The 144179-nt window shown below is 41.6% G+C and overlaps 2 protein-coding genes across 16 annotated transcripts; both read left to right on the forward strand.

Moving 5' to 3' along the window:
- Positions 1-17880: 17880 nt before the first annotated feature.
- ABCC9 (ATP binding cassette subfamily C member 9) lies at positions 17881-86966 on the forward strand. 13 transcript variants are annotated; one of them, XM_083860186.1, is made up of 43 exons: positions 17881-18014; positions 19365-19408; positions 24585-24652; positions 26188-26353; positions 28134-28275; positions 28632-28753; positions 29637-29803; positions 30468-30710; positions 34829-35023; positions 37554-37718; positions 39230-39385; positions 41214-41348; positions 42634-42796; positions 43422-43462; positions 44524-44666; positions 48084-48192; positions 49324-49434; positions 49974-50046; positions 51943-52048; positions 53612-53650; positions 57160-57198; positions 59044-59145; positions 60525-60609; positions 61094-61174; positions 62155-62292; positions 62778-62903; positions 63476-63572; positions 64496-64743; positions 65673-65821; positions 66590-66659; positions 67461-67618; positions 69477-69569; positions 72176-72278; positions 74368-74469; positions 77292-77412; positions 78367-78497; positions 79071-79149; positions 81516-81624; positions 81843-81946; positions 82683-82816; positions 83059-83121; positions 84258-84437; positions 85065-85178. In XM_083860186.1, the coding sequence occupies exons 4-42, from the start codon at positions 26209-26211 to the stop codon at positions 84393-84395; spliced, it is 4725 nt and encodes a 1574-aa protein (XP_083716312.1). In that variant the 5' UTR covers positions 17881-18014; positions 19365-19408; positions 24585-24652; positions 26188-26208; the 3' UTR covers positions 84396-84437; positions 85065-85178. The 13 variants fall into 13 exon arrangements, with proteins under 13 accessions (XP_083716312.1, XP_083716305.1, XP_083716300.1 ...); XM_083860179.1 differs by lacking the exon at positions 84258-84437 and having other exon boundaries at positions 24549-24652; positions 85065-86966; XM_083860174.1 differs by lacking the exon at positions 84258-84437 and having other exon boundaries at positions 85065-86966.
- Positions 86967-94711: 7745 nt separating this feature from the next.
- Positions 94712-102195, forward strand: KCNJ8 (potassium inwardly rectifying channel subfamily J member 8). 3 transcript variants are annotated; one of them, XM_083859697.1, is made up of 3 exons: positions 94712-94726; positions 95461-95907; positions 99412-102195. In XM_083859697.1, exons 2-3 carry the CDS (start codon positions 95543-95545, stop codon positions 100310-100312), a joined length of 1266 nt encoding a protein of 421 aa, XP_083715823.1. In that variant the 5' UTR covers positions 94712-94726; positions 95461-95542; the 3' UTR covers positions 100313-102195. The 3 variants fall into 3 exon arrangements, with proteins under 3 accessions (XP_083715823.1, XP_083715822.1, XP_083715824.1); XM_083859696.1 differs by lacking the exon at positions 94712-94726 and adding an exon at positions 94810-95225; XM_083859698.1 differs by lacking the exon at positions 94712-94726 and adding an exon at positions 94810-95213.
- The last annotated feature ends 41984 nt before the right edge of the window (positions 102196-144179 follow it).

A 144179-nucleotide genomic window follows, 5' to 3' on the forward strand; every position in this document is an offset into this window, starting at 1 on the left:
CGGACCTCTGCAGTGTGTAAGGGAATCTCATTAATGCATGTAAATATCTCAAAGGGTGCCAAGAGGATGGTGCCAGACCCTTTCCAGTGACAGGACGAGGAGCACTGGCCATAAACTAAACACAAGAAGCTCGGCATGAGGAAGAACTTATGTACACTGAGAGTGGCAGAGCCCTCCAGCTGCCCAGGGAGGGCCCAAAGCTCTCCCCTCCGTGGACATTCCAAGCCCACCTGGACACGCTCCTGTGCCACCTGCTCCAGGTGACCCTGGCCGGGGATGGTGTTGGACAGGGTGATCTCCAGAGGTCCCCGTGACAGTTCTGTGGCCCTTAGCGGGATGTGCCTGCCATCCCGTGGGCACACAGGACATGGCTCTGAGGGAGCTGGGCTCATCCGCGGAGCCCCGGCCGCCCCAGCCCGGGCTCTCCGCCAAACAGCTCCGGGTTTTCTTCCCTCCCCGAGTTCCAAGGGTTTCTCCAGCGTCATTCCCTTCCCTCTCGAGCAGCCCCGGCAGAGGGCAGGGCAGCCACACGGAGCCTCGGGTGGGAAGGGGAGCTGGAGCGCGCTTCTTGCTTCTCCTTAACACTTCCTAAACATGTATTAGAGCATAAAAACGCACAGAGTTGCTATTCCAGCTGTCTTATAGAAACCGAATGGGCAAAATAAAGTAATCCACTGCTGACATAAGGCTGCACGGGAATTTGGGGTTTAATATCGTTTAGAAAGTGGAAAGTAGAGACTGTTGAAGAAGTCACAAAGTCACTCTGGAGACTCAGGATCTCAGTCCTGTGTCAGTCCATAGTGCAAACATACCACATGTGGACCCCTGATGTCCTCTGGTTAGTCTGAGGAATGTGATTCCTGCAGCCTGCAGATCACTTTCCATGTACTTATTTTTAATTTTTTTTTTTTTTAACTGTAGTATTTTAAGCCTTTGCCACATCCAAAGTCCCACACATTTAGCCCTGTGCTTCTGCCAGAGTTTGCTGTGCCCACAACAGACCAAGTTGGGAAAAACCTCCAAGATTATTGAGTCCAAACTTTGACTGAACACCACCACATCAATGGGACCATGGCACTAAGTACCGTGTACCAAGGCATGTAAGTACCATGGCACCAAGTATCATATCCAGTGGTTTCTTAACCCCACCACCTGCCTGGACAGCCCATTCTTGACCACAGTGAGGAAATTAAAACCACCTGTAATTTGGTGCACCACATTGTGAAAATTCTATGATTTATCACCAATAATACTTAAGCTACATAGTACAGTTCAGTTCTCACAGTCTAGCAATATCCCAAGCAGGGAGCTGAGTCTGGGTTCAGCTTTCGTTAACAGAGAAACGACATTAGGACATCTGGCACACACCATAGTTGCCATACTAGATGGGGTTCAGCTAGTAAGAATATTTTTAGAGGTCTGTGAATAATTAAAAGTGATTTAATTTTTTTCCCTCTTCATATCTAAAACAAATCTTTCACTTACAGGGCTGAAACAGGCCTCAAACAAGCATCTTAAATACTTCTGTCCTTTTTCATAGACATGTACGTAACCCAGTCCTAGAGACTATCAGTGATGTTAACTGGATAACCTGTCCAGGCGATATAGAGATTTGTATGATAGTGAAGATTTTCCTAATCTTTAGTAAATCTTCTTTTCTGTAATATGAGTCCATTCATTCCTGTCTTATCCAAAACACATCTGGAGATTAGATTTGGCTGGCATGTGCCTGTTTGGAAACAAGCCCCATCTCAGCTCAGACTTTTCCTTTTCAGGATCAGACCCGTGAGTTCAGACTTTTGGTTCAGATCTTCCAGACTTCCCATCATCACTGTTATTCTCCTCTGGGCTGCCTATAATGTAGTGCTCAGAATTAAACAGGGAGTGAAGCAGAAGGATTACTGCTTCACATACCTTATTTATACACCTCTATAATTTACCTTTTCTTGTGCAACATTGACATAATTCAGCCAGTGGCTTTCTTTGACCAAAGGTTTTTCTAAGAGATGGGGCAGAGCCAGATACTTCCAACTCTCTGCCTTTGCCTCTGGTGGTTGTGTGTGCCCCAAGAAAGTGTCCTGCAGTCATTCCTACAGCAACCAGCCCCATCCCCACATTTAAATCATTCCATGAAAACCACATTCCTGTAGTATATGTGAAAGCTGTTGAGAGTTTCACTGAGCTTACGATATAGAGCATCTACTCCATCTCCTCCTAGCCACAGGTCTGGGTTTGTAGGTTGAAATTATACTGGTTTGACTCATTCTCTGTAAATTTTTATTGGCTGTTAAACACTTTATTTTATGTGCTCACCAAAACCTTTTGATTATTCATTTCAGCTTTTATTTCAGCTTTTTTCTTTTCCTCCCCAGGATCAAGTGTTCCAGCTAATGGTTCAAATGCATCTATGTCGATATTTTAGTTCAGATCAAGAGTGCTCAGTGAACTGAGCCTCCAGCTACCTAAACTGTTGCTGTGTGACACTGCTTGCCAGAGCAGACAGAGGGGATAGTCCCCAGGCCCTTCCTTTCTCCCTGTTTTTAACCCAGGGAGCATTTTATGCTTTCTGGTCTCAGTAACTCTGCCTGGTTCATAGGTTTCATCAGCTGCCTGCTCCAGTATCCAAGGATGAAGCTCAGCTCTGAGAACATTACCCACCTAAATACATCCTAACTCCTTTTTCTGTGCTTGTACTGACATCTTGCTCCTGGATGGACTGTGTGGGTCACAGCAGTCAGGGAGATAAGAACATTTGCTACTCCAGTAATAGAGAAGTGGAGAACAGAACAAGGAATATAATGCTTTCCTCATTTTTGGAACATGTACCCTGGTTTAGGGCATCATGGAAGTGGCCTGCAGGCACAGGTTTCCCAGTGTGGAGGACGGGTTTTCCGCTCCTCCGTCACCACCAGCTAGTGCAGCACTCATTCCCACATTCCATGGTGTGGACAAGATCTTGGATCTGCACAAGTTCCCTTCCCCTCACTAATATCTTCATCCTGTCATTCCCGACTGTCCCTGAACAAGAAGAGCCAAACTGGATCATTTCAAGGAAATGCTGGTATAGAAGTAAAATTAGCGGGAATAAATCTATTTAAAAAATATGTTCCATGCCACATGACTCCATTGGGAATAGTAAAATCTGTAAATAATAGTAAAAAAATTTCCTTTCTGGCCAACACTCAGTGCTGTAAACTATCAGATTATTGTTTTTCTGAAGAAAGAAGTCCATTAATTCGTGTCCATGTGTAAGAGCAGTTGGACAAACCCAGAGGTGTTCAGTAGGTGTGTGCTGAGCTGTTAATGCTCAGAGGTTGTAACCTAACTACCAGGGAGCACATAATTGAACTTAACTGATTAATTAGGGAAATTTTCTGCAGTGTGGAGCTGCTATTAACATGTGTCCGACAGGGCTGGATAGGAAACCTCTCAGTTATCATGGCTGGGGTCTGCTTTCACACCAACACCCTATGAACTGCCTGGCATGGGATTAGCCTGTCCCTCCAAACTGCCAGTCTCGAGATCTGCTCTGTCCTTTCTGACATCCACACTTTGTACTGTGAAAGGACAGGAAAAGCATGTCACAGCAGTTCACCGAAGCTCACACTAAAGCCTTGTGGAGTGTGGGTCAAAGCCAAATGCATTAAAAATGCAATGGTCAAACTGCTGTTGGCCCAGCTGGGTCTGGGATTTAATTTTGTGCATGTGGAGTCTAATTCAGGCTCCATAAGTAGCAGTGCACGTAGTCCCAGCTGCAGAGTTGTGTCTTTTCCCAGGACATACCTAATTTAATGAATGGTATGGAAACAGGTAAGAAAGGCTCTATGGAAGCATGTAGTGGGGAGTTCTGGGATACACTTTCAGGATGACTTGGGGTGTGCTCTTTTTGGCCTCTCTGCAGCAACAGATAGTTCAGAATTGCAAATCTCCTTTCCTGAACCATGGATAGCTCCAGTGAAATCCCTGCAGTTGTGCTGAAGTCAAACCAGTGTAAAGGAACCAGACACATTCCCTGGTAAAGGCTGTCAAATTACCCAATCCTGTTACTGGAAGCTTCATGCAGGTCTTGGGCTGATAAAGCTTGTCCAGACATGAGAGGTAGGTGAATAAATGTTACCATGTTGATAAAAAGGTCAAGGAAGTGTTCAAGGGTCTGAAATTTCTTAAAAGAAGGCAGGAAGGAAGATGATTGCTCAGAGTTTACTCTTGACCTGGTGTATTTCTTGGACTCTCTGCAGAAATGAAATGAGCAAACTACTTTGCTGCAGTGGATTGAAATGCACAGTGTTTAATTCAGTGCCTGCTGGATGGACTGTGTCCCTTTTGGCAATCTCATGGACACAAAAGAAATCAGAACTGAAATGTGAATATTTAAGAGTAATTTTAAACTGCTTTACTATTATTATTATTAATATTAGTATTATTATTACTACCAAGACTATTGTATTATTTGACAAATAGTGTAGACATTACCTGTCTGGATATAAAATAATTATGAATTTTTTCAGTAACAACACTGATTTATTTTTACTATAAAAATATCCAAACACCTTGGTAAATCAAGTCAGTGTTGCAGACATTTACATGTACACCTCATTTTTGATAGCATAACACAGATTCAGTCTGTATAAATCCAGGTGCCCAAATGAGCAATGAGCTGGAAGCCTGGATACCTCAGGTTCTTTATACAGTCAAAGTTTGCAATTCAAATATCCTCCAGAAAGTACCTGAAGAGAGCATGTGAAAGCAACTTAACTTTGGATTGCCCTCAGAGAGGGGGCATCAACAGCTTTTGCCAGCTGAAAAATGAATTTTAACATGCTAGGTGTCCCCAAATACTCAGCTTTTTCAGATGCCAAGTTAGTTTGTCCTAATTACATGGACATGGTTAAGATTTTAGCCAGACCTACAAGCAGAAAAAGTTTTCCACTGAATTCAAACTTACAAATATCTTTGTTACCTTTATTTTTTTTTTTTTTAAATAAAATTCTTTAGCAGTGCAATTTAATCTTGATCCAACCTAAAACCTTCAAAAATTCCATCCTACTTAAGGGTCTTAGTACAGGAATGATGTTTTCCTTCTGTAGTTCATGGCTTTTCACTGTTTTTATTCCAACTTGTACCTATCTTCTTACAGTGTCAGGGAATTTCATGGTTCAGCATTTTATGGGTCTTTTCTCTCTCCTTTTCTTTTCTTTTCTTTTCTTTTCTTTTCTTTTCTTTTCTTTTCTTTTCTTTTTTCTTTCTTTTTTTTTTTTTTTCAGTAAATCTCTATTCCATGCATGAACAAATTAATTTTTTCTATTGCTCTTACATCTCCTCTCTATCAACCAGCCTATGGGATTCTTAATCAACCCAAAAAAAATTCTGGTAAAGAATTTTTTTAACATCCTGTAAAGCAAAAGACCAAAAATCCTGCCTACTTTTCCTTCTTATAATAAAACTGTGAAGAGCTATCGAGGGAAATAGAGCTCTTTAAGTAGAAACTTTTTCTGCAAGAAAAAGATCTTTGTCATGTCAATGGCTTGTTTAGGACAAGTTACAAGCATGAGTTACATCATGGCATGTTCAGGCCAGCTGTTAGAAATGCTAAGGGTGAAGACATCAAGGGACATGGAAATACTAAAAAAAAAAAAAAGAAGATTTCAGTGTAACAAAATCTTAGATCTTAGAGAAAGAGAACTTTTAACCTATTTACAAAATCTCTGTGTAAGTTGATGTAATGCACTAACATTCCCTCAAATATTTCACTCACTCACAGTCTCCTATCACAGCTGCAAGTCCCCATGTGTGTGTCCTCAGCAAGGATCACTTATGTTCAACACAGATAGCAAAGGACATTCTCTGTCATGTGCTCATCATTTCTCTGGTATTAATCTTGACTGACACCAACTGGGTTTTTGATAGATCTTTGATAACCTTTAGGAGTCAGTGTTTGTTATAAGCCAGTCTGTTATTTCAGTTTCCTGCTTACTTCAGCCTTCATAAACCTTTGGAAAAGCTGCTGATTTTGCCCATTTTAACTTGTTTGCTTGAAATTTCTATCTGTTTTTCCAAGAGGCCAATGGGGGAAGAAAAGGCTGCAGCCTTGTTGCCATCCTGTTTGGAGGATGCTGGAGCACCTTCTGCTGTGAAGTCATTCTTGTCCTGTGGGCTTCCGTGCAGGCCTTTTGGGCTTGCCCTAAACATCACATTACTCAATTTTACTGCTGAGAACAATGTTCTGGGAACAGTGTCAAGGGAATTGTGTTTTTCATTACCAGTACAGGCTATTCTTTTCCCTCTTGTTCTGCTTTCTCATCTGCTACTTTCACATACATGTGTTTCCATTCATCCTGTGTTTATGACACCCTTAATATATTTCTTGTTACAAATCTCTGACACTTTAGCAGCCAGCTCACTCATTTTATCTGTGCACTGGGTCATTAAACTGGCTGAGTGCATAAACATCCTCAATCTGCTGCAGCAGTTTGCCCACAATATATGTCAAAACTATTTATGAAATGCATGTTTATTTTACGTATTAACAAATTCTTTCACTTAAAGTGCAGGAATGTGTATATAATGCCTCCTTTTTGCTTGACACTGAACATCCCTGGCTGCTGCTAATGGTTTTGGTCTGCCAAGTGCAAAGTTTTGTATATTGCCTCTCAGTAGAAGAGAGATCCACAACTTGAAATTACGGCCTAATCACAACAGAGCTTTATTTCTGCCTAGCCTAGAGTAATTTATACCTCTGTCTGTCTAAAGCAGTAGGTTTAATTATAGATTCATACAGCTCATAGTCTGCTATGCCTTCTGAAACTGCTGCTGTAGCACAGCCTGGTGTAACCCTGAGCAACTCAGAATTAGCAACCCAAAGGAGTGTTCACATGTCATTTTGGCAGTTGGTGGGACCAGTACCATCTAGTGGCATTATTATAGCAGCATGAACACCATGTGGCACAGCAACAAGTAATAATCAACTGAGAGAATCATCATCAGAAGGTGCAATTAATTACCCATCTTAGTATAACAGTGATGTCAAAATATGTCCAAGGAGAACTCAGCAAAATCACTATTTTTACTGTGTACAGATTTCCAGACAGTTATCTAAGATTGTTGCACAAGGAATAGCTTCTGCTGTTGCCATTACGTAAGTACTGCTTGCAGTTTCTAATTAGTATATTTTTTCTTTCTTTTATGGCTATGTTGAGTTGGAATTCCTATCCTTACAGGTCTAGACCAGCGGTGGTTTCCCTTTAAGTGAGATGAATCCCTTGTGCACTCATGTTACTCCTCTTCCTTTCAAAGTAAACACCCTCCCTGTGTCTAGGCCTCAAGCTGGATGGGAAACAAATGAGTGAGGAGTTATTGTTTGGCCCAGTTCCTGTGTCCAGTCTCGTGGCTGGCTGTGACCCACGGAGCAGCCCGGGACAGAATCATGTGCGCGGGCCAAGCAGAAGTTTGCAGGGTTGGATAAATAATCCTCTTTGTAATTTCTCTACAAGCATGTGAATTGCAGAAGGCTGTACAAAAGATCAAGCAGAGATCAGGGGCTCCCTGATCCCACCTTTGTAATTCAGGCTGTTGGGAAATCCACTTCCCACTCGCCGTGGCTTGTGCAATGGTTGGTAGAGCCAGAGAGTTCCCGGAGCTCTCGTGCCCCCGTGGGCCTGGCTGTCTTCTCAGATATCTTGTGTCACATTTCCTTAGGCTCATTTGCCTCAACACAGCTGCTGAGAGCATTGCAGAGCTCAGGTCTGCACGTACAATCTTCCTGTGTCACTATCATGGAAAGTTTTGGAAGATGGTTTTCTCACAGTCTAACTCAGCAGTAAGCAAACGCTCTTTTTGGACTGCCCAGACACCACATTTCACTTGTAATTGCTGCTGGGAAAGCAAGTAATCAAATATATATTTGTAGAGGCCATGGGACATCTGTGATAAATTCTTATTTTTCATTAAATTAACCCTACCCAAAAATAGTACTGTGCTGATTATGGAGTAAGTAATTGGATTAGCATTTTAATGAAGACACTGAACATTCAAAATATCTGTACTTTAAAATGATTTTATAGTTGGTTTTGGTTTTAAGCAGTTTCAGGCATGCAATTTTGATTGATTTCACTCTGATTTGTGGTGATCAGCTTCAACCATGCAATTTTGATTGGAGTGCCTCATGAAGGGAAACAAGGAGCTGAGGTGACCATTCGGGCCAAGAAAAGACTAAAATGGCATTGAGTAACTCATGTACCCTCGACCTTTTCCTTGCCACGTCTTGCAAAAGAGTGGGATATGGAAAGCTCTACTTTTTAGAGACAGACATTATCTAGTCATTTTATCGTCTCCCATATTATAATGCTCTTATCCTTGCCTTTGCAAGGTTTTTGTCACTTTTTCAAAATGAAACCAGCCCAGGAAATTTTGGTAATGGGGGACTCAAATCTCAATTTGTGCTACTATGTAACCTCACATCATACTCTAAATCACAATCAGACATCACACCTTTGCCTTGTCTCTAAGCAAAAGACTCCTGGAAAACTTTAGTAACTATTGACAGTACAGCACTTGCAAAGACCAGTACTGCAAATGGTGCCAGCTAGATCTCTTATCTGTTTGAAATGCATTACACCTCCTTTAGCCCTCAGCAGCTGTGCAAACTATCTTAAGTATATATCTTTGACATGGAAATGTTACTCTTAGGCTGGCTTAGTTGTACTGAAAGTGCAGGTAGCTTCAAGGGGTGCTGTTCTGGAGCCAGAGCTCCTCGTGGCACTGAACGCAAGCTCACAACAATTCCATCAATTATTTTTGTCTCATGGTTAAATTTCAGGCTCATTTGCCTCCTGTGTGTGTTCACATTATCCCATATCAAGTAATCCAAAAGCTCTAACCAATAACTTTCTGTCTTTATTGATGTGTCTCTTAGAGCTCAGGGGGAATGACACCTGTTGGTTTGAAAACAAGAGTTTTTAGTAGGGAGGAAGATTTTAACTTCCCCCCCGGATCACTCTTCTCACAGCTCCATACCTAGATGGAATATGCCTGGGTACTGGTACACCTTGTTCAGGTGCCAGAGTTGAATGCTTCAAACTGAGAGTGCAAAGGAGATTGTTTCAAAATTGTAGTGGCACTTTTACTGGTGATACCTGATATCAAAACAGAATGGTCTGATAAGACAACTACTCTACCCTTATAAATTTTCTTGGTAAGAGCTGAAATGCATATTTGCTAGAGAGGAAGCTTTCTAAACAAGAATCTTGGGTTTTACTGTTCAAATTGTGTCCATAAACTGTGGTAAATTATCCACTAGAAAATAGCATTTCAGCTTATTTATCAGGATCCCACTTTATTGGGTTCCACAGACATAATAAAATGTTTCATACATTGAATAACTGCATCAATCCATATATTCCCCATCTTCTATTAATATGTCAATTCAATTAATATCTCTCTTTTTAGCTCTGGAGGTTTCCTCAAGGATCTGCATGTCCTCCAAGCTTCAGAAGGAACACTGTTAGCACTGCTTTTTAAGAAGACAAGTTAAAATTTTCAAAATATGGAGCCTTGGATTTTGCATTTTGAAAATGCTGAATAAAATTTCATAGGAAAAAAAAGATAAAATTTTCACACCTAAGAGTTTTTACAATGTTATCATAATTGTCATCTCTACAAATACAAGGTACTGTGGACTCTAAAAACACCAGAAAAATAAGATTTTCCAGTTTCTTCCTCTGTGTTTTGCTTCTAAAAGGAGGGAGGAAATAAAAGAGGGAGGAAAAAAGTAAAAATAAGACAAATACTGTATTTTTGTAAGTAAAGAGTAAATACATGGCAGAAATACTTTGAATTTCTTTTTTTTAATCAGTAAGGCAGAATAGGAAAAGCTGCTCAAAATAAAATTCCAACCAATTCTGTTAGTTGTGGTTTTCCTGTCAACTAGCATTGGACCAGTTTAATGAAACACCAGCTGCCTGGGCTGAGTGGTGATTTAGCCAAATATCCAGTTCAGATGAAGCTACCCACAAAGGTTCTGCTCAATGAAGGTAAGAAGAATGTGCAGCTGTATTTTCCCTGAAAGACACAAATATTCCCTGAGACATCCCCTAAAGTGTCTCTCCTTTCTTTTCCCCTCACTTTTTCTCACTGTTTCTTTCTCAGTTCTATGAAGCAACATGAATCACAAGTAGCATTAGCTACTTTTTTCCTACAACATAGCATTGCCATAGCAACAGATAAAGTGAGTTTGTTGTGATTTTTTAGTCTAAACAGAAGAGTGCACACATACATCAGCTGCTCAGGGCACCCTACAATGTATGAAATGAGTATTGGACATATTAACTTGTATTTCCATCTAGAATTTTCTGAAGAGGGAAATGGGAGTTAGACCTCCTGAAGACATTTAATCATTTCAGGTACAACATGTCATCTGTGTATGATGCTTACCACTAGTGGCTGTTGCCTTATGGTTCAAATTTAAACCCGGTTATGTTCAACTGCTCTCAGACATTTCTCAGCCCCATCTTGCAGTCAGTGGCTGCAAATTGGCTCACAGAATCTGTCTCATTGTAGATAAATCCCTGTAATTTGAAGCAACTGCTGGATGAACAACTGATGATGCCTCTGCATCAGATTTGGGTCTGGATTGTACAGATGGGGTTAATTTTTAATTGCAGCTGGAGTGACAATGCTTAACATGTTACACACAGTGCACACAGACCAGCAGGGTCTTCCTGGGATAAAACTGGGAGGAGGGAAGAATCAGTTCATCAGAATAGCTGAGTGCAGTCCATTTACATACCAATTCACAAATTGAAGGTTTGGCTAGGGTGGTTTTAGTCATATTATTTTGATGGTGTCCAGATTGTTTCAGTGTGCCAGCATTTCATATGCAAAAATGCAAAAGAACCCATTGGGCCACTTGAAATGAGATGGTGCTGCTCTTGACTGCTACAGGGGCAAGATGTAAAACAGAGAGTGAGCAATGATGAAAGTCTGTTTAATTTCCTTTTACATTTCTCAGACCTTTTTCTTTATTACAGCAAATTTGATGTAAATGCCCCTGAAGTCACATTAATAAATCTTACTCTGTCTGCCAAGAGTCTGCCTGGAAGCGTTGTGCACTTCAGGGAGGTGTTTTGCTGCTACTGTTCCACAGGAACTGCTATTTTCACCACAAAGGCTGTTTAATTTTCTATAATTTCTGTACCATATGGTATTGTGGTTGTCTTGGGCCTGGACCAATTGTGATGTGAGAATTTATCCCATTTTTTCTTTACTTATATGAACCCTTTAACCACGCTGTCAGACTGGTGTCACAGGCCTGTGATGAAGTATTACAGAAGAACCTTAGATATACCCTACCCAGGAGCTTCAGAAAGTGTTTTGGGCAAATCTGTGGCTGCAACATTCCTTGTGACATAAAGTTTCTGCAGTGTGCTGATTACTGGATAATTTAGGGTGTTTTTAATCTGTTTTCTAATTTGTTTTCTGCTAAAACACTACCTTCCACTGCTGAGCCATTGACACGTTCTACTGTAAAGGAGTAATTTAACTTAATATTTTGATTAATTTTTGTTCCTGATTTTAATCCATGTAAGGTGAGATTTAATAAAGTTATGTGTGCTATAAATTGGACTTTACATTTACATTACCATTTCGTGATTTCTAGCAAGGGTAGCAGATGACATCAGGTAGAAGAGAACAAGAAAAGTTCTGAGATCCAGGATATCAGCATTTTGTGCTAAATGCAGGAGTAGCAAATAACACAATGGATTGGGCAGAATGTATTAAATCCTCAACTACTGCCCTTAATCTGCAGCAGTTGAATTACCTAGATGACATATCACTAACTGAAATACAACATAAGGTGTGATCACAATGATTTTAAATGTATTTGGGGTTTGTCCTTTTTATGGAAATGAATTTGAGCAGAAGTTCTTTTCTGTTACCAGAAGTCTGAACAGAGATTTGTTAAGAAGTTTCCAGCTTACAGATATGCAGCTTCAGAGACTGGAGGATGAGGATTTAGATAAAAGGCAGATTGAAACCCTTTATGTTGAATGTTTCTCTAAAAGCAAGGCACTGCACTACATATCTTGCCTGCAAAAAAAGATACAAATCTTCTTAAGGATTAAATACATCCTCTTATGGTAGTGGATTTTTAAAGAATGTTTTCTTTATGGAACAAATAACAGAAAAAAAACCAAAACCGTAATTTGTATGCAACAGATGTTGGATTTCAGGGCTAGTATAGGCAAATGAATTTCATTTTTTCCTTTCAAAGAGATTTCTAATAGTTTTGATGAGTTGTTTTTCCTTATGCTATACATTTTTCACGGCATAGAATGTGGCAGGTCTCAAGTAGGAAAACTTGTGGAATTATAATCAGAGATGGAAAGGCAGGTGGGAGACATTCTGTGAGGGTTCTGCTGGTGTAGTAAAAATGGTAGGAATAGCCTCTATAAGACATTTGTCATGGTTATTGCCCTTTTAAAATATACATGCAAGAAACATATCAGGCTGAAAATTTATCTCCTTGCCTCAAAGAAGAAGATACAGGTAAAGTATTCAAAACTTTAACCATATAAACACTGCTATTTTCCTGGGGTGAGATAGTCCTATCCAGAGTGGAATTAGTTCTCACTATCTTCTATATTTGGTTTAGGATGAAAATAATAATCTGAAGATGTATTTTTCTCTCCAAGAGCTATATAGAGAGTCTAGTAGCAGGGAGACACATAGGCAATCAAGCATCTGCCATTTAATCCTGGGGGAGGTGAGTTCTGTGTTTAGTATCTGATGCCCCTTTCAGGCATTCACTCTGAAATTAAACACCTAAAATTTTTATTTCTGATTACTATGTCTCTAAAAGCCAGCATTTATAAATGGGACTGAACAATGTAGGTGCCTTGTTGAGTTAAATGGGAGAAAATGGTGATCCCACATTAGTTCTGTTTTGGTTGCAGAGAATTTAAAATCGGGAGGTGGGTTTGCTGGGTTACAAATAATGAAGGTTTTCTGGGCAATGCAAAAGAATGGTCTGAATTGTCCAGTGTCAGCCTAGAGGACTCAAATCCAATATAGCACAGAGCAGGGAGTCCCATCCCTGGAGGTGTCCAAGGAACTGGATGTGGCTGGCACTCAGAGCTCCAGGCTGGGTGACAAGGTAGGGATTGGTCACAGGTTGGACTTGATAATCCTGGAGGTCTTTTCCAACCTTAATGGTTCTGTGGTTATTTAAAAACAAAAAAATTCCATTTTTCCCAGTTCCTCACACACAGACATACATGTAAAATCCACAATAGCACGGGAATTTATAGTATAAGTGGATCTATGGGTTTGGTAGAATCTAAGTTGTAGTACAAAAGGTTTGCTTTATGATATTTATGATGCAACTCCTCTACACTCAGAGGATGTGGAGATCTTGCATTATCCTTGATAGCCTTAAAAAGCCCTTCAATATGCAAGGAATGACTCTTAGACTTTGTGGAGTTTTCGAAAGAAAAAAAAGTGTAGTGCAAACCACATGTGTTTGGTTGCCCATGGGTTTGTGGTGGAGTTTTTTTGTGGGTTGGTTTTTTTTTAGTAAAACAGCCTTTGTCAAACAGAACCAGTAAACCTGTAGATCTGAAAATTTGTATTGTGTTCAGGATCTAACTTTTGCCAAGATCTAGATCTGCCAAGGCAAATGGTAGCATTGTATTCGATGCCTCTGACTCCACCACGGCACCGTTGTCCCTCAAAGATCAGAGGGTTTGTAAATTGCTGTTCAAGGCCTTTGGCTTTCTACACCTTTTATAGAGATGAACTCTGAGGTCTGGGATTTTCTCATCCTTCTCCATATAGAGTTCTTTGCTACTTAGATTGCTCTGTTGAAATTTTGCTGTATATATTTTCCACAACACTTTTCCCCATAGAAACCAGGCATGCTAACTTTTAAAAAAAGCTGTGGAAAATATTTTAAATAATACTAAGCTTCTACAGCTCCCCCCTTCCAAGCTTAATAACAATAAATATTTTAAACAGACAGAGAATTTATCCAAAGATGAGACTGCATTTTCTATGACATTAAAAAAATTTAAATAAAAAATTAATCTTTGCTACTTCATTACAATTTTCTTGGTAGATCCATTAATTTTTCTTTAGATAAAATGAGCAATGTGTAATTAAAAGAAATATATCAAACTTTTTTTTAAAGTAGGGTTGTAAGTGTAAATAACGTTAATCTTGAAAGCTGTGTCAGTCTGATCTTTTTATATGGCGGCACAAGTTCTGACACAGCACTGTGGGGGATTCTGTCACTGTGACAAATTTAGAAGCAAAATAAAGACTTGATAGTTCATAACTTATGTAACCGACTGAATATTTTTTTGTGTTGCTCTGTTAGCATAAAGCCTTGGTATAAATTATGTAAGTTGGTTTAAAATCAGTCAAGGAATTAATCCAGCTCAGCACAATGAGAGGTTTTCTCCAAAACAGCTGCTTTAATGTCAACATGCACAAGTGGATGAAATGATGGTGATTTCAGCTCTTCACCTAAGAAATGGAAAAGACAAGGAACCTGCAGGCGTCTCCCTGAGTTTGGGTAATAAGTGGAAACTCGTTATGGTCAGTGCTTTGATTATTAACATTGGACTGTCATAGATGCTATAGAGGGACACCCATGGATTGGCCCACAGTATGGGAAATGGCAGAGAGAGCTGCTGGCAGCTGAAACCAGAACAGCTTGTTGTGTGAACAGTGTCCAGAGTGCAGCCACCCTTCCTTTCCTGGTTAGGGAGTTAAATAAACCGAGACAGCTCAGGTGGAGAGCGCTCAGCCAGGACCTGTGGCAAATAAATCCACACTGCAGCACCTGATATTTTCCTCACATTATTGAGTCCTAATTTATGAAAACCTTTTCCCACACATGCTATTCCTCCACCATTTTGGTTCTTTTGGGTTCAGCTGCTCGAGCTGATGGAAGCCCAGCAGGGTGTGGAAATCAGTGCCAGCCGGGCTGTGCATTTCACAGAACGAAGTAGCCAAAACTCAGCGCTTTTGTTAAGATCCGCTTTGAATATTTTGCATTCCGCCTCTCCCTCCCCAAAGCCATCAGGTGAAGCGGCTTCTGCCTCTAAGCTGCACATCCTCCATGGGCAGGCACTGTCCTCTCTCCGGGGCCGCGGGGCCACAAGCCCCGGAGGGACCCCCCGCCGCCGGTGAGTGCCCCGGGGAGCAGCGAGGGGGTGACGGATCCTTCCCCCATTCCTCCCTGCATCCTTCTCCCATTCCTCCCTGCATCCTTCCCCATATTCATCCCTGCATCCTTCCCCACATTCCTCCCCGCATCCTTCCCCATATTCATCCCTGCATCCTTCCCCGCATTCCTCCCTGCATCCTTCCCCACATTCCTCTCTCCATCCTTTCCCTCATTCCTCCCCGCATCCTTCCCCACATTCCTCTCTACATCCTTCCCCCATTCCTCTGAGCATCCTTCCCCACATTCCTCTGAGCATCCTTCCCCGCATTCCTCCCCGCATCCTTCCCCCATTCCTCTCTCCATCCTTCCCCACATTCCTCCCTGCATCCTTCCCCGCATTTCTCCCTGCATCCTTCCCTCATTCCTCCCTGCATCCTTCCCCGCATTTCTCCCTGCATCCTTCCCCCATTCCTCCCTGCATCCTTCCCCCATTCCTCCCTGCATCCTTCCCCGCATTCCTCTGAGCATCCTTCCCCCCATTCCTCCCTGCATCCTTCCCTCATTCCTCCCTGCATCCTTCCCCGCATCCCTCCTACATCCCTCCCCGCATCCTCTGCCAGGGGCAGTCCCGGTGCCGTGCCCGGTTCTGTCCCGCGGTTCCGGTGCCCGGTTGGGTCTCGCACCGCTGGCGCCTTTGCAGCCGAATGCAGCAGAGATGTCAGTACGGGATCTCGCCTTCTGGAGGCTGCCGGGGAAAACGGGTGACGTGCTGGACGTGGGGGTACCTGAGGATCTTCCTGTGGTTGTTTCCATTCATTTAAACGTCCAAACATTCCCGGAAACATTTTGAATTCCCGTAAATTATAATTTTTCCTCCTCTTTCCCCCCTCCCTCTCCTCTCAAATCGAAAAGCCCTGACACAAAATGCCAGATCAGGGCTGGCTGTTCTGACATTTCAGAGCTTTTCATTTTTCTTAATCCTTTTAAAATGCGTTTCAAAACACTTTAGCTTGTCATACAGAGAAATGAAAGTGCCCCATTTAGAAAGAGCAAAATGAAACATGCTGGCTGATTCCATGTTCATTTTGCCTTATTTTTTTCCTTCCTGTTTAAACAATTTTGTAGAAAAGACCGAAGTGAATCACAATGAACTAAATACTCATGTTTTGATGAAGAAAATTGTGACCATAAATGTTACTAACTTCTGTCAGAAATTAATTATATTTTCAAAAACACTACATGACAATTTCAGATGATTGGATGGGTTAAAACTTTTTTATTTCTTTAAAAATCTTCTTTAAAGACATAAATATATAGAAGAACTCAGAGACTTCCTATCCATAATCTTTTTTCTAAAGCATTTCATATATGAAAAGGGAAAAAAAGTAGTAAACACAAGTCAAAGATTTCTCATGCCTTGGAGGACTGTTGGTATTTCAAATCAATAGGTAAAGCTCCGTTGGTATTTCAAATCAATAGGAGCTAACAAAAGGTACTAATTAGCTCTAGCTGTGAGGTTTCTGATTTCTTATCCCTACCACAGTCAGGTTTGAAACATCAGAGAAAAAGGAGCAGTCTGGGTTTGCCAAGGTTTTGATAAATCCTGCAGTGTGTGGCCTCAGCCATCCAAGTCCATTCTCAGCTCAGCATTCCCTGTAACCCCATTCATGGAAACATCTTTGACCTCAATCCCTTGGAAACCATTTGCTCTCTAATGATCTAGATGCAATCCCTGGATTCTGCAAGATCTAAGCAGAATTCTGTCCCAAGGGCCTCCAGCCCTACTACTGAATGACTGAACAGGAATTGGATGATCTTTGTGTGTCCCTTCCAGCTCAGGCCATTCTGTGATTCCAACAGCTGTACCTAAAACCACCCTGCACAGCCACATGTCCTGTGCTGCACCACAAGTCCCAGATCTTTGTAATTTATGGCCTTAAGTTGTAAGGCTCAAGTGAAACTGTCACAATGGAAAAATCCGAATCTTGGGTCATCTTTCTTTGATGGAGCTGCAAGAAAATGAGCAAACAAACCAACCAACCACATGTGGGCTCCCTTGGGACTTCTTTACCTCTAAGTAAATAAATACAATGTATTTTGCAAGTAAAAAATGTTATCCCACATAAATAAGGGCTATTGTATTGAAAAATCTATTCCTGGTATGCACATCAAATTAGTTTGGAATTCTATTTCAAGTATTAAAAAAGCCAGAAGAAGCAGACTTGTGTGATCAAAAAAGTGAGATTTGGTCTGTATTTTAAACAGAAGAGCTGGAGGGATTTAGGTAAGCCAATAAAGTAAAATATCTGAGTAGACTTTACTGCTTAATATGGTGGAAGACATGCAAAATTATGTTGTCAAATTCAAATTATCCAAGATTAATTACAAAGGACTCAAAAGCTGAATCTCTGCAAGTCTGCCAAAAGTTAAACTACCTTGTCTAAATCAATTACTTCAGAATAGCCATCTGCTAATAGTCCATGTGCTGCAATGCAGCTTCTTGGAATCTTACTGCTCCAGAGAGGGAAAAATGAAAATAAAAGCAAGCAGAAGAAATCCCAGGGGACTGTAGCTTCAGGAGGTGAAAAATTGGTGCTTTTTGCTTGCCTGTCTCTTTCCAGTTTCCTGCCCCCTTCAGCGTATGAGAAAGGCAAGAAGAGTTTGTGCACTTTGGAAACTCGATAGGAGGCAGCAGCTGATCTTCCCATCACCAGCCTAAAAATAATCCACTCCAGGGCTTGGAGCGGCTTCACTAAGTGGAGGAAAATCCTGCCATCGGGATGATATTGATCACATAGCACAACCGAGTGACACTTTGGGTTGGTATTTGGGGGTTGTGTTTACCAAGGTAAGCTGCAGAGTTTGATCTAACATTCAGCAACCAAACGGGGCATGCGATGACCCTCCCCCCATTATCTCCCACTAACCACCTCCTCCTCCTCCTTCCCTTTATATCTGTGGGACAGGGCTGCTCCTCGTTCTTTCCTGGGATTACAACTCCAATCTCTTTTTCCTTTTCCATTCGCAGGCGTTCTCAGCCTTTACGGTCCCCTCCTGCTGATGTTTTCTTTGCTGCTGTTCACAGGGTTATGTTTCTTTTTTTAAACTGTCCTGTCTTGGCAATGTGAAGTCGAAGGTTTTACAGCAGGCAGCGTAGCACGCTGGTGTTGGGGATCGCATTGTGCGGAGAAGCTTTCCAAAAAAAGAAAGAAAAAAAAAACAACAACCAAATGATGCGTTTAGATGTATGAGAGACCACTGCAGATGTTTGTGTGAAATGCTTTGCAGTGCCAAAAGCCTGTTTAGCACCACTGCCGTTGTGATTTTCCCTGTGTTTGGAGTCTGATCCAGAAGGCTCCCGAAGTCAATGAGATTCTTTGCATTGACTTCTGCACCGTTTGGATCAGGCTGTGGCACACGGCAGTTCGCGCTGCGAACGCTGACAAGCACCAGAGGTAATTCATCATCCTCAGGCCCAGGGGAGCTGGGGCACTGCTTAGCCAGGAAGAGGGGTCTGTGGAGCATAGGTGGTCATGGCTTAAATAAGGAATAAAAAAAAATAATTGTATTTTGTATCGGGTCTTTTTTGATGGAATAGGTTTTAAAGGGGACGGTGCTTTCTGCCGTTACCTCAGCAGAACTATTTGTGAGCCTATAGATCACATAGGTTGGGTTAAAGTGTTTTCAGGAAAGTAAGAGCAAACTAGAAGGGTTAAATGCAGAAAGGAAAAAGATTCAGAGCACTGACCGAAAACCTCAGAGTTAGGCCTTCCATTCAAAGCTATAAATTAATCATTTGTCCTCAGTTAAAATTTACTATGGGAAATTCCAGAAGAAAAGACAAATTTTACTTTTGTGATTTATTCAGAAGATAAGAACTAAGTACTTTCGTAAAACTCAGAGTGTTTTCTTCACCCTGCACCTATATGCATACACATATGTATCTACATACATGTTTATATGTATATATGGGCATATAATGCACATTATATGTAAGACCAAAATGAAATTTGATCTGAACTGAGACACAAGAATGCTCTGTAAACAGATGTATTTTAATTAGGAAGTGCAACTATCAATTTATATCTTTTTTTTTAAGTATGGACAACAGAATTACTGCAATAAATGTTTTCAAAATATTCTTATTCCCCCAAACAAGCTCCACCTGAGGAGTGTACTTATACTCTTTTTTTTGTAGTCATAAGTACCTTGCAGAGCATGACGATCAGAGTGATAATTCAGGTAAGATGAAACTCTTAAATATGAAGATTTTTAAGTCCACTTTAAAAGACCCTTAAGGTAGTTTAAATGTCTTTAATTAGGATTCTTATAGTTTTGTACTTGATGAGGATATTCTCATAATTTTAATAGAAATTTAGATTATCTACCATTTTTTCATTGTCTTCTTCAGAAATGCTTATGGAAAATATATCTCATGAACTGGCTTAGTGCCCTGAGAATCCCCATTTATGCTTGTTAAAATGAGATTTGTTAGTGTTTAGGTTCAATGTTCTGTCATTTCTATGTTTACGACTTTGACCTATTTTCTTTCTTCCCAAAACTTCTCTCCTCTTCACAGTGAATATTTGTTAATGAATCACTTTTGTGCTGTTTTCTGTTTATTCTCTTATCACTATGTCTGTCCACTTTAGCCTAAAAACCAGGAAGTCTCAACTTGCCAGTAATGGGGATCTTAGCATAAAAATGTAAATGCTTAAAGGACATGGGGGTTTTTAGCTATTTAATTGAAGGGTGAACTGCTGTTCAGATAGTTCACATCCTCATTAAAGCAAACCAACAGGGAATCAGATTCCCAAATGATATAAAGGACAGCTGAAACTTGCCTTCCGCTGGTACCAACATGGGCCCATCCTCCTGATTGTTCTTTCCATTCCCCTGCTCTGTGAAGTTTGGCTGATGGCTTTAGCTCAAACTGACTATTCAGCACAGGCCACTCTCAAAGGGAGAAGGAAAAACTACCTCTGAGAATCTCTGATGAGTTGTAGAATTCATAAAGAGAGAAGTTAAAGTGAGTAATTTGAGAATAACTTAGAAAGACTAAGGCCTTCCAGCCTACAAGTGTTAAAACAAAAAATTACCTGGCACTTGGCACTTCTGCTGGGTTGCTGAATGTAGCTGATATCCTCAGATGGCACATGCTTGTTATCAAATGATCTTTGTCCCATTACTTCATTTCCATGTCTGAAATGATAGATTTAAGCCTAGCATGCTTGGCAACATTATTATAAAGTATAACATTCCTGCTACAATTAGCAGTGAAGCAAATTGTGATGTACCCACGTTGTTGCAATTATCCTAGCATAACTTGTTAGCCTACTGTATTCAACAGCAAATGAAATTTTCTCTGGGAAAGCCATTTTTTGTAATGACTATGAATAAAATTGTCTTTTTAAATGAGTTTATGAGCACCTCAACAGTTATTCTGAATGGCTGCTACCACCTGATGAGAAGTGGTTCATAATGCAGATGACCAACAAATTTCAAAATAACTTGCTACCCCTTCATCTCTTTTCTCCAGAACATTCACTTTTAGGTTACACAGTTTCTTTTTTTTCAATGTGGCAGTTAGACTGCTCCCATTTTGTTCTGACATTGCTGTTTGCCAGTCAAAGCCATCTTCCTGTAGAGAAACTTTCAACTCCAAAGATTCCAGCATGAGCTTAGAGAAAAGGTTAATCCATGTGAGAAGAAGAGGCTTTTGCTTTCCAGTGCCTCTCCCCTCCTTTGGAACCCACAGATAAAGTTTTGCTAAGAGGCTGGTGGACATTTCTCCACTGTTATGTCCTTGGGACAGTCCTGTATGAGCCAGCTTGGGAACTGAAATAGGGCAACTGCAGCAGTTCATCTCTGATGTCGAGCTTGATGTGAGCAGGGCTTCTTACCTTGGGGACAGCACCACAGTGATTAGGACTGTTGATTGTGAGACTGAACTATGTTTGTGTGGCTCTCTGCTGGACTTTGAGCCCACAGCTAGGCAGGCAGGCTGCTGGGGGTGGTAAACCCACCTGGCTTTTGCTGCTTTATTCGCCTGTGTACCCTTCCAGGCAGGGCTGTTCCCAAGGAAGGGCCCTGGCAGGTATAGGAGGGCAATTGCTGCTGTGGAATGCAATAACTTCTCTGAGTTGGAGCACTAAAGGTTTTAATCTCTTCCATACCTGATACAACAGAAATCTCTTCAAAATTCTCCTTCTGTGGCTCTGCAGCCCAGTTTTACCTCTATGACCTCTCCTTGCATACTTACTGCAGTCTAAAAAAGTCTATCTCCTCATCTCTGGGAAGGAGAAAATCACCTTTGGCAACATGGTGGGAAAACTTGAGTCAGCTGTGTATTATGATTTGCTTAGGTTTAATTCAAAGACCTTCAACATTACAGGTTTTGCTGTTCTGTATGATCAGCATTCTCTCATTTTTTTGTGGGAGGAACAGAATAAGTGTTTCTGTGTATTTAGTTATGTACTTGCATAAATCTCAGCATGGAGAGAAACAAACAGCACTTCCACACATGGGCAAGATACCTCTTTTTCCCTTCCTACAGGTGTAGTTCTGACTGAAGTACAGCATCTGCTTACTAGAGAAGTAAAAGCCAAGGGAAGAATAGTTTAATACTTTAATTTTTATTCAGGCAACCAAATTTGATCAGTGGTCAGTTGTAGAAGTGTTCCATCTTCCTTTCCTGCTGCAGTTTTCAATGAGTTACAACAGTAAGCAAAACTGCAATTCTTCAATTCTTCATGTTTTGGCTTTGTTTTGTTTTGAGGTTTTTATAATTCGTTATTCTTAATTTTCACATTTTAATTTCATTTCATGAAATCTTATGGTTGCACAGAAAGAAGGGAATGGCGCCTTTTCACTCTTTCACTCTTAACTGCAATCAAGATCTTCAAATGGTCTTAATTTCCAGGCTCAGTTTTTTGAATGAAAGCTTTCAAAACTAGAACTCATTAAAAATCCCTGTAGCTGAGGCCTTTTAAAACTCTTTAGAATTCCTAGGATTATTAAAGATTTCTTTAACTCTAACTTGCAATACTGAAATGCTGTTTAAATTGCAGCTTTGACTCTTTAATTAGCCTGAAGCTTACACTGTTTGCAGGCCTAAAAATGTGTCCCTCTGTAGCTGCACTGAACTTTCCAAGTATGGGATCTGAGTGTGGGCACAAGAAATTTTGCCATCACATTATCATATTTTTATTTGAAAAAGATTGAAGACTGCACTGTTTTCTTGGATGAGAGATCACATCTGAAAACTTGTCATGGTCCAACTCCTGTTATTTTCAGTGGAGCTGCCAAAGCATTGTTGAAAAATGCCCTGTACTGTCCAGAGAAATCAAGGATTTGTTCTTCTGCCTTAGGGGCTTTTCTTTCTGTCCTTCTTTGGAGAAGAACACAGCTTGTTAAACTTTGAGGCTAATGAAAAGGAGCTTCTGGAGCCATGCCCTGATGCTGCAGCAAGTAATGGCTAATTTCAGCTTCAAACCAAAGGGCAGTGACTGTAAATGCAAAGCATCCTCCCTTTGATATCAGCAAAACTTCATCCAGTATATTTCCCTTATCTGGGAAACTTGTGCCAAGAGGCAGGAGCTACATTACATGCTTTATTCCAGGGGGTGATAGTTCTGTGCATTTCTCCACCTCCAGAGTCTCCTCTGTGTCTAAGTTCTCCAAAAAACAAAGCAAGGTCCAGTGGTTTGAGTCACAAAACTTTTTGGGGGGATGTGGGATCTGCCTTCTGAACCAGAAATGAATGGGAAGGGAAAGGTGGAGTGGTTCATGTCTCCCCACAAGGCAACTGAAGATGACATTATTTTTCAGAATTCTAAGGTAGTGCAGGTTGTTTTTATACACCATTCTTGAAGATCCAGAGAACTGCCTGCAGCAGAAAGTGTTAAGAAATTTGGTATATGCCAACAGATGCAGAATATGTGTCCTCCACTTCCAGCCACAGCTCGTTCCCAGCACAGTGGAGATGGAAAAATGGGTGTAAGAAAGAAGGGAGGAAAGAAGAATCAATGGACTACTAATGTTTCCACAGTTTTTATCTCTTCTATTCCCTATCAGTGCCAAACTGTACTGGGTGTGTGTCCTGAGCTGAGTGCTGCTAAACAGGGAAGTTGTACATTTGATGGTTTGGCATTTTATGAGGCCAAAGCTGCATTGGGGGAGCACAGCATCACAACATTGATCAGAATATTTTGATAGATTTTAAGCCTGTGGGAGTTTAATGAACATGGTCACTGAATAAACTGATTGATGATGAAGTTTTCTGATCAAAAATCTTGGGAATTTATTGTCAGTTACCCTATCTCATTTCATTTGCCATGTAATCTTTTCTTATTTTCTGGCAATTTTTATAAACTGACCACCCTAGGCTTGATTTTATCTCTCTTTTTAAGAGAAGGCAATTAATTTCTACTTCTCTTTCTTTTTGAAATGAACAATACTGTTGTGAATAGGCTGCTCTTACCTTCTCTTGAAAAATATCACCATTGTGATGTGCACTATTTCTAGATATCAGTATTAGTACGACCAGGTTCTTTTCTCACCCCTGGCAATGTGCAAAGGACAATTGGTTTTAAGAGTGTTACTGGACATACTCAATCACAAAACTAGGGACAGCACAGATTCTTGTGAGGATTCAGATGTGATTCTTCAAAGATGCATCTTGCATGAGAGCTTTTAGTAACTATTGTTTGCGATGTGATAGGAAACTTCTGCAAACTGATGGTGGTCTCTAGTTAGGAGAAAACACTCTTCCTGCAGTTAATAGTCCTTCACTTGAACATTTGCTGCCTGCCTCTCTTCTATTTCCCTTCCAGAAAAATGGGAAACAAACAGCAGTTCCCATAGCTTCCCTTGGATGTGGTTTTCATCCTTTCTCCCAGATTGATTTTTGACTAGAAGCCAAAAGCTACACAGGGAGTCAATGATTCAGTGCTCATCTAAACCCAGGATTCTCCTGCCTTTCAGTACCACTCCAACCACTAGACCACAACAGCATCTTATGCTGTCTCGGAAGAGAGTCATCCTTGTGGGAAAGGGAGGAAAATTCCCAGCAGAACTCCCTTGGACTTCTGACCTTCGATAAAAATGAGGAAACAGCACTTCTGATTTTCAAGAGATTACCATTATCATTATGTTTCCCTTAATGTCAAGCTTTCACAAATTAAACCCAAGCAACCTCTGTGTAGTTTTTTTTTTTAAAGTTCCTTATTTGTTTTGCTAATAACTCCTTGATATATTCAGGCAGATCCCGCATTAACAGAATGTTTATTTTTTGTTACGAGCCTTACGCATTTATGAATGTCGTTTGGTATAAAAACAAAATTATAGCATGATAGTGGTCATATCACTCTATTCATTATAGAGAATGGGCCAAAATCTCCATCAAATTGTGTTACAGCACATGGACTGTTAGCAGATGGTGGTTACTGAAGTTTGAGTCAGTTGACCCTCAGCTTTTGCTTCACAGTGAGTACATGAATGCGAGTTATGCTTAACTTCTGGTAAATCTCAGCCACAAACTGCTGATGTATTTGGGAAAGGGAGCGCATTTATCACACTCTTTTCAAAGAAACTCCTCTTCCCTGATGTGATTCGATATGGATTGTGCTTTTCAGATCCAAAAAGAACTTGGTTAAAAGCTAACGGGGGGTTTAGCAGAGGTTCAAAATGTTTCTTTGAATTCTGTATTTTTGTGAAGATCTGCATATTTGTTCTGTCTTTAAGGGACTACTTGTGTAGTTTATGCTTACCTTTTCATGAGTACCTTGTTTAAACATCTTACAGAACTAATCTGAACTATTTGAGGAAAGAAGGAAACCCTTTTCTCCCCATTCCAACTGACTTTTTTTTTTTGTTTTTAAAATGCATTCATACATTTTTTGCATCTCAATCTTGTTCTGATAGTGCAAAGCCTATTAATGCCAATGTTCTTGCAGACAGATGCTTTGCTGAATTAAATATATTCCATTTTAGCTTGTGAAATTTGAGAAAATAAAAAGGTGTGGATAGATGAGTTTCCACAAGTTATTCTACAGCACTGTGTTGCTCTGTGTAAGTCTCAGGCAAAGAAATGAGCAAGGAAAGACTTTGTTTGCAGTTCCTGTTTCATCTTCTTGTAAAGAAGACTGAAGAAATAAATGATGCACAGGTTGATTTAAGCCAGAGCCTGGTCATAACTCTGGGTCACTCTATGGCTCATGCTCTGCAACACGAACACAGGAGCTTATCTTGGTGTACAAAGATAATCATGGAAGTCAGAGACTGCTGGGATGAGTCTAAGCATGTGTTTAAGGGTTTTCAAGATCGAACATAAATGCTGAATTACTGCCTAGGCAGTCTCCAGTACCACCTACTTTGCTTAAGAGTTTGTCATTTATCCATAATATATCCACAGTATATCCATAATATCCATAATGTGTGTGTGGCCATTGTTCTATGTGACAATGAAGAAATACAAAATATCACTGGGTGCAAAGCTTCCAGATCACAAATACCAAAACTTCCAAGCTTGCACTGGGAACGCAATGCAACAAATGTTGGAGATATTGCACAGTGTTGGCTCACCAAAGAAACAAGAAACAGCAACACACAAGTCAATTTATGTCCATTTGGGGTTTGTTATAAGAAATGAAAATACTTATTTTTCATATCTTCTACTTTCTTTCTTTATATTCTCACAGAGCTTTTGCAGCATGGTGTTTGTGCCTATAGTGAACACTAGAAGTTATAGCAAAATGTATTTTAATATAGCACTTAAATAATGAATGCAACTAAATATAAACAATACTATGAAAATATAAATAATACTAATGCCATATAAACACAGCTTTCTAATGTGCTTGTATTTGACATAGCCCAAAATAATTTTCAAAATACAACTGTGCTATTCTCTATGGGTTCTTCAGTGTGCTCCTTCCCCGTCTCTTTATTATATTTATTTTGTCTTTAGTCAGAGGCAGTGCTAGCACTCTTGGTAGTCAACATTTCTCTCATTTCTGCAGTAGCCAAACCCTCCAGAAGAGATGAGACTTGCATTTTGTGGTAATGACAATGCCTCAGCCTACAACATCAGTGCTGGTGTCCTCAGGAATGTCTGCTTTGTGGATGCCCTCAACTTGGTCCCTCATGTCTTCCTGCTGTTTATCACCTTCCCAATTTTATTCATTGGTGAGTTATTCCATGGAGCTCTGCCATCCCACAAACACTCAAGCCTGTGTTTATACTCAGTCATGTTTGCATGGGCTTGGTGAAACCATTCGATGTTTTGTATTTATGAATTCTGAAAAAGAAGAGGCAAAATGGCTTCACTCAGAGGACATGAGGCCAACTCACTGAAATGTGGGAATTTTAGATATAAATCTGAACTAATCAACATAAAGACATGGATGAGAACCAGAGAGATCAGAACCAAATGCTATGAAACTTCTCTCTGCAGAACTTTTCTTCTGATTTGAAACTGGAAACTTGCAACCTTTGTTATTATTAGATATTAGAAGACTTAGGGCAGTGGGCCTGAATTTTCTGGAAGTTACATGAATCACAGAGAATATCCAACATGTTCACCTTGGATCTAAGGCTAGGACAGGTGTAGGAAATATTTACAGTAGAACAGAGTGTTAAAAGCCAGCTGGAGTCCATGGTATAGACTGACTCCAAACCAGAAATTTGGTGATGAGCTGTGTTTGTGCAGATGTGTGGGCAAAGAAAAAATGAAAAGCAGCTCGAGAGAGACAAAGAAGGTGCAAGGCCAAAGAAAACCATATTCTATCAGGAAATTCCTAGAGAACTATAGAAAATGCTTGAAATAGCTATGGAGAAGAGAGAATAATTTGTTCTTGCAGTATTTTGTGTCTTAAACAAGGGTGAGATGGTGAAATGCTGGCAGTTTCCAAGAATGAATAAACTCAGGTTTTGGTTTATGTGTTCCTGAGTCACCTGATGAGCCTCTAAGCACGATGAGATGCTGCATCCTTGTGTAGCAAAAGCACATCCTGGGTTCTAAACTGAGCTAGTTTTGTTTCCTTTTGCTTGGTTTCTTTATTTCCCCAAAACGTGCTGTTGTTGGGATTCTCTATGGGCTTTGGGAAGAGGGATATATACAGCAAGAGGGACTTTTGGGCTTACTGACTGAGAACAGCCCTGTAACTGTGGGAAGAGACAGAGGCCAAGGCTCCCCACCATGAGAATCCAACCTGTGGTCATGCCTCAGCTTCCCCAGCCCTGTCACCTCCCTCAGATCCTTGGTGTCCCCTTTCTTGGTGAGTTACTGGCCTCAGAGAGGATCATGCCTGGAAAGGACAGGTGACATCTGAGGTGATGACATGGAAATAGGCTTCAGGTTTAATTTGTTGGTTAATTTGAGTCTGGGCACTGTGCTGGGAGCTCTGAAGGGCCAGGAAGGCAGAGCCCTGTGAGGCTGGGCTGCGCCTGAAGGAGAGGAGCTGTGAAATCACTTCTCAGCCTCCACTCTGACTGTGCTCCCATCAGGCCTGAAACAGGTAATATATGTTACTTGTTTCAAGTCAAAGCATCTCTTCGAGGCCCCATTTGAGGATGCAACTTTTATATCAGTTGGAAATTTTCCCCACTCTTGTCTGTGGCTGTAAAAGACATGAAGGTTCCAATCACTTCAGATCTGTTCATTGTCTGAGGCTGCCACTTGGGGTGATTTTTTTGTAGTTATTTTCTTATCTTTTTTTTTCGGCCAGGAATAACTTTTCTTTGATTGTAATTTGGAAAAAGTGTTGTCTCATTGTCTTCAGGGTTTGATTTAAATTATGGGGCAACTGAGACACTCCTGGGTCATCTTTTTAGTAATAACAGTCCCCATAGTCTTGGAGGAGGTTTGTATTGATTGCATGTAGGTGTGGCTCAGAACACTGATAACCAGATCAGTCACTGACTGACTGTGAGACAACCTTTTTCTTTCCTTGCTTTAATTTCCCAGGCTGGGGAAGCCAGAGCTCCAAAGTGCAGATTCACCACAATACCTGGCTGCACTTCCCCGGGCACAACCTGCGGTGGATCCTGACGTTCACGCTGCTGTTCGTGCACGTGTGTGAAATAGCAGAGGGGATTGTTTCCGACACGTAAGTGGCACAGTTTGGTGGATAACCACGCTAATTGCATGTGTTAATGAACAGTGTTAATGCCTGATGGGCTGTCTGGTAAGGCATTCCCCCAAAAAGTTCACAGAATCCTTTCATGGACAGTCCAGGTTTTAATGGGATGAAGGTGAAGCCATTGTTGTTGGCATTTTTTCTTCTCTGAAGCTATAATGGCAAGCAAATATTGATCAAAGTTAAGCACTCATTAGGACAAAAATCTTTTTTCCTCTAAGAAATTCATGTTTGTCCTCTTCAATAGATTAGCAGAACACCTAGGGTTTCGCACAATGGTGAAAAAAGGCACCAAATTCACTAATTTGTACTGTATTTATTTTCAGACAAATGAAATCTCGCCACCTGCATCTCTTTCTACCAGCTATAATGGGATTTGTGGCTGCCACTGTATCCATAGTGTATTACCATAATATTGAAACATCCAACTTTCCAAAGTTACTGCTGGGTAAGTCTGATATTTATTAATTCTTACAAATCCCTGTATTTTAGCCAAAATCAGCTTGCATAGGTTGAGGAGAATGGTGGAATGTGTGAGAATGTTAAAACAGAGAGGAATAACTCTCTGCTTTTGCAACTGGTAGTATCACAGGAGTTACTGCACCTTTCATAACGTACTGAAAATTACTTATAAAATTATTACAAAAGAGAAAGCCTTGCACACCTGTTGCATTTCTATCACAAGCTTTTAGGTATTTTTTAGCACTGCTGATAATTTTGAGGAAAAACTTGTCTGCATTCAAAAGGGCTATTTCAAAAGGCCACTTTGAATAGTGATCTGACCACAAACTCTCCTGTGGAGAAAGCTGCTCTTTCTCAACATCTTTTGCAGCTGATTCCAAGATTATCCCATCTGTTCTCTCAGTCAGGAGATGGTCAGACCAGACATTGGTCCGACAGAATAATGTTCCATACATTATATTGTCCAAATTGCCTGTAACTCAACCACCTGAACAAGCCCCTGACAGATACCAGCCAGGATGCAGAATAGCACTAAATTCCATAAACTCTTTTTCAAAATGAGCACATTTCCATATTCTCACTTGGGATGCACCCTGCTTTTTCTAAGAGGCAATACGAATTTTGTTATGTGCCTTTTCATTCACTCTAATAACAAATTTCCCCTTCAGATAAAGTCCCTTTCAGTGGATTTTGTACCTGTGTGAAAATCTGCCATTGTGGATCTGTTTGAAGGGTTGTGGCCCAGGAAAGAAAACAGTAGCTGATGACATAGAGGATCACTGTGCCTGCACTGTATCAAGCCATGGAAGCTAAAATGCTGTAGTTACACTAATTTATTTTTAAATTATGGACATGCACCTGTTTTACAGCCCTGTTCCTTTACTGGATTATGGCCTTTGTCACCAAAACCATCAAGCTTGTCAGATACTGCCAGGACGGGGTGCCTTTTTCTCAGCTGCGTTTCTGCATCACTGGAATCATGGTCATCCTCTATGGGCTGCTGATGGCTGTGGAGATCAATGTCATCCGAGTCAGGGTATGTGGCTTCTTCCTCAGGATCTGGAAAAGTATCAGTACTATCATGGGGATGAAGATGGCTCCTTAGTCCCAGGAACTCTGGCTTGTGTCAAGTTTAGGCTCAAGTCTAGATTAGCCATAAAGCTTTGGTTAATTCTGCCGAAACCAGTGGTGATTTAAATCCTTTAAAATGCATGTCCTTGATGTATCCCCTGGGCTTGGTGTGTGTGTGCCTGTGTACATCTATCAGCACAAAGTGCACGCATATTTATGTAGATAGATACATATTTGTGCCCATGAAGAGGTGGATGCAATCTGTAAAATTAGTACTGTGTTAGTGTTGATGAACTATTTATGTAGTGAATCTGTAAGTTATCATATGTCCTTACCATGATAACTTAAAATAAAATTATTTCCCAAGACTTCATTTTTAGTATTGTTCAGCTTGAGATAGGTGGTACTGGTAGGTTTCAGAACAGTATCCACATCCCATATTGCTGTTTGCCAGTTATCTGTCAAAATGGAAATGCTCCTATTTACATGCAAATTTATATTTAAATTCAACATATAATTATCTTTAAAAGCAAAATTGAGACTGCAGTTATCTTGCATTTTTTTAAACTAAAATATTACTATCAATAAGGTAATTTCTGAGCCCATGTTTGTTGTTTTCTCCTCTGCAGAGGTATGTGTTTTTCATGAACCCTCAGAAAGTAAAGCCTCCAGAGGATCTGCAGGATCTGGGGGTGAGGTTCCTGCAGCCATTTGTCAATTTGCTCTCAAAGGCAACTTATTGGTGGATGAACACTCTCATTATTTCTGCTCACAAGAAACCTGTGGACCTGAAGGCCATTGGGAAGCTCCCAATTGCAATGAGAGCACTGACAAATTATGTCTGTCTCAAAGAAGCCTATGAAGAACAAAAGGTAATAACAGGTGTCCATGTCACTGTTTGGCCTTAGAAAGCCAAAGTGTCACTTTGAATTTCTTCAGCTTTCATGAAATCCTCATTTTAGGAATTTTCAGTTCAGGACTGTTTGTTCTAAGGTGAAACATTGGCGTAGGAAGTTCCAATCCAATAGTTACTGTTTGGTTTTAAGTGAATTTATAGCAGGAGAGAGTTGCCAAACTGAGTGCAACTGGAAACTAAAACCACAACAAGAGTGATCACTTGCTAGATTTTAACAGTGAAAGATTTGTTTAAATCTTAGCTACTTATGAAACTGGAAGGCATTCTGTCCACAGTTTCAGCTGGAAAGACTCATCTTCAACCTTTTTTTTTTTCTCCTGGCAGAGAAATAGCCAAAACCACACATCAAGAATAGCCAAAACACTGGTGTCTTAGCAGAGATGTAGTCACCAATCCCAAACACAGAACCATACAGGCTGCTATGAAGAAAATTAACTCCATCCCAGCCAGACCCAGTACAGAAAGCATGGTTGGGAAAACTCACTGGATAGGGCAGGATTTTTCAGGGAAACTTCTGGATGCATTTAGGCAGCTCTTTGCTCCCAACAGCTAATGGAGCTGCAGGCTGTTTTCTGTTCCTTCTGAGATGAAACAATTATCACTACAATTGTTTGTATTTTAACAGATATAGGTTGCTTCTCTTTCCTTCTGCAGTTGAGGATTACAGAGATGAGAGATCAAGATCTTTCTCATTTAGGCAGAAAGCTGCTGAGTTTTTGGAACTGAACTTTTCACAGCAGCCTGGGAGAGGTACATCCCTTAGACCAGCTCCTTAGGGTGCCTAAACCCTACTTAAAGAGGCCAAAGAGGGATGTGCACCTACGTGGCTTAAGGACCTGAGTCTGTGCCATTCTTGATGACAGGCACAACAGCTGGGTGCCAGCATTTGTCTGTAGCTCGTTCACATCTGCAGGTCTGTGTCTGCACAAAAATGCAGTTCAGATGTCAAAAGGCAAGTTAAATGTGCATTTCTGATGTGCATGAGCACAAACTTTCAGTGTGTAGCTTCCCTCAGGGTGTGCCATGCACATATAAACACTTGCATAAATGTTACATATGCAGTTACACTCACCTACATTTCTGATGCTGCCTTACATCAGATATTTTGTGTTCTGTAGCTGTCTAAAGTCTTGAGATTACCACAGCCTCTAGCACATTTGTGCTGCTACTATTCAAAAACAGGCTGAAACCCTGAAGTAAACTGGTATTTTGTAGATAAAGTTAAAGTAAACCAAATGGCTAAAGGAAATCCAAGGAGCCAGGCAGTGGGACTCACTGTAGTTCATTCCTGTGGAGAAATGTTGGCTTGTGCCTGGTTGGGCCAGAAAACAGCTGCAGAATTAGGAAAATTCTTCAGCCTGGAGAGTAGTCTGCAGTCTGGGGGAGGTGATATGCCACTGTCTCTTCTGCCAAGTGTGTATTTTACACTAATCTCCTGTAACTGGTGAGGGGAGCCTCACAGCCTCCTCTGGATTAAGTGGGGTTACCCCAGCCTGTGCCTGGAGATAGCTGATCTCAGCTGTGCTCCATAGCCCTGCAGAGAAAAACTCCTGCTCCTTCCCAAATCCTTCTTCTCACATCTTGATGAAAGATGCTGAACATGACCCTGAATACTCTGTATTGTGAAATGCCTTTGAGATAGCTCACATGATATTGTCTTTCTATCTCTTCTGAATGCTATGAAAATGGAAATAATTTTATCAATTATCACATAATTCCATTTACTTTCCCAAACTCCCCCACCCCCCCCCCAAAAAAAAAAAAAAAAAAAAAAAAAAAAAAAAAAAAAAAGGTGCTCCCATTTCTGTTCTTGCTTGGCTTTTGCTTCTGCTTCTATTGAAGCTGTCAAGATATTTCACACCACATATCTGTGCATCATATATTACATATCCAAAAATAGATTTAGCATGTTAAAATCCTGTATAATTTGTCCTGATGGTCAATAGAAAGCTTTTCTTCTGGGAACTTAATAGAAAAATCAATTTTTCAAGTCAAGGACCATTAGTTTCCTATGTGTGCTATTCATGTCCCACTATGGGTCTTACCTGTTAGGGCCAAGAAAAGGAGGAATGAAATTGTGTTCACTATCAATGACAGGGACAGTTAGTTGACAGACAGTTCAATAATGTTAACTATCAATCACAGGATAATTGCCCTTCAGCACCAGACTCATACTGCCAGCTCCAGAACTGTGGGAATAGTTTGATTTCCATATTTACTGAGGCAAACCTTATGGGTGAATTGAATTATCAGCAAGCACTGTCTCACTGCTCTTTATTCCAATGTGGAGTGCCCAAGGTAGAGAAAATTATAGGAATTTGAAAGGAAGTTGACAAAGACAAGGAAAATCTAATCAAGTGACACAGCTGAGAACAGTAGCCCAGACTGGTTAATTAACACCACAGCATTCTATGCAAGCCTATAACACTTCAAGACCATTCTGGAAAAGAAATTATGATTAGAAAAAGGTCTTCCTCCTCTCTTCCTGTTACATGCTTCAGCTAATATAAAGTCCTGACAAAAAAAAAATTAAAAACAATGTTTAGCAATAAAGTAGATAATTTAATTAGTATTTTTTTTGGAAAGGAAAAAGATTTCATATAGTGATGACCAATGTGTGAATTGCAGTAACAGTGAAAATGGCTATTAAATTGTTAGAGAAATAAGGTTTTACCATTTCCACTTAACAAATTTACTATTAATTGAATGCCCAGAATAAGATAACTATTTTTTCCCAAAAGATGGCAGCCGTTTACCCAATAACTTAGCTTAGCTCCTCTCAAGCTGCTAAAGTTATTAATAATTTATTTGAGGAACGTGATTAACCCTTTTTGGGCACTCAAGCTCAAAACCCATTAGGCCACACATTCAGAGCCTTTTGTCTGGGCAACTCACATGAGGCCCTCATGCTCTTTCCCTCCTCAGAGGGAACAGTTTAGTTCTCACCCTTTTCTGAAATGGTAGCTCTAATTTGACCCCTTGGTGCTTATTTCTCCTTCCTAAGCTCCTTGGCATTGGCCTGGTCCAGTCTCTGGCAGCCCCCTGATCCACCTGCACATTTTTGGCACAATGCATGTAATCCATCTCACTGTGGAAATGGCATAAAAGGGAAAAACTGAGAAAAGAAGGAAATAAAAGACATGAGGCAGTCAGGCAGGTTACAGGCATGTTTGCTTTTTCTTTGGTGAACTTGCTGGGGCAGGAGGTGGTTGTTGCTTGGCTGTGCTTAAAATGTCTCTGTGAATGCTCAAGAGGGCTTGCAGCTTGCAGCTTGCAGCTTGCAGGCATCTGTGCTACTTGAGAAATGACAGATGCTTGTTTAAAGTGTCAAAAGGTGCTGCCTGAAGTGCAAAGCAGCACTCTGCAGAGCACGGCTCTGGTCAGTAAAACTCTTCCTTTGTTAAACTGAAAGGACTTCAGGAGTATTAGAACTCCTCTGATTACACAAAGCCATGTCTGCTAGTTGGTGTTTTAGCTAAAAGCTCTGATACTCTGTAAATTCACAGATCTGAGGGCTAGAAAGGACCCTTAGTTGATTTAATCTTACCTCCCGTCCTGGTCTGCTGCTTTCATTTTTTGAGCACAGTTATCATTGATTGGTTGAAGTCTGTCATCCTGGAAGGCTTCCAAGAGATGGAAAAAAATCCAGATAAATTAAATTAAACTATATTCCTGTAATTGTGATGTATTTTTCCTGCAATCAGAAGCCTTTACCGCTTGTGAAACCAGGATTACCCACGTGAGCAAAGGGCTGAAATGTCAGACCTTCCTCTGAGCACGCACGTGACAAGGGACACGGCTGCCTGCCAGGATGATAATCTGTGCTTGCATTACTGTGTCCACAGGTTGAGGAAAGTGGTGGGATATAGAGGTGAGAAACCACAGTTACCAAGGGGAGGTAGAACTGGAATTTGCTGTGAAGAATGTCTGAAATCTGTCAATAATTACATGTTTGCTGCCTCAGCTGGTCCAAACCACCTTTCAGGAACATTTGGGCATCCAGACAGGAATGTTGCCATATAAAGCCTGGGGGGGCTTCTCTTAATGCACTGCATACCCTTTTCTGTTTTCCAGAAAAAGGTGGAGGACCATCCCAACCGGAGTCCCTCCATTTGGTTGGCCATGTACAGTGCTTTTGGACGGCCAATCCTGCTCAGCAGCACCTTCCGCTACCTGGCCGACTTGCTGGGCTTTGCTGGGCCACTCTGCATCTCTGGAATTGTCCAGGGCTTCCAGAATACAACCAATAATATAAATACCACAGAAAAGGTAACCTGACAATGTGGATTGAAAGGCTCTGGTAGTAGTTTTAGAGTCATATCAGGTATTTAAGACAAATGGCTGCATGCTTTGATAGGTCTGTGGTCATCACTGTTATTTCACAGTTTCTCTCAAGCAAATTGAGTATTTCTGTTGTGAGAGACAATCAAGTTATAAACCTGAGCAGTGGGAGCCTTGGGTGGGAATGGAACATAGGTCGTGGAGGCTCCTCCCAGCTCCCCAGCCATCTGTTTTGATGGAGTCATCCCAGCAGTTCTGGGAAGAAGGAACGACTTTTTCTGCTCTCTTCAACTGTGCCTGTTTGTCTCAGGCAGAACACACACTGATGGTGCCTCAATGATGCGTCCAGCCTGGGAATTTTGCTTAAATCCTGTCCGTTTGTCAGTTTATACTTCACTGACAATTTTGAGTTCTCCCAAATCTTTTTTTTTTTTTTTTTTTACTGGGAGGCTGAGAGTAGCTAGTCCCTGTTTGTGGCTAATTGTATTGATTGCTGCTGTGATGAACTGTGTTGGCACATATTGAGAAATTGAAAAGTATCCACTTTACTCAATGGTGTTCTTGATACTAGAGATGCACAAGAGATGCCAGGTCAGTGCTCATTTCAAGTTTCACTGAGACTGAATTTTCAGGCATCACCTCTAAATGCTGAGCAAGCCTCTGGTACAGAACATTTTCTGTCATAAGAAAAAGAATTTATGAGTAATTAATGAAAAGATACAGTTAAAATTATTTTACTGACAGCAGAGAAAAAGTGACAAAGACATTTTCCTGCATTTGTCTTCTGATAGAGAAACATCTGCATACAGTTTTTGGAGTGTTTTATCTCTGAATGAGTAGATAGGTATGTAATGGAATAGCATTATCCTCTCCAGATAAAGTATTTGACTGCCATCACTATCCAAATATCTTTTCATTGGCTGCTCACTCCTGACATTTCATTTTCTTGACTGATGGTCCCAATTTGGCTTGAGGCTTTCACTGCACTGAAGGAGAGTTTAATTGTATAGCTTATGAAATAAAGCTTTTTATCATCCCTGAACCTGTGCATGCTGGATTTGAGCCACAAAATTACAAGGCAAATGCATGTTTTGCCTTGAAACATGTTTGGATTTTTTGCATGTAGAACAAACAAATTATTTAAGCTTGAAAATAATTCCTGGATCTCAGATTTAGGAATCTGTACCTTGTTTGCTTCCTTTATATTTTATATTCTTCAGTGTAGTGGCTTCAGTTATGGCTTTTTAAGGTTTTAATGAGCATTGGCTGAAGGGAAGATTGGAATCATTGGAGATCTTGAAAGCACTTGGCTTGGTGACAGTCACTATTTCTCTTGGATACATTTCAGAATGCATTTGCCTTTAATTTATGGATTTTGATAAACTTTCTCTTGGTTGTTCTTGCTATTAAACATTTCTCCTTTAAATTCTCTCTAGTTCCAATTAATGTGAATATTGTTTAATTTTATGCTTATTCTGCCTTAATTCCTGAGAACTCTATCTACATTAAAAAGGTATCTACAAATATTATTTTCTTATTGATGTCCCCACTATGAAAACAAGGGGAAGTTAGATGCAGCATAATATTAAGAGAAAAGTTTTTAAATATATATATCTCATAATTCATGCACTTAAGCAACCCTTTTTTCAAGGAATCTTGGGCAGATGGCTTTCTTTCTTATATTGCCTATTCCTTTCATCTCAGAATCAGGCTGGATATTTCAGTAGAACAGGCTTTTTCCTTCTTTTTTTTTTTTTTTTTTTTTTTTTTTTTTTTTTTTTTTTTTTTTTTTCCCCTGTAAGAATTCCAGTACATCCTGCTTCCAGCTGGGTCGGAAATACCAAAGGAACAGTCTTCCTTGGAGTATTTTGGTACATTTGTTTCCTTTTCTGCCTGAAACAGCAGAACAGTGAACACAAAAACTAGAAAATTAAAGCAAAGGGCTTTAAACAAGATTTTTTTTTCTCTTCCACGTTAAAACATTTAAATCTCATTTTATGCAGAATACTGGCGTGTATAGTCTTATGTTATTCAGAATTTATGGGTATCATAGACTATATTTGTGGAAGGCATTGTTTCCAGAATATGCAAATGCAACATAAATAACATAATCCCATATAATAAAAAATATTTTCTTGCAGCTTCTCCTTGGGGTAGGTGGAATGAGCTTTATTTTCTACTGAGTAACATTTCTATTCTACAAATCACCAGAATTTGATGGGGAAACTAAAGACAAGGCAGACATGGTGATCTTATTGTTCCTTTCCTGCTAAAACAAAATCATTTTAGAACTGCTAAAACATCTCAATCTTCTGTCTTTGGAACAGGAGTGGAGTTTTAAATTTGTATCCAAATTATTTTAACATAGAGGTTAGTGAGAAATCTGATCTCTATAAGTTTCCCATAATACCACAGTATGTTTTATTCTAATGCAATTATTCAATTTGCTTGTTTCCAGCTTTTGGGGAATATACAATCCCTTCTATGGCACTTGCATCATTTTTTCCTTTCTTTTCAGGTGAAGGATCCATCAAACTCCTACCTTTCATCAGAGGAATTCCTCAGGAATGTTTATGTCTTGGCAGTCCTTCTGTTCCTGGCCCTTATTCTGCAGAGAACATTCCTGCAGGCTTCCTACTATGTGACCACAGAGACTGGCATCAACCTGCGGGGTGCCTTGCTGGTGAGCAAAGATCTGCCAGAAGATTCACTAATAACAGCTCCAGCTTTGTGGTTTCATTTGCCTCATTCTTTATCTGAAGACTGACTTGAAATGATGGTTTCAGAGAAGATATGTGCTGTATTTTTATACAGAAAACTGGACAAAGTAGTGCTGGCAAACTGCTGGCAGGAATTCCTTTTGCTAAAAACTAATCCCATCATCCTTATCTGCTGGAAGTTTAACACCCATTAAAAACCCATGCATATAAAAACACAGCTTTACAATGTCAGATAGATGAAGATCAGAAGTGTCATTTTGGCTCTGCACCTGCTTTGTTCATTTGCTTATGAGTTTGCTTTTGCTGACTGTGGACAGAGTCATCTGCAAAGTGTCCTTGTTTTATGGGAACGCTGTGCATGCACTGGGAGTGGTGACTCTGGATCTTTGTGCCCTTTAGCACAGAGCCCTGTGGGATGGGACGGGAGTGATTCATCTGCAGGGCTGTGTCTGTAACCCCAGCATCCCTTAACCCTCTGTGAGAGCCTTGTTATGAACTGGAGCCAGCAGCTCCAGCCCAGCACGTTGTGGGGGGTGTAGCAGGGCTCTGCACAGACAAAACTCCACAGGCAGAAGCTGGAAGTGATGTTTTGCCAGATGTAACTAACCATGGGAATATCATCTCAGCATAGAGGCTCATTTTTTTTGTACTTGCTCTGATTGATGGAGCTGCTTCGAACATTTTCTGCCTTCTCCCAGGATAGATAGTACAGACTTGGGGATGAAAGAGCTCCTGATTATTTCCTTTTAGTGACTCCTTTTTGTGACTCCCACTTACCAAAATTGGGACTCTTTAGGGCTATATGCAGCTGATTTAATTCACCAGGCATTTTTGGTTAATTCTACAGGATACACTTTATTCATGAAGAAAATGGGTCAAAAAGGACACTATTTTTAAAATTTCCTCAGAGCTGCAGCATTTGATGTTTGGTCATAACTGCAAACTGGCCTCACAATATTTGTCTTTAAAATTCAGTAGATGTAAGCCCTGATTAATTATAATCCCTGTTAAACTCCTACAAATTTTATGGAAAGGAATGGCCAGGTAAGGGAGAGAAACCCAAACGAGCACATACCCACTCTGAGCAAACTTCACAGCATGAATTTACCTGTCTTATCAGAAAAAAGGATCGCTTTGACAGACAGTGTCACAGAAAAGCAGGCTCAGCAGATGCTTGTTAAAAAAGCTTCTTTGGCCAATTTCCTAAATTTTGATATTTTGTTGTCATTGTTTGTTCTATTTTAGGTCTGCATTAAGCAACAAACCTTTTAAGAGGAATTGGAGTTTTTTAAAGTCAGTTCTCTCTCTTGTGCTTTCTCTCACTCTGTCTCCATTTCTCTCTGTCTCAGGTGAGAGACTGGGAGAAGGGCTGTCCTAGGTAGAGGCTGATGATGCAGTTTGAAATATCCCACTGATAATGTTCTTTTATAATTACATTGTTTTAATAACTTCATTTTTCCCCCCTTTCTTACAGGCAATGATATATAATAAGATCCTGAGGCTTTCTACATCCAACTTGTCCATGGGAGAGATGACACTGGGACAAATCAATAACTTGGTTGCCATAGAAACCAACCAGTTGATGTGGTTCTTGTTCCTGTGCCCCAATCTGTGGGCAATGCCTGTTCAGGTAGAGCATCCAAGTCAGGGCCTGATTTCAGAGATCCTCCAGCCTGGCTGAGGACACTGTATGTCTGGGACACTGCCACAAAATCCAGAGGGGAACCTGCACTTCTCACTAAGATTAACAAGCAGAAAGGTGGCCCAAGTGCTGGAAAGGTGTCTCTCCAAGGGCCAGTGAAGAGAGAGGGGTTTTTTAGCAGAATTTCCATGTCTATGACTTGAAGAATGAGCACCTGCAATCCTTTTCCTGTTCATATTTCTTCCCCCGTTGACACAAATCCATTGCTTTTTTATTTTGCCACCTGGCATCAGCACTAAGCATTGCTTCTTCAGTGTCCACTTGTTACTGGGTTTTGTGGCAGGACCAACAGCAATTGAATCGTGTTCCATGACTGAAGTGAACACTTGACAATGCTCAGAGGAGATCTCATCTAAGCAAACTTAGTCACTGAACACATCTACTTCTTAACAAACCTGGGAAAGAAATGGAGGCAGATCTGTAGGAAGGAAAGGTTGAGATTATTTAGCTTGAAAGAAATCTCCAACAATGCCCATGATTTAATGACCTGAGACATGCTCCGTGATTTTCCATGAGGCTTGGACTCCTGTAACCTCTTCAGAATTTTATATCAGGGTGTGCTTGGCACTTACCTTTCAGTGATCCCACTGGCATTAAAGAGTATTTTAAAGGGGTAGAACCAACTCTTATAGTAGATCTGTTTTGCTGAATTTCCTGAAACTGTATCAGTAATTTATTTTATTAGTCAGTAATTACTACTACTAATGGGTTGAATAGGGTTTAGAATATCATGAAATAATTTGTGAAAAAAAGGCAAAAAAGGCCACATGGAAACAGAAATTAGAAAAAATATATAGGGTTTCATTTAACTGTTTCACATCCTGGGAAGTGGATGGAAATGTTGCTATCAATACTTTGGAAGTTATTAAATGAACAGGGCATCTGAATGCTGTGGTTAGGTATGGTAATTTGTAGTACAGGAATCTGAAACGCTAAATATTGCTTAAAAATGTTAAACTTCATTGATTCTTACTTTTGATGTTGTATAATAAGAAGGGAGATTTAAAGACAGACTTTTTAAAGAGATAAAACTGTGAGATATGCAACTAATTCTGTATGCCCTCTTATCACTGAGGACATCTCTCTACCATAAAGTGGAGCTTTTAATAGCAATATTTATATAGCAGAGCTTGAATTAACTCAGGAACCAGAATCACAGCAGTCACATCACAGCCATTCCCAGGTAACCTTCTGTGGGAAGTGTTCCCAAACCCTTTGCAGGACTAAGGCAGCATTTTCCTCCAGAGCTGTGTGGTACTGATGCCCAAGCTCAGTTTGTGTCAGTCTCAGCACATCTGCTTCATGCTTCAGTGCCTGTCTGCAATGTCCCTCTGCCTGCAGTTGCACAGGGACACTACAACAGAATGCAACTGTGATCCATGACAGCCCTAAGACCTCTGAATGCTTCCAGAGTGAGGTAAGGAGCTCTACTGTAAACAGGACTTGAGGCCAGGAGCTCTGTAAAATGCTTCAGGGCAAGCACCATCATTTTAGTCCTCCTTTAGTTTTGTGGAAACCCAGTCTGGAATTAGAACCACCAGGCACTAACACAAACTATTTAGTTAATGTCAAAAAGAAAGGCTTCTGGGTTTATTTCCCACACTTTCCAAATGTGACCTCCTGAAGTAGAGGCTCAACTGATTCCTATGAACCATTTAAATGTTTATCAGAAGAACAAACATTTTTCTCTTGGTGTGGCTCTGGCATATTGAAGCCTACTTTTTTTTCTTTCTCTGTGTTGCTTTTCTCTTCACAGATAATAATGGGTGTGATCCTCCTCTATAACCTACTGGGAGTGAGTGCCTTGGTTGGGGCTGCTGTCATTGTGCTCTTAGCTCCCATCCAGTACTTCATAGCCACCAAGCTGGCTGAGGCTCAAAAAAGCACTCTTGTAAGTGGCATTTGTGATCCAGAAATGAGAGCAGGATTTTTGGGTTCTGTTCTTGCAGTTAGTGAAAACCACTGTGTGGTTTGGGCAGGCCATCCCTCAGTTTCACTGTCCCTCCCTGGTTATTTTTTCTGTGGCTTAGAGTCTCTTCCTTCCTCACAATTTGTCAGAAGAGAATCTCAAAGAAGTATGTGGGCCTTGACCTGCCATCTCTGCAAAGAGTATTTTTAATCCAACTAGCACAATTTCATCTGAATTCCATTCCATGAAAGGGTGTTATTCCCACATGCAGATGTTGTATTTCATGGGATGTCAGCAAACAGTGCAAATGACTGATAAATTATAGCAGGAAAGTATTAAAGAATGTGCACAGCCTCCCTCTGTAAAGTCTAGAGACTTTTTACCCTCAGCCCAAGCTTTGTATTCTCTAAAAATCAGTTGTCACTGCTGGATTATTATCTATGCACATCTAAATTCTTCAGTGCTGTAAGTTTATTTTTCTGCCTCATTTTGTTCACCAATTAGAAATGTTTCGTACTCCTTTGTCTAATTTTTAACTTTTTTGCTGTGGCCTTTGAACTTTTTAAATAAACCTTTGATGTTTAAGTTGCCAAATATTTAGACATCCTTTTTATCTTAATATTCAGTAAGCAAATTATTGATGCATGGATCTAATTGCCAGCACACTTCAGTCCTGTTGAGTTGTGTCAGTTTTTATAAGATGTACAAATTGAACAGAGGACTTATCTTTGCATGTTTTCAGAAATGATCTTTCCTGCTGCTCCATTCTGACTTCCTCTGACTCAAAACCTCTTTTGGATTATGATTTTATCAAAATTCATGATTTTACCAAAACTTATGATTATTGTTTTCTGATGAGGGGAAATTAGCTAAATGCAAATAATATCTCATTTATTTTCACAACTGGATCCCAGAATGATTCTTGCATCAGCAAATACACACATTTAAGTTTCTGTCTATTATTATGGACACCACTGACCTACTAACCCAGCTCCCTGAGTTTCACCCTCTTTTTGAAGGGTTGGAAAGTTTTGAGTTATTTTTCTTTGCAGAAAAGAGTCACTTAATTTCCCCTAATGGTTGTAAATATTTTAATACCTCCAAAGAAAATGATTTTTTTTTTCTCAGTATGGCACCCGTACAGAATTACAAATGAACAAAATTATTTTTAAATGAATTTAACAACAGAAGTGAGGTGAAAAGAGGGTTGTAATTAAGACTACAAACAATAATCAATTTTTTCCCCTGATTTTCTCTTGAAATGAAGGACTATTCTACTGAGAGATTAAAGAAAACCAATGAGATACTGAAAGGCATTAAGCTATTAAAGCTCTATGCTTGGGAGCACATCTTTTGTACAAGTGTGGAAGAAACGAGAATGAAAGAGCTCACCAGTCTCAAAACCTTTGCACTTCATACATCTCTTTCCAGTAAGTAACTGTGTTTTTAGTGCTTGGAAAAGTATCCTGTTTTTCATGTCAGCATTCCTCCCAGCTTCAACTAAAGAGTGATAAAGCTGTGCCTGTGACAATTTTATTTGTGTGTAATGTCATTAAAATTAAAAGGCATGATAAACACATAACACAGAAATTCGAAAGGATAAAATACATATTTTTGATTTTTTTTGCAGTAAGTTTTCTGTTACTTTTGTTGTCATATTATAGTTAGGAGATGCTTTATAGTAAGAAGGTTCCAGATAATATTGGCAACTCTGATTGCAGCAAAGATAAATTATGTTTTCTGCATAGAAATTGTGTTTTCTGCAATGTAGAAGGGTTGAGTAATGTTTTAGTTGTGTTTCATATTACTTGTGCACACAATGGTTTTTATCCTAGTTTAGTAGAGTAGACAAATGAGAGAATTCCATGGCTTATTTGTTGGTGTGTTTAAGGTCTCCGACTATCAGGGAAGGAAATTTCTTCCTGCAGACTGATTTTCCTTTGGGAGTTTTAATTACTTGAATTAGAAATAAATGGATTATTTTAGTGTCATATATTTACTGTAAAATTTTTTTATTTCCTGTAATCTAATGCTTATTTTATTTCTCTTTCCCAGTTTTTATGAATGCAGCCATACCAATAGCAGCTGTTCTTGCAGTAAGATATGGTTTTTCTCAGTTTTCCTTATAAAAAAGGGAGAGGAGAATGGGGGGAGGGGTGTAAAAAGAAAGAAAGGGCACCACTGTTACTGTAGGACCTATTCTTCATAAAATCAGCAGATGAATTAAGGTGCCTCTGATAACTGTAGGAGAGCACTACCCTGAAAGTTTTCATTCCCAGAAGATGGATTGATAAAACCAAAGAGAAAAATAATTTTTTACAATAAGAAAGAAAAACCATTACATCTTGAATTTTTTGAAGGAAGGAAGGAAGGAAGGAAGGAAGGAAGGAAGGAAGGAAGGAAGGAAGGAAGGAAGGAAGGAAGGAAGGAAGGAAGGAAGGAAGGAAGGAAGGAAGGAAGGAAGGGAGGGAAGGGAAAGAAAGAGATCATTACAACTTGAAAGAAGATCCATTTTGTTAAGCTAATTTTGAAAGGGTTTTTGAGTGTCTTTTCTTGTCTCTTTAGCAGCAAAACTTATTCCTGTTTCAAAATGCATCATGAGGCTCCATTTGAGCTTTCAAGAAAGGGTACACTGCATTTTAAAGAGGAATAAATTTTGCTTGTCCTCTAGCCCAGTTTAAATCTCAGCTTCATGCACTAGAGGAGCTGTGCCATGCTGGTCAGTAAGGAGCTTTCATAGACCAAATTTTGAGGGCAGGGTATGCTGAGAGTGTGTACAAGAACTGGAACATTATGACCAGAATTCTGCATCTGTGAAAAAAAACCCTAAGATTTGTTTAGATTCTCACAGATTTATTATTTTTTCTGGGTTGTGTGTTTCCTGTAAACCCTAAAGTCAATTACAAAGCTGTAATCAAATGCTGGATTTTACAATGAAAATTTTTTCACTCTTCAATGTGTACACCTCTAGAAATCACTGGCAAGATTTAAAAATCTATTTTGCTGTAGCAGAACACACCTTTCTCTTCAGTTTACTCTGATTCTCAGTGAACTGAGGTAGTTATTAGACTTAGCTGAGCAAAATATTTTGCTTGCTGTCCTCGTTCATCTTGTTCAAGAATCCTTGTCCTGACATGCTGTTTCCCTGATGTGACAGACCTTTGTGACTTATGCATACACCAATGAAAAGCCACTGCAGCCTGCCCAGGCATTTGCATCCTTGTCCCTGTTCCACATCCTGGTCACTCCTCTGTTCCTGCTCTCCACCGTGGTGCGTTTTGCAGTCAAGGCCATTGTGAGGTATGTGGTTCTTCTCCTTCCTCCAACTCCTGAACACTCATGTTCAGTACCAGAAAAGGTTGTTTCTACATGCTCACATGGAAGAGTGTTATGAGGTGGGACTCTGATGCTAAAGATGTGAGAGAAATCACAGGGACCCTTTGTTTTTACTGCATGGCACAGAGACAAAGAAACACAGCACAGAAAGGACAGGGAGCTGCTGGAGCCAGGCCAGAGCAGGGACACCAAGGCAATCACAGGGATGGAGCAGCTCTGCTGGGAGGAAAGGCTGAGGGAATTGGGATTGTTCAGCCTGGAGAGGAGAAGCCTTTGGGATGACCTCATTGTGGCCTTGCAGTGCCTGAAGGGAACCCACAGGAAAGATGGAGAGAGACTCTGGACAAGGGGCTGGAGAGACAGGACCAGGGGGAATGGCTTCACACTGACAAAGAGGAGGTTTAGATTGGATATGAGGAAGAAACTGTTCCCTGTGAGGATGGGGAGGCCCTGGCACAGGTTGTCCAGAGAAGCTGTGGCTGCCCCATCCCTGGCAGTGTGCAAGGCCAGGCTGGATGGGGCTCTGAGCAAACTGGGATAGTGGAAGGTGTCCCTGCCCATGGCAGGGTGTCAGAATGAGGTGCTTAAAGGATTCCTCCCAACCTAGACCACTCTGTGTTTCTATGATTCCTACTGTTCCATTATTTTTACAATTTCATTAACTTTGGCAGTTTGGATTCAGAGCTGCAGTGTCCTTCCTTGGGAGATGCTCCTCCTCTCACACTGTGGTTACCCACCACGGCCCTTCCCTAGCACTCTCTGGGCTCTTGTCAGCTCTGAGGGGGTGAGAGAGCCTGGTGTGAAGCTCTCTAGCAAGACCAGCCCTGCTGAAGCAAGGAAGAGTAACTGTCTTAACCTTACCTCCATATAAACTGCATTGGGCTGAGGGTGAGAATTTAATGATGTCCTGCATCCTGTTCCAGGTATTTATTTCTGTAAAAGAGCCCAACAAAGCAGCTTCCTTCATACTGGGCTATAGATCACTTAATCTTGAAGGAGTAGATTGATCTCAGTCAAATTTCAGGCTTTTGGGTATTGTGTCAGTGGCTTGTATGGACAGAGTCACAGTTAGAGGGGTGGTTGTGCAGACCTACGCACTACCAAGGTGTCCCAAGAGGTGCAAAGTGACATCTGGTTGGCAGTAGAGTGTCAGATGCCAAGCACTAGCAGGATGTGAAGACAGAACTAACCTTCCCACCCAGAAACATCATTCCTTCATGCCAAGGCTGAGTCACATTGGCAAGATAATGCATTGCTGCTGTCACTGCCTCTTTTAGGTGGGTAATGGTAATACCAAACATCAGTCAAGGAGACTTTGGGCTCCACAGCTGTGATTTGCCAGTACCACACTGACTTTAAAAAACAAAAATAATTAAACAGAGTTTATTTTTATCAAAGCAGCAGCAGGAGCAGGGCCACATGAGACGTTTTCCCTAGGTTGAAAATTATTTCTGAGTAGTGGAAAATCTCCAAGCTCCTCTGTAAATCATCCAAGCCTCTGCATCTCTGTACTATGTTTAGCATAGCCCTAATATCAAAATGGTGTGTACATTTTCCTTTACACTGCTGGCCACCCCACAGGACACTATTCAATGACCAGATTTGCCAAAACAAACTGCATCCTTTGTCAAACTCATTTCCTAGCATCTTTCTCCCATGAACATCATGTCCCCCAAGTGAAGGATAAAGAATGTGTATTTGGCCACTCCATGGGTCTGTCCTCAATCAAATACATATATGAGTATGTGCTTATTATTTTCGTGATTCAGAGCTTATACTTTGGTCAGAATCTCAATTTTCTGTTCAAGAGTAGTTCTAGTGCCACTAAAACTTCTGAGGGTACTTCATTCAAGTGCAAAATAAGGGTTGATGTCATTTTAGATTCATGATGAAAGCAAGGTCTTGTATGTTCGACAACAAAATTATTTCTTGCTTAGCCCCTTATGTAAGACTGAAATTCTGATATGGAAACATATCAGAATTTATGAGGCACATAAATTTTCTGTTCAAAAGAGGTGATAGGAATAGGCATCCTGGCAGGAGGAAATAATGACAATGCTTTCTTTCTAACCTGTCTCCCTGTGGCTTGAAGGTTTATTGATAATTTAATAAAAAAAAACACAGACTGGCTTTGAAGTGAACTACTTTCCCACTTGCAGATTAATGCTCAAATCACTAATCTGAGGGCATATGTCCTGATTTCTCAGTCTCTGGCCCAATGCACCTTGATTTTAGTTTTTGCAAGGTAATCGTTTCACCATGACTGGTGTGTGATTTTGTTCATTCTTTCCCTGGAATGATAAAGACCCAGGTGCTTATGGCACTCTGAAAGGAAGGGGGACAGAAAGAGGATCAAATCCTCCTGTGATGAATAATTAATTAAGCCTGTATGCTGTGTTTCCCAGTGGACAATTTTAAGAGCTAGGCAAAGAGTTGCTGTGTCTCTGGGGCTGGCCATGGCTGTGCTGAGGCATGCACTCTCCAGCCTCTGTGTGCATGCAGTGCATAGAACCATGGAATCGCAGAATACGCTGAGTTGGAAGGGACACACCAGGATCATTGAGTCCAGCTCCTGGCCCTGCAGGAAACCCACGCTGTGTCTCACAGCATTGTTCAAATGTTCCTTGTACCCTGTCAGCCTTGTTGTGGCCATGACCATTCCCTGGGGAGCCTGTTCCAGTGCCTGACCACCCTCTGGGTGAAGACCTTTTTCCTGATGTCCAGCCTAAACCTCCCTGACACAGCTTCATGCTGTTTCCTTGAGTCCTGTCACAGGGAGCAGAGATCAGTAGTTGCCCCTTCACTTCCCCTGGTGAGGAGGCTGCAGAACTGCTGTGAGATCTCTCCTCAGTGTCTTCTTCTCCAGCCTGAACAAGCCAGGTGATCTCAACTGTTCCTCATATGCTTTTCCCTCCAGAGCCTCCACCATCCTCATGACCTCTTTTGGACAGTCTCTAATAGCTTTAATGTCTTTTTTTATAAGATGCAAAAGCTGTGTCAGGATGCACCCACTGCCCTGGCATTTCCAGAGGATAGAGGTGGGTGAATGACTTATTTCTGCACCCTGACTGCAGCAGCCTGAGAAAGGCACAGAAGACATAAGCCTGCCAAGAGGGAAACCATTCCCATGGAGCTCCCTTGGCACCCTCATGACTTGCTCTGCTCTTCATTCCCAGCTACCAGTACAATGCTTAATTATTTTCATCTGTCTTTCTTCCACACACATAAATCTTCATTTGCCATCAGGGTGGCAGATGAAAGTATCCCATGAACTTCTTTTGGAACATTTCTGATAAATCCTGCTGGCATGACTGCACAAAAAAGGAAATGTATTCGTGGAAACCTGGGTTTATGTAACTCACTGCCCTGTTTTCTTTCAAGTGTTCAGAAGCTGAATGAGTTTCTCCTGAGTGATGAGATTGGAGATGACAGCTGGAGAGGGGGAGACAGCTCTGTACCTTATGAATCCTGTAAGAAGCACACAGGACTTGTAAGTTCTGCTTTATGACCATGAATTTCAAAGCAGAGAGGCCATATAGCCCCATACAAGACCAGAGGCCAAGCTGACAGAGCCCAAGAACTTTGATTTCTACCCTGGCTCTAATACTGGCCAGTCTTGCCCCTTTTATGTCCTAATCTCTGTGTTTTTATGACATGAAGGGTCCCTAAACTCACTTTAGCATTGCCTGAGTGTCAATAGCAAAAAAAAAAAAAAAAAAAATCCCAACCAAAACCAACCATAATATGCCAACATATTTAAATATGACTAAAATTCAACCTTCTTTGTTTTTATAGAAGGCCCAGGTGGATTTCTTGTGGTTATGGGGTTTGTACTGTATATTGCCTGTACAATCCATCTTATACTGGGCATCCTTCCAGGGATGTTCCAAGAAGGATCAGTTCCTGCTTTGGGAAATTCAGAATTAAAAGTGGAAAAAAACAACACTAAACTTTTTGAAATAGGAATTAATTCCAAAATGCTGTTTCTGGACTACTAAACAGAGTGTGAATTGGAGTAAAATTTGAGGACAAAAACCACAATGAAGATGACTTGGGAAAAGGTGGTTTTTTTCATCTTGACATTTTTCTAAAGCTATATATTTCAACAGTTTCAAACTGACTGTACAATTTGAAATGTGACTGAAACTTGAAGATGGCAACAGAAGGAAAGGAGTATCACAAAATAAATTCTATTTTAGCTTGCCAACCTGAAACAACACCCCTCTTGTTTTTCTGGGCTAACAATGATAACAAAAGAAACAAAAATGAGATTGTTTCAGCTTTTATTTTATTTGTCCTGCCCACCTTTTGCTTAGTCCTACAGAGACTGAAGGTGATGGGGAGAGGGTTTGAGAATGATGGTAGAGATGAAATTTTGGATGGTTATGCATGGGAAGCAAACAATCCCAATATTTTCTGTGCTTCAGTTAAGGGTATTTAAAAAATTTAAAATGTACGGATGACAGTGGTGTATCTGTATTATCACATATTGAAAAGCACTGGCTGCTTCTCCCGAGCTGGAATGGTGGTAGGAAAGGGATCGTTTGCTTTACAGGGCACCAAATGCTGTCTTCTCATGAGGATTCCAACCTTTCTCCTGTTCTCACTTCTCTCTGTGTAGCACACCAAGGCCATCAACAGGAGGCAGCCCCTGAGGTATCAGCTCGAGAGCTACGAGCAGCCAGCAAGGAAGCAGACACGGCCTGTGGAGATTGATGATGTGGCCATTAAGGTGGTTTAGAAAATGTTTTCCTTCATGAAAATAGAGAGCAGGTCCTCCTGGAACAGCACCTGATGGTGCCCAATTGCTGTTCTTATTTCAAATTTTCCATGTTAAGAGCAAGCCCTTAAATAAGTTAGCACTTTAGCCAAATTTACAGTGGGAAGAGTGAGCTTCGGATCAGTTTTTACAATTATTTTCTGTCTTCTCAGGAAACAAAGAGGCTTCATGAGTCTAATGTCCAAGTCTTTAGTCTCATATTTGACAGCATAAAAGAATTTAGTAAATAGAGCTCAGCTAAAGATCATCCCTTTCTTGCCTTACATACATTATGTACATTTGTGTATTTATCTTTTCTTATTTGCGATTTTTTGGGGGTTTGGTAATCTTTACAAACTTAGTTTGCTTTTTTTCTCTGTGTGTACAACCATACCACATCATATCTATTAATCACAGGTTTATTTTGTGAAGGTGTTTTAAATATGAATTAATCATTCTAATTTTTTCCCCTCCAGTGTTTAAATATCTGACTTGTGATAATTGTTTTGTAGGTGACCAATGGATACTTTTCGTGGGGAAGTGGTTTAGCTACACTGTCCAACATAAACATTAGAATCCCAACAGGTAGGATGAAAGCACACCTTAAACATGAAATATATAATGTCAAATTGTTATTAATTCTACTTATTGATGTTTTGAATGGCACAAAGGTACATATTTAGAATTTTATAAGAAAAAATAGAGGTTAAAAGTATACACAAGGTCATGAGATGAGCTGTGTTGTTCATTTAGCAATATCATTAGATAAATTATGTGGCTTTTATTTATCTATATAGTTTATATAGTTCTATAATATCACAAAGTGAAGATTTAGAATAAACATGAAGAAATGGTTGAAAAAACATCATTATTATTTTTAAAAGAGAAACTGAAAAAAAAAAAAAAAGAACTCCAGACTCATTCAAACCAAGGGTTCAGATAACTCAGTATGTTATTTTCAGCAACACTCATGTATTACACTTTTCCTTCATTTATCAACATTACAGTCTTCCAGTTCACAACTATTTTCATTCAGAAGATGGAGTTTTTCTGTCAAGAAATCCTTAATTATTTTGTCTCTCAAGAAGTTCCTCTTTATCAAGCTGAGTTCCTGTAATTTCTTGCATCCTCAATGTCTTTGGCTAGGGATTCCACAGGTTTACAAAATGCTGGTTTGTTCTGGAATACTTGCATAGCAAGTGTGAAAAGTAGCAACTATTATTTCCTATAATTATTAATAATAACAACAACAATAATTTTATTTATTTTTGTTGTTGCTGATAATGCTGCAATATTCATAACACTGTCTGCTGGCATTTCATTAAATAGTCTTAAGGTTTATTTTTATCTCCTATCAAAGGCTTTGTTTTAAAATAGAGTATTACTTTAGGTTGCTGCCACATGGTAATTTAGTAATCTCCAAGCCTGTATGATTTGTTTCCATGTAGCATTAAGTGTCACCAGCAGAATGTCTTTGCTCCAAGGAGTTTACAGTCTGAGGCCATGGGTTCACAGGCTGGGTAAACCAGAGTTTGCCTCCTTTGGAAGGAATAACACCCTTGGCTTACCAGCTGGAGAGAAGGTTAACTGGAAAATTTCCAGTACCTAAAGGGGCCCACAGGAAAGATGGAGAGAGACTGTTGACAAGGGCCTGGAGTGACAGGACAAGGGGCAATGGCTTCACACTGACAGAGAGCAGGTTTAGATTGGATATGAGGAAGAAATTCACCTCACCCCTGTGAGGGTGGTGAGGCCCTGGCACCAGGTTGCCCAGAGAAGCTGTGGCTGCCCCATCCCTGGCAGTGTCCAAGGCCAGGTTGGATGGGGCTCTGAGAAACCTGGGATAGTGGGAGGTGTCCCTGCCCATGGTGGGGGGATGGAATGAGGTGACCTGTAAGGTCCCTTCCAACACAAACATTCTGTGAGTCTGTGAAATGCACTGGTCACCACAATCAGTGAGTTCAGTCAGTTTATGGGAAGATATGAGAAGCACCATTGTCACTGCAGGGTGGGACTGGAGGTAGGAAAGTGTCTGTGTGTGGGGGGGAAGGACAAGTACAGCAAAGCAGAGAAGAGTAATGGGTCTTCTTTCAGTTTGTTAGATTGGCCCAAATTAATTTCAGTTCATTTATTATATTGGTCTAAATATTCATGAACTTCCAGGCTGAATAATCAATCCCCACTATATATCATTTGACCCTAAATAACTTTCGTAGAGTAACACAGTCCCATAAAACACATGTAATGTGGGTAAGAGCAAAAGTCTCATTCCTTTGGAGATTAGTGTGTTACTGCAATCCATTAATGTTTCCATAGATGAATACAAGCAATATCTCCCATTTATGTAATGGATGCTAAAAAATTATTGAATCAGTTCAAGTGCTCTAGAGCTGCATGTAGCTGGGCCTTGTGGAGTATAACTGGGGTTTTGTTTTGTTTTCTTTTTTAAAAGGTGCTTTGTTGTTTTTACTATTATCATAGGTCAGATGACAATGATTGTGGGCCAAGTTGGCTGTGGCAAGTCTTCACTTCTCCTTGCTATATTGGGAGAGATGCAGACCCTGGAGGGAAAAGTTCACTGGAGCAAGTATGTTTATATAGCTATTAATTGCTGTATTCATTTAAGGAGGAGGCTGAGATTTGCTGTGAGAAATGTAAACTTCATGCCTCAGAACTGCATGTTGAGTGATTACCATCACCCAGACCCTCTCTGGAATGCATCACCTGCAAACTCAGGAAGGATTTTTCACTGTTCTGTCATGTTCAGAGCAGGCAGAGCAAGGTGCCCCAAGAAGGGAAAGAGGCTAGTCTGGTGATTAATATCTAATATACTGGCCTAGTAAATGACCTGGATAGAAAGCAGAGGTCATTCCTTTTATCAAATAGGCTTCAGTACTCACTATAATTGAAGTCAGCATTGTCACATTGTTCCTGTACCCACTAAAGTGTGGAGCTCCTCCAGCCCAGTGGATGTGTGGGGTGCCAGCCTCAAGGAAAGGATGTATTTCCACTCAGAACTGCTGCTACTGCTGGCAGAAAAAAAGATGTAATTACATGTGAGCAATGCTTTTCTCCTTCCCTGCTCCTTACCCAAGCCTCACCTATGGAACAGTGTCACTCTTCCCAGGAATACACTCAAAAAGCAGCCTGAGCACACCAAACACTTTAAAAGTAAAGGCTGGGCAAAAGCTGTTTCTGAAAGGAGAACTGCCCATGAGGTCAGGCCTTGGATTCAGAACCAGTGAATGAGAACTTCCCACAGAAACTAAGTGGGGCAGCAAGCACTCTTCAAGCCTAGGCAGGGCAGAGACAGTGGAAGTGATGTGCTGTAACCCCAAGACTTGTTCTTTGGTTTTAAACATCAGTTCTGTTTCTTTAAAACTACCAAGTCAAACCCCTCTCAATTTTCTTTTTGCTGAGAAAAGAAGGAATTTTGTCACAGAGACCAATATTTTGTTGCCCCATCCCTTGACTAGTAAACTCCTTTGTCATGTTTTTCTTACAGCAATGTTGTAAACTGGATGTTTTTTGCTTTTCCTGTGATAGTATTCATGGCATTTTTGCTCTCTAGCTGTACTTCACTTTCTGCTATTCTAAACAGATGATCTCACTGGAGTAGCAGGTACAGTTGAAGCCAAGGCTACACTAAATTTAGTTCAATTATCTATGAATTTAGGCTTTGAAGGAAGAAGAATATGTGACCTACCACAGTTAGTAATTTAAGATATGCAATGAAGGTTTTTATACCACAATCAGGCATTGTTTATCTCAGTCATAAAAAAAAAATAAAATGAGTAAGTAGAATGTACCTCGAAATGATTCTCAAAATTGTTTTGAAAGAAGTATTTGAGAAAGACTCTGATTTTTCTTAGATAAAGATTTGGAACCTTGGAAAAATTTAAAAAATGAGAAATCTTAGAAACATAATAGATGCAGCTTATTAAATGTTTAGTAATTATGAATTGTGAAAAAAAATTAAGTTTAACATTGTTCAAGAGATAGAATCACACTGTCAGTTGATTAGGAGTCTGTACATTGCCACAACACCAAGAAATTCAGGTTTTAGCAAACACCTCAGATTTTTTTCATTGCACACTATGATTGTGATATAGCTGATGCAAACAAGGTTATATTTTGCTGGTAATTTCAGACTGCCTGGCAGACAGATGAATACAGAAGGATACTTCAGGTATTTAACTAAGTGGATCCTGTATATTGCAAAATCATAATAAAGGTCCTATTTACTCTTTTAAGTCCCTTTCCATGTGGTTCTCCATGCATGACTAACGCAGCTACTGATCCAGGGATGAAATGCAGGCTAAGTGAATTTCTTTATAAACACAGTATTTGTAAGCATGTTAAGATTTCCCCAGTTGTATTGGGAAAATCCTGAAAGGCATTCACTAGGATTCAAATACCCTGTTGCTGTGGAGGCTGACTGCAGTGAGAGCTGTGTGTCCTGGTGCCAGGGTTGTCACTGCTTTGGCATCTCAGGGAAATGAAGCATGGCAGTGTAACTTTCTGTAAAACATCTTGGCCAGGACAAATCTGATGGGCTGGGTCTCAGTTTTTCAGTTATATGAGGCATGGCCCAGAAATGTGACATCCTTAGATATGGAGCTGCATTTTTGTTTTCCCAGTGAGCAATCAGCTTGACAGGCTTGTTAGACATTGATGCATGGGGCTGTCTAGGTGTAGTCATTCAGCCAAGCCTGTTTCAGATGAGAGTTATTTATTATTAAGTTATTTCTTAATAATTTGTGGGAGTCATGCAGAGACATGTATTCCTGTCGTGCACATCAAGCCAGACAGTCAGAACCATCTTCTCAGGCTGCCAAGCCAAGAGGGGCTAAATGGAAACCTTTCACTTGCCACGTGGTTTTTTGTACATTGAAATGGTTTCTGTGCAAACAGCTTGTGGTATACTAAGTGAAAAGCTCAGGAAACACAAGAGCTATTAAATGGAACCTCACTCATCATTATATGGAAACATGAAGAGGTTCAGGTGTCTGTGTGACAAATTCATGTCCATCTGTGTTATTACATGTGTTACTGGGGGCACATCTTTGGATTCAAGATTCCTGACATTGGTTTGTCCTCAAGTATCCAGAAGGATGTGACAAATATTAGGAAAACTCAGTGCTCCCCTCAGAAGGATTGCCAAGTGCAATGCTCACCCAATGATTACAACCACAGGAGCTCACAGAAAGCACTGAGGGGCACGAGCACTGGAGGGATCAAAAATCATCCCCATAAATGTCAGTGGCCAAAACCAGCAGAACTGCCAGTTCTGGTTGCAGGGACAGACCTAAATTTCTCTAAACTCCTGTATGGAATTTGTGTAGATGCTTGGTCCTCATCTTGTCTCAATTTCCTGCCTATATTAGCTATATTAGCAGAGGAAATGGTCCATTCTGTGTTAACAGGGCTATTCCAGAGATTTTTGTACACCTTTCTTCTCCTCTCGCACTACCTTATAGGATGGGGGAATCAGGGCCTTGTTAGAGATGCTTTAGTCTATTTTAAAACACTATGAGTTACTATAAAAGTGTCTAAATCTCTCAACAAGGGGTCTTATTAACTTTTCCTTAAAACCTTGATTTCAATTGATTTCTTCTTTTTTGTTTGTTTAATTTTTTTACCTTATATATTCAAAATCCTAAAATGACTGATGAGTTTCGTCCCTTCTACCATTTCAGACTTGGACTCACCACACCCCATTTTGGACAATATGTATATTTTATAGTACAGCTAAAAATCAGTATAAATAGCCACATTTCAATAAATAAATGAACTAGAGGAAACAAATGCTAATCCCCTCAGGCAAATAAAATAGCCTTTTTAGAAATCTCAGGAGCTTCAGCTTCAGCCCACTCCCATGCCCTGCAATCACATCACTCACTCAGATTCAGCAGGGTAATAAAGTATAAAACCAAATACTTAATCCTCTTGTTTGTGAATGCCCCAGCTCACTAAAGGTCTTCTCTGAGTTTATTCATGGGATTATTGGTGAATGTGGGTTCTCACAGAAATCTCATTCATAATTTGTGAGGATCAAAGTTTATTTGTCAAGCTAAGCCAGGAATGAAATTTCTAACCAAGGAAAAAGGGTTTAAGAAACAGAGAGCCTAAAATTAGTCCTTGCCCATTGAGATACTCTGTTTGGTTATAATGGCAAGCACATTAAATCTGGTATGGAATTGCAAGGAGTCTTGCAAGGCTTGTGCCCAGATTTTGTTAACTTGTAGTTCAGAAGGTGCTCCCAAACTTATACCTGAACGCATTTTCTTCTTCTCTACCACTGCAGTGCTCTCCTGACACAAGTTTGGGGTTCTTGAATAGGGCAAATTTAGGATTTCTTCTTCTTGTTTGCCTTCACCTAATTCCCAGCCCCTTTTCAATCTCTCCTTAGACTCCATCTTTTCCTTTCTTGTGACTTTTTTCCATTGTAGAGAAGACTGGAAACTTCTGCTGAATGAAAGACCGAGTTTTAATGAGGGGCTGTCTGCTTTGAGCCTCAATGTGTAGCTATCTGACACTTCTGAGATTTATTCCCCTCTGATGCAGCACCTTGTCTGGCAAGTGGTGTATAAAGAAAACACAAACTGTCCATTTTAGGAGACCTGAATTATCCTCAGAGAGCTGATGTGCAGCACAGAAAACAACATGTCTCAGTGTTGGCATTTTGAGAAGATGCTTAATACATGAGTCTAGCACTACAAGGACTCTGCTTGCTATTAGAATTTTTATGCCCTTTCTAGACTTGGCTATCCTGCTAAAGAGTGCAGCTGCATTTATTGGTATCCCAGCAGGCAAGCAGTCATTTCTGTCTCAGCATTAAAGAGTTTCATCTAAAGTGTTCATAGGCCTGAGAGAAGAGGATTTGTTTGTTTATGACTTTTTTTTAAAATCAGGAAAATAATGTTTTAGCATGAGTTTTCTACCCCCTCCCAGTGCTTGTTTCTATTTACCTGGTATAATGTCTTTTAGGTTTTGCACTTTGCAGTGATGTACCACCATGCCTGGAATGAGCATCATTGCTGGTCCAAAACTGCTTTCCCTGACATTCCAGGCTCTTGGGACTGTTAAAAAGTCAATTAACAAACAGAGGGACCTGCAAAATCATTTATGTCATTGCTGCCATTTGAATGCTCTTCAGAATGTATTTCTTATGGATATGATTCTTAAGAAGTGGAGGATGACAAGAAAAACCTACATGTTGTAGGGCACAGCTTTATGCAGCCTTAGTGCTTCAAAGAGATTCAAAATCTCTTCTGATTCTACAGTGTAGCTGCAAAGCTCATCTTGTCTCCAGGGGAAATTTGACATTAATTGCCAATTTCTGCAGGCCACTGGCAGAACTGTGTGGAGAAGCTAAATTACTGCTTGCCAGGCAATATTAATATTTTAATTTTTAATAGGTTTTATGATACATTTTTAATTTTTAATACATTTTCTAACAACATAATTTGCCTGTTTAGCCACCATGCCTTGTAGATATGAAACTGTCACACTTAGAAAAGTGTTAACGCTTTTGCTTAGACCTTGTTTGTTTTACCTTCAAGAACATAAAGACCCAAACTTATTTTGAGTTCTTAAAATATGTAATTAACTCCAGGTTAACTGTATGTAAAATTAGCACAAAATGTTATTCTTTATATTTCCTGCTTACTAAATGTCATTTACCATAACTTACAGTGTAAATGAAACTGAACCTTCTTTTGAAGCATCCAGAAGGTATTATTTCTTTTCTAGTGTATCATAAAACACTCATTAATTTCTTCAGAATTTCCCCAAATCCTCATCTTTGTGCTCTTAAACCATCTCCGTATTTCCTTACCAAGTTGACAATTGTTTACTGTCGGATTAATTGATAGATTGTGCAAACCCAGTGGATCCCACACTTCTCCAGCCAGTGAATCACTACCTCTGTCTTGTCTGAAAGATGCTCAGCTCCCATCTGACCTCAGTGGGAGTTCAGTGTGCTCCTTGTCATGCAAGACAGGATCTCTACCCATGAGGCATTATTATGTGTCTCCTCTCACATGTTTTTGAGTTTTCTGCCCAGCACTGAGTTCCCTGTGGTGCCTAACCTGGGATGGAGCAGGGCAGAGATGGAGCCAGCTCAGCTCCAGCTAAAGCCAAGCAGGGACTCCACCCCTGGCTCCAGGTTTAAAAGAAGGACAAGCTCCACTAAAAGTATGTGACAAATGACAGAGAGGTAGTGGCACACAGAGCTGTGGTTGGGAGCCACACCATGGTTTGCTGCCCCATAATCTTGAGGACATATTTCATATGAGTGCATATGAACAACTAAAACTCCTGGAAGTTTTGGGATATTGCTGACAGCTTCTAACCAGCTGTTTCTCCTGCCTTAGCACCCCCTCTCTCAGTGGGAAATACTACATGCTTACAAATGAAGCTAAGCAAATGCTTTACTGGAAGCAATACCATCAAAGAGACTGAGAAGGAACCTAATTGTGGCCTTCCAGAACCAGCAGGGAACCTACAGAAAAGATGGAGAGAGACTCTTTACAAGGGCCTTGAGTGACAGGACAAGGAGGAATGGCTTCACACTGACAAAGAGGAGGTTTAGATTGGATATTAGAAAAAAATTCTTTATTGTATGTGTGGTGAGGCTCTGGCACAGGGTGCCCAGAGAAGCTGTGGCTGCCCCATCCCTGGCAGTGTCCAAGGGCAGGCTGGATGGGGCTTGGAGCAACCTGGGCTAGTGGAAGGTGTCCCTGCCCATGCAGGGGTTGGAACAAGACGATTGTTAAGGTTTCTTCCAACCCAAACCATTCCATGATTCTAAGTGTTCAGATCCATGAGCTGGTACCAGTTCACACCTCCTTCTTCACATCACCTTGGGCATCTCAGAAAAATACCTGAAATTACATGACTGTTTTTGCTGCTGTACCTTGTTAAAACAGGCAGAAGTAAAGAACATTCATGCCCCTATTGACAAATGTCATTAGGCATTTAGACACATTTAAAGTATGTCTAATAAATCCTTGGGAGGCTACAGTGATTCCTTCCCAATCTGTATCAAGCTGCCCTCTTTTTCAATATCATTGAGGATATAATAAACAGAAAGGAAAAAAAGTATTCACTGAGAAAAAAGTATTTCATATGTGTGGCCACATAAAATAATCTCACACTTCAGAAAGCATCAAGTCAAGTGTGCCAATGCCATTTGAAAAGTGCTTTTTTATTCTGTGTTTTGATGTTAGAGAAAATAATGCCAAGTAATTATTCCTGTGAGAATTTAATATTTCTTAGTATCAGTAATAGTTTGCCTTTGGATTTGAATTGCAATTACTAGATTGAGGTAGGTACCAGCCATTGACAGTAGAATAGAATACAACCTAGAGTGTAGATTTTGCCATGAGGGGAGAGAGTGGGTGCTGCTCTAACTAAAGCATTGAATTTAAAACTCTTCCCTTCATTTTGTTTTGCTTATGTGTTTCCCTGATTTTTTCTGAATGCAAATTCATGAAATTAACTTTAAAAATCCTGATTATCAGCTATTTCCCAGTGTGAGAGCTTTGTTTCTTACTAAAGCTCTGTGTCTGTCTGCAGTAGGAACAGGTACTCCGTGGCTTACGCAGCTCAGAAGCCGTGGCTGCTCAATGCCACCGTGGAGGAGAACATCATCTTTGGCAGCCCCTTTAACAAGCAGAGGTAAATATCCATCTCTTTGCAAAAACACCTGGTAGCTCCTTTCAAAGAAGGTTTTTTTTGGCATCTTCTGGAGGAAGTTTGTAGATTCTGGAAAATATAAATCAGTGCATGCTAAACCTGGGGTGGGTTTAGCCAACCTGACTTTGTTCACCTCAGAGGAAGGTTTCTGGTTTAAGTTGGGCTGCTCCTCTAACCAGAGCACATGTCTAAGATGTTTGTGAGAAATCCCACAGTGGCAGTGGCTCTCCATGGAATACAGCTGAAGTCATATGTGCCATTTCCAGGGTGAGATGAATCCCATCTTTGGAGACAAATGTATTTTTCTTTTGTTTAATGGAGCCCAAGGTTGCCAGAGGATTCAGGAAACGGGGATTCTAGGCATGTTACCACTGAATTTATGTGCTGATCCTGCTGTGATCAAGTTACTGGAGCAGCCACTTTCTAAAAACAGCATTTATGAAGATGGGGTGCCTCAAGGGAATGGCTTTAATTCTTCCTTTAGAAATACAGAGAAAGGAAGTGTGAAAGCTGAGGTGAACAGCTTCTATTGTGCCTATCCAGCACCTACTTCTTTCATCCTTCTAAAAGGTCAATTAACAAATATGGAAAAAGTGACTGGACTTAAGGAAAACCAATTGCTGATGTTTTCAAAGGCAACACTCTCTCTGTTTTGAGTTATTGAAAATACACCCTGTTCCTCTCAGTCTGTGCTAAGACATATGACTCCATTCTGACTTGATAAAACCTAACCATGGCCAAATGCATTGAAATCCATTAAAGCACCAAAATTTCAGGGACCAGATTCTCCAGCCATTGCATCCATCAGCTTGTTTCACTAGCTTCAAAAGGGGCAAGGCTGAATTTCATCGCTCAGATAGTCTGATCCCAGCTGCTCATCAGCAGATCACCTGCTACAGACCCAGAAATCTCAACAAAAAATGTCAAAATTTTGCAAATGATTTGCTGGTTGTGGTAAGACCAGAAGCATTGTAAGGATCCTTTATCCTGTAATATCACTCCAAAGAAAATGAGGGGGCACTTAAAGGGGGAAAAATAAAAACTCAATGGAAAATAGCTTCAAACACTCTGGAGTCCAACAAAACAACTCCATGATAGGGAAGAATGTACTCAATAATTTACAAAATTAAAAAGCACTCTTGCCAATAAAGACTTCTAATAAAGATGTAACTTTTTTTTACAATGCTTGATTTACAATGCTCCAGGATTAGTTCTCAGTAATCATTTTGCCCTAGTTATTTTTACAATTATCCATCCATCACAGAGCAATAAAAAGTTTGTGGTGACATCTACCAGGAGGGTTTTTGTTAGCAGAGTGAGTGTCTGGGTAAACAATTGCAATGACCACGTTGTTTTTCCAGGTACAAGGCTGTTACAGATGCCTGTTCTCTGCAGCCTGATATTGACTTATTGCCATTTGGTGACCAGACAGAAATTGGAGAAAGGGTAAATAATGTGAATGCTTTAATCTCTGCTTGCCCTCTGTATTAAGAAGATACTCCCTGATGTCACTCAGACAGTTTTGGTCTGTATTGGGCTGCCAGAGTGGTAAATAATTGTAATTCACTGAGATTACTACAAAAATAGCTGAAATCTCTTCTGCTTCTTCAGCTATTTCTTAAATAGGATTTTTTGACCAAAGTCTCCCATATTTTGCTTGCAGAATTTGATGCTGGTATTGGTTACATTTTTCAATCTAAAGAGCCTACTGTGCTCAGAGCAGCTCTTCATAATTTACACTTACCCATGAATAATAACTTTTCTTCTGATATTATATGAGGATATGCTTGCTTATCAATAGAGTTAGCATTTTAATGAATTTTTTTTATTTTTAATGAAACTCTATCATTGAAAAAAAAAATCACATTTCCAAAAGCCTGTCATAATGTTTATTCAGAGATGCCTGTTTCTGATCCATTTGAATCATTAGGGGATTAATTTAAGTGGAGGCCAACGACAGAGAATCTGTGTAGCTCGAGCACTCTACCAGAACACCAACATTGTCTTCTTGGTAAGATTTTTCCTTTTCACATAGAATGTGCAAAGTTAGTAATAAAACTGTAATTCCATATAGTTAGTTTATATTTGGAAGACCTATGGGGACTTGCATTCAACTCCAAAACCAAATTATAGAGATAGGAAATAAGCATCCATTGGAGGAAGCATCAAAACATCCTGGGAGGCTGATGGAGGTGGGAATTCCTGCACAGATTAACACTGGAAGAGTGGAACAGATTGTTTTAACTTCTCCTTGCTCTCAGTGGTGACCTACTATCAGCACAGTCCCACAGAAATCAGCATGATTTCTGATAAGGAGCAATAAAGAACAGTCTAAGGGCTTAGTGCTCTCCTGCAGAGTGCTGTGGAGTTGGACAGCCTTTCCCTTCTCTGTTATCACTTTCAGGGCGTATGAGAAATTTCAGGAGGTTCATGAAGGGGCTGTTTGAGCCACTTAAAAATTAAGTAGAGACTTGTTGAAGAAAAAGTGTTTGCATATTGATATCCTTATCTGAATGTTGCCTTATTTCCAGCCACACTCACTTAAAGTGAAGACCAAGCATGTCTGTAGTTTAGTTTGGAGGACATGAGAAGAGCTGCTAACTCTGCTCTAATTTTCCTGTGCCAGTTTTACATCAAAATTGAGGCCAAGTTTGGCTTTGGATGCTGGCATTTTTAAATTTGTATGGGAAATTTCAGTTCTGGTGTTCCTGCATTCTATCAGTGAGGCATGAGCACTACACACAGCCATACAAAAAAAATGAAACTGAGTCCATTGCTGTGAAATGAAGAGAATGAAACTGAGTCCATTGCTGTGAAATGAAGAGCAGTGGATTCCAGCTCACTGGAGTGTTGCCCTCTGACTGAGTCTTAGGCACTAGAGAGAGATTAAACATCAGTAAAAACAGATTTTTTTTTTTTTAAATACTATTTTAGGAATAAACCTCACTTTTGTATCCTGTTCTAATATTTTTCAATTTGATGTGACTGCAGGATGACCCATTCTCTGCACTGGACATTCACTTAAGTGATCACTTAATGCAGGAAGGGATTTTGAAGTTTCTGCAAGAAGACAAGAGGACTCTTGTTCTGGTGACACATAAATTACAATATCTGCCACATGCTGACTGGGTAAGAGAAGAGGTACCAGGGGAAAATTTGCTAAGGAAGAATGTACACTTGAAGTTAACACCGTAACACTTAATGGGATTATTACTTTTCTCTGCAATAGAGTTCCTCCTTAATTCCATATGACATGTGGCTAACTGACACTTTATTTAACACAGATTTTAAAGTGGAAGAACTATTTTATTTTTACATTATTTAAGTAGATTTTTTTTTTCATTAAAAGGCTTGGAGAATTTTGATTTAATTGCAACTATGTCTATCCCTTCTTTTCAATGCTTTTAATACTTGTTCAGGAAAGCTTATATGACTTATATGAGTTTCAGTTTATGAGCTGTGCAAACTTAAGAAGCTATTAATAAACTATGGAATAAAACGAAGAGAGAAATTTGCATAATGGCATTGTCACTAATGGTGAGATGTATCTTGTAGGATCCAGGTCAGTGATTATGGCATCTGTGTTGTTGAGTGCTGGGTGCTTTCTCCCCTAGATCATAGCAATGAAGGATGGAATGGTGCTTAGAGAAGGCACACTAAAGGATATCCAAAACAAGGATGTTGAGCTATATGAGCACTGGAAAACTCTGATGAATCGCCAGGATCAAGAGTTGGAAAAGGTAAATAGAAGCATATGGGGAAGGATGAGTTATCTGCAAAGAAATATTTGTCATTCAATTTCAAAAAAACCCAAACCATGTCTGAAGCAAGTTTTCAACTTGACTTTAGGGTAAAACTACATGACCTATAAGGAGTTTCAGGGGCTAGAATAGATTGTCCAGGAAGTGTGTGATATATCCATCATGGATAGTTTGTAAGGACATCTTAGCCAAGAAACCCTTGGAAATGTGGTGCACAACGGATCCTATGGTGGGGCAAGGGTTGGACCCAGAAATTTCCTATGGTATCACTTATCCTTTTATTCTGTTATTGCCATGAACATTTAGAATTCTCTAAAGACTATTTCTGAAGTTTTTACCATTCCAAAAGAGAAGGAATGAAAGAATAGCAAAGAGAGGGAAAGAAGTGAACAAAGCTGAATTCTCTGAAATTTAAATTGAAAAATACAGTGTTTTTCCATTCTGTGACTTAAATGATCCACATAAAGTTTCTTTGAGATTACTGCAAGTATTACTACAATTGGTGATCAGCTAAGCTCTAAAATTAATAAATGATAACCTAATTACTTCAGGATATGGAAGCTGACCAGACAACTCTTGAGAGAAAAACCCTTAGAAGGGCCATGTACCCCAGAGAATCCAAGTCACAACTGGAAGATGAAGATGAAGGTTTGTTTTAAAATTTCACTTTATTTAATACCATTTTTCATTGCCTTTCCACTTTTATAGCTGGTAGTTCTTAGCAGCAAAGTGTGATTCTATTGAAGACACTTGACAATAATAGTGGAAAGTCCAACATTTTGACCTGTTTACAACAGGACTTGTTTAAGGGATTGTCCATATATTTCCCTAAACAGCATGCAGAGATAAGGGTGTATCAAAGCAAGTTAATTTCTTTGCTGACTCACAGTGCCTGGAGTTATTGAGGGATGAGATAGAAGTACAACAACAGAAAAAATTGTAGAGGAAAAAAAATGAGTATCTGTCAAGAGTATGTCAACATTTCCTTTCCTCAAGTGCAGCCTGCAGGGCTGTGAGATATCTATTCTTATTATCTGGGATAAAAAAAGTAAATTTCATATTTATACACCTCTGCAATATGCATTTCCATAGTAGTAGTCTTCCACCATTTGTGTTTCAATAGAATGTGATCAATTATCATTTTAGTACACTGGATTGAAAGGAAAATTAATATTTTTAGTGCAAACAGATGGTGAAGAGTCTGGATGGACAGGTTTGAGAGTTTTCTAAAATCTTCCAAATTGCTCTGCTGACTGTATAATAAAAGCTGATGAAAAGGTTGGGAAGGCCTGGTCTCTGCTCTAGATAATAAGCAGTGAAGACTTGGTTTATAAAAAATTTTCTTTAAAAAACTGTGACAAGTCAAAGATTAGGAAACTATGGAATTGCTTAAAGAGCACAAAAAAAATGAAAATATGTCTGAGGTGTTTGCTGTTCTTAAATGACAAATTAAATTTTGACTTTAAAATGTAAATTCAAAGCAGAAGGAAAAAAAAATCCAACAAATCCAGTAAAACAAGGTATAGTTATTATCGAATCCAAGCTAACTTGATCAAATGTCTGAGTCACAGAGGAGGAAGAGGAAGAAGATGAAGATGATAACATGTCAACTGTCTTGAGGCTCAGGACAAAGATGCCATGGAAAACCTGTTGGAGGTATCTGACCTCTGGAGGATTTTTCTTGCTCTTTCTGATGATTTTCTCCAAGCTGTTGAAACACTCAGTTATCGTGGCCATAGATTACTCGCTCGCTACGTGGACATCCATGGACAATACAAATGAAGCCAGGAATGCTGATGAGGATAAGAGCACAGAGAAGGTGAGCCAGATCCTGGAGCCTGACAGGGAAAAAATGAAAGAAAATGAAAGAAAAAATGAAAGAAAACATGCTCCAAAGTAATTATTTGCTGTTCATCTAGAAGCCAGCTGGATTGAAATGACAGGTAGATTATGATACGGGATGGATGGATTCTTAATGGTAAAAGAAGTCAATTCAAATGTTATCAATCTTTTTGACCATTCAGAACTGAAACAGAAGCATATTTGAGGGTAGAAAAAGAATTAGCCTATGAAAGTAAGGAGCCTTACACTAAACTTTTCCATTTGGATTTTAGAACTGATCTTCTAAGTCAATGACCACACTTTCCTAAGTACTGGCTGTCAAGTAGCGTCCTGCCAGAAAAAAAAAATAAATAATGGAAGTTTTTAATTGTACTGCTCCAGTACAATCTGCTTGTAACTGAAAATTTGACTCATGCACAATATCTCACTGGAATCCACTTACTGGACTTTCAGAAGGCTTAAATATGCTATATTTGCTGCTGGCAAATCAGTTTAGGATTTGCTCTGAGTATTTCATGATGCTTGAACTTACTAAAGTAGAACTTTTCAACATCTCTTAAATGCTTTAATACTTGAGAGGTTCAAGCACTCGGTTTCCCTAAGTGGCTAACAATCCTTTGTATTTGTCCACATAATCAGTCTTCACAGTTCTAAGAGCTGCCGTTTTGAGGTCCTGAGGGGTAGAATAGAATGAGGGATTTTAGAAGTGCCAGAACTTCTAATTATGTGGACTTAATTAATTGCAGTTCCATCATAGTTCTTTTATTTCCCAAAGATTACATATTATTATGTAATACAAGATATATGATATAGTAGCTGATGGGCATCAGGTACCTTGGGAACTTCCCAGCAGAAAAGAAAAATGGGTGTTTATTTCTAGGATTGATGTATTTGTCATTCCATTAGACTTATCATGTAGCTGTCTTCAGCATCCTCTCTGGAGCTGGGATTGTCCTTTGCCTCATCACATCCCTGACTGTGGAGTGGATGGGCCTCACAGCAGCCAAGAACCTACACCACAATCTCCTCAACAAGATCATCCTTGGACCAATCAGGTACAGCAAAAATGATGGCCCTGAAAAGCTACTTTGTCAAAACCCATCCTCTTTGTAACTGCAAAGGTACTCCAAGGAAAATATCTTGTATTTGACCTGTTTCCTTCAAGGCCTCAAAAAGGGAAAATAATTAATCAGATAATCATGGGGGGAAAACATTCCATGAGAGAACATGTGAAATTTTGTCTCTGTTTTTTTTAATCTGACTGAAATGTTTCAGAAAGCTGGCACTCCTGCAGGGCTGGGGGGTCAAGGACAGTTCTGAGGGCAGTTCAGGCTCCAGAGCACCCATCTCGAGCTCTGAGCAATGGCCATGGTGCCAAACCATGTGGAGACTAAGGCTTCTCCTGTGCACAATACCCAGGGCCTCACAGGCAGCAGGATGGCCAAGAGGATGCCTGAACAACAAATACATTTATCACAGTGCTCCCATGAAACAGCTGGGGTTGGTGCCCATTAGAAGGAGGCTGAGCAGCAGCCAGGAACAGGCTGTGATTTATAGAAGGGATCTTAAATCCTGATGGAGCAAGATCAGGACACAAGACAGCAGGTTTTTGGAAGAGGAGACAAAATTTTTTTCAAGGGAAAGTGCCAAAAGAAGCATTTAGACAGTCAGGATGCAGATAAGATGATCTGGTGTGTTATTCATATTTATTGCTTGGTTTTAGACAATGGCTGTATGCAGCTCTGTGTTCTGTCTGACTGGGCTTTTAATCCAAAACTGGAATTCCTCTACAGGTTACTTTTTGGTTTTAATTTGTCCAATAGGTTCTTCGACATGACTCCACTGGGGCTAATCCTAAATCGTTTCTCTGCTGATACAAATATCATTGACCAGGTAGATATATCAATATATTCTGTTTTATTATCCTGACTTCATCAATTTTCATGTAGATCCTGAATAAGATGGTGTGTTAAAATATTCAGTAGAGAAAGGCATAGCAAAACCAAGCTCTGAGAATAATAGTAGGGACACTCAAAGTAAAAAGTGCACACATTGAGGGCATGTTTATTAAAATAAACATAGTGGAAGGTGGTGGCTCAATTTCTTCATATGCAGATTTGTTGGAAGATCTGGATTAAGAAAACATCAGATTTGGGGCTCAGAACAGGAAACATAGTAGAGTATAACAACTTCGAATATATTGGAGTAGTTGTGACAAATAAATTTTCCACCATGGCTGGCAGCACATGTGGATTGAGAGCGTTCAGGGAGAGGAAGGACTTTCACTACAGCTGTGCATTAAAATTTTGGGATGAGCAATAATCCTGAATTTAAGGTTGGTTGGAACATGGAATAAAAATTATGAAACTCTGAGACAAAGCATTCTACTTCTCTAAATATCTGACATATCAAGAACAATTTTCTCCTCCTTGCCTGATATATAAATGAGATGGAAATGGCTCCCATTTCCCCACGATCCTTGAAACTCTGACCTTTAGAAAACAAAAACCTACTGACTCATTTTTTAACCCCTGTACATTTGGCTATGAGACCCACAGAAACAAAAAGACTCCTGATATTAGGAGAATATCAATGAGTACGTAGTAGTATTATTCCACTTTTCTTATAGGAAAACATTTATAGTGGTGATACCAGGAATTTTTTTTCTCATGGATGTTTTTAATTTCCCTCTAGCACATCCCTCCCACGCTGGAGTCTCTGACCAGATCCACCTTGCTCTGCCTTTCAGCCATTGGGATGATCTCCTACGCCACTCCATGGTTCCTTGTGGCCCTCGTGCCCCTGGGCATAGCATTTTATTTCATCCAGAAATACTTCAGGGTTGCTTCCAAGTACGTATTAAAGAATCTTCCTGAAAGTTTCCTTCATGAAATATTGTACGTAAGAATTGTGGTAGAATGTGAGGTTGTAGGAGCCAAAAAAGGAGGAAATGGCCATGGCATCCTGCTTTTGGTCCTGAGGCATGAGTTTGAGGCATGCCCTGAGGAATATTTCCAACTGACCTGGCTATAAATGGGGTGTTTGGGGAAGTAACACCAACTGAATCGATTATTTTGGCTCTAGAGTCAGATGAACAGGATGTTTGTTAATCAGCTGAGCTTGCATCTGGTTGAAACTCCACCTTGACATTTGAGGGTTAGTAGAAAACAGAGAAGAACTCCTTGGATTAACATCAATCACAGCTTTTCCTTCATATTGGGGAAAAAAGCTCCACAGGAAGTAATTTCCACTGTACAGCGTTTCATATTAAGTGTGGTTTGGCTGGGTGTAAAGAATACAATCTTTTCAGCAAAAAGAGAACCATGCTTCTGGTGCTAAATTCATTCTATAATTTCATAAAACGTCTTCAGCAAGTAATTTGAAGTTTTTTCTTAAATTAAATCCATTAATCTTTTGTAATCAGCCAGAATCTTCCAAGAAGATTTATTTATAAGAAAACTCTGTAATCAGAATTCACAAACCAGAAATGTTTAAATCTGAAATAATTTGCTTAACTTCTCAGATTTTTCAGAAACCTAGTTCTTGCCCCACCAAACCTCCAAACTGAAACTGTATGTGGCAGTACACCAGATCTCAAGGTGGCTGACAAATCAGGAGACATTATTCTGCTCAAATTATTCTGCTCAATTAAACTCTTTAAAATCATTTGAGATGTGACTTGTGTTCTTTTGATGAACGATAGAAATTAAAACATCCAATTTATTTCCCTAAAAATTAGTCTTGGGAAATGTAGGATGAAGGAATAGCTTCAGCCAGTATTTGTAGCTCACTTGCATGCAATCCTTTGCAGTCATATAAGCCTCACTAATTTTTAGAAATGCAAATATTTACAGTATTTCTTGCAGCACTTTGACCCTTTGTTGTATTTTCCATTACATCTTTCAAAAAGTCTGTGTATTTTCCATCATAAATTTGAAAGATATTTATCATCAAAACATCAGCAGCAAATTCAGTTCTGTGCACTGCAACATTCAGCAACATCTTGTTTCTCCTGGCCTATCTAACACAGTGTGCAAAGTTTATAGGATTTTGATAACAAGTTTTAATCTCTAATGATCTGGACTTTCTTCTCTTTGTATAACTGGCTGCTGTGCCAATGCCAGAGTGTTACAGAAAGATGTAAATTTTTTTTCTATGGTTTGGAAAATGTTTCTCTTTAAGAAGACTGGAACTTTTTGGACTTAAATATTGTTGCTCCATGCAGGTCTTGGAAGTGCCATGGCAGAGTAATTAGGGAAGTTTATCACACATATTATTTCTCTATCAGTGCTGTCTCTGCTACAATCAATGTTAACCACACAAAGAGAAGATCTGCTATCATCTGAAATATTTTACTTTCAGCATGTTGTGGTACTTCCAGATATGGAAAATGAGGCCAGGTTTATGTGGAAATACAGCTTTTTTTGTTAGGCCAGCTGTTATCATAAAATATATAAAATTCCTGATACACATACTTTATTATATACCTCACCTAAGAGTCACAAATAACTTGCTGGAAAGTTTAAAATCAATAGTTTTAATTTTAAGTTAATTTCATTAATTTATCAGAATCTGCAAGAATAAAAGGTAATTAGGATCTGTCTATGTGCAATACAAAAAAATATCTGTTCTTGTCTGCCATGCAGCAAAATTTGTACAGACAGAAATGTTTAAATTGTAATGGGCATCTGTTGCTTTTTGTACTCCCAGGGACCTCCAGGAACTTGATGACAGCACCCAGCTCCCTCTGCTGTGTCACTTCTCTGAGACAGCTGAAGGCCTTACCACCATCAGAGCATTTGGGTAAAATTTGTAAAACAATTTATTAGAGGGAGGTTTGGGGGTCAGGGCAGCCTGTTCAGCTTCCTTGGAGCATGTCTGAGGGCAAACTGTTGGATTTGAAGAACTTTATTAAGCTATTTTGAAAAAAGAGAATAGATTTTTTTCCTGTTGCTTTGCCATGCCTCTTAAACATTTTGCATATTTTCAGTAACACATGTATTGGTGTTCCACTGAATTAAAGATTATTCTATTTTTAAGATATGATATTCAAACTTTTAATGAGTCTATTTTAACCTGGACAGCAGGGAGATCTGTTTTGCCAAGCAGGCAGAGGCACTGCCCCTTCAAACCCCCTGCTACAGCCAAATGTCCCTGAATCAGTTCTGTATTTAACCCACTTCCCACGCAGGGAGATATCATTTTGGCACTCTCCAGCTGAAAGGCAGTGTGCAGCTTGAGAGACTTTCCAAGAAAACTGCAGCAGAACAGAACTTGATCTTAATATTGTAAAAGTTCCCTTTGTTGATCAAAGCTGAAAAATAAATTCTGTAAGATCCAGAGAGTTTTGCCAGCTTTCCATGCATATATTTTCTCTCTATTACATGAAGTATAGGCCAAACTCTCCTATGTTCACTCCATTATGGTTATGACTCTGTCAAAGTGCCAGCTTGAGGTTTTTTCCCAGTAAGTGCACCTGGCACCCATTCTGCACTGTGTAGAATTCCAAACCAGAGCAGATCCCACTGCAATGCCAGTTCCATACCTATTTAATCAGTTTAAGGCTGTTTCCTCACATCAAGCTAAGCTTTAGGACCTCAGCTATTAGCACAGAGTGTTGCAGTAACACCTGTGGAAGAACAAGCAAAAACATTGTTGTGTTGAAGAGGTGTGAGCCAGTGATAAACAGGAAATTCTGTAACTAGCTCTATCAACAGAATAGGTATTGAAACTGGAAGTCATCATTAGGACCCGATGCTAATGTATGCTGAGTACTTCTCAAGAGGTTCAGGGTGGCCTTTCATCACCTGAGGAAGGTTACAAACCTGAGATTATCTCCTGAGGAAGGTGAAGGAGGTTAGCACTTTTCTGAGTGCTTCGATTCTTTTTTGCCTCACATAAAGACAATGTGGGCTTGGACGGCAGAGAGCAAAAGGCAGCCCGAGGACACCACAACAATTGAGTTGTTCAGGATTTCTGATGCTAATCCAAGCCATTTCTTTTCCCTGCCTGTGTTCCAAACCTGAAGTCTCCTGCATTTATTGTCTGCAAGCTCGTATTTACTGATGGTCCTGTTAGTCATTCTCTGCAGTCTGGGTTCAGGATGTTCCAGGATAAAACTGAGCAGCTCCTGACATAACTTACCACAAAGCAGTACAGTTGGATCACAGAGCAATCTCAGTGACCTTTGCTGTTCATCATCTGACAGGATAAAAGTCTGAAAGTGCCCAGAAGATGAGCTGAACGTGGATGAAAACACAGATTGAACATGTCAGATTTTCCATTAGGAGAGCAGGAGTTTTGCTGCCAGGAAAGATGAGTAGAGTAGTCAGTGCATCCTTGTTCCTGCCCCCATCCTTACTGTTACCAGTTGTTCTGGGGAGGTTTCTTGTCATGTTTACAAGCTGTGCAGAGGGGAATAAAATATCAGCAGGAAATAGCAGGAAAAGAAAAGGAAGTTTCTGGAAGAACAGGCATTAGAGGTGCTTCACAGTAGGGCCCTGAGACTTTGAAATGAAAGATAAACCAGACACTGAGCTGCTAACCAAAATTCAACTGGTTTAATCAAGTGAGGGTATTCACCAGACAATAGAATATGGAACAAAATTGTTTCCATCTGACTGTGCAAGGCACCATGAATTTAATACACTTGCACCAATAGAGATTTCCCCCTCCCCTCCCAAAGTGTAACTTGGCTCTTCAGTGGTCTGGCATCCTTGAACTGTTTTTTGAATGTGAATTGTGTTGGGGAGAGAGGAACAAGTGGCAGTGGAGGTAACACCACTCATTTTTCTGATTTAGACATGAGTTATAGCTCTCCCTGATTGTAGTTTCCCAGTTGTTTAGGCAAAGTGTGACTGCCTGAGAAAACAGCTGAGCTGAGCAGCTGAAAGGTTTGATTTACAGATCACTCTACATCCGTATTCATTGAAACCTTAGGGATGTCACCCATGTTGACAAGCCCTGCAGCTGGCCAGGTAACTTCTGAAATCAGATTTAAGCAGAGGTGAGCCCTCTGCCCTGGCTAGTGGCCTGTGAGGAGGAGCTGAGGGGCCACAGCAGCACTCATCTGTGGGAGGAGTGGACTACAATCCACAGCTATAAAAAGGGGATCAGCTCTGGGGAAAAAAGCCTGTCCCAGCATGCTGGCATTGCAATCTCTTTGAGGGGACAGTCTCTAGTCCAGCAGAATTTCTTGTCCAAAAAATCCCTCTCTGCTCCACGTGTTGCTCTGGCTACGGGGAGCTGTGGCAGCAGATACATGTTCTTAGGGAAGAGCTTTTAACCCAAAAACAGAAGGACAAAAAGTTTTGGGCTGGGGGGAGGGAAGGCAGAGCAGAGTTAACACTTCACCCTTTTGTGTGTGAGTGTGTAAATGTGTTGTAATGTAACAACTTTGGTCTTGGCAGGCATGAAGCCAGATTTAAACAACGTATGCTGGAGCTGACGGACACGAACAACATTGCCTACTTATTTCTGTCAGCTGCCAACAGATGGCTGGAGGTCAGGACGGTACGTTCAGTTTTGTCCCAGCCATGGTTTTGAAACCTTGGAAGCAAACAGAGACTTTGGCTGATGCAGAGGAGATAATAACGAGTATTAATCTCGCGAGGAGATTATACACACAGTTCCTTAAAATAGATCAGGATTGTTATGTTAAACCCAGAGGGTTTTTTCAGCTTTCTTGGCCAGGAGTAAGAAAATACAAGTCTGCCTCATCTACTGCTGCTATGCTGTCTAGCATCTGAAGGGAGTGCAAGAACAAACATTTACATAACTTCAGGAAAGGCTTTCTCTACTACTGTGCAGCATCCACAGACCTGCCACAGCAGGAACTGCTTTCAAGGCAGAAGGTGGCTTTTCAGTGGCTTTGTGAACTGTGCCATCCTTGTGCCAGAGCTGTTTTAGGCACAGTGATCTTCCAGGTCCAGCAGCAACTTTAATCCCACAGCTATAAGCTAAACCCTTGCAGGGCCATACTGTTTGTGGTTTTATTGCTTGATATCATGAAAGATAACAGAACTAGACTCCAGAAAGAAAATGCCAGGAGGGCACAATGCAGCCACTGACAGTGATACAGGCTCCTGGGTTTTGTGGAGGCTCTCTATGAGGGACTTTCCTCAGATCTGGGAGGCAAGAAGAGGCAAGCAAAATAACTGTGATTCCTTTATTAATCTTAAACATAAAGAGCAGTGAATAAACAGAGCAGTTGCCTGATGCTGCTGGACATAAAGAGCAACAGGCACAATTAATGTTCACATCAAAGGCTGTGCACTCACCTCCTTTTCCTGTTGGAGCAATGAAGTTATTCTCCATTTTTTTGTGATGTGCTTGAACCTTTCAGCCTCCTACAGCATCCAAGACCAGCTGAAATTGCTTCCAAATCTAAGACAGATAAATAACAGAGCAATAGCCAATCCTGGAATAAGCCTGTTAATGTCTCGCAGTCTTAGACTTGCTTACATGCAGAATGAATTTGATCCAAGAATACACCTCACTCATCAGAACATTAGAAATAATGTGATCTTGCCAAGGAATAGTTCATCTTGCTCTGCCTAATGGCATAGGAGGACCAAGAACACAAAAAAGTTTGTGGTATTTAATAGCAGCTCTTCCACCTCTCTGTCAGTGACACCTTCCACTAACCCATGTTGCTCAGAGCCCCATCCAGCCTGGCCTTCCAGAGATAAGGCAGCCATAGTTTCTCTGGGCACCCTGTGCCAGGGCCTCACCGCCCTCACAGGGAAGAATTTCTTCCTCATATCCAATCTAACTCCCCCTTCTGACGGTTTGAAGCCATTCCCCCCTAAAATTTGAGTCCGAATTCTGCTTATCAACACATTTTTTAGACAAATGAACTAGGCATCCCTCATTTCAAGTCTCAGAGGGAAAGATTCCTGACAGGGTATTATCAGACAGGAGGAGAAAAATGAATGGAAAATGTGATCCAAAGTAAATGTAATGCAGGCAGCAGTGGGACAGTGGGAATACCAACTGTATCCCATTAATCACCACCTTGACTCCATGACAGGATATGTGGCATATACTTCAAACCTGAGGTAAACATCAAGAAAATGGGTTCCAGCTCCTGCAAAGTTTCTGCCAATAAAACATGTGCATGACCTGTATTAATTCTACCAAAAGCCTTCCTGGACTTTGTGAAGTCAATGATACTTCCTTTTTTGAGGAGGCAAACCCATATTTGAGAAGACATGAAGGAGAGGGAAGAGAGTGGAATTGATTTGCTTTAATGGTGGGAATTAAGTGTGTCACTCTTATAAACTTCTCATGATTTTTAAAAATATGCTTATTAGATTTTTTGATCCCTGCTCTTTTTGAGGTGGCTACCATAGGATGCCCTAGCCCAAATGAATTTGCAGCAATTACTGGCCTCTTTCACTAGTGTTCAGCAAGCTGCTTTGAGTATTTGAGCTTGGGCATCACAACCATGACCACTTCCAGGGGAAAAAAAAACAAGAAAAATTAAGGGCTAGGTGTCATTATATAAACAATTCTTGGTAAAGTGAAACTGTTGCACAAGTAAAGAAATGTTCTGGTTGCTGCATTTCTTACTTTTTTGTCCCCCTGTCTCTCATTCCAGGATTACCTGGGTGCTTGTATTGTCCTGACTGCTGCTGTCACTTCCATCACCGAAGGGCCACACTCGGGGTTCATGGGGCTGGGTCTCCTCTACGCTCTGACGGTACGTGCCAAGGCCAAGGGCAGGAACTTCCAGACCAACACACTGATTTTATAATATTTTTATGTGTACATGGTCATCTCCTAGCCTTCTTAATCTTGAAAAAAAAGAATCCTGCAAATAATGGACTCGAGCCAAAGCTGAGAGAGTTCAGGGCAACTTGGACTTGCTTCAGGTTTTATGAGCCAATTAAAAAAACACAAGCATTCCCAGGCCCTGTGTGCTCCCAAGTGGAGCAGGAAAATTAAAAATGCGTAAGAGGACCTGCTGAGCACTCTGTTTTGTACAAAACAGCACTGGTTTCACCTCTGCATGGCAAAACCTGCCAGGAGATACAGATTGTCATCATCTGGGTAATCTTTATCCAAAGACCAAATAAAATAATCGCCGAAGAAACAGAATTATCAGTTTTGCCCTTGGAGGGAAATTGCTGAGATGCCCAGGATTGTCCATGTAATTACGAATGGATTTGGGGATTGTGACCTTTGTGGGCATGGTTCATCATGCCAGGTCACAACAGAAAGGCAGAGGAGATGGACTTAGAGATGACAAGGTTGTGGTGGTCCAGTAACTGGTTCATTTTGCCACTGTCATTAGCAGTGAGGAGAAGGAACAGTATTTTAGTGCATCTGGCTGCAAGAGAGACTGAGTGTTCATCATGAGCACAGAGTGAATGACAATCACCACAGAGAGTAGAAGTATTCATGAATTAACCATGAGAGTGGGGACAAAATATAACTGAATGAACCATGAGAGTGAGGACAAAGGCAGGACGACGATAGTGGCAGGAAGAACTTTTGAAACCATGGCTGGCATAGTAAAAATCAGTCTGCTTTGAAGCGTGAGGGAGGGATTAAGGTGTGGGTCTAACCCTGAGATCTGGCTTTCACATGAATTCTGGTGATCCCATGGCTACAACAGAAAGTCCTCAGCAGCTGCCTTAGGGTGACCTTAGATCCCCTCTGTGCTGCTGTTGCAACAGTGTGGGAATCTATCGACAACTGAGAATCAGTCCCAGGGCATCAGCTTCACTCTGAAAACATTCCTGGTAATGCTGCTTCATTAGCAGGGATCTGGAAGCTCCAGGATGTCTGCATCATCCTCAGCTTCTTTGTTTTTAGCCTGTGGTTGCAAACAGCTCACTTATGTGAAATAGGCACCTGCTCAAGTCTGGCACAACAGGTGAAGAAGAGCTGTAGGCACCAAGTGATCACATCTATCTCTCCTGCCCCACAATAACCCTGATGAGCTTTTGAAGGCAGATGTATCATTCATTACCTGTGTCCTCTGACATAGTTGGGTTATTTCGTTGTTTTTTTGGGTTTTTTTTAAATAATTACTCTTCAAAGCTGAGAGAGGGCTGATATTTGGACCTGGATGAGAGCAAATTTTGTACTAAGGTTGTGTTTACAGTCGACATCCTGAGCTTATTCTCTCCTCTTCTATAAACTCTGCCAACTCCTTTGCACAACTTTGGTGGAGCCTGAGGTAGTGGGCAGAGCTTTTTGGGTGCCTGGCTGTGTTATCAAATCTGCCAGATCTGATAGGATAGCAGCCTGCCACAGTTCCACAGTGTTTTCCTTATCTGCAAACTTTCCCATTTCTCTAACTTCCTAACTCAAAAGCTGGACACTAAATAAGCAGGTTTCTGAACATAAAGGCGAGAATATCCCATCAAGAACACTATATTAAGGACAAAGAAAGCAACCAAGTCCTCTAAATTAACAACAAATTTTTACTGAATCTCGGTGAAAATTTACTATTTGCTTATTGCATCAGTATGAGGTTAGTGGTAAAGAAGTAAGACTGGGGTGATTTATTCTTAATAAAGTCCTTATTTGGTACTCACAAAAAAAAAAAAACAAAAAAAACAACCTAAGGCAAAGTCTTTCTCTGAATATATTTGTGCATAGGGTGTTATTATTTTTAGGTTTCTAAAACATCATTCAATTGTATAAAATATCTCAAGTTTTAAGGGTTCTTGGCAATCAACTCTTCATAATAAATCAGTTCTTCTTTTTTACAGAAGCACCTAAATACAGAGTTAGGAAACAAATTTACAATTTTCAGCCATAAATAGTAAGTTCTGCCTAAAAAAGAATTTGTCTAAGCTACTAAGTAGTGTTAGAGAATTAATAATCAATGATTATCTGCTAAAAGTAATACCTTTACTATCAATTTAACTATTGATCAAATCCTTTTAATTACAAATGAGCATAAAAACCAGGAAGGAAGTATTGCTGAACTGACAACACATTTTTTTCCTCTTATATTTCTGTTAAAAACTTCTAATATTTTCCACAGAGAAAAATGGATTATCTAAGAATGCAGAAATGAAATTATCATAAAATATTTTCAATATATTTGCAAATAGTGAACTTTCTTAATCTTTAGTTGCAGTCTTTGAAAGAACAGAATATACATAATAGAAAATATTTCCAAACAGCACTTTCAATTTTGATTCTTTTCTGTGTTTGTGTGCTTAAAGAAAACACCTTTCAGCGCTGATTATTAGATGCTGAAAACAAGAGATTCCCTCAATTAGTCAGAGTTTAGGTACAACTTTTCCATACTTCTCCTTCAAAACACAAGGATGAGAATATCAAGCACCAAATTGCTGTCTTAGGGCTAATTGTGTTGGAGTATGACTGGTTTCTTATGGATTTGATGCTGTTGCACTGGGTCTTAAAATGCTGTAATGTTAAAAAGAGATTCACTCTGCTGAGTCAGGCCATATATTTTCATAAATGTATCCAGTCTTTACTTCCAAATAGGTAGATGAACAGAAAGGAGGCTGAACCCTGTCCTTGTATCTTGTGATGCAGATAACCAACTACCTGAACTGGGTAGTGAGGAATCTGGCTGATCTGGAAGTGCAGATGGGTGCAGTGAAAAAAGTACACAGCTTCCTGAACATGGAGTCAGAGAACTACGAAGGCTGCCTGGGTATTGCTCTTAATCTTTTTTGGGCTTTACATAGTGATGTGAAAGAGTGGTAGACTTGGTTATGCAAAATGTACACACCTCTCTGGCCAAAATCTGTTCTCAATGAGGTGTAGGAACTGCCACTGATGTGAGTGACAAGGATAACTAAAAGAAGCTATGAAAATATGTTGCTCATGTTAGTCAACATGAAAAAAATCCTATCAGTTGCCAGTGAGAAAGAGCAGGACCCTGTAGAACAATCAGAAAATACCACAGTTATAGATAACATGAGCAAAACATCCATGTAAGTTATTTAGAAAACAAAAATAAGGATAAAAATAAGACATGTCACATGCTTCAAAATCTCTGATCTTTATAACAGATGGAGACCACAGGAGTAGGGCCACGTTGGCAATCAGACCTCAGCAACTCTTCTCTGAGCTGCACATTGGAATTTGTGCTCCACACACTTCCAATTGGCTTTGATTGCTATTTTAGAAGTGGTTGAAGTGCAAGAAAAGACTTGTAGGTCAAGAAGCTTCCCTGAAAAGCCAAGCTCCTTAGTCCAGATACAAAACCTGCTGTGCATTTGCAAATCAGAGTGAAACATGAGCTGTGATAATGTCAACAGCTCACGTTGTGTGGTGATAACAACTTCCTTCCTGCATCAGTCACTGACCAAGGCCACACTAACACTGCCCTGACACCACATTCTCTGCTCATTTGGCTTCTCCCTGCTGCAGTGCCAAGAGATGCTTTACTATCTGCCCTCTCTCCCTACATGTGGAGATCTGGAAGCCAAGTACCTGCCAGGCAGTTCCCAGCTCAGCCTCCCCTTGGCAGGGAACTGGGGCTTCATTTCTCCAGTGGCTTAAAGGAAGGTGCCCAGGCAGGAGGGAGGGGGAAAGGGGACTGTTGTAAAGGGTGACCCTCTCGCAGCACTCATTTCAGTTTGTTTTTCTGTAACTATTTCAGATCCCTCTCAAGTCCCCAAAGACTGGCCCCAGGAGGGGGAAATCAAGATTGAAAATTTGTGTGTTCGCTATGAAAACAACCTGAAGCCTGTTCTGAAGCATGTGAAGGCCTATATCAAACCAGGACAAAAGGTACCATGTCAAGCAATTGCCCATCATCCTCACTCTGGTGCAGGTCCTTTGTTACTGAGCTTTCCTTTCTAAAGTGGCAGAAGAACAAGATTAACATCTTGCATTGGCAGTCCTCTCTGAGGTCCCTGGGCACAGATCAAGAATTTACACTGATAAAAGCTTATTCTTGGCTGGGATCAATTTTTCTTCTGAGTATCCCATGTCTTTCCAAGTCTATTTTCCTTGCATAAAAGTAAGCCTAAATAGCAGATAAATTAGAGGGACATCAGACTGAACTGTAAAAACACAAGAGAATCTCACATTTCAGCAGAGAGTGTCATTGGCATACAGGCCAAAATGCTGAAATGCTCCCAGGACATGTCCTTGTGATGAGGGGCAGAAAAGGGGAGTGTGCTTGCTGTACAGTTTTGTGTTTTCCCTGGTGTGCCACCTACCTTTGGGAAGAACCTTTCTACTCACCAGTAGCAAAAGCCAGTGCAGCTTTCCCAAAAGAACTGCAGGTGTAAGTAAGGTGTAAATAAGGTGTAAGGAGTAAGTGAGTACTCTGTGAGTGACATCCTCCATTTTTTGTAGGTTGGGATCTGTGGTCGCACTGGCAGTGGCAAGTCATCCCTGTCCTTGGCGTTCTTCAGAATGGTGGACATTTTTGATGGTCAGTTTTCTCTGGAATGTGCTGTCACTCCTCACCTGCTCCCCTTATTTCCTCAGAAGTGAGGAGCCTTTTTGATAGTTTATAACCTGGTTCTGTTGCTCAGAAGATATTTGATTAGAAGTGTTATGCCTGATCCTTCAAAGTACAAAGTGCCCTATTGTGAATAGTACTTGGTTCTCCCAGGAAATATTGTGCACAGATTGTATTTCTAACTTAAATATATATATATATATATATACATATATATATATAAAATTGCATATGGTCTCACAAAACAATATGCAATATTTGATACAGGACAAAAAATACGTAACTCTCTGGAGTGTCTAAATGTTTCCCTAAAGAATAACTGCATTAACTTATTATAGCTGTCAAAGTATTAATAGAGTAGAAACTAGAACTCAACAAGTCCATTCCCTTGATTTTCATTGTGCACAGCTGCAGCAGAATCTGACTCAAGGGTAGGAAAAATGTTCCTGTGTTTTCACCCCTGCAGCATTTAACTGAACCAGCTAATTGGCATGAACTGCTTTTCAGCACTTATAATAGAGATACATGTGTGATGATGCAGGAATATAGAAAACCACTAGAAACTCCTCTTTTTGTTTCTTAGATTTCCAAATTCCCAATTTGGCCATTGTGCATGGAATGTTTGCCTGGGAAAGCCCAGTAGGATGTGGGAGGATAAGTGAATCTGATGCAGCTAATATTTGCTTTTGTTGTGGTTCTGTGCCTATATGTGTCTATGGTCACAGGCTTTTGATTCATGACCACAATTCCTGGATATACAAATATTACAAAGAAATAATAACCATAACAACAAAACTTCCTTCCACTTAAGTCTTCTTTCTGTGTATTTTCTTTGTCTGCTTTTCTTGTATTCCTGATTTTTCCCAGTGGGAGTGTCTAAGCCTTTTCTGATCAAGCTTTGTTTATCCTTTCTGCACATCCCTCTTCCAGCTGGACCCATATTTGGCCTCCATGCTGGTCCACTTCTGGGTGGGGTCCTGACTCTAATAAATAATAATAAGATTTCAAGTAACTTTTACTAGAGCCAAAGTTTCATTCATGTTGTTCCTTAGGTCTTCGTTATCTCTTTAAATTTGTATCTGTCCCATTTTATTTCCCTACTTTTGCTTTGTTCCTTGGTGTTTCCCTTCTCTTGCCCTCTGTTCAACAACCTCTCATTTTTCTTATGACTTGCTTGACCACCCCTCAATTCTTTCCCAGTTTCCCAGCTCCTCTCAAATGTCCTTTTTCCCTCATTTCTTTTTCTTGAGCACCCTGGCTTTTAATGAATATGCACTTCCCTATTCCCCAGGCATGCCATATTAATTTCCCCCTCCTTATTCTACCTCATCTTCTGCTAACCCACTCTAAAGTCCTTGCTTGTGAAGAAAATTAATTGCTTAAGTTTATGCAACAACTAATGTCTCAAGCAGAGACATTCTATATAATGTCTATATAACCTGATTTGGATTTTCTTGAAGTGTGAAAATAATTTGACTTTGCACCTTAAAGATAAAATCTTGATTCTTCTGACCATATAATAAAAGCATAACACTATAATAATAGAAGTAGTCCAGCTACGGGGCTGATGAAATCTTCCACTGGAACAGGGTCACAGAGAACAACCTACAAAATGCAGTATCATGACAATGGGAATGACAGAAGAGACACACGTACAAAGCTCTGAATATCCATGCACCTACCAGTTCATGTTTAAGTTCTCACTGTCGGGAGAGAGAACTAATGAAATTAATGTTAGGTACATCCCAGGGAGGAGTGCAGCTGCCTAGTGAAGCAATCCACATGAAAACTGCAGAAGTGCTTGATGGAAATAGCCTTTACCATATCCTCATTCAGTTTGCCCTGACCCATCCCTTTCCTGTAACCTCCAACCCCCTGTATACCTGCACGTGCATATATTATGCAAATAACTTGTGCTCCTTCTCAAAGGCAATATCTTCAGCAACTGTTGAATTCAAGGGGAGCAAAGAAAGGCACAGCAAAATAAGTTGCTCTTGTTCTTGCTCTGTTTTGCTGTAATTGACCCATAATAAATTATCCCTCTGGTGCTATCATTAATCACATTGAAAGGAAGACATTTCTCTTCAGGGAGGGTGGGGGGAAGAAAGAGGAAAAGAGAAAGCTGGCAGTGTCACTGATAAGCTGGGACATCCCTGGCTTGTGTTATTAGATATATTCACCTTCTCCATGTGTCTAACAGTGCTGAGGGCTCACAGAGACAGTGTGCCACCATCTAGAGACCAGCCCAGAGGGGCTGTTCCGTCTTTCCACCTGCTACCTGTGAATCCCGTGCTTTATGCAATTCCCTCACGTGTTCTGTGTGTTGTTTGGCACAGGGAGGATAGTGATTGATGGGATAGACATCAGCAAATTGCCTCTGCACACGCTCCGGTCCCGGCTCTCCATCATTCTCCAGGACCCAATCCTGTTCAGTGGCTCCATCCGGTAGGTGTATGTCATCAGGGGTAGCAGGCAGCATTGCACAGCCTGCCTCTCATTGGAGCTATGGGACAGGAGAGGATAGAAAAGGCAAGGAACCTTCTCCTAGCTCAGTCCAATCCATCTGCACAGCCTGCTGAGCAACACATTATGCAAGGTTTTAATTTGCGGAAAACCTGAAAGTAATTGCAGCAACAAGACCCCTGTTATGGTTTTCTTGGCAGCTTTAATTTGGATCCCGAATGCAAATGCACCGATGACAGACTCTGGGAAGCTCTGGAGATTGCTCAGTTGAAGAACATGGTCAAGTCATTGCCAGGAGGCCTTGGTATGTCTGAACCAATCTCTGGGATTAGGGGCCAGTAATGAAATCATGCATACACACAGATAAACAGATCCATCCCATCTGACACTCTGGATCATCACGTAGGGGTGACAGGCACATAATGAAGGTTCTCTCTTCATACTAGAGAGAATATTCTTATTAAAAAGCTGAAGAATAATCTGGTTTCCCATGCACTGTGGAAAAATCCTGCAACACCTCAGCATTATGGTGTGATTCTTGTCCTGTGCAGGGCCAGGAGTTGGATTTTGTTGATCCTGTGGGCTCCTTCCAACTCAGGATATTCTATGATTCTATGATCATAGTGAGATAATTAGTAAGGAGAAAAAGGAACAATTTTACCTCTTTTAGCAGAATCTGGCTCTGCCAGTGGATCTGTAAACACTGACAGAGCATTTTTCTTACCATTTCAGATCCATTTCATGAAAGAAAGTCACATACTTATTTGCATATCAAGTATATTTCATATTACTAAGATATTACCCTGCAGCCAACCAGAATTCCTAACAATTTGTGCCAACTGTTTGTTTAGTGATATATTTCTCCTTTCTCAAGAGGCTGTGCTCATTTTTCATGGTATCCCTCCATCCCACTGGTCAGTCAAGGTTATGGTTTTTGGCTTTTATGAGGATTTTACTTGACCCTGGAATAGTGCACAGGCAGAGTTCTCAGGGGCAGCATTTCAGGGGTGCAATGTTCACAGGAACTGGTTTTGTTACAGATGCCATGGTCACAGAAGGAGGGGAAAACTTCAGTGTGGGGCAAAGGCAGCTCTTCTGTCTTGCCCGAGCCTTTGTCCGCAAGAGCAGCATCCTCATCATGGACGAAGCCACTGCATCTATTGACATGGCCACAGTGAGTACACCAATAAGATGATTAAGGATCTACCAGGAGAAAGCCATCTTCCCTAAGTGTCAGCCACGAAGCTGGCAGTGTTTTTGTTTCTCTCAGGATAAAATGAAATGCTTTAGAGAACCCCTGCTTTCACAGGTGTGACATTTCCCTGCTGGGAAAGAGATAGTGTGGAATATGCTTGAAACATGTGAATTAGAATGTCACAGGATGAAGTAACTGGAGTGAGCCTTTTCCTCTGACAGGAAAACATCTTGCAGAAAGTTGTGATGACTGCCTTCGCTGACCGCACTGTTGTAACAATAGCAGTAAGTATTAAGCCAGAAAAAGTTCTTTTTTCCTCATTCCTCAGGCAGTTAACCTTGCCCTTCACCTGTTAAACACCATGACATAAAACTAAAAGCACCACAAAATAGAACTTAACCACGAGGCCAGAATATTCTGTGATACCAGAACAAGTCAGACACATACTACTATCAACCTGAAATTTTGCAGTAAATGCTGTCGTGCTATCAAACTAGAACACTTGGATCTGAACAAAGACTTTGCAGGGAACTTCAGCATCTTCACTGTCTCCAACAAAATTTGAAGTCATTCTTAATAAAAAACTGAAATCAAATGCATGGTTTGAACCATTACTGAAAGATGCTTTAAAATACATGTTTGAATTTTGCCTCTGAAGGTCATGTATGTATAGTTCCTACAAACATGGCACAAATTTAGGAGTTGAGATTTCATAATATTCTTGGTGTGGTTTCTTAAGTTGGGTTATCTTTTCTCTTTTTTTGGAATAAAAAGCTGGGTTTAAAGGTTTTAAAAACTGGAATCAGTGAGAATTACCCCTCAAAATAATACCTTTTCAGTTAGGGTTTATGATGTTCTTTCCCATTTTCCTGCCACTTGTAGTGCCCAAAAGTTCCATATATCCATGCATGTTTATACATACACATGCACAGATGTGGTGGATACCATTAAGAATATTTCCACCTGTGACAGCAGCAATAGTCAACAAACAGAGGTTTTGTCCACAAGATAAATACGTGTTTCAACAGCTGTTTCATTTTCCTTGTCTGGAATCCAGTCCTGTGGTTAGAGATTACAGTCAGGCCTCCTGGACTCTGGTTTCAAGCCTGTCAGTGAGTAGTTTGTGTCAGGCAAGCCACTTAACCCAGCTCATTTACAACATGCTCCAAGGTTCTTGGCTGTGTAAATGCTGAAGATTCTGGTGCTAAGACTGTTGTTCTTCAGTTCCATGCTGTATTGTCCTTCTGGCTCGAATCTCACTTTTCCTTGGCTTTGGCTTTGCCTTTCCCAAGTCAGTGCCCTGAGTGAAACAGCATACATTAATATTTAGCTTTCCTCACAGAGCTGGCTTCATTCCTTCCTCTCCTCATGCACAGCCAATCCTTCCTTCACCCACCTGTTTTTATGTTCTTTTTTCCAGCATCGCGTGTCTCACATCTTGGACGCCAATCTTGTCCTAGTCCTTTCTGAGGGCTTTCTAGTTGAATGTGACACTGCTTCAAACTTACTCCTCAAAGAGGACGGCCTGTTCACCACTTTGGTGAAGACTCACAAGTAGACTCTCTCAGTCCACACTGCTCACAGGACTTCTGGCTCTTTGGTAGTTATTTTTACCTCTTTAGTTTCCTTTCTCTCTGCTTCCTTTCTGCTGCACGGCTTCTGAGAGGACAATGCAAGAAGGTGCTTCTTGTGTGGTTCCTGGGTTTGTTAAATTTCATGACTATTCATATGGCCTTGAAATTAAACACAAACTGGTTTCAAACCTGTAGCCTATGGGATTAAACTGTTGCCTGGAGCACACTCAAATTAGATCTCAGAGGGATTTACAGAAGGCAACAGCACAGGAGTACCCTGAAATAGATGGAGAGTAGACTGCTGGGATGCAGAGAACAAGGAGCAGACAGGATGCTAAGCCACCTGACAGTGCAGGATGCTTCTCATCCCTATTTTCCATGGGGGAAGACGTGTATCAGTGGGGCCATAGGATTTATTCCAACAGCTGTGCTGTCCCTAATGGCAAAAAGTGAAGGTCATGCTTGAGTATTTTCAGGCTTGGTGGCAGAGGCTGTAAAGTAATTGAAGATCTCTTGAAGGTTAAAGTACAAGGATCTATTCCAAATATCACTGTAAACAAGGACAGCCTTTCCCTGGTGGGATTTGCCTTACATGAGGCCCATTAATGAGAATTATCCAAATGAAAACGTCTGTTTCCTTTCCTTCGTGGCAGCACCGGGTTCATACCATCCTCACTGCAGACCTGGTCATTGTCATGAAGCGAGGGAACATCCTGGAATACGATACTCCTGAGAACCTGCTTTCCCAGGAAGATGGCATCTTCGCTTCCTTTGTCCGGGCTGACATGTGAACAGCCACAAAAGGCATTTTAACAGCTTATTTTTAAACAGATGAAATGCAAATATTTTCTACTCAGTGTAACATCACTTTTACCTTGTTTTGTTTTGTTTGGGTTTTTTTTAGAGCTTCTTTCTTCACACTTCCGTCTTCCAAAATAATAAAACCTATTGCAATACATGTATGCCTTGAAGCAATAAAAATGTCACTTTATTCAAAGCTATTAAACCTCACACACACGCACACGTGCACACATGGAGGGAGAAGTTTTTACTTCCTGGGAATTTAGCTTTTTCCTTAGACTTTTTATTAACATTATTTTTGTTTAAAGAGAGAAAAAGAATGCACTGATCTTATAAACTTCACATGTTATGCTGGAACCAGCAATCAAATCGTGCAGTTTGTCAAGGAAGCAAGAGGTTCCCCAGATGCATTCTGTCCCCAGAGGGAAAAATTAGGAAAAACATCCAAGCCCATAGCACTTGGGGCAGTCTGCTGCATTCCAAAGGCATAAACTTTGCTCTCCAAGTTGTAGCTCAGGGGCAGTGAATAAGGGAAAGGAATTTCATCAGGAATAAGGACATTTTCCTGTCCTCCACTTTACTAAGCACACTTAGTTTTGACAAAACTATTTTCAGTGCAACGATGGTTTATTCCTAAATCCATATTCAGTTCCTAAATTCATATTCATTCTTCCAACTTTCATTAAGGATTCAAATCATCCTATGATTATGCATGCTTTGATAGGCTTATAGAGGAATTTTGTACAGTATCTCAAGACTTTGTATTAAAATTGATCTGAATTTATAAACTTGGTATTAGCCAATCCTTTAATCACATCTACTAAAATATTCTGCTTAAAGTGGCATGTAAATAGCCAACCAATAATTGTTTTATATGTCTTTAGTCCTTCAAGTTCTATTTGGGGACAACCTTTATTTTCCTTTATACATTTGTGGCCTACCTCTAAATCAGATCTAGTACAAGGAGGTGTGATTTTCAAATTATTGGTATATCTTCAAGAATATAGATGAAGTTAGATGCAATATTTACATCAGACAGCTTTGCAAAAGTTGCCTGCACCTTTCACACATGGTTAGATCCTGACCCATGGGGAGTAAACACCTAGAAGGAGTTTCACAAGCATATTTTCAAAGGTACAGCTTGAGAGATCAGCTTCACTGGTAACATTCAAGGTGATTCTTATTTACCTGCTGCTACAACATACTAAGTGTACTTAAGCCTATTTTTAGTGTTGTTAAAATAATAAGGCACAGCATTTGCCCTCCTCCCCCCTCAAAATGCAATAATTTTGGAGAAGCTGTGAGACCTGAAGTTGGGATCACATTTAGTCTCACAGTGTAAAAGTTATACAGTGGTTTATATTTTTTAATTGATTTTTGGAAGTTTTTATTTTCTCTGATTATTGAAAATAAAAGCTATGTAACACAACTAAACAAAACAGCTCAGTCTTTAACATTTTATGAGGGGAATTACTTCTGTGATTTCCCTGTCTACCACTGTGAAAACATTTTTTGTTCTTTTCTGGATCAATTCCCTGTGGTTAATTTTGTCATTCAAATAAAATACATCTTTAAAAAGCATCTGCCTGCAGCAGAAGCACATATTGTTATTCAAATTTCATGTCGAAAAGGCCAAAATTATTCTTGACTTAATTTAATTGTCTTCAGCGAAAAGATCATTGGATTCCCTGCTGTCAGACTGGGTATAAAGATGAAGTGCAAAAAGTTTTATTGATCTGTGTGTCTTTGATGACTATGCAATCCTGATTTAAGTGGTGCTGGCCAGCTCAATGAGCTCCCTGTTCCCATTGCATTAAAGGGTTGCCATGGGCTTGGGGCTGTGTCTTGTGATACTTAACAGGGGTCAATAATTAGCACCTCTTTTCTCTTAGGTTTGTCCCAGAGCCATTACAGGTGTGAGAAGTACCTTCTTTACTCACCCACGGCTTTAGAAGTGAACTCTGCCGTTTGAACATGTGGAAAATAAAATATATATATATGAGAAAATGAACACGTGATGAGGAGAACCTCATGGTGCTCCATTAGTTTGGAGGAAGGAGTGCAGAAATATTGGCCCCAGTGTTACATCCACCATGGCTGAAGTGTTGAGTGACTGCTGCAGCATGTCCCACTGCTGCCCAGCAGGTTTAAAAGCACAATCCCATTTCTAAAGCGATTAATCCTATTCAACATACACAAATCTTACAAGATAACAAACATAAACCACCTGCTGCAGGCACAGGTGGTCTCCTCTCATTATAGCTACTGTTCACATGATGGTACAGACTCTCCAAGGGCTTAGGCTGAACATTTTTTGTGTTTTCCTCTGAAGGAGGAGGGTGTTACCAATGGTTTGTTACTGAAAAGGGTGCAGAAGGGATGAAACCTTTGAAACAAAATTATTTTGATTTCATGTAAAGGTCTAAAATGTGTCCCATTTGGGAGCAGTTTCCTAAGGCTGTCCTGTGTGCAGGGTAAAGGAAACATCAGCCGAGACTCTGATTCTTGTCATATTGCATCTTCTGCTGGTAGGCCCTTCTTCTCTTCCACAGCCTCCTTGGTCTTTTTTCTTCACAATCTCCTTGTATCACAGACCCTTAAGGCTCCTGCTTGTATCTCTGGATGCTCCTTACTCTGCCTATGCCCTCCCACTCCTTCCCAGGTGAGCTCCATGCCCTTTGCCCCATTTCTTCTCTCACACAGCTCTGCATTCAGTCTCCTTTCCCCTTTCCTGTCTTTCTGTCATACACCCCTGCTTTTCAGGGGGACACTTACTCTAGTGGCATCATGTTTTGGGGTTGGTTTGCTTTTCTAAGCATTAAACTAAGCAAGCTTTTAGTATACTGATGCTGTTCTTCAGAACTATGCAGTTCTTCCTTTTCCAAAGGAGCATTGAATTTGAACACTGGCTAAGTGTAAATTTAACTATGGACAGAGGAAAGTAATCTCTGGGACAGATCCTAAATAATATTCCTCATTGCGTCTGCATTCATTTTTCTGTTAAGCATTTCTGTGAGAGAAACAGCAAAGTTGTTGCCAATCATAAAATCACAGAATGGTTTGGGTTGGCAGACACCTTAAAGCTCCTCTTGTTCCACTCCCTGCCATGGGCAGGGACACCTTCCACTATCACAGGTGGCACAGAGCCCCATCCAGCCTGGGTCACTGCCAGGGATGGGGCAGGCACAGCTTCTCTGGGCAACCTGTGCTTCAGCACCCTTATAGAGAACAATTTTTTCTTAATATCCAATCTAAACCTACACTCTTCCAGTTCGAAGCCGTTACCCCTTCTCCTACCACTGCACTCCCTCACAGGGTCTTTTTCCATCTTTCCTGTAGGTCCCCTTTAAGTACAGAAATTGGTTGTGCAATTTCTTGTGGAGCCACAACAGTGTTTCTTAACCTTTGGTTCACAACCCGGGGGTATCTTTCCCACTCCTTGAGTCTAAGGGCTGGCATGGATCAAACTGCTCCTTTCCTGTATGTGGCCTTTCATCAAACTCATCAAGCTCATAACAGCTCATCCTTGCTTCTTCTAAATTAGAAATACCCCATACAACCTTTACTGAGCCCAAATTTAATTGTGCTAAGAAACACTGGAACTTCCCCTGAGCAGTTTGGGATAGCTCTGTTAAGGCAGGGGCATAAGCAAGGCAAAGTCTGCAGGGAGAGATCTTTGCTTTGTTAAGCCAAGTGATATGCACAAGAGGTATCTCAAGTGTTTATAAGTTCCAGTCTCACTGCAGACCTGAAAATTTTCTTTATTTGCAAGAGTGTGCCTCCTTTTCCCACTTATATCATTCAGCTAAAAGAATATATTCTCCAACAGTTCTCAAGCACTTGGACAAGCCCCTTTTAGGTTTATTACAGCAGAACACCTCTGCTATAAATTCATACACCTCCATGGAACTCAGTACCAACAGGAATATAGCCCAAAGAAGTTTGCATCTCATTATATATAAAGATGCATATATATATATATATATATTAAAAACCTCTGCAAAACAATAATATTGAACTGTGTTTGCTTAAAACAGAAATGCAATTTCAAACGTGGTCAAGTAGTAAAAACTCCTTGTACAATAAGTTGTTTCATTTAATTGATTGTGCTCTCTTTGCTTCCTAAAGCAGTGGACTGTTGTGTATTATTATGTAAAGATGTCAATACATTCACAAGCAATTTTGTTAATGCATCGTGAAAAGCTGAAGGAAACCTCACATGAGCATTTTACATAAATGCTTGTAAAGTATTTTATCAAAAAAATAAATGGAGATATAATGCACTTGAATCGACAGCTACCTTTATAAAAAAAGCTGTGGACAGGGGCCACGTTTTCATTATCATGTTTCCATTATCCAGTGTCAGAAGTTGAGCATGTTCCCCTTGGAAGCACTATAACCCCGTGCCCCCAGTGTGATACTGCCAGTCAAAATCAACTCTAAAATATCCACTGAAACCACAGTGCCACTTGTAAAAACCTCTCTGGAGCAATGATTCTCCTACTAAATGTGATTAAAAGCAAAAATTAACTCAGCATATTTGCATCCTCAAGTAGCACCTTTTGAAAGCCTCATTTAAAATCGAAATGTTATGTAAATTCTCTGAAATTAGTTCCATGGTGGCATGTGAAGAACTCCTTGGTTTCTTTGGAAACTAAATCCTTTCAGAGGCAAAACTAAGAAACTACTAAGAAAAGTCTGAAAACAAAACTGTAAATCAAATTATTCATTGCCATGCAAACATCCCAATCATTTCCACATTGATCTTTTACTGCTCTGTTTTCTCTCCACTAGAACTGAGCTCTGTGCAGAACTGTGGGGAAAGGCTATCAGGTAGTCAAATGATGAAAAAAATTGTCATGAGGCAGAAGTTCGCTGACACGTACAAATTAGCAACTTGCTGATGCTGTTTTGGTTTGGCAGGACAGCTTAAAGTATTGGCTTAAATGCAGCCAAGAAACTTCCAAATGTAATCTGTCAAGAGAAGAGAGAGTTTTAGAAAATCTATTTACTACAGTTACTATTAATTATTCACTATTGATAGCATTTGTCTGCTGCTAGATACTACCCATGCAAACAGAACAGACATTCCTGGCAGGGGCTGCTCATTTCTCTAATATAATAGACCACATTCTGAGTACTATAAACAAACAGTTATTTAAAATATACTTTGAATTGGTTTCTATTAGGTGTAATTGTCATTTATCATGTGCAAGATGCCCCCTTTCATTTTCATGGAACACAGGGATTTTCATCCCATGAGCTGCTATATAATAATGCAGCATCCAGCTCACAACAGCACACTGCACATTTCAGTGGCCACTGCAATTCATTCCCATGTATGTATATTAGTCTGCTTTATACATAAATACATTACATGGTTATACAACCTTTGGATTAAAGGTATAAGTAAGTAATGAACAGTCCTAGCTAGGACTGCCCAGAAGAGTTCCTCATAGCTATTCCCATGACATTTCTTAACTCTCCCTTTAATTTATTTCAGGATTTTTGGGCTATATCCATAAATATCACTTCAACGTGCAGTAAAATATTTAACCATGTAACTAAGGAACTAATGCAGCTTTGTGTAAATGACATGGTCCAGAACCACCATCCTTCAGGATCACAGCTACAGATGCTCCAAGGCAGCCTATTCTTCCATATTTAATGGTTATATGTGGTTTTATTCTACCAGTCACATTATTGGGCCCTTGCTTCTGCAGCAATATGACCATTAGACTTCTCCATCAGAGGCAGGAAGGTGAGAGTCTAAGAATCTCCGAGTACTGCAGATTTTCATGGCTGAATCATTCAGATTTGGGGCCATCTGCTTCTTCAGGTCGCACCAGAGCATCTAAGATTTGAGAGTTTGGAGTTGCCAGATATTCTGTGATAAGATCTGAAGGTAAGACATGGCATTTCCCTTCTGTCACTGGCATAATCTTAATTTAACCCTGGAAAAGCCAGTGACCCAGAGAGGAGCAGCACCTAAGGGACACCACGTTCTAGGAACACAGCTAGAGACTCACTGTCTACCAACCTACCTAAAAACTGATTTACAGCCTCCTCATAAATTATGCATGGTGAAGCAAGGAAACAATCTCAAACCGGGGTTGCTCTTCCCAGAGCCTTAGGATAAACTCCAGGAAAAGGTACATAATGAACAAAGTTCACTATGCAACTTACAGTGGATGAGGGGCACTAGTTACATGTATTCTGATGATAAAAACTATTTTTGTCCTGCTGCTCTTGCATGAAACAGGGCAGGAGGAGGGGGAAAGAGCTGGTTCAGGGTAACAGATGCCCTTAGTTTGCAGTTTCTGCTCTTTCATGTTTGATGGATGTCCTGCCAGCTCATGTAGGGAAGAGTTCACCCACGCTATCCGAATATGGCTTATCAGCTTTGTGTCTCTGTGGAAGCCTCGCTCTAAGTGCATGACATCTCTGGACGCCTGCAAAGTCATCCTATCTCTAAGCTAAGATTAGAATTTCAAACAAAACTTATTACAAAGCAGGATTTTCTGAAAGAGCTGGACACGGCTATAATGTGGAAATTTCAGATTCATGCCTAAGCACATTATTTAATCCTGTTTTTTAGATAGGCATAATTGTAAAGTGATATTTACCATAATATCAGTAATGCTTGTGGGTGGAGGGGAATGAAACAGCAAGAAGGAGACACATGAAGGTCCATAAGAAAACTGGACCTCAAACTGCCATCAATTCTGATCATATTTTTTCCTGAAAAGGCTGTGTTCACAACACTCAGACACTCTGTTCCTTACCAAATGGGTTAGGAAACATTTTAGGAGATTTTTCCCAGCTATTACTTAAATCTCAGACCCAAGTGTTCATGTGGCAACCAAGCAAGTATTTAAAAGGTCAGAGGGGAAGGGTTTTAGTAGCTGTCACTCTCCAGAGTATATTCATACACTGGAGCTTGGGGAAATGGATGCTGTGCTAAGAATCATATCTGGAGCTCCTGATCCTCACATTCCTGCAGTCATGGCCCAGCAGGCTTCCTCAAAACTCATCCCCAGCAGAAGTGAGGAGGAAGGCATCTCTTTCAGTACTGAACAGGCAGAGAGAAAAAGATGGGGCTTTATGAACACTTTTCCTGCAATGTGTGATGATGGGTGAAAGGATCAGTAACTTTTGTTCAGCCACACTGGGGCTATGCCAGGACTATTTGTGTGTGTTTGATGGCTCCCTTCCTATCTCACCTACAAGAATTCCAGCCTCTGCATGGTGCCCAGTTGAGAGGGAGGAAACCTCCAGCAGGTTAGTGGGGATCACATGGGCCTGAGAGCTCACAGGGGACTCCAGACAGTGCCAGTGCTGGCAGCAGTTTCTGTTCCACTTGAGTAGCTCGAGGAATGTTGTTCCTTACTCCCACTCGCCCTCAAAGATGGGTTTGATCCATTTTTCCAAACTAGCTGCTAATCCACACACTAACTGTGTGTCCCACAGTCACACTCACCATTAGCAGAGATGGGGTGGGGAGCATAGCAGCAACTTGAGGGGCTGAGTGAGAAGGGCATGAGGCTGAAAACAGCCACACATGTGTGTTATGCTCTGAAGTGGCAAGTAAATAAAGCAACATTTCTTCAGTGTGTTTTTGATTATAAAGCCCTTGATTATAAAGCTGTGGATTTCAAGAACTTCAGAGAAAACTGTGCAATTGGGCATGTGGCATGAGACAATATGTGTCAGAAGCAAAGTCATACAATTCAAGGATCTCATGAAGAAGTGAGAGTGGGAAGTGTTCCATGCAGTTCCCAGACATTTATTTTTTGAGTTGCAGCCGTACTGGGGAACACCAATCTTGTTTCTAGCCCTAGAACAGAACAAATACTTCACAGGAACTAAATGGGAGAAGGGCAAAGGAAGAGAATAAGGAAAATGGGAAAAGGGAAATGGAACAAGGGGGAGGTTTACGTGTATTAAACCAGTTATTTCCAATACTTACCTCCAAGTGAGATGATTTTTGGAGGGTGCATGAAACAAACGAGTCAACCCCTCCAGAGCTGTCTCTGCCACCCCATTTGTAGAAGGATAATTTCCCAAGTTCTCCAAGCCTGGCCCATGAGGTGCCACACACCAACAATGCTGACCCTGCAGATACCCACCCAAGTGACTTAGCGTGTTTATATTCAGAGTCAGGTTAGAATCTAAAGGTATTTGGCTTAGACCCTGATTTCTCAGCTTCCTATCTGCCTAAAGTTAATTTCACGCATAAATATTTAGCTAATTGCCTAATATGACTGGGGCTTTGTGTCTGTCTCTGCTCTGGCTACCGGCTATGTGGTATTAGCAAAGGCCAGTGCTGGAGAAGTTTCCAGGAACCACTCATCTATTTAAAGTTGAGCACGTGCATGTGTTCAGCAGGGTGGATTTCTTCAAGCTGAGGATTACACTGTGTGTCAAAATGTGCCTTCTCAGTTTTTCCAAGCCTGAATATGCTTAAAACCTTCCTGATTGCAGCAGGCCTGTCAAACTTTTCCCTAGTTTACAGAGAGGAGTAAGGTATTTTGTTCTGCAGAGATTTTATACCCTACAGGTGATTCCCTTGAGAGATAGAGAGAAAAGTTTGGAACCTCTCTACCGTACACACACATTCTCACACTCCTTGGATACAAAGGAGTTAATCTGACACAATCTCTGCACTTTTCTTCATTAAAATCTAAATGTAGATATTTTCATTAAGTTGATGTACTATTTATTCTTCCCATTACAAACCCCAAGATTTCAGGACAAAAAAAAAGAAAAACTGCAATTTCCAAGAATGCAAGTTTTCATTAAACACAAGGGCCAAAACTGTTAACCTCAACCAGTGGGAAAGAGAAAGAACTTCAGGGATTTCACTGGGGAGGTGGGGGAGAGCTTGTCAATGTACATAATTCCTCCTACACCCATCCCAAATACAAATCCCCAGCTGCCAGTGCCCATTGACCAGCTGAATATTACAAGGAGCCTGATGCTGCTCAGCGAGAGCTGTGACCCGTGAAAACAAATGTCTTCCCTTCCTTTCTTGCAGAGATAGGTAATTAAGCTTGTCCAAAGCTGCAAAGGTCATGAGATTCTGGCTTTGGTTCCCCAAACACTTACGCACAAACCTCGCTTCCTCCGTCTCAGCCAGATTCCAGGGAAGATAAAGTTAGGAAGGCACAACTCTTGCCTTGCCAGGGTAAGCAGCAGGCGCGTAGCTTTGTGTAACTAGCGAAATGGCACAGACCGGCAGTGTTAGCACCATGTTCGGCTCTTAAAGGGACTGGAACCTGCCTAAAACTCCCTCAATCCATCGCCTGCCGGCACCGCGCAGCGCAGGGAGCGTGTGCGCCCGAGCCCCGCATCCCGAGCCTCGCATCCTGAGCCTGAGTCCCGCATCCCCATCCCGAGCCCCGCATCCCGAGCCCCGCATCCCCAGCCCGAGCTCCGCCCCGGCCCCTCCGCGCATCTCCCCGCTCCGCCCGCCCCGCTCCGCCCGGCCCGGCCCGGTCCGCCCCGTTCTGCGGTGAGTGGCGGCGGGGCCGGGGCTGGGGGAAGCCTGTGAGGCGCTGGGGGGTCAGGCAGCCCTGCCCTCCCCCGGTGGGACGGGCCAGCCGCCGGGGAGCCGGGCTTTCCGTGCCTTGGTTCTGCCACGCGTTTGGGGATAAAGTTTGGGAATAAAGGGAGGATTTCCCCGCCTGATCCCGGAAGGGAAGGAGAGCCGCGAGGGAAGATGCGACCGCCTGCTCCGAGGAGTCCCGTTCCCTGCCTGCCGCACCTCCCGCTCCGCTCCTTCTTGTGATGCTGCCGGGGGACGGCGCGGGGGCTCCCGGCTGGATGCGCTGCAGCCCTGAGGAGGGAGTGTCACGCTGTCTCCGCAGAATAACTTCGGCTCAAACCACAGACGTCTGATTCTCCAGGTCCTGAAGGATGCGAATAACTTAGCGCTTTGTGTTCCAGTCCCCATCTGAGCACGGGTGTCTTCCGCAGAAACAGCCTGAGGAGCGGAGCTGGTGTCTGTCACGGTACTTTACACCGACTTTGTGAGACTGCTGAGCAGCCTCCCTTCCTGCAAGGAGTCTCCAAATAGCATCTTTCATTTCTGCTACGAGCTGATACCGACTGCTCATATAAAAATGATGGTCTGAGAGAGAGGGCACTGTAGAACCAGCATTAAATGTAGTGGGGTTCAGCAAGGGATAACCAGTTGGGGCTTCTTGCACAGGTGACAACTCTGACCAGTTTCTCTCTATTTTGCAGGGTAAAGCGAGTCCTGCAGAGACTTGCTAGAGGGACCACCTCCCATTTCACGTCTGGCTGAGTGGACTATGGTGGCAGGAAGATGTTGGCTCGCAAGAGTATCATCCCTGAGGAGTATGTGCTGGCCCGGATCGCTGCCGAGAACCTGCGCAAGCCGCGCATCCGCGACCGGCCGCGCAAAGCCCGCTTCATCGCCAAGAACGGCGCCTGCAACCTGGCCCACAAGAACATCCGCGAGCAGGGGCGATTCCTGCAGGACATCTTCACCACCCTGGTGGACCTGAAGTGGCGTCACACGCTGGTCATCTTTACGATGTCCTTCCTGTGCAGCTGGCTGCTCTTTGCCATGATGTGGTGGCTGGTGGCCTTTGCCCACGGTGACATGGACCCGAGCACAGAAAACCCTTCGAACAGCACAAAGTGGACACCATGCGTGACGTGTGTCAGGTAAAGTAGAGTTTGGTGGGGTGAAGGAAGGGGGGGGACAGAACTGCCTGCTGTCCTGGCGTTGTCTGAAGTGCAGCTTTTGGTTTACATGAACTGTTGGGTTTGGTTGAGACAGTTGAAAAGTGCAGTGTTTTCCTCTAGATTGCGTAAACTCAGCAAGCCTCCCGGGCTTGGAAAATACTATACTGTAGATGTCTTTGATTCCTTACAGGATCTGAAAGAGAGGGAGACCTGCTGCTTTTCATGTGTCTCCACACTCTGTGGGTAACTTGATTGCCTGTCGAGATAAGAGCCTGCTGCAAGAGTGGGTATGTGTTATATGTATTGTAACGTTGTCTACGGCAGCGGGAGCATCCCCAGCGCCACAGCGGCCAGAGGTGCTCCCTCCAGAGCAGTGCCCGAGAGGCAGAGAACCAGCTCTGGGTGTCAGGCAGGGCACCAGTCAGAGCTGCCAGGAAATGTGTCACTTAGGACAAAATTAAGTGTGTTTCAAGATGACTCTCATGAGCGTGTTAAATATGCAAGCTTCAAAATACCTTGGTGAAGCCATAGGCCAGCAGTTGGACAGAGGAACACTTTCCACATTGTGCATTTGTGTCAGACAGTAAAGCTCAAGGGATGACTGGATTAAATCTCACATGTTGAAGTATCTTACTCCCTGTCTTCAAAGCTACAACAATTGTCAGGGCACCGATAAGCTGACACAAACATACGTGGAAGAGAAGACTGTGAATTGCAGGTGGAGTAAGCCATAAGATCACTTCAGGATCTCATAAATTAAATCTGCTTTTTTAGCCCTAGGTTTTTAGGTAGAAAAGTCCTTGTTCTGTACCACCAGGCTGCCCCAGATCATCTGCATTTACACACTGCAGTGCTGTGAGGGTCTGGGGGCTTCAGGGTGCTCTGAGACATCAGCAAAGCCACTTCCTTTTCTCCTTTCTCCCACAAAGTTTTGAGGTACCTCACCAAGTCTGAAGGGACTTGGTATCTGGTTCATGAGGTAGCAAAAATTTAATTCTCCATTTGTTTTGACACTTTATTTGCTAAAGGGAGATTTTCCAAGGTAAAAGAAGAGGGGATTTTTCCAAGCTACCCTTCACTAGGTTGAGGAAATTGGAGCAGAGGTTGGTGTCTTATATCTTTTCTCATGTCTGGCCACAAACAGTTTCCTCTGAAATGAGATGTCATGACCCAGCTTGCACCCGCAGGAGCGTTACTCCCGGAATTTCTGGGATTTGTGGGATCTGTCCAACTGGAATTAGTGAACAGCTACAACCCTGCAGCTCTCCAAGGTCAGCTGAGGGGACATCCCTGCATGTGGCTGGTGGCTCCCTCAGCCTGGCTGCACCCCGCAGATCCTGACCTGGGGGCCAAGGCCTTCGTTCCACTGGGGCCAGGCACATCCACAGCCAGGACTCTGCCCCAGTTCCCTCCCCAAAGCTGCCTGTGGCTCTTCTAGGATGTCTGCTAGGAAGCACAGTGAATGCATCAATATAATTTCAGGTTTAGCCCATGCCAAAGAGCACACACCCCTCCCTCATGAGGTGTCCAGGCAACAGCTGCTCCAATGCCCATGTCCAAGCCATGGGAAACCTTTTCCTTTCCAAGAGAAATCTGGCTACCACTTTGGTCAAAGTCATGAAGTAACGGTGTGATTGCTGACATCTTTAAGAATGGCATTTTTTTCCGTGTAAAATACCTTTAGTATTGCAATGCCAAAGTCATGACAAATAATTTTTAACTTACTCCCCTGAGGTTTAGGCCCACAGATATTTCAGGAGAGCTTTCTTGGGTAGGTATCATTACATATTCACAGGAAAACCTGGTTTTGGAAATTTTAACCAGTGCCTAGAGTTTGCACAGCCCTTTCATTTTACAAAGTACTGCAGAAATTTCTAAGCCTCACATCTCTTTTCCACAGAAAGCAAACATTATCCAAAAAGGGAAGCTGCTACACAGCTCTGAGGGGAAGGACCTGGGAACAGTGTGATTTGCACTTTCTCTCTCCCATTTCACATGGTTAAAATGCTTTCCAAACTTGCTCTTTCACTTACTTCCACTGTTAAAAAGGTGGATTGTTTTGTTTGTTTTTTTTAAAGAAAGGATATTGCTAAGGGAAGTCAGACTACTTACTGAACAGAATTTTAAGCTGAATTAAGCTGACTGAAATTGAATCCAGAAGCTTCATTCTGCATGTAACCGAATATTCATGATTATAAGAAATCATTCCATGTATTCTATTCATGAACTCCTTTGTCACTGATTTCTTCAGAGTGAAATACAAAATAAACCCCCTCAATACAAAGGAATTTGTTAATGATTAAGAAAAATAGAAAAGGCGAAAAAAGAAAGTTATTTCAAAGGTACCTGTACAGAGACTGGCTGGTTTTCTGAAAGATGGGCTTTTTCATTGCACAGAAAATTATCCTTGATATTGCCTGTGCTGTTTAAATGTGTCCTTGATACCCCAGTGAAGATATGGCTAGAAAAGGAAAAAAAAATCTAAAAGCAGATTAACTGAAAAGCAAAGCAAATCCAAGAAATTATTTAGACCCATCTTCATGGGCAGGATATATTTTCCACTGGTATAGCCCTGTTAAGCATTGGGATGCTTCAGATTTATTGGACTGCACTGGAAGGATGTATCTGGAAGGAATAAATAAATATTAAAAAAGTTAAGGACCTTGATATATAGAGGGGATATGACTTTGTGGCTTCTGTGAATAATGTATTTTGGGAAGTTTGTGGACAACATTTTCTGAAGTCTAGCACTATAGCATTTTAGAGTATTTAACTTAACCCACACTTCTACATCCCACTTCTGTGTTGAACTTTTCCAGTTGTTCTTGCCCTGGCAGTGAGCTGAAACCAAGCCCTGGGCCACAGCACTGTCCTTCTGCCAGGGTGTGCAGGGAGTACCATGGGGGCCACTGGCCTCATCCCGCTCAGTCACAAGGCGAGCAAGGGTTTGGGAAGCATCACAAATCTGGGAAAGCCCCTTTTCCCCCACCAGGAACTTCTGGGTCATGATTCAGGTAGCATGAGTGAAGCACAGCAGTTTTCCCTGTTTCCTTTCCCTGCACAGGTTGTTGGAAGGATCTCAGTGTGCCAGCTGATTGCCCATGCTTGCCAAAACCACCTCTCTCCACCAAGGGCTTCATGGAATGGAGAAGGTGGAAAGCCCAGCTTTTCCAGAGCTGTTCACTAAGTCAGTGGGCAGCCTGTGCTCCTGGACAGAGATTCCCTGAGCTGCTCAGAGTCACACAGATGGTCCTTGAAGGAGCTCAGGTTCTGAGGTCTTCCCTGTCACCATTAGACATTATACCAACCACACAAATCTGAGCCACCAGGCATGCAATGCTTTGGCTGGTATCAACAGAAGGCTTATGTGTACTAGAGCCACACAAACAGGTCCTTAAGTTTGTTTCTGGAAGTACATGTTAACAGCTTCTCAGTCTGTGCTCCATGTCCTGAGAGTTAACTGGGTGCAATCTTCCCCTACAGGTCTTTCACCTCTGCTTTCCTCTTCTCCATCGAAGTCCAGGTGACCATTGGCTTTGGGGGCAGGATGATGACCGAAGAGTGTCCCCTGGCCATCACAGTCTTGATATTGCAGAACATTGTGGGGCTGATCATCAATGCAGTCATGCTGGGCTGCATATTCATGAAGACGGCGCAGGCCCACCGGCGGGCAGAGACGCTGATCTTCAGCCGGCAGGCAGTCATTGCCGTCCGCAATGGCAAGCTCTGCTTCATGTTTCGCGTGGGCGACCTCCGGAAGAGCATGATCATCAGTGCCTCAGTGAGAATCCAGGTTGTGAGGAAGACCACGACTCCTGAAGGAGAAGTCATACCCATTCACCAAGTAGATATCCCCGTGGATAACCCCATTGAAAGCAACAACATTTTCCTGGTGGCTCCCTTGATCATTTGTCATGTCATAGACAAGCGGAGTCCTCTTTATGATATCTCTGCTTCCGACCTGGCGCTCCAGGACCTGGAGCTCATCGTGATACTGGAAGGGGTTGTAGAAACCACCGGCATCACAACACAGGCGAGAACCTCCTACGTGGCAGAGGAGATCCTGTGGGGTCACCGCTTCGTGCCCATTGTCACTGAGGAGGAAGGCGTGTACTCTGTCGACTACTCCAAGTTCGGCAACACCGTCAAAGTGGCTGCGCCGCGCTGCAGCGCCCGGGAGCTTGATGAGAAGCCCTCCATCCTCATCCAGACCCTGCAGAAGAGCGAGCTGTCCCACCAAAACTCCCTGAGGAAGCGCAACTCCATGAGGAGAAACAACTCCATTCGGAGGAGCAACTCCATGCGGAGAACCAACTCCTCGCTCATCGTGCCCAAAGTGCAGTTTATCACACCCGAGGGGAGCCAGAGTGCCTCAGAAACGTGATGCACAGCTTTGTGCCAGGCCACTGGGCTTTGGAGGGAGAAGGCACCTGTTGTGTTTTGCTTCCATTACCTTTTACTTAAGAAAACAAGAACACAATGCAGAAGAGAACTGTGCAAGAACTATTTATTCTATTACTGAAAGCACCACCTAATGGCATTAGAAAACACCTTAGCACTTAGTGTATGAATTAATAAAAAATGGCATGTACACTAAAGAAAACACACTTCACTCATGTAATATAATGTATATTTATACTTGTTTAATGGCATGCTGGTTTTTTAAATTGTATTTTTCCTATCAAAGGTCTCTTTCTTATCTTTTGATGGCTGTCACAAAATGTGGGGCTTTCCTATGCAAGTGCTTCACAAAACTTCTGTATTCAACAGCTCCCACGGATTTTGTGCGTGACATTTGGATATTGATCTTTTTGTGTGAATTCCTTGTTCTCTTAAAGGGAGTAACTAAATTCTTCAAGGATTTCACTGGAGAAGAGCCACCATTTCACCTTTGGTTTCCCAGGCTTTTTCTTTTTTGTTGGCTTGTGGCAAGGGCATTTTGAGAGCAAATTCAGGTCAGGTGGAGTGACCTGTCCATCCCATAGTAAAGCTGGTGTCACTCCAGGCAGGAAGACCAGTGAAATGACGGAGTGCTGCTCTTCTTCTTAGGGTGAGATTCTTGGCTGCAGGACAACACGCATCTTAGATTAGCTGTAGCCCAAGCTGAGAAATCCCAGTCCTCCTGGCTGCCACCTGGTCATCTGTTTCACTGAAATTATTCAAGCTGAAAAAAGCAGATGTCTCTTTAACATTATCTTCATGATGGAAGACCAAATCCTGTTTTGCTTTCTTTGATAGATTCATACATGGAAGGAAACACATGTACTTGCTTCACTTACTTTTCATAGGATTAAGTCTGCTTCCTACAAAAGAAGGTTATTTTTTTGCCAGTGAGAACTCATGAATGGGAATGAGAAGGAAGCCTGCCAATAGTATTAGAGATGGTATTTTCAAAACTATCTGAATGCTTTTCAGGGGGACTTGGGTGCTGCTGCTGGATTCCTGTTTTTTAGCAGTGCCTCACCTGTGGTTTTATATAATCTGGCATTGAGAATTGGTGGCAAGAAGCTTTCCTCTTGAAATTAAATGGGCATTTGTTACCTGGAGCCATTCCAAAAATGTCATCACAAGTTTTTCTACAGGAATGCATAGAAGTAAGACAACTAATTCTGTCACATTTGGTAGCCTAAACTGATACATGCTTTTTTCCTGTGTGAATAAGCATAACTGTGGAGAAGTTTCTGTTCAAATCTCTTGCAGAAATTGTCTTATGTCTGTGGCTTGAGATAAGTACTGTCCTTGTTCTGACCCTCCAAGCCACTCAAACGTTTAAATGTTTGCTTTTTCCTGTAAGGTGAAACAGTCAAAAGCAATGCTGGATTCTCATTTTCTTTGGAAGTAGCTCATCAGCAGTTGTTGGATGGATGGTTTCAGGCTTCACAAGGTGTTGGATGGTGGCACAGAGGGGCATTGCTCTGAGGTGTGGACTCCCTGAATTTGGAACAGGTCCTCTCCAGAACAAAAACTCTGACAAAATACTTCATATGAAGCAGCAGAGGAAACTGAATTTTCTCACTAAAGCATTCATTCCCTGGCCTGCCCATTAATGTTCTGGAAGGGTGGGTGATGAACATCTGGAGAAATTAATCTGTCTGTTGTGTGTCCAAACAATGATCAGCTGCAACTTTCAAGAAGAATCAGAGTGAAGCGCATACAATTTGTCTCTGTCCTCCATTAACAGGACTGTGAATTTCTCTGAGGCTGTCTGTTGGATACATGGTTAAGTCAGATGCTGTGCAAAAGCAGGTTTTATACAAAATAATAATAAAAAAAGTTACAATAATGTCTTGGTTTTGTAAGACAGGTGTCTGCCAAGGAAGGCAGGAACCTCCCTTGGAATAGAAAAAGTATGACCCCCTTCCTTCCAAATTATTATAACTTTGAAATGAAGGGGCTTTCAGGCAAAGACGTGGGAAACAGTTCATCACTAGTATGTATATATAACAAGGCAAACAAATAGCAGTGGCAGCAGTAACAAACAGAACCACAATCCCAGTGACAGTCTCCTCTCTGCCGCAGCCCCTGGTGCAGCTCCAGTCTCAGCCACCAGGGGCGCTGCTGGATCCCAGCCGGGCGGGGCTGTGCCTGGACTCCCCCGCGCCTGCAGGGGGCGCTGTGAGGTGAGCGCAGCCGTGTCTCCCTTGTGTGTCGTGGCAGAACGGCGGCTGGGACTGCAAGGATGAGCAGACCCCAGAGTAGCAAAGGAAGTGTATCAGAAACTCCGCAGCTGTAGCAAGAGCTGCAGAGTGTCCCAACAGGCAGGGGGTGTGGGTTAGGGTGTAGTGAAAAAAGCCACAGGCAGCAGAGGAAGCCACAGGCTGGGCAGTGGCAGCCGGGCTCCTCCGTAGCAGCTGCCACACGAACCAGGGACACACGGCCTCTGGAAATGGGGAGGAGGTCAGGTCCTGGGTTTTCCCCTGAGGCACCCCAGTAGATAGTAAGGGTCCCTTCCAGTCAGAATGGGTGTTGATAAGGTCCCAGTCCAACAGCTGCTCTTATGAGCAAAGGCTCGCCCACAGTGGGAGATGCAATGGAAGGATCAAAACTCCATCGTGGCAGCAAATCCTCCAAGCAGCAACTGCAGACCAGCCGTGCCTCCACCTCCGCCGAGAGCGAGAGGAGCTCAGCCCAGCCCCTCACCATCCAGCCAAAATCTCATGATGTCTTTGCCCTTCCAAAGAGAAATCCTCCCAGGTAAGAGAGTAGCCAGCTGCACTCTTCTCCCACCCTTTTTGCCTCTCTTATATGCTGGTCACTATTGTCTCTTGGCCACAGATGGGATTAAATTCCATGAGAGAAAGAAACAAAAGGAGAAATCCTAACCCCCAATGAAAGTTTTCTTCTATCTCTGATGTTTCCCTATTCCTTTCCCTTTTGTCTCTTTGTATTCTTCATTCTTTTTTCTGTCCTCTTAGTCTTTCCTGTATCGCAGCCTTTTCCATGGTCCTTTTGAATTTTACATTACCTATATTACCTCATTATTCTCTCAGTATTTCAAATAAGGGTTTGGGGTGGTTTTTTTGCCCAGAACCATTTTCTCATTTTCTCCTTCCGAATTTTATTTTATCTTCACGGCTCTCTCTGCTTCACACCTAATACACTGTTTCTTGGAACACTACTGCAGGGATATTGTATTTTGAAGTAACACTAAAACACCTCAGTCATATGCCAGGATGCTGAGCAGATAAACAAGGCAGAGCTTTGTGCCATGAATATCATGTGCATATGTGCTGTGCTCCTGCTCCATGCAGAAAATCCTTCAGTACAGAGCCCCTTTCTTGAGCAAGTTTTGAAGTCCTGGGAGAGGTCAGGGACAGAGGCAGCCAGTGGTGGAGAGCAGGGGAGAGGTCTTGGGCCTGGGAGCTGTTTTCCTCACTGAAAGGACAGGTTTCAGACCCAGCTTTGTGATATCATTGCATGTCCTTTCAGACCCAGCTTTGCCTGCTGAGAGGGGATTAGCTGGCAGCACCACAGCTCAGTACATTTAATTATATATTCTCCCTGGCAACTGTATCAGAAAGGGGTTTTATGTTAAATTGGAAACCTTCTGTTTGTAACACAGACTGACAAGTTAAGAATGACGGTGAGATTTCTACCAAATAGTGCTGACAGTTCATGTTAACAGTTAACTGTCCATCTCATTGATAATAAATCAGTAAATTAGATTCAATAAGGTATCAACATCATCCCTTCACACTTATTTGTGTCCCTACCATTGCCATCCCTCTGCAACATGGTGTAACCAGAACTGCATTACTTGACATCACTTATTCTGTGTATTTAATATGCTTTGGGTCTTTGTGCAGCCTACCAGAAGAGCAAAACTGTTTTCTAAGCTTAGATGAGTAATTATAAAGTCCTTCCAGGACAGGCATAGTGTCTGGGATTGCACTTTATTTTTTCTTTCTAGCTTTCTCCTAAGGAGCTTTTCTGTTTCAAGCAGAAAAATGGCAATGAGAGCCTTTGTCCTTGTTTGAGACACTCAGAAGATTCAGAATTACCATGGTGGGGACACAGCAAACAAACACAGACAGTGCTTACAGGGAATATAAAGATTAATGCTCCAGGGTTGAAGCCGACACCTGAGAATAGGATTTGGAGGAAATTTTCCCTGTTGGCAGCTGATTCTGTGGCTGTCACCTTCAGGACTTCTTGTGCTCTCTTTTGCTACATCTGGTGCAAGCCAGGGCCAGAAGCAGGAGCTTGGCATTGGAAAGGCCCTGCTGCAAGGCACACTTTGAGTCTCTCTGCTCCCCCTGGCATCACTCTGGCCGTGTAAAATAATTGTGGCCTTGTAAAACAGTTCTGCCCCTTTCCTCATGAGCCTGTTGTCCCACAGTGACCCGGCCTGTACAACTGCCTGGCTCTTTCCACAGAAGGGCTGCCCTCATTTCTGGGCTTTCTGGGGTACTCAGGGCATTGTAAAGTGGGAGTGAGAGGACTATTCAGATTTATTGAACTCCTCATGTGTGCCATAGGCCTTTTCCCTAAAGCCATGTGTCACTCCAGGCCAAAGGTAATTTCAGAGGCTTTTCCTCTCAACCATCATGAAGGAATTTCATAAAAGCCTTTATCTACACTTTATAAAGTTCAGGCCAGGAATCATGATTTAACTTTGCAATCTGGAAAGCAGCATGGACACACTATTTTTTCTGATTGAAAATAAAAAAGATGGTTTATTCTCCACATCTTCTTTTTTTTTTTCTTCACAGACTAGAGACTGAGGACATTTTGTAAAACCAGTCTCCAAGCACTCCAGTGGTTATTATTAGCAATTTTTTTTTGCTGCAAGCTGCAAAAGTAGTTAGTCCAAGACCAGAAAGGAGCTTTGACAGGAGAAAAAACCATTATATATTATATGGTGAAAGGAACAAATCTTTCATTATTTTCACAAAATATAATCTCTGCTGGGGATGAGATTTTCAAAACACTGGTGGGGGTTGCTTGAATAGCCAGGTGAGAGTTAACTTTTTCTCCCCCACATGCTTATATTAAAATATTTTTCCCTATATTTGTGTTTACATGACATCCAGACTAATATAAGATGATAGGCAGGAATTTTTAATACCCTTAACATATTAATAATACTTCACAGCCCTATCTCCCTGAATTGTGTTTTCTATTTTCCCTTAAGAATTCTTTAAACTTAAAAAAAAAGATTTCTCATGTGATAACTGGACAGTAAAGATAAAATATGTTCCCATATTCCCTTTTTGGATGCTGAGGAGAGATTTAGCCTGCAGAGACAAGATCAGTGCTGTCCAAGAGAAACAGCCACTGGGATTGAGGCACTCACAGTCAGGACACATCATCAAGGACTTGGATTAAAAGAAATATTTAAAAATAATAAGTATTCAGGGGGTTTCTGGCTGAGGACTCTCAGAACACTGATGAGTTATTGGCTAGCAGTGAAAGAAATATTCTAGGATCATTAAGACACACTTCAATGTAAGGAAGACAAAAAACATGCATTCAAGGAAAATATAGTCCATACTTTAGTTATTGCTAACAATTATTTTAACATTTAGGTTCTTAAGAATTCAAAGAGACAGACAAAAATGTGGTGGATTCTCTCTTCACCTTAACAAAGGTTTAACACCTTCTTTTTTGTACCCTAAGGAAGAGTTGATCCATCTGAAGACATCACTCCCATCACAAAGGTGCTGTAATTATCTGGAGGATACTTGTTAATCTCTAAACACTTTTCTGGGCCCAGTGCAGGACTAGCTGTGCATGATGTCATGGCCTGCATTGCTCAATATGTCAGATGAGATGATCTAATGGTCCCTGCTGCACTCCAAATTTATGGATAAGGGAGAGTTTAATGAATTTTGGTCAAGAGAAAGCTTTCCTCTGAGTCTTAAATTAATGTCCCACAGAGGAAACAAATAAACATGGGGGAGCAGAAAACCCAGCAGAGTTAGGCATCCCCAAATGGTTGAATTATTCTGACAAATGCATTTCAGTGCTAATTATGGATTCTTCAAACAGCCCTGACAAATGTCCCTGGGGGCAATTTGTAAAAATTAGGGTATCTCATTGTTACAGGAGTTTACTTTGATTCCTGCTGTTGGTGGACTTTGGCTTAGTAGCAAGGATGAGAAAGCCAGCTTCTGTGTGGGCCAAAGTGAAATGATATTTCTTGGTTTTATGGTCTGAGGTCTACTGCAAAGACCATAAAACTGAGGAATGGCATTGGAATAACTGCAAAGGGCTATTGTGGTTTGGGGCTCAGCATCTTCCTCATCCAGGGAACATCACTGCTTTCCTCAAGTGCCTTTTTTTTTTTTTTTTTCTTTTGTAACCACAATAGCCATGAATATTGATTGCATCCTCCCATGGCCCAGCCTCTTTATCCTTCAGGGTGTATTTTTTGATGTTAGGTCTTTGATTCTGAGTGATCTGGGTTGGTCTGTCAGAAAGGGGCTGCATCTGCTGACTATCACAGTATTCAAATTCAGTCAAGGGCAGGACATGAAGCAAAACTGAAAGGTTGTGACACACTGAAAGAAACTCTGCTGAGTTTGAGTGAGAGCAAAGTGACAATTGTTTGCCCCTTGGGTGGTCAGCTTTTCATCTTACAGCTTTTCAAAAATATATCAAGTACTAATAAATGTTGTCTGCTCAGTGTTAGCTGGTGTTTTAAATCACGTTATAAACAGACGCTATTCTTGGCTGATCAGATTAAATTGTTTGGGATGTGCTATTTTTTCCATATACAAAATCTCACTGCATTCTTTAAATATTTTGTGTTAAATTAAGAGAGTAATAAAATTTCTGGACTGAAGCTCTCCTTATAGTCAGTTCCTTGATACTGTCAACATCCACATGAGAAATGGAATACAAGACTGAATGTGCTCCATGAAATATTAAATTTAACCTAATTTTAAAGATGTGAATATCCTTCAGTTTATGTAAGTATTAAGTACAGTATTATCAGTCATGGGTGTTTTCCTTTAGGGGCAATAATCTGTTCAAATATTAATTCAATACTCTGGTTAAAGGAGAAAAAGCAGCAGGCAGTGAGTCCTAATTCAGTCATATTGATTACTAGAGGAAAGGCACAAAACCAGAGAAATAAGAAGTTCAGAAGACTGAAATAAAGATTTCTTTACCATGTACTGAATGGTAGGTGGAACAGTCTCCAAAACAGAGATGGCAGACTTTACAGGTGGAGATGTTAAATCTGGAATCGTGCACAAGGCATGTATAAGCACAATAATTTAGCATGGAAACATGTAATCAATCATATGTCTGTCATTTCAGATGCCATCATCTGAGCACTCACTCACTGAGAGGCTCTTAGTGATGTCCACAAAACAGAAATATCATTTTAAGTAGGTAGCCACACCTTGCATGGTGTTTGCAATCCACTGCAGATCACTCAGCCAGCAAGTGGTGATAACTCCTTATCTTTCCAAACCCAAGCATCTGTGTATATCAACACATTCTTTCCAATTCCACTTCAAGCCAAGAACTATTAATTCATCAGTAAAATCCTTCCACTTAAGTTCTCCTTGGGCACATTATCAAATCAAAGGAGAAAAGCTTGTTTAACTTGATATCTATCTATCTATCTATCTATCTATATATATATGTACACACACATTTATATATATAAAGAAGTGTATGCACTGCCAGATTTGACAGTGGGGATTCTCCAAGTTATTTTTACTTTGGTTTTCCAGCCAAAATATTTCATTATATATATATATAATGAATCCTCATTCTCAGAGACTCCACCATGCTTTAGAGAGAAAAGACCTTTACTAAGATGGATTTCTCTCCCACCATGGGCCTCAGCTAGCTACACTGACATCTGAGCAAAGCTTCCAGCTCCATCTCTTCTGGCAGACACTAAGGAAGGTCCGACACAGCAGAAGATGCATTTTTTTATTTTATTTGGGAGAGCAGGCTCTGAAGTGGGAATTTTCATCCTTATTAGGTCAACCTAGCAGTGATTAATGTGACATGATGTCACAGGAGGAGTGCTGGTTTTGAGACCAGTTTTTGTTTGCAACTCTTTGCAATGTGTTGGTTTAGATTTCTCTCCAGTGTCTCAGTGAGTTTCTCATGGTCACTTTCCTCTTGGAAATTTTCAACTTGACTTACATTTGCATGCAGTGGTGGAGAAAGGCTGGGAACTCTTACCCCCATTAGGATTTCCAGGCATTTCATATGGGTGCTCTGGGAATGTCATTTGGGATATAACACTGGGGAAATAAACTGCGGAGGGAAAATGCGTGCATGTACAAATGTGTGTGTGCAAATGCACATCCAAAGTTTCCTGATGTTTTGTTCCTGTTGTGAAAAGGGGAGGGGTTTTCTTAGTAGCAACAGATTCCAGACCACCCTTTGAAAAACCTGTCCACAATAATTTGGTGCCTGAAATCATCAAGAGGCTGTGGCATTTCAGCTTGGTAAAATCACCACAAATACAGACCAATCAGCACCATGCACACAGAAGAAGGTAAAAATACCTTTCAAGGGGTGAAATGCTCATTATCAAAGACACAGAGGGCTTACCAAGTGGTCTCACTCAGAGATGTGAGCTTTTAAAGGGCAGCACTTACTCACAGTGCCCATTTGTGCCCCTGGGGAGCTCCCCAACCATGGATAAGGCCGCGTGGGAGCTGCTCATGCCGTGCAAGAGATGGAATTTGGTCATGGAAATGGGCAGCGATCACAGAACTACGTGCAGCCCCTTCAGGCAGGCAGGGACTCGCTCCCAGCTGGGTCACACGCCGTGGCCATGCGAACTCCCAGCAGCGGCAGCAGTGAGGATCAGCCCTGGATCCTCTTGCTCTCCCAAGCACATGTGCCTGATGTGCCCCCAGGGAAGGCTCGCTCCGAGCTGCCAGAGCACAGTTCAAGGGGCTGTCAGAGGCAAACCAGATTCCTGCTTCCATTCTTTGGCTTTTGCTTTTCCTCCTGCTAAGCAACTGAGTAAGGCATGTGAGGGTCTTGCACACACTCTGAGCATTAACATGGATTCTCTGTGGTAAACAGAGGAGAGTGAACACTGAAACAATTTGGCTGAGCCACTGTGAACCAGTTAAACAAAGGGCTGCTGGGCAAAAGGAAGAATAAAACTAAGGAATAGTAGGACAAGCTATCTCCAGTACACATGGAGTATTGTAATGAGACAATGACCAGGCAAGGTGGAAAACAGGGATATCAGAGACAGCAGAGTTGAAGGAATTTGTCATCCAAGGGAGGAGAAGACAGCTCCTCTAGGGAGTCAGGTTAATGTGGGAATGCTCTGAAGAAGTCAAGGGATGGACGGCTTTTAAGGAAAGCAGAAGTGAATATGAGCTGGTCAGGGATTTTAAAACATTTCTTAGTACATGTACTATTCTTTCTGGTGAAACAAATGTGGTTTTGGTTTATTTTGGATCAAAGGCATCTGAAGGGAAGATCTGCAAGTGTTGGATTCCAGTTGTTGTTCTGAGAATCACTTGCAAAGATGTAGGTACCTAATAAATTGTGAATTGTAGAGTATGCTAATACAAATAAATATAATAAAATTAAAACACTGGAGATGCTGTTACCCATTGAAGTGTTTAAGGCCACGCTGGATGGGAATTTCAGCAACCCGGTGTAGTGGAAGGTGTTCCTGCCCATGGCAGGGGGATGGAACTGGATGAGCTTTGAGATCCCTTCTAACTCAAAGCATTCTGTGCTTCTGTAAAACACCTGAGCACCTCTGAAATCCTAAACAGTTCAGCAATCCCTGTACATTTGTGTGAAGCCCCCTCCAAATTAGGAGAATTCTTAGGGATCCTAGAGTTAAATATCTACTTAAAGAGTCCAGGCAGGAAGAGCATTCAAAAGGAAAAGTGGCAATATCTCCAGAGCATAAATCTGTCTGGCAGAGGAGTTCTCCTAATCCTAAAGCAGCCCTTTTCAGGCAGTGTGTGTGTGTGCCTTCCAGCCCCAGGGAGCTCTTTAACCCTAAACTTCCATACAACCACAAATACTTTGTTTAGATATTTCAGTACAACCTCTGATGGAAATGGAAACAGCAGTAAGGTTCTAGAGCTGCCCTTTCCATATGGCAGCAGGCTACTTTTGTTCCATGGATTTTCTGGTTTAAAAAAAAAAAGGAGAGGAAGATTATGTAGCAACAGAACCTCATTTAATAATAAAAAAAGGATACATCAATAATCCAGTAAGAAAACAAGATTTGGTGTCCCCTAATATAATATCTCACGGTTCAGTACTGGTTTTGAATTAATTGTCTCCTTTTGGAGACAGACCTCCAGACACTGCAGGGTAGACTGGCGCTGTTTAGAGCACCAGATGCAAACACTGTACAATGAAAATAAATTTAAGTAGACTGTTTGGATCACTTGTGTGCATTTATTAGATCTGTCCTGCCTGTGAGCCTGCAGAGTGCCTTCCAATTGCTGTGAATGTGAGCAGCTCCTATCTGAAAACACTGTCAGTGCAAAGAAGAGGTTCAGGTTAGCTAAAATTTGTGATTTTTTCTGACATAATCTGAGCATAATCTGAATCTGGTGTTTTGGGGAGGATTTCAAGTTTTCCAGATGCAACCTCATAATATTTTACAACCTTTATTCACACTAACTGCTGTATTTCCAGAAGATAGAACAAATATCTGGTTTAATTTTATAAATAGGGTTTGTTTCTGGCTCAAAACCCTAAGAAGTACACCCTAGTTTGCATTCAAGTATGTTGGTCCCCAAATTTGCTGTGGGAAAATGTATGAGAGAGGGATGGGCAATGGCCCAGCACTGAACAGGGATTTCCTGAGCTTGCTGTGCTACCTGCCACCAAAACATGGCCAAAGTAATGCAGCCCAGCTCAGCCTGGCTCAGAAAAGCTCTGGAAGGACAACTCCTGCATGTGCACTGTCATAAACCAGTTTAGCCTTAAGCCTTACAGTTACATAATGACATGTACTACTCGTAGCCAGGGAAAGACAAATGACCTATCTCATCTGAGCAAAGGTCCAGTAGTCACTTGAGAAACAAAATGTCAAGCAAGAAGAATCTCCAGGGTACTGAGCATTCCCAGAGGAAGCGAGGGACACGTTTCTTCTCAGGAGATTTTCCCACCGTTGGAAAGCCAGGCCGTCACGCAGTTTACATAACAACAACAAAGAAAGAACAGATCCCAGCAGCAACAGATCAATTGTGCTGGTTTGGCGTGTGATTGTTTTGGTTTGGGTTTTTTCCTAGTTCATAAACCTGAAATTAAATATCCACAAACAGTATTTTATATCTTTTCCCTGGTGGTACAGCTTTCCCTTTGCCATTTGAAACAGAAAAGCCAGGACTGCAATACAAAATCTCACTGGTATCAAAACCAGACCACAGTGCACACATCCCCTTCTGACATACATTGCTGTGCTGTATGAGAGGAGTTAGGAAACATGGTAAGGATGTCATAACCTAATTTACAGGGATTCGTTTTCTGCTGAATTCTCCCATGGAACATGTCCCAGAGTACAGGAAAGGGAGGCTCTGTCTAGTCCCTCATGCATCAGTCAAAACTGGATTTCTCACAAAAATGGAGAAACACCTAAATACCCAAAATACATGTCCTACTGTGATACAACCTTTCTTTACAAAGTGCTAAACTCTAGCATGCTGAGGGAGAAGAATAATACTTCAGTTATTTTTATGCACAATAAAATGAAGTTCTTGAAAATTATCTTTCTTTCCTTGTTACCTTTCTGATAGACTACAGGGTAGGATGAAATTACAGCCATAGGAATGTATTCCCATTATTGATCGAGCCTGGAGGTTGTTTATCAGACTGGCTTTACCAGAAACCAAAGCCTAGAAATCCCCAGGCATTCATTCTCTTCCACATAGTAGAACATTTTGGGAGAGTGGAAAATCAGAATAAATATTCTTTATCCTCCGTGCACATCTCACATAAACGTGTATATGTAGCTCAAAGATCAACTTCAGAAAAGAAGATTAACAGATGTCCTATGTAAGTCTTGCGTGTTGTTCTTCTTTTGTCTCCAATGGATTTCTTCTGAAAGCCTTTAAAAGATGGATCCTGAGCTCTTCTGCACTGCTGCCTGGTTGGTAAAGGATGCAGAGCAGACCAAGGCTTGTGTAAGAAATACATATTCTCTGGTGGAACAGTGTTAAGAAATAAGCCCTGGGCACAGTATCATCCTTCAATGATAAGCAGCTGTTGGATCACACTTCGTGCAGAGGAGAAGCCAAATGGCAGCACATTTCTTGGTGCACTCATCAGTAAAGAAGGGCCAGTCATTCATCATATATTTTGGCAATCCATGCTCTGCATTTCCCAGCAAACATATTTTTCCGTAACTTAACCATGTCCTACGTCAGTGGTCATTTCTCTTAGTGACAGATATGTGACAGAACTCCAGTGGAACTTGCTTGCCTTCCTCGTGCTTTTGTCCCTGTTTTGGCTGAGGCAGGCAGAGCTGATCGGGGACAAATAGAGAGATTCAATAAATACAACCATAATTTTGTTTGATGAAGAGAAAAATGAAGGGTGGGTGGATGAACAGAGTTCCCTGACTATTAAAGGGTAGTTGGGAGCATTGCATTCTTCAGTATCACTGGCCTGGCACCTTGGGGAGTTCATTTCCACATAAATCAGATGTTAACCAGACAGGGGAAAACTGTTCTCACTGTTACAAAGGAGGCAGCTGGCCAGCTCAAAAGGACAAAGTCTCTATTCCTCTGGGACATATGGAAATGGTCATTACAAGACAATATTTATTTATAAACACACTTGGCCCCATCAATTGGGCTCGAATATATAGAGGAATGGAGCTTATTAGTAAGATAAAGCTTTCCCACGACCTATAGAGGACACTGCATAGGGACCACAGATGTTCTGTATTAAAAAAGCTGGAAAATTTATGTCAATGGCCATGGAAAGCTCAGTTGGAAAATAAGTAAATAAATAAATAAGGAGGTCACCAGCAAAGACAAGGTTAAGGACACTGGAAAATGGATCTTCCAGGATACTTAACCTTTATTTATTTAATTAAGCGGAACAGAGCCTGACCTCAGCTGTGTGTCTCTCCTGAGCAGCTCTGCTGAAGTTACCCAAATTATTTTGTATTTGCACCACCAGAGCTGAGCAGATGGCTGGTCTGTCACACAGGCAAACAACCCCTTGGCAATGGGATTCACACAACTAGTGCCAGCAACGACTCAGGGAGGGACTGTTCTTCAGAAGTACGTGCCACTTTCTCATGCAGGTATGGAAAAATCTCCGTCTCTGTCAGATGAACTTGTAAGGACCCAGCTTCAGCTGTATAACCTAAATCATGGAGCTTCATAGCACAGAATTTGTAGCCTATTTTGAGATGGAAAGCTGAAAAAATGACAAAGAAGCATCACAAGACCAGATTCAATTTTTATTTACCAGGGCCTTCAGATCACAGAATTGGAGAATATTCTGAGTTGGAAGGGACCCACAAAGATCATTGAGTCCAACTCTTTGGTGCATGGCTCATACATGTGGGATCAAGCCTACAAGTTTGGTGTTATTAGCACCAGGCTCTGACCAGCTGAGCTGACCTAATGCAAGCTGGGCTGTCTAAGCCCACAGATCCTCTCTGCTCTCAGCAGCTCTGAATGTGCCCACAGCCAAATGCAAACAATTCCCTATCCTGGCTGGCCTGAAGCTTTGAGCCCAAGGGTTTGTGTACCTGTTCACTCTGTAGAGCTGGGGAGCACAAATGTTGTTGTTTGCACAGCTGTGGGCTCGCTGAGCACCTGCAGCCTGGCTCACAGCCTCTGCCTGCACCTCAGCTGCTGCTCTCTCCAGCAGACACGGGTGGAGGGTCACAGCAGCATCTCCTCACCCATCTGCATGGCATGGGGCTTTCCTGTCACACACCAGCTCCTTGGGTCCTCCCATCTGCCAGAGGGATGCCTTCCCTCAGAACTTTAAGACACATCCAGCAGGAGTACTGATTTTTCCATCCATTCAAATGGATGTCTTGTGTTCAGGTGTGCCAGGACACTCACTGACACAGCAGGAACTAGGGAAAAAAATCAGTTTCTTCTTCTTTCCGAAAGTAGTCCCGTTAATGGTTTAGGAAGAGGAGTGAGGCCACAGAACACTGGCTGGGGATGAGACCTCTTCCCTTCAGAGTTTCCCAATGAAAATGCTACAGCTGACAGAGCACCACAGGTGTGTGAGGGACTGACTGACCATCATCAGTGAAGTCCAAGTTCTTCTAAACCCTGAGGGTGCTGCAGCAGGTTTCCAGCTGTCCCTGACATCAGAGGGCCAGGCAGGCATTCACATAAGCACAAAAAAACATGGGTGTACGTCCACTCTCAGTTTACCTCACCTTCTATTCTTCCCTAAGCACCTGATCTCACAGATGACCTTTCAGCTCACTCTGTTCCAGAGCTACCCAGCTTTTTCCCAGGCATGCAGAAAGCAGGATATTCTGGATATCCCAGAGATATGGGTTCAGGCTGACATAGTTCTATTCTCCTGGGATACATTGGATTAGACCTTCCCAGCAGGTGGAATTCCTGAGCCAGAGGCAGTCACCCTACAGCTGATGAGGCCATGGAGGAGCAGGGGACTATAAGTACCCCAAAACTGGAGCAACTAATAAACATTTGAAATTACTGCTAAAACCCCAAACAAACCACACTGCAATTCAACATTGTCAAGTATTGTGTCCCATGGTAGGATAGATATAATATGTCAGTCTGATTACTGCAGGCTACGTTTACAATTACTGAAATTTTTTTTCTTTTCCTTTGAGCTTGGTATAGTTTACACTGAGAGGAAAAAATCTTACAGTGTTGTTTTACAGATTCATTTTCCTTAAATTTGTTTTGTTTCAACTTTTCTAGGGGTGGTTTTTTTAGGAGTAGTAAGAAGGAACAAAACAGTTGAAGCAGGTATAACCCTCTCTGGTTTATAAAAAATGCAAGAATTTCCCACTACTTTTCAATGCTGAGGTGAAAATTTTCATCTGGAGTATAATAATTACTACAATATGGATTTAGTTGGATATGTTCAGTTCAGTCCTTGATCCAGTGAAACATTGTGGGGACTTTTGCAATTGGAAGTAAAACAGGATCCATGATAATTTTTTCTTTGCAATAAGAGAATGGAATCAAACTATCATCACTTTTATAGATCATTAACAGAATTTTTAAACAGTGTTGGCCCCAGTATGAATTCCTGATGCACACCACTGGTGACTGGATTTCATGTCATAGATGACAAGTATTTGATCCTGAAGGTCAGCCAGTTTTCAGGTCACCTCACTGCCCACCTATCTAAGCTCCACTTTGCCAGTTTGTCTGTGAGGTTATGAGATCCAATGTGATTTGTACATCTGTGCCTGACTATTCCTGGTCACCTTCTTGTCCTTTATATGTTTGGAAATAATTTTGAGGATTAGTTGCTCCATCACCTTCTCAGGGATTAAGGTGAGGCTGGCTGGTGTAATTCCCCAGAAAGGCCTTCTTGGTCTTCCTGAAGATAAAGGTGGCATTTGCTTCTTCCAATAAGGAGGAATCTGCTGATTGTCACAGCTTTTCAAAAATAATTGAGAGTGACCTCACAATGACATTGGTCAACCCTTGTGGGAGCAACCCATCAGGACCTATGGGCTTGTATATGTCCAGTTTGTTTGTTTTGACATTTATTAATTTGTTTTAATAATTTTTTTGGACTAATTTCTCTACTTTTAGAAACAGTGGTGCTGAACATGTCATCTCACAGTCTGCAAGTTTTTAAGTCCATGCACCATCCCATTTACAGTCAGAAGTTAGAGACTTCTCTCACACTTCAATTTTACTCTCCTCTTCATCCCTCAAGGTAATCTAGTTTATAAAACATAAAGAAGAGGAATTAAATAATTTCAGTGTTGTTCTCTGTAATGAGAGCCCAGAGCCATGTTTGTGCACATTATTTACTCTGGCTCCTCTTGAAACAAGGAGCAATGTTTCCAAACCAGTGCTGTGTTTTGGGCCTAACCTCTCCAGTTCTCACAGAGACTATCCTGGATGGAATTAGAAACACTGATTCATCCCAATTATCTGTGCTCAGAGCCATTCCCCATCTTCCCATGCAAGATTCTGAGTAACCCACAAAGGGAAAAATACTATCACAATGCAACCTTTCTTTCTAAATCCTCTGCTGTCCTTGGATACCACAGGAGCCCATTTCAACCACAGTAGGGACAAAGATATTTATTTTGATTTATGCTTTCCTATCTGTTCTGCCTTAGCCACAAGAAACTGATCTCCAAGCAGACACATCATCTCTGCATATCTCTTCTCCCCAACCAGACAGTGACCTATTTCAGAAGTCAAACTGAGATCAAATGTTACTCTCTGGTTCATGTGTGCAAAAAAACCCCCCAACTTTGAATCACAAGAGGAACTAAAGGGAAAAGTTGTCCATCCTGCACACTGCTGTGTTCACAGTGAGTACGGCTGGTTCCTTTCCCACACATCTTGACTGTTTATTTGTTTTTTGATTAAGCTAACATGCATTTCAACAGCTGCATCCCTGAGAGTTTTAAAACTTATCTAGGAGTAGGCTAACCCATCAGCAGGAAAATAGGACTGGGAGAAAGAAAAATTGTAAGTCATTGTAAGACATCATAAGACAGATGCTGAAGCCTGTTTTTCCCCTAGTGTGGTGAGGTAAATTCATGTGCAGAAATTTCACAAAGCACACAATGACAACACCAAGTGTGTCTGCCCAGAAAAGTTGAGGATTTGTCATCCCTAAGGGTGTCCTAGGCCAGGCTGGATGGAGCTCTGAGAAACCTGGGATAGTAGAAGGTGTCTCTGACCATGTCAGGGGGTTGGAATAAGATGATTTGTAAAATCCTTTCCAATCCAAATCAATCTGTGATCCTATGATTCTATGAAGTGTTAATGAAAAAAAGAGAAAGTAGAAAGCAAAGGAGACAGGAGGAGAATGAGACAGAGAAGGAGAAGAAAAAGGAAAGTTAAAAAGCAAAAGGAAATGGGAAGGGGAAGCAGAAGGAGAAAGGAAAGGGGAAGGGCAAGAAAACAGAATAAAGGCCCAAATCATCCTTGTTTCAGCAAATTAAAGCTGGAGCCACTGACCATAAGCAGCCAGTTATAATTTTGGGTCTGAGTCCCAAAGCTCATAGTCATGATAGCTCATGGTCAGACTGAGGCTTTTAAATCAAGGTACAGAAATTCCACAACAATAGACTCCCCCTATATTTGAGAGTATTTAGAGCTGAACCCTATAACCTCAGCTTCTTGCCACATGTCCCTTTCTGCTGCACCACTAAAACTTCAAGGGTTTTTTTGATCTGTGAACAAAACCTATTGTCTGCACTCTAAAGCCACTGTAAAACCTCAAAACATCACTTAAATAAACATTCTGATTATTTTCATTGTCCTTATAGAAACAATGCAGAACTTTACCTTAATAGGGACAGATTAATAGCATCGTGTCTAAAGTCTGTTTTTTGGATGAGTTGTCTTGCTAACCAGATATGATGGTCATTTGTCTTAGATGGAAACCAGGGAACTTTAAAAATAGGTAGAAAAGGGGAAAATCTGGCTGAGAATTAAGCAGCTTCATAGCACCTGCCCTAAAACTGACCAGCCCAAATCTGTGTTATTTTTATGGCTACTCATATCCCTGGTACTCGAGGTGTGAAGTCAGTTGGTAATAGAGGCTCAATCTGGTTCCAAAAGAGATAAAAGGAGCGGATTTCTCACATGTTGCCCAAGAAATAGGCAACAGCATGTGAAAAAAATCAGACTCATTTAGGCTGGAAAGGACCTCCAAGATCACGGACTCCAACCTTTGACGACCTTGCCACCAGTCCAGAGCACTGAATGCCATGTCCAGTCATTTCTTGAACATTTCTAGGGATGGGGACTCCACCACCTCCCTGGGCAGCCCCTTCCAATGCTTGACAAAGGAAAGAAAGGCTCTGCCTTGATGGCAAACACTTCATTAGCATGATCACTTGGCCAAAGAATGTTCAAAGAGCAGTGGACACAGAGAAAACATAAAAGAAAATATGGCTTTACATCTTTTCAGGATGAGGCAGAATCATTTCCAAACAACAAGGAGATAACTTTGCTAAGTGAGGACTCAAATGGGAGGAAGGGAGGAAGGGAGGAAGGGAGGAAGGGAGGAAGGGAGGAAGGAAATTTTAAAATCAAAGATAATCACAGCTAATATTCCAAAAGCAATTTCTGTGCCGACTGTAACTAATTCATAATATCCAAAAAAATACTTTCTTCCAAGGATGTACCACACCAGAGGACTCCCTCTATAAATGGGCTCTGTATGATGGATAAGGCTGAGGGAGGGGGCTCTCTGGAGAGTCCTCGCCACCTCTGAGGGACCAGTTCTTGTATGTAACACCAGGAAAACAGGGTTTAGAGGGGGTAAACCACCAGATTAAAACCTTCCTGAGCAGAAATTGGTGAGCAGTCTACTGTGGAGCAGCTCAGGGTAGGAGAGAGGCTCATGCAAACAAGATCACTCAGACTGATACAAAGAACTTTCGTGGTATGTTTCAGCTGTGCCATTCTTCTTCCTGATGATCAGTGACAGGACCTGAGGGAATGGTATGAAGCTGTCAGGGAAGGTCTACCTTGGACATTAGGAAAAGTTTGTTCACCCAGAGTGTGGTTGGGCACCAGAACAGGCTCCCCAGGGAAGGGGTTGCAGCACCAGGCCTGACAGAGTTTGAAAACATGAGTTCATGTTCAGGTTCCCTTGTAAAGCAATGCAAGACAAATTTAGGGGTTTTCAAACCATCACTAATTGCCAACCAGCACCATTGGGTACTCAAAGAGTTAAATCCTGGATCCAACTGAACAAAATCTATGGAGGCAAGGTAATGAAACCCATGATTCCACTTTCCATCCTGCTGAAATGAATGGGCAAGGAGACCAGCTCCTTTTTAATGCCTTTATTAAGATCAGCTCTAGGTGGGGGCTCGAGGGGTCACACACCGCCGCTGGTCTCCATGGATGACGCAGGGGAGGAGGTGTTCAGCTTTGCTGCAGGACAGAGCTGGGGCTTCCTCCTCATGGGAGCCCCTGGGAAGGCCATGGGAAGCAGCAGCGATGAGTGTGACCCCTCAAGCCCCCACCTAGAGCTGATCTTAATAAAGGCATTAAAAAGGAGCTGGTCTCCTTGCCCATTCATTTCACTGCTAAGAGTCAGGGCAAAGTGCCACAGGGTGGTTTGAGCTGAATAAATTGCTTTCTGCATCAGCTCCTCTGACAGCCTGGGGAGCTAAAAGAGAAGGAGGACTTTCTTTAAAAGAGCAGGAGAGAGGTTTATCACCCAGTTTATTACCCTGAGCAGCTCTGGGATGAGTACAACAGAGCAGGTTCAGCACAAACGAGCAGGCACCAGCCCAGCTGTGCCACCTAACTTCATCCCCAAAGGGGTGCAAGGACACTACTGAAGGATCATACCCAGGGGTTGTCCCCCACAAGCCTTTTACCTCCCACAGACTTGCAGCATGGGGATGGTCCTCACTGGTTGTTGAACCTGCAAAGTCTGTCTCAGCTTGTAGAGCTGCTGTTGTTGAGCAAAACCCTAATTTACCTGCCAAATGCAATGACAAATGATAAATCTTCAGTGTACTCTGGCTTATTTGTTATTAGCCACGGTGTAAATGTTCCAGGAAAACAGTGTTTAATATCCCCATCAGCCAACAAAGCGGCTCTTTGCCCGCTATTTACAGGAAGGGCTTATTTCCCTCAGTGAGTTTGCTTTGACGTTGTTGGGAGAGGTTTTGTTGCAGATATTTACACTAGGCCAGGGGGCTGTGGCATCCTCTGAGCACACTTGACACAGGGGGCCCAGGCTGCCAGAATACAAAAGAGCACTTCCCACAGCACCTTATCAATTTGTTGTGCTGCCTGAGTGGTGTGATTACTTTTCCATGGCCGGGAAGGCTGACTAACCCTCCCTGAACCATTAATCTTGGGACAGCTTGAACCAAGAGAAATTTCTGTAAAAATAGACCACAAAGAATGCACTGGAGACAAGAGGCTTTGCGTCTTTTACAGCTTCTTGACCTCTTCTGGCTGGATTTTTTTACTAATGGGGAGGATTAAAGGGAGCCCCAGCACAGCGCTGTGACCAATGTGCACAGCTGCTCTCAGTCATGTTTCTGAGCAGTGGGGCTGCTCAGACTGTGCAGCACACAAAAAGGGACTGACTCATTGCTCTTTCAGTTTCTGTCCAGTAGCTCAGATTTTCTGGGTCTCAAACAGCCCTGATTTATGCTCATTTTATTTTTTGGAAGCTCTGGAACCAGGCTGGTGAAAAAAGGGAGGAAAAGGGCACGAAGGGAACACCTGAGAAGAGAGCTGTTTTCCTAGTGTATAACTTCTCCCTAGATGGTGATTAGTTGTGGTGGCAGGACACCTGGCTCTAATAAATCACAACATTGCCTAATCATTGCACACAGAGTGGTGTAAGATTCATGATAATAAAGCAATTGAATGCTAATGTAACCCAGCCTGCAATTCCAAAAATACAAAATGCATGGAACAATTTGCCTCAAACTAGGAAAAAAAGCCTTCAACTTTTCACAACTGTATGTGTTATATAAGGTTATTTCTTTACTTGATAGCAAAAAATATATTTTTTTTATTTTATATAAAGTAGATTTTATTTTCTGGGAGAAATGCACTCACTTTACCAACTGAGTCTCGGAAGGCTTCAAAACTTTTCAAACTGAAGTAGTAAATACGATAGAACACGGTTCTTTAATCAAGGTGAGTGCAATACTCCAGCAAGTCTTCATCTCAGATTGCAACTAATCATGTATCACTGTCACTTCCTTCATATTCTTACACTTTTAGCTACAACATCAATTTTACTGTTAAGTGGAATGAACACATTAAGTAGTTGCACCAGCTGAAAGGCTTTTACCAGCAAATATATGTGCTAATATAGACACAGAGGGAATTAAAATTTTACATTCCAGTATGATTTTTTGGGAGATAAGCCTTGGTTGCTAGTGTGCTGCCTGTGTAAGGACTTGGGTGCAAAGGTGAAGAAAATATATACACAGAACAATGTTTGGACATTGGTCCAATGGACACAAATTCAGTTATTTGGTTTGGTGAGTCTTCTGTTTGGTGAGTTTTCTGACTGTTTTGGGGTGTGCAAGAGCAGGGAAGTGGTCAAAATACATTTAAACATTCATTAGCTTAAATTTTGTTCCACTGGAACTAAAATGATGCTGCAGATAAACACTCAAAGCAAAGCAACAGTAAGAAAGATATTTACCTTGTCCTCAATATTAAGGGTTTTCATTTCATTTTAAAAAGATAAAAAGGAATTTGGTTGGGCCTTCAGGTTTTAAACCTTATACCAACCAAAGCTGCTGCAGCATCATCCTTACAATATATAGGTGCTACTGCAAAAGTGGGAATTGAACCAAAATTGAAACCCTCCAGCCTTTAAATACAGAAGAAAAACAAAGTAAATCTGTAGCAAAGAAGGAAAACAACCCCTTTCCTTTCCAGCCAGCTGCTCTGAGATTGGAACTACATCTACAGGGTTTGTAAGCCAGCCCTTTGTGGCTGTTTCAGGAGGAGCCATGTTCTTCCCCGCTGCTGAACCTTGAAACTGTGCTTCATTATCACATCTGAAGCCTGATGGAGAGAATATAAAATTGTCAAACTTTTCCTCAAACAGCAATAGGAAAAAAAAAAAAAAAAAAAAAAAAAAAAAAAAAAAAAAAAAACAACCAACAAACAAAACCAAAACAAAACAGCAACAACAAAAACACCAACAGAAAAACGACAAAAAACCCATCCAACCAAGAAACTGCGTTGTTACCACCATCTACTGGTGGCCTTAGTGGGCTTTCAGGGAGCACTTTGGGACATACCAGGATCATCAAGTCCAACTCCTGGCCCTGTGCAGGACACCCCAAGAATCCCACCACATGGGCATTATCCAAAAGTTCTCTTTCCTGAGAAAATCCCAACCCAACCTCAAAGCACTAACAGCTGTAAAATGCAAATTAAATTATACTGGATGAGGATAGAAATAGTTGTTAAAATGTGACCATTAGTTGTTTTATAAATCTTTTCATCATCTTTCCAGATATTTTTGGTCTGGTGATCTCTCTAAATGTTAAAAGGAGACAAAGGCAAAATATCACAGGAGTTACTGGTATACCACTTGTTCATTTCAAAATAGATTCAGGCTGTACAAAGTAATAGAATATAGCAAAGGTGGGTTGAGTGTTCATTTTTCTTATTTCTTATAAAGCAATAAAGTGAAAAGGCACTTTATTTTTCAAATAATGTGCCTACGGGTGTCTCACATCTTCTTTAATTATTATAGGCTCAGTAGATTAAACAAGGTATGAGACACCTGTTGGAACATTCACAGCTTCCAGAGGGGCTTTAAATGTGAAAACTTATACATCTATGTTTTGGAACTGACAGGCACATTAAATATCCATATTTTCACTACATGTGCTCTTAATTCTTTTTCTGAATCTTTAACCAGAGAAACTGACAGAGAGTTTTGCCACCTGCATTTTCTGATTCCCCTATTTATTTCCTTCCACCTATTTATTTGCAAACACAACAATGAGACAAATATTTGCTAAAACTGGATCGGATTCTTAATCTGCTGGTATCAGCTCAAGTAAATTTTGCTTGTGCCAGTTTTTCCAGTGCAATCTTGGGACAGAATTCCATAAAACATGGATTTCCCTGCTGCTCCTGACACGAAATTACACCCCTGCAGTGAGCACAGCTCATCTAAAGTGATCTGCAGTTCCAAAGGTCTGGATGATAAAGTCCAGATGTACAGGGATGAACAGTGAACTAGGCATTAATGGCTGGATGATGCTGCCAGTGGCGTTTCTGCTTGGATTTCTTGGGAAAACTGCCCTAATGTCACACTATGGGTCTGGATTCAGAGTCGCTGAACGAGAGGAAACTCCAAATTTTGCTATTATCATTAAAATATAAGCAGAGCTGAAGCAGTTTTGGTAAGGCTGTAGTTTTTAGCTCGGTCAGTAGATGTCAGTGCTATACAAGGAAAACCACACACGGACAACTCCTGAAGCCAGAATGGCCTCAGACACAGCGACGCTCTTTTTTCCTCATTGGAATCAAGATGCAGCTGGTGGAAAAGGGGAGAAGTGAATATGTTTTAGAGGGGAAATATTCCTGAGAAACATTGGAGATTCCTGTGTCCTACAGCACAATTGGGTGGTGACAAATTCAGGACTGACATACATAATTTCAGTCTGAATTTTGGAAAGCTTTTGTTCATTTTTTGAGGAAAACATGCATTCTCACCTTCCCTTTCCAGACTAGTGTTCCCTACACAGCTACACAGTTAAAAAGTACAGAATGTTTAAATTGATGGGCTAATCCTAAATCCTTCTTTACTGAAAACAAAGGACTGACTCATTACATTTCAGCCCAGTTTATAGCAGAGTTTATTAACAGTATGGTTTCTTTTGCAGCATAGTAAATACAGACAGGCAAAACTGAACATCTCATCCAAGAATAAATTCAATGTGGCTTTTTAAGCCTCCAGAATCTCCATAGCTTCCCAGCTTGCTGAATTGCTATAAAGAGCTCAAGTATTTCTAAAAATCAGTAGACCCGCCCAGAAAGTCTTGGGATAATCAAGACCTGACATTTCCTTTGGTGCCTGGGAGAGACACAGCCTCAAGACTGGTCAAAAAGGTTTCCAGCAATGAAGACAATAAAGGGGAACTCGTGTATTAGGAATAAAAGATCAATGCATATAGATTAAAGAGGGAATTACTAGAGGGTGTTGGGGTTTTCTAACTTGGTCAATGCAAAGGCATTTTGTCAGATAATAACTATTTAAATCATCTTTGACCTGAAAGTCAGTTGTAGGTCCCACCCCAAGTTTAGTCGGGTACATGAATGCTACACTGCTAGCCATAATTTCCTCATGCAATATTCACAGCAGAGGCGCAGATTAAAAGTAGTTTAGATCCTGTGAATGGTCTGGTGTGGCCATACAGGTTTAGCAGGGTTGTCTGAACGTATAATGCACCTGTAATACCTCAAATGAGGGCACTTGAAACATTTGCAGGCATATAAATTCTCTCCTGACTATAAAGCTTCATACACCTGTCCTAAATGATCCAGACCTAGGCCAGGTTTGCATTCCTGTCACAAATATTTGGGAAATTACTGCTTTTTTACTTAAACCCATCAACATTCACATATGAGTATAGATGAATAAATGAGGGAGGTTTAGTATTGCTTGGTTATTATTTCTCACCTGTTTTTGTTACTTGTGGCCCCCTTAGGCAAAGAGACCAAGCTGAAGAGGGAAAATCCTCCTGCTAATACCAGCTACCCTTCATCTGCAGTCAATACTAAGTGGTAGAAGTGAGTATTTTATTGTGATCATTGATACATTTCCTTTTAGCAGTTGTTTCACATCTTTACTACATGTCTGCCTTGGCTGCCTATATTGCAGGTAACTGTCTCTTAATTACATAAGGAACACAAACCCCAAAGAGAGCATTCTTAACATTCATTTAACCCAGCAACTGTTGTTTAGTAAAAGAATAGCACTCCCTGCAAATCCAGTGTGCAAAGTGGTGCTTCCCAGAGTATTTCTGGTACCAGCATTAAAATATACACTGGGCTTTCCATGATATGGAGAGCATCTCTCGTGATTCCTTTGCCCTCAATACTTCCAGACTCTCAATACTCTGATCAAAAACAAAACGTTGATGCAAACTTGCTGTGTAAATGCCATATTTGTTTTGTCTTTCATCTTTCATGCTTCACTCTCTTCCCAAAATTCCTCAACAACCTGAGTTCCCCTCAGAGGAAGTGTGTGTGCTTATGGATTGGGACAATCGGAGAAATCGGCAACAGAGGGAAAACATGATTATGGTTTGGCAGTGTGCAGGTCTGGGATGCCTGGCTTGGAACAAAAGGTACTTTAAACCCCTGGAGTTCTGACAGGCAGAACACGAAGCCACTTTGTTGGCAGTTGTCTGTGAACATCTCCATTAGCTCTTGCTGCCCTGGCTTTATCCATAGGGGACCAATTAATTGCCTTGCCAATTATTCTCTCTAAAATCCTGGCCCACCTGGGAACACTAAAAGAAGCTCAGATTGGCTTAGAGCCCTTGCAACTTCTAAACTTTTTCAATATGCAAACCAGCATAAAGAGTCAGTGAAAGTATTGAATTTTCCATGATTTATCCAACAAAACAACCTCCTTGTGCTTGCTTTTCTTAGTTCTTGGTACACCCACATATATATGTGCACATCCAGGTGTAGTACCAGAGACCTCAGTTTGAAAACAGATTTTCCTGAAGGCTTTTTCTGATGGCAGTCATTGCCAAACATTTCAGAAGTATATTTTTAAAAGAGGTGAGTTTGACTACACATATTCATAAAGGAAGTTTCTTACTAATCTGAGGCATCTTGAAAATGACTCATTCTTACAAATAAGAATGTGTATTTCTCATATCCCTCTATCTGTTAGAGTAAATGTAGATATTAGTCAGGTATACCAAGTATTTTTCTTTTTTTCAGCCTCCTCTTGCATCCTGACCTTGGTTTTAGATATTGTAGTATCAAAAAGCAGCACCCCACGGGCTGACTGAGCACAGGCCCAACAGGAGGCCTTGCTGTTTTCATTTGTCTCCTTTTTCATTTGTGCACTTAATGTGAGAACACCTTGGAAATGCTTCCTGGAGTACAAGCCTGTTAAACTGAGAGAGGAATATACAGGGATGGGGAATAAGGAAATGCATTTGGAAGCTTCATGCTGTAAGCTCTCTGCAGAGAGCTGTGCTGACAGTGTTCAGCCCACACTCTTGCCTATTTTTAAAACTACCATCCCTAAAACCTCCTTTCTAACTATAGTGCGGACCAATAAGGTGGAGCACTTATGACTCAGACTTTTATACCCTTGCCTTTTTTTCTAACTAATTGTTTTATAGGAATTTTTCCTTTTTAATGGGATTTCTTCTCGTGGCACTCACATTTACACAGCAGCAGAACTGCAGCCAGATAAGTCACCCTGGAGAATGCTCAGGCTTGGTATATGATACCATCATAACAAATCACCTCAAGGCAGTATAAAAAGAAGGGCTTGTTTTTAGGGAAAATAGGGATATGGAGTGTTTCCAGTAGGGTTATAGAACAAGTGGTATCTGAGCATTGAAGATGATGTAAGTCAGGGTAAAACATCCCAGCAGGACTTTTTATTTTCTATCTTGATGATCAGCTCCTGGTGCTTCAAGTCATTAAGCAGTTCACAGCTCTAGAAATAGTGCCATTTTATTAAGATTGTATTCAGTTGTTGCCCTTAGTTTCACACTTGATAAAATTTATCTGGGCATTTACCAGTTTTGATTCCTTTCCCTTGCAGAGGGAGGGAAAATGAAAGAAAGCTTTTTATTTCAAAAACAAAGCTGTGGCTGTCTTGTGTAACTAGATAATTAAAAAACAAGGGGGCATGGGGGTGTCCTACAAAAATCCTTACCTGGATAGGGAATGGCTTCATCTGGAGTAGATTTCCCTTTTCTCTTCCTTCTCTGTCATTTATAACTCCAGGACAGCAAACTGACTTTCATGTCAGGTTTTTACTATGAGGTGGTGAGGCCCTGGCACAGGGTGCCCAGAGAATCTGTGGCTGCCTCATTCCTGGCAGTGTCCAAGGCCAGGTTGGATGAGGCTCTGAGCAACCTGGAATAGTGGAAGGTGTCCCTGCCCATGGCAGGAAGTGGAATGAGATTATTTTTTAAGTCCTTTCCAACCCAAACATTCTGGGAGTCTGGGATTCTGTGTTGGTTGTATATTCCTGCTTAGCCCCCACAGGTTATTGTAGTGCTAATTCTATTACTATATATTTTCTACCTCTCTTGAGTATCTTTTGCAGATATTGCATACCAATTGTACACTGTTAAACAGAACATCCATAAGGAATCAGGATCGTGTCTGCTAAGTAGAATAGAACCACCAAATTTAAAGGTACAGTTTTTATTTTCCCCAAAAACTATTTGACTCCTGCAGTGCTTTATGCATTTTATGCATTAATGATGCATTTGCCTGCTGCAGCTAATTACAGAGCAATTAATCAAAATCTTTTATCTTTAACTCTGTCAGGTAACCAACTTTCTAAGCATTTTTATGCTGATATTACCATATCAATGGTCTATGTATTTCAGAAATTTTATGTTTTTACAGTATTTGCCCTTTTCTATTTATGCTGGGCCATCAGCCTTGTGGATGACAAATTTTTTCTTTCTGCACATGGAAGACTGAATTATTATAAAACATGTGCATTCCTTGGGCCGGAGCAGCTAAATTTTCTGTGAATTCTCCACTCCATTTGTGATTATGGCATTCCCACCAAGCAGAGCCAGGCCCCATGTTCATAGGAACCAGTATCAGGCTGTGTAAAGGACTGAGGCACTGAGCAGAGAGCAATCCAAAGCAGTTTAGAAATATTATGTTGTCTTCTGTGCTTTTGTTTTTACCAGCAAAAAAAGAAAAAGAAAAAGAAAAAGAAAAAGAAAAAGAAAAAGAAAAAGAAATTAAAAGGACAAGCAGCAAGAAAATAAATCTGCAGGTTCTCTCTTTCCTTAGTAGGTTTATCTTCCCTTCTGGGGGATGGCTAGATTGTGAAAGGGAGGAAAATGACACTTTGACATTCTCATCTGAATATTGTCTTGCACAGCCTTATACCACCTTCCAAAACCCCTCTGCAGCCAGAGTCAGCAGCAGCCAGTGCCCACTGCTGTCAAACTCTATATAGGACGTTCCTCGTGTTCCCTACAAGGGAGATTGTGTTGCCAACAGCTGGAGTTGTGCTAACCCAATACAGCTCTCCACACTCCAGTGTTCCACCAGGGAAAGGAGGATGCTGAAAGGACAGGAGTCTCTGGCATGACCACAGGTAAGGTTGTCATCCCTGGGAAGGTTGTCCTGCTCCATCCCAGCCCACAAAATCTGCTCTAAACAAGACTTGACCAGATTCCAACCCAAACATGAAATGGCATCAGGGTAGAATGACCTTCCTGGAGTCCAGGTCAATGGAAACATCAGATCTTGCTCTAAGTATGGGAGGAAGGTTGTCCAGCTTTAGTTTATCCATAATTCTTCATGTAACTATAGAAATATCTGGTGTTCACTCATTCCATTGTCCATTCCAATTTCCAGACAAGCTTTCAGCCTTTTGCATCTGAGCCCTTCTTTATCTATTGCTGTCACCTGAAATCTTAACAAAAAGAAATCCTGTAAAACAATGTCAATTATATGCATCTTACTATATTTTGATAGTCATCTTAAAAGCTTTACAAAGAGATGGTTTGGGTTGTTTTGGGTTTTTTTTTTTTTCCTTTTTCTTGTTTGCTGAAAATTGACGAAGTTTTTGTTGCCACAAAAATAAACTGTAACAGATGTCTCAGCACCTACATGGAGCTATGAGAACATCACATCCAGGCACACTCCAGAGGCTTGGTGAAGGCTGAGAACTGAGCAAGAGTTTGGGGCTTTTTTCCAGCAGATATTTGACTTCAGGTAAAATAAGGCAAGAACCCCAACTCTTGCAGACACAGCTGCTCATTTGTGGTGCTTCTGCCTGAGGACACAGCAGATCTGGGTTTGGGTTGGACAACCCAAACAAACGCAGCTCAGCACTGAAAACCAGGCTTCTCCAACTTTGTGTTGGGTAGCTAATTTTGCTGGCAGCACCAGCTATCTTTTTTCCTTCCTGCTTTTGGCACTGCTTATCTTGCAGTAGGTGAATATGAAGTGGCACAGGAGGGGCTGTGAGGCATAAATAATGTGTGTTTTTAAAGTCCAAGGCACTTGGACTGAAAGTAGGTAGGAAATTTCCCCCTCTGGCTACAAGCAGGGTCAGGATCTCCACAGCAGTCTGGCTCTGGTAGCAGTAATTTCTGCACAATGACATGCCAGGAGTCACTTATTACCTCTCAGGGCTGCTATCTCTGCCAGGCATGTGTCCTCTTTGGGGAGACCACCTGCCATCTCGTTAAGGCTTCATCAGCTCTAATGGGCTGTATATAGCAATGCCTGAATGAGAGAAAAACCTTCCACTCTGAAAATGTAGGAAGTGGTCACTCTGATGGCTCACCTGGCCTGAAACAGGCAGGTACAGTGTTGTGTTATGGACTTAGGATGAGAATAATGATGATAACACACTGATGTTTTAGTTGCTGCTCAGCAGTGCTTACTGTAAATCAAGGACTTTTCATTTTTCCAGGCTCTGTCAGCAACCAGGTGGACAAAAAACTGGAGGGGACATGGCCAGAACAGCTGACCAAACCTGACTGAAGAGATATTCCTTATCACAGGACATCATTGCTCAGTATAAAAACTGGGGGGAGCTGGCTGGGAGCTGCCAGTCCCTGCTCAGGAGCAGGCTGAGCATCAGTCAGCAGGTGGGGAGCAACTGTACTGTGCACCCCTTGATTTTCTTGCCTTTGATTCCTCCATTTCTTTTTTCTATCTCCATTTTCATTACTATTAATATTGGGTTTGGTTTTTTTTTTTCAATTTCTAAACTGCTCTAACATCAACACATGGGTTTTACTTCTTTTTTCCCCAATTCTCCTCTGCATCCTAGTGTTGGGGAGGACTGAGGGAGCTGCTGCATGGTGCTGAGCTGCCATCTGGGGTTAAACCATGACACAACAGGAAGCCTGGGCTGGGCTGGCTGTGATAGGCCACTGGAATTACTTACTTGCAATTTATCCCATCAAGAACAACACATCACAGAGGAGGAAATGCAGAGAGAAGCTTCCAAGGACAAGGTCACAGTATCTGTCAGTAGCAAAGGTAGAAACAGGAACAACACTCCCTTCTGTCCCAACAGCATAAGTATTCTGATCGATTTTATTTTATTAGGACACTGCTGGGGAAAAAAAAATTATGACTAAAAGACAGCAACTATTGGAGTACAAAGGGGAGATGATATGGAACAAAGATTTCAGAAAAATACAAGGAAAGTGCAAATTTAACCACGAGTGAAACAGGAGCCTGGGCAGAACCGATCACACCTCTGGGACCAGCATCAAAGTGAAAGAAAAAACTGCAAGAAGGGAAATCTTAGATCAGTGACTCATGGGGGTTCGTTTCAGGCAGGGGAAGTGACAAGTTGCAGCGAGAACCAGTCATTTTTCTGGCTCCACAGCCATGAATGCAGCTCAGCGGGAGCTCTCAGACCTCTGGAGAGACTGAGGGGCTCTGAATGAAGGATTTCTGCTCCACCCCATCCATGACAGAGCCCCAAACGCTCAGCAGGACCTCTGGTGTCTGCCTGAGCAGTGTGAAGTGAGAGTCAGGAGTGATTTGTATGTGCATAGCTGTGAACACACAACTGCAATAAACCACCCAGCAGCAATAAATCTGCAGTCAATAAAAGAAGCAGAGCCAAGAGACTGTGAAAGGGGTACCCCTATCCTCCCCTGCCCTCAGGAGGAGGTCAAAGGCTGGCATAAATCACTTTGAAGTTAAAGGGAACAGCTGTGTGTTTCTAGTGAGCCTCTCTGATTTCTTTATTTCTAACAGCTCTCAGTGGCATAGCAGCACTGCAATTTAAGGCATGTGAGGAAACCAGAAGAAGACTTTTCATGGTTTCTTTGATTTTTGGTTTTTGGATGTGCTTTTTTTTTTTCCTTAGGTCATCTGGAATACTTCAGAGACTGTTCATATGAGTGCAGAAAATAGCACAGAGCTAGCCACTCATGGAGAATGGAAATGTTACACTGTTTTAATGAATGCAAATCATTCAGGTGACTGGAAAGCCCTTCAGTGTAAAAGGTTAGTAATTACTAACAAAAAAGTAATAAGAGCAAAACTGTTTTCTGTAGTCTGGATTGTACAGTCCTCTCCTTCTACCCCTCCCTCACATAATTAAACCTAAATTGATTGATTATTATGTCCTCTACTAAGAAACTGGAGGTAGAGGAAGAGGCAAGGTAAGGCATAATCCTTCAGGTCAATGGAAAATAAACCTGGTGAGGCAAGAGACAACTGTTCTTCACCCTGTGCCATACTGCTAACCCCAGGGTCTGAAGTCTTACAACACATGCTGTCCCTTTGCTCTGCATGAACAGGCCCCTAAATGTACCAGGTGTCCCCTCCCCCAGTGTGTACCCAGCACTCTTCCCAGTTTGGAGCAGCTCCAGGTGACAAACCTCCAATGTGGTTTCCTCCCCTGATATTACTCAAAGTGATGGTGAGGTGAAATTATCGCCAAGACCCTGGGGCAGAGGGTGGGCTCAAGGGAGACAAGAATTTGGACAAAAGATCGCTGTTATAGCCAGTCACCCTCTCCTATCTGTAATTTAGATAATATTCAACAACTGCACAAACAAAGCCATGCGACTGGTAGGGGTTTTTATTTGCCAAGAGAATCATTAGCAAGTGTCTGTCTTTCCAAGGTTTCTCTTACCTGTAAAGCTGCTTTAGGATGGTGAGATGGGTGCATTTGTGTATCTTCCTTAACAAAATGCCTCCCACACCCACCACTTGGGTGGTGCAGGACTAAAGAGCCCCCAGGTTAGCAGTGCCTCAATTATCAGTTTCTGAAGGGCAAAGCATTGTACCACAAGCAAAAAGAAGAGGCTTTGATAAACAGTCCGTTCTCTTTTCCTCTAACCTTTGCAGGAAGACATGCAGAAGGATGCTGGGACTGTGTTTTCGGCATTGCTAGGAAAACAGGCTGGTTTTGCCAAGACTTCATTCCCTGATGTGCTTCCTATTGCTTTGCTAATTCCCTTTTCGATTCCAAAGGCAGAAAAGGAGCTTCCCCATCAATGTTTCACAAAAGAGTTGGGGTTAACAGGCATTAATACAAGCCATGACCAACACTGACCTGCTCTTTTTTGTGTGGCATCGCTCAGCTTATATGAGATAGAACTCTATTTTCTTTAAAACACACATTGTTTCAGGTGTGCATAAGACATAATTTAAACTCCAGTTGATACGTAATGTACAAAACCCTTCCTAAACTAGAAACAAAACATAAATCCTTGTCCAAGAGAGTAAAAGGACTCCTGGGGCTCTTTATCCAAGCAGTTCTTATAGATCAGGATGCCCCATAGATTTTCTCCCAACTCAGGGGTTCTTTTACTTCCACCCAACAAATGTCAAGTATTAAAACCACCAGAGCAATGACCTAGTCCACATTTCATTGCCTACACTGGAACAAAGGTTTTTGCTGTAGTCTGTGACCACAGCAACCTGCAACCTCTGTAAAGTAATTAAAGTCACAAGGAGAATTTTCAGGAAGATTTTCCAAGATGTATTAAAAACTATTTATTTATGACAGCACAATTAGAAAGCTGCAGCAATAGGAATCAAAATAAAACTCTAGGAATATAAATGATCTCTAAGAAATTTCAGCAAGAGGCAGTCCAGACATATTTGTGCTGTGGGCAAGGACTGCCTTAACTATTCACTTACTTTTTGTTCATCTGTGATTCCATCCTTTTCCATGCATGAATACGTAATTGAAGTACTAAACTAATTCTGCACAGAGGAAAAAAAAAAAGCATGCTAGCTGTAACAAGGCTCTTCTTCTATTTAACATATCTATCCCAGTTATTTGCAAAATAGGACTTTCACTCTGTTAATTACATGTGCAATAACAATTCAGGTTGTTGACAGGAAAGAGCATATAATAATTGTACAGGAAACTCAGATGGGTGCTTGCCAACCTCCTCTCTGAGAAGTTACAGATTTCGAAATATCATAGATCTTGATTGTGAAAATATCTTGATTGTGAAAATTATACACTTCCATCACAAAAACATGACTGCACTTTTTATCCAGTTTACTCACCTGATGTGTGTCTTGGTATGGAAATGTTACATTTCTTGCAGAAGTTTGCAAAATGCAAGCACTGCTTGTGCCTCTCAAACAGCCTGTTTTGCTCCCAAATAATAGCACCACTCTTTTTTTTAGCTCAGGTACTTGATACCAGAAGGTGAGAAAAGAAATCCTCAGATATCCTATCAAAGACTCTGCTATTCTTTGACTGCACAGCATCAGAGCACAAAAACATGTGGTGGAATGAGCATCCATGTCTGTTTCAGTAGAATATTTTTTAAAAGCCAGGAATATAACTCGTGGAGATGCTGTCATCCCAGCTTCTGCTGTGCCTTGCACACCCCTACAAAGCAGAATTAAAATCTGAGGTTCATTTCCCAAGGTTCGGCCCGGAGATAGCTCTGTGATTGAAACAGCCACGCCTCACACAGCAACAAAGCTGAAGGGGAAGCTGCCAAAGGTTAATCTTTTCCTCTGGCATTACTACCCCGCTTTGCTTGGCCGGAGTTGCTCTTAGGCTCAATTGAACAGGACAACGAGACTATTAAGCACTTTGGCTTTGTTTTGCACGCTATGGAAACCCTAATTCCCTCCTGGGAGAGGATCTCTGTAAGAGGAGCATCTGCAAGAGAAAGCAGCCGCCTCTCCCGAGATAAGGAGCTTTGCATCCCATGTTTCACACTGCTCAGCTCAGACAACTCCTCACCAGTGATGCTGGAGAATGTGGAGTCTTTAAATTTGATTGAGTTAAAATGAGTGAATATTACTTCATCTATGTGCACAGAAAATATTTTACCCACTAAATATTTTACCTAGAACCAGTCGTACTTTCCATGTTCCCCCCCCCCCCCCCATTCTGTCCTATATTAAAACTAACAAAAATTGGCGTGAAGTTCGTTTTAAGTGAAAAGTGATTCAAAAAGGCTCCAATATGAAATCCTTCATGCCTGGTGTGAAATCAAAGTTCACGCTTAGTGGCCGTATGCAAACAAGATCCAGACAATACGCCCAGCATTGCTCCATCTGGCAAGTCAAACCCCAGGCTGTTCCCAGCCCAGCTGTGACTTCAGGCTAAGTACCAACCCACTACCTGCCAGGGACTAGCAAAAGGTATTCCTCTCTAAAATGTCTGGCCTCAATAATTCTGGGTAGTTTCTTTCTTGATTTTTTTTTTTTTTTTCATTTTGTAACATCAAACATTTTCTACTAAGGGATGCTGGACAACAGCCTGGCTGGAATAACACAGTTTAAAGGGTCATATCCTTCTGCAGAAGAGAAGGAAGATTCCTGCACTTTTGCATAAGAACCTGGAGCCCACAGGGAAAAGAGATGCTGTGAAGGAGAGCCCTGACAGATAATACAAAGGCAAATTCAAGCCACAGCAACAGGTCATCAATAATCACCCTGTGATTAGGAAACTTTTCATCCATCCCCAGGTACAGTTGCACCTCTGGGGCTTGTCTTGCATCATCTTGTTTAGGGTCCCCCCCTTCTTTGGACAAACGCTGGCTCCCAACCCGATATTCCTTCTCCTGTGTTAAAGGTGTGTATCACACAGATGCCGCCAGGATTTTTTCCTCCTGAGAAGTTTTCTGGCCCTGGCTCATGACCTGCTCTGCATGTGGGTCAGAGTAGAGGCGTGGCAGCTCTGGAGGTTTGCAGAACCAAATAGGCACAAGGGTTTTGCTGAGTTCATCTCCATTAAGCCCAGGCTCTGTCAGGTGCACAGCCCTGCCTTACACAGCACTTACTCCCAGAACAGCCCAGTTATCACTGCAGAGCCAACCAACTTCAGAGGCTCTGGAGAGGGAACTGAGGGAGGACATCAGCACCATCCACACCTCATGTGTGTCCTCAGTCCACAGACCAAGGCAAATCTGCCTCTGGCTGGTCACACCAGAATCCTACAAGTGGAATCCCATCTCCTCACTCGGCACTGCCCACATCTGAACCTGCAGCTTTGCCACTCATCTCAGCCCACATCTGCCTCTAAAACAGGCTCTCCCTCATTCCCCTGGCATGGGTGCTGCTCCCAGGTCACTGTCTAAAATCACCTCCCCTCGTGGCAGGATGATTCCTACTGGTGTTAAATAGAATGCACTGTGATGCAAGTCGGGATTGCTATGGTGCTGATCCTCCCAATTATTTTTATACACTTGGCAGGCCTCACCATCCACCTGGAACTGGCACAACAACATCAAAATCTAATGGAGTAAAGATAAAGCCTCTAAAGGACAAATACAAATTACTAACAAGCTTTTCACAATGCCAGCATGTACCAGCCAGACGTGTTAAAGAAAAAGCTCAGGTTGCTTCTGCTCCTTCCTCCCCTGTGCCACTTAGGGATTTCCTCCACCTCAGGCAACCATGGATATGATTTCACCTCACTAAACCTCACCATGCCCAAGGGCAGCTATTTTTTTCCAATTTGCTTCTGGAAGCCAATCCATCTTAGAGCTGCATGAGGGATAGCAAATCTGCTTATCCATTGCACACAGGTGGCACAGCAGAGTGAAAACTGGAGTCAAGGACACTGATCAGAATTCACCTTGCTAAATATACATTCGTGCTGGAGGCCCTCACGTTCAGGCTCAGGTCCATCAGGCACTCCAGTTGTTCTGGCATCCTGACCTCCTAAACGGGATTGGGGGTTTTAAACATTAAAGAGTGATCCAAGTGCTTTCTTGTCCATGCAGAAACTGCAGGGTACTGCAAGCTCGAGTTCTCCACACCTGTCACAGCCCAGGGTAACAGCCCTGTGTGACCACCTCTGCATCCATACCTGCATATACACGGCCTGCATGGAAATCAGCTGCCACAGGAGCCACAGGCTGGCAGAAAGGGTGACATTGCTGCTGTCATTGTGCTTGTGCTGCAGGGGACTTGGTTCTGGCTCCCTCAGACAACTCCAGATGTGCTCCCCAGCATGTCCTCGGCACAGGCCTCTCTCACACCCTGACAGAGAAGATGCCTCAGAGGGCTCAATGAAATGCAAATGTAGCTGGTTCAAAAAGAAAATGAAATTCTGAAGGTTTGCACAGGAAACAGCCCGGGGGCGGAGAAAGGCGGCTGAATGCCTTTCATTGAAATGCAAAGAGGAAATTTTCTTTCTCAGGAAAAGCAAAAAACCCCTTCGGGGTGATAGTTTTGTTAAGGTAGCAGGAGAGTAACTGGTAGCAAAACCTATTCTAGACTGGTCCTAGACGGTCCTAACCGTGTAAAACAGGTTAAATGATTTAACCGAGTTAAATCATCCCCGGTGTTTTCCACTGCAAGACACTTTCTACTTTTTTCGTCACTGCTGTCTTGAATTACACAGGAGAAAAATTTAAATACACAGGGGAAGAAAAAGTCTATCAAGTCTTAACGAGAGAAGAAATGATGCAAACAGAAATCCCTCCAATGTGATCCCAGCATGTCACAAGCACATTGAGTAAATGACCATCTGCCCATGTTCCCTCTTAGCTGGAGCCGTTCATCTGCCTGTGCTGTGCTCCTTCTTAGTGGCTGAACCTCTTGCATACAAAACCATCAGACTGCAGAGCTGCTTCAAACCATTTTGCCATCTTTAGAAGCTATTTTAGCTTTGCCAGCCTGTGCTTGAGTGGATCCATCATAGCCAGTACATGAGGGAAAAAATGGGAGTGGGTTTGGTAGGCAGAAACTTAAAATTTGGCTTGGTCTGAAAAAGAAAGGCGCTAGTTCAAACCGCGGGGAGTGTTTGCTGGCAGAGGGAGCAGCAGAATGTGCCTTGGGGGGAGCCTGAATTGAGCAGGGACCAATGCCAGGGAGCAATGGGCTGTCCTGGCACAGGGCTGTTATAAATAAAAGGGCAGAGATAATACTAATCTCCTTAAAATGCCTTTATTAATCAGCTCTTACAATGGTTGCTCGAGGAGTTTTTGGCTGCCCGCTGCGCCGTGGAGGAGGAGGGTGCTGATCAGCTCTGCTGCAGGGAGTTGAGCAGGGCTGGAGAACCCTTCCCTCGCTGGGAGTGTTCTTAGAGTTCTGAATTGCCTTTGTTTTTTTCGGGGGTCTCACTTCTGGTTTGGCACTCTTAAGTCACAGTGAGTCACAGAAACTGGAAAAATCCATTCCCCCGATACTTCAGGGTCAACACGGCCTAGCATTGGTTCCTGTGTGTTTTAATTTTACTTAGTTTTATTTTTATAAGGGGTTTCTGGTGTTAAAAGAGTTCTGAGATGCACCTGGGGTTTCTGATTTGCATGTGGGATAGGCCGGGGCGGGCGGCCGGAGACTCTTGCGACCGCATGGCAGTTTTACAACAGTTATGGCGCCTCTCACAGAGGCGGCGGCGTTTGCGGGGGTTCGGGCCGGGGCTTATGAAGTGGGAATGGAACGTGGCGGGCGTGGGTTCTTTTCTTTTGGAACGGGGCGGCGGTCCGGCGGTGGGGTCCGGCCCGGAGCGGGCGGCTCTGCGGGCCCCGGGATTCCGCGCCGGGCTTGGGCCAAGCGGTCGACTGCTTGGCGGCTGGAGCCGCGCCAGGGGTTGCCGCGCCGGAGCGGGCGGCTCCGCAGGCCCTGGGATCCCCCGCGCCAGACTCGGGCCGCGGTGGCGGCTACGCTGCGCTGGGAAGCCTGAGGCAGAATCTCGACGGCGGCGGCCGCGGGCGGCCGGGGTCTCTGCGGTGGGCAGCGCTGGGCCCGGGCTGGGACGCGCGGGGAGCCAGCGACTTGGTGGGGACCGCGGGGAGCCAGCCCCGCAGCGGCGGGAGTCGGGGCCGGGGCGGGCGGCTCCATGGGCCCCGGGATCCCCCACGCCGGGCTCAGGGGGAGCGGCCGGCTTTTTTTCTTCCCCTGCTTCGGCGGTGGCAGTGCTGGCTGCTCCGGCATCAGTGGGGGTGGGGGAGCCGTGGTGCCGAGCTTCTTTGAAGGGAACGGGCTCTCGCTTTTGAGGTCTGTTTTTAAGGTGGTCCGGGGGGTGCCACGGAGGTGGCTTTTTTACTGTTACATTACAAGATAAACATTCCAAATTTCATTTTTATCAGGGCTGTCCTGGCACAAGCAGTGGAGGCACAAGCCCTGTCCCTGGCTCTTTCAGCGTCCCTTCTCTCAGGGCACTCACACTTCTCTTGCAGCCTCACTCGGTGTCCATGCACCGCTGCTGATGCGCTAATCGGCGCTACATCCTCACGCATCAGCCACACCTCCTCCCTTCATCCTCCAAGGTTTGTTTTACCCCCACCCGACCGCCCTGACATGACACATCCGCCTGTCTCTGTGTCACCAGAGCCCTGCCCCGGCTGAAGACCAAAGGAACAAGCTGTGTCTGCAATGGTTTTTTTTTAACTAATCAACGGACGAGTAAACTTTTTTCCCTATGTTTTTTTTTTTCCTCCTTTGTGCTTTTCAGATGCCCAGTTTACACCATATGTTTTTGCCTGTGTATGTGTGTGCAGCCCAAGCCCATCCCTGCAACGTCTCCATTGCTGTCCTGTGATGACAGGAGTGACACATTCTGCCTATTCTTTCATTCCGGCTTGTTTTGAGGACCATGCACGCCGAAAAATGCTGCAGAAGGAATGGAATCTGTTTTATGAAATGTCTCTATCACATGGACTTTTTGATGGCTACAAAGAAAACAAACTCATAGCTTCGAACACAGGAAGCTAGCATGAAAAATGCCCATCTCTTTTGCTGCTTTTTCACTGAGTGTGTAAACAGCCAGTGGTTTTGAGAACCCAGCTTTTCTCTCATCTGCTACTGAACTGCCCAGGAGTTACTGGCAGTTCTCCAGAGATAACAGAGTGACAGTCACCCACAGGCAGCGCCTGTAAAATGATCATATGTGGAGCAGGGTGGAAAATAAAACAAGCAGCCTTGGAAAGGGGGATGAAAGTACTGGAGCTGTTTTTCTCCCCAGCTCGAGTCCAGAGTGCTGAAGAAGGAGGTTGGTACTCTGCTCTGTTTGCTGGAGAAGACAAGGCTTGGGACAAACAACTTCAGCACTGGTTTTCTGTTGAGTCTTAACAAGCAGAGCAATTACAGCCATTCTCTGAAGTGCGGGAGATAAAGGTTATCTCCAGTAAAAAGAATGCTGATATTTCTTGGCAGCCCTTGTTCACAGAGAGGAATAGCTAAGTAAACTCCCTGTGGTCTTTGAGAAACACAAAGGCTCTTCAGAATTTATGTGCTGAGATAAGGCTCCTGGGAAAATTTTAACCAAACCTTTCTCCAACTGTTTGTTTTCATAGAAAAATCTATGTGTATCTGTGTGAAGAAATTGCAAAAAGAAAACTTAAAATACATATATGTTTTTGTTGTTTGTTTTTTTTTTTTTTACCCAAGTTTCACTTTCTACATGGGAAGAAACAGATCCAACTCCAGCAGGTCTAACTGGGAGATGACTTCAGTGATTGGGGAAATTAAAATGTGACGACATGCCATTCTCTTTTTTTTTTTTTCCTCTGCTGCATTTCATTTGTGTTTTAGGGTCTCATTCTGCCCTGTAGAAGATGCAGTTACAAAAGACTCTCTACTCACAGTCCCCATGTGGAACCACCTGTTGAAAAGAAGAGCCAGTTGTAAACACTTAATAATTGATTTACATATTTCTGGATTACTAATAATCTTAGATACTCTATTTTACTAACAGTACATGAATAAACAGTGCTGTCTTCTAAGCACTGTTGATAATTTCTATTCCTTTTTGAGACGCTGCTTTGAAATCCTTTTCTGGATTCATCAAACCCAGGCTCTGAAGAGGAAGTGCACTGTCTTTTGCAGTTACTTTTTTTCTCTTGAATTTCCTGGTTTAAATTTCTTGGAGCACATTTGTGCCTGACTGGCAGAATATCTAAATGAATAGCTCCCAGCAAAATGCAAACACCCGACATATTAGGGGACAAGTTACTTTAATTGTGAAAACGAGCACTAAACAACACTATAGCTGTTTTAAGGAAGTAAATACAAGGATGACTAGATATGAAATGCTTTTCATCTGCTAAAGGAATTTCTTGTATTCATTTCAGGCAAAGACTACAATAAGCATTCCCACTGAGGTAAATGGCCTAAATAAGGATAAGTGCTACTCAAGGTAAAGAAGTTTGCAAGCCCATGAGACAACAAATGGGATCTTTGCAGAAATCTTTGTCCTTGTGAGAGGTGATGTGAGCCAAGGAACATGGATTTACCTTTCAGAAGGGCTGGAAGCTACACAGGCACTGGAGTAGCTTGTTTGTGTCAGTGAGCAGTTCCAAATGCCTGTGGTGGTCACATCCCTTCAGTTACTGTGCTACAGCAGGACTTTTGGGTTTGCCTAATGGTTACTTCTCAAAAGTGTGTTAGTGGAGATGCCATGTTAAGAAAATTTAAAACAAATTGTTTCATACACCTCTCTTTACCTGTAATGTAAAATTACTACAAAGAGGCAGCCATGAGATGAGATTTTTTTCTCCTGAGGAATAAGCTTGAATTGAATGTTCCAGGCACCTTCCATGCTGGGATGCCAGAACTGAAGTGATCCAAATGTGTGTGGTTTAGATCTGGAGCTCATTCTGAAACAACTGTGGCCAGATCTCCCAAGGTTTAACCACTCTCCTGTCCTACAGCTGGTGTTGCTTTGGGGACTCCTTGTCAGAGAATCTTTAGGAATTCAGCCCTGTGAATTCCAGCAAATTACAGATTTAGCAGCAAACTCCATCCCTAAGCTACTGACTGCTGGAGACTTATCTGTCCTCTGATTCTATGATTACCACCCTTCCCTCAGTTATCTCTCTAGTTAGACCATGGAACACAATTGAAATAAATAGTAACAGAGGCTCTCACACAATGCTAATTATGCATTAAAGGCTTCAGAGGTCCAGAGGGGTCTTTTGCTTCATGATAACAATCTCGATTTCTCCCTGATTCAGCAGCAAATCCAATTACACAGGAATTATAAACCCCTGGGCCTTGACACAACCTTTACAGCCCCTTTTTATATTGCCCCTTGGTCCTGCAGTCTCACAGATGGCAAATCCTATCTGAAGCCATTTATTTGCTGTTGGTTTATATGCCTGCTGTAAAATGCTCTATTCCCTTTGTAAGAAACCTCAAGCTCCAATTCTTAAGTTTGTGCTTTTGGACCGCAGAGCCTATAAAATATCCTGGGTTTATGTTCTTCTGCACTTAATTGAAGATAAACAAAAATACACTTTCAGATAAGAAAAATAGTTGGAGCATGAGGGGAAAAAAAAGAGCAGTCAGTGCTTAGGTAAGGTTTCCTATGGTTTTTTCAGGAAGAGAAGTGATAGGCTTGAAGGGAGAACCAAAGGGAACTTAAATCTAGAGAGTCCATAGGAATCATTAAAGATGCCAGGCCTTTGATATACATTACTGACACTGTGAGTGAAACAAAAATCTGCTCCGTGGCCAAAAGAGGAACTGGATGACAGAAAAGAAATCATCAGTTGAGTTGTGATCATTACAAATACTTTGGAGCTGGGTATACACAGCACACAAATATTACCCTGACACAGAATTCACAACAGGGTAGATTTCTCTGAGAACAGGGCAAAGCATTACTTAGGAGGAGGATAAGATAGGCAGGTTGGAGATGGATGTAACGTGTGAGACACCATGACATAAGACTGCTTGTGTCATGATTGTGCCTGGAAACCTGAGTCAGATCCTGTGATCCCGCAGCATAAAATGCCTTGTCAATTTCTCAGAGCCATTCCCCCTAAAAAAATTTTACCTTCATCAAGACCAGTGACACTTCCTGTTCCAGTTTGAGTTTCCACTGGCTTTTAAGTTGAAGCTACAAGTAGAGCAAAGAGTAAAAAATACCAATTGGGAGAATAAACATTACCCTGGCTCACTCTGAGCTGGTCAGCTAAAGCATTTATCCTACTAGAGCATAAATATGCAGATGAAAGTTCTCAATAAAAACAGATTCCAAGAAAGCCATCCAACTGTATGGCTCTGATCTTCATTTTCTACCTGAAGGAAACCATAGATAAGTGCAAGCTGGGCCATCTCGACTGTGGTTTTCAATCTTCAGACCAGCTGGAAAGGGATAAGAATAATCAGGAGGCTCTGCATGCTCTGAGGTGGAGTGGCAGCAAAGAAGGGCTTATATGAAACTCAGTAGGAAAGCACCCTTTATTTCCTGACCCAGATACCTGGGATAGGTGTGGGTTATCCCAGACCCAGTGTGGGCAGCACAATGTAAACACAGACATAATTAGTTACATAATTGAACAGCCTCAGCTGATCACCTACTTCACAATTACTTTTATAAAGGATGTTGCTGTTACCTGCTGCTTGAGATAGAAATATCCATAACCTTTTGCAACACCAAATCCCAACTAATAAGACATTTCACCAGGAAAGAAGCACCCTGGTCTAAATAGAACTCCCATAGCCACTGTCTGAGGCCCTGAACAGCCAGAAGCACCTAGAATTTCTCTTTTCCTATTTCTGTGGTAGCACTAGTGTCATTTTTGCATCCTGAAGTGCCAACAGTTCCTTTAGGACTGGCCAACTCCAGCATTAGAGAGCAGTCTTTGCAAGGATCCATTGAGTCCCATTCATATGGTAACCTGACCTGATTCAATTTTTCACATCTGCTAAGGAGACCATGACAGAATTCATCATAGCTGCAGAGCAGACACACAGCAGGCAGGCAGCAGAGGGAACTTGAGCTGGAGATGGCACTCCTAGACCTGCTCGCTTTTCTTTGTTAGCCTGGGCACTCGGTACTGCTATAAATACACAGCAGTCACTTGACCTTGGCAGTTGCTTTGGCTGCAATAATTCTCCTTTGCAGCTGGCAGGGGTTCAAGAGGAGCATGTGCCCTGCTGCCCCTGCTGCTCAGCTGGAAGGAATGACCTTCCTCTTGCTCTGAAGGTGCAGCTTTGTGGCTTAGCTAGGAAGGACTAACCCCAAAACAGTGACCCCACCTCCTTTTACCCCCAATACATGTTCCTACTCACTTTTCAGACTGAATCAGACTGAAAATCAATCAGATTTTTTTTCCCTCCAACAATTCAGCCCTCTTTCAGAGTAAAGGGAAAGAAAATGCACTTTTAGGAATCAACACATTTTTTCCCCATGGCAAACATGGATTAGAACAGATGACTCAAAATAACTTGTCTTTTTTCTTTCACTTAAGATGATAACTATAAATGTATGCTTTATTTATCTAAAGGTAGATGAGAAAACCCCATCATCAAAGTGTATATCCATCTTCCCTTTTCATAATTCCCCATTGAAAAGTTTTCTAAGCCAGTTGACAGAACCCTCTAAAATCCTACTGGGAGGTGAGCAGCCCTGCAGGCACTTCTCCCTTTCAGCCTGTATTTTAGGATTAGTCCTACTGCCCTCAGGATCACGTCTCAGCTGCTGATATTCTGCCACTAATGTCTGTGAGGTGCTGTGTTTTCTCCAGTCAAATTCCTAGATCAACAGTTCACTGCTGAGCAAGCCCAGGACAGCTTCTGTCACAGAAGGTTTCAAAATCACAACCTCGTGCCAGGCAGATCTTTCAATGAAGTGTTTTCCTTTGCCAAGTAACCATCCATGGGAGCAAAGGCTGCCCAAGGCCAGTGCCCACAGGCATTTTTCATGGCAAAAACAAGCAGAAGAGGGCAGGGCTATTTCTGCATATTTTTTTCTTTAATAGCCAACATTTTATAATGGGTATTTAGATAATATTACAGTTCACAAATGCTACATTAAAAGGCAACTGAGACATTGCCCAGAAATCACAACTGTATTTTTTTGTAATTTACAAAAAAAATGAAGCAGAGCCCTGTTTGATTCTTAGAAATGCTGCTACTTCAGCCAAAATCAATTTGAATGTTGTCAGAATCCCACACTGTACCAGTAGCACTTACCATATGGAGGAATGTAATGATGCCACAGTGGAACAGTTCCCTTAGACACATGTCAGGTGTCTAGGGTGGCTGGGCTGA

Source organism: Zosterops lateralis, assembly GCF_965231275.1.
Source record: "Zosterops lateralis genome assembly, chromosome: 4".
NCBI classification, from domain to species: domain Eukaryota; kingdom Metazoa; phylum Chordata; class Aves; order Passeriformes; family Zosteropidae; genus Zosterops; species Zosterops lateralis.

Excerpts from the sequence above, each read along its gene's own strand:
- ABCC9 (XM_083860179.1), top strand. The coding sequence starts at position 26,209 with ATGAGACTTGCATTTTGTGGTAATGACAATGCCTCAGCCTACAACATC. Across the intron at positions 42,797-43,421 it reads ACTTCATACATCTCTTTCCA|TTTTTATGAATGCAGCCATA; the intron begins GTAAGTAACTGT and ends TCTCTTTCCCAG. Across the intron at positions 63,573-64,495 it reads ACTGGAAGATGAAGATGAAG|AGGAGGAAGAGGAAGAAGAT; the intron begins GTTTGTTTTAAA and ends TCTGAGTCACAG.
- KCNJ8 (XM_083859697.1), top strand. The coding sequence starts at position 95,543 with ATGTTGGCTCGCAAGAGTATCATCCCTGAGGAGTATGTGCTGGCCCGG. Across the intron at positions 95,908-99,411 it reads CCATGCGTGACGTGTGTCAG|GTCTTTCACCTCTGCTTTCC; the intron begins GTAAAGTAGAGT and ends CTTCCCCTACAG.